This window comes from Nuphar pumila, chromosome 14 (assembly GCF_984573655.1).
Source record: "Nuphar pumila chromosome 14, dmNupPumi1.hap1.1, whole genome shotgun sequence".
Taxonomy (NCBI): domain Eukaryota; kingdom Viridiplantae; phylum Streptophyta; class Magnoliopsida; order Nymphaeales; family Nymphaeaceae; genus Nuphar; species Nuphar pumila.
The window spans coordinates 38,760,280-38,904,458 of NC_143262.1; the positions used below are offsets into that span (position 1 = coordinate 38,760,280).

At 37.1% G+C, this 144,179-nt stretch overlaps 2 protein-coding genes across 10 annotated transcripts; both read left to right on the forward strand.

Moving 5' to 3' along the window:
- The first annotated feature begins 25,915 nt into the window (after positions 1–25,915).
- LOC149816775 (uncharacterized) lies at positions 25,916–91,901 on the forward strand. Of its 9 annotated transcripts, XR_016427586.1 has the most exons (13): positions 25,916–26,189; positions 35,860–36,026; positions 36,173–36,237; positions 36,376–36,416; positions 36,740–36,828; positions 36,930–37,043; positions 73,861–73,938; positions 74,085–74,150; positions 84,966–85,046; positions 85,422–85,542; positions 89,572–89,668; positions 91,476–91,545; positions 91,662–91,901. XR_016427586.1 is itself a non-coding variant. In XM_089986836.1 (11 exons), exons 1-10 carry the CDS (start codon positions 26,060–26,062, stop codon positions 85,521–85,523), a joined length of 933 nt encoding a protein of 310 aa, XP_089842962.1. In that variant the 5' UTR covers positions 25,916–26,059; the 3' UTR covers positions 85,524–85,542; positions 91,662–91,901. The 9 variants fall into 9 exon arrangements, 7 of the variants coding, with proteins under 7 accessions (XP_089842962.1, XP_089842965.1, XP_089842964.1 ...); XR_016427587.1 differs by lacking the exon at positions 89,572–89,668; XM_089986836.1 differs by lacking the exons at positions 89,572–89,668; positions 91,476–91,545.
- A 25,630-nt stretch (positions 91,902–117,531) lies between these two features.
- Positions 117,532–120,837, forward strand: LOC149816776 (peptidase uncH-like). The gene is made up of 2 exons (XM_089986960.1): positions 117,532–117,622; positions 120,566–120,837. The coding sequence occupies exons 1-2, from the start codon at positions 117,532–117,534 to the stop codon at positions 120,835–120,837; spliced, it is 363 nt and encodes a 120-aa protein (XP_089843086.1).
- Positions 120,838–144,179: the final 23,342 nt, after the last annotated feature.

Below are 144,179 nucleotides of genomic sequence, written 5' to 3' on the forward strand. Positions count from 1 at the left end.
AGTAACTGAAGTAACACTGAAGTGACTGTAGCAAGTACTCAAGCAGTAGCAAGTGCTGACAGTAAGTAGAGTAACTACGTAACAACTGAAGTAAAGTCTACAACACAAGTAAAGTAACATCTACTGTAAGTCAGCTGTTTGGTTAGTTCTTAAGTTCTTCTGATAACTCCTTCGGGTACGTGAAGGAAACCTCGCATTTTGTGAGACATGCACATGGCGTCTGTTATTAAAAATCTAGTGTGGTAACCGAGGAAGCTACAGACCGAGTCAACCTCATGCGAGCAGCACGTGGCTAGGAGAAAACACTCGCATAGGTAAGGATTGCAATTCATACTACTGCAGTAGTGAGGTCCTAAGAAGGCAACCTCGACCTCCCTGACTCTGAGTGACTGGAGGCCAAAGGACGCTACAGCTCCTGTCAAAACACGTGTCGTAGTAAAGACAAGTCACTCAGGGTTGTACCATTCACCCTCTCCCAAGGTGAACCATTTTGTGAATGGGGCGAAATAGGTTTATCTTTCTTAAGGCTCATGTTCAGTCATACCTCACAACGAGGAGTTTGCCTCGTGGTCCCCGTAGGGTACGCAAAACAAGGACTTAGTCTGCCCATTCACGTGCTCAGCCTCATGCGGCCAACAGAGCACACTGCTCGTGAAAGCAGTCACAACACCATATTATTTATTAATGTTTAGGGTATATCACACACAAGAGTCCTTACACAACACAAGGGCCACGGCCCGAGGACCCCAACTGAGCCCACAACAAGTCATATTAATATTTATACCCTATGGTGTTCAATCTTCTATCTTTTCATTTTATTGAAGTAAGGGCACGTGGTGCGCTTACCAATGCCTCAGTGATGCACCTCCTCGGAGTACGCACTACTTAGAAATAGTGTCAGGATGTGCCAAGTGCAAAGTGTAAACGTAACATAAGCTTTCTATTATTTGCACAATAAGGTCATCAGAGGCATTGCATGATATTAAAATGCACTATATTGCATACTTCAGTGTTAAGATTGCATTTCACAATATTCTAATACTTATGGGAATTACATTCGTATTCTCAAAGGGTTGAAATTGAATTTAACCAATCATCCCGTCTAATGGGAATAACATTGGTTTTCCCAAGGTGGATCGTCGCTCTTGCAGGGAAGGTGCAATTGCGACCCAAAAGACCATTACACGTGGTTCAACACACTTATGTGTTTGTAGCAGAATCTTAGATAGTCTGTCTTATGGGAATAACATTAGCTATTTCCACGGCATGGGGTGCCGCGCCTGCGGACCCGAAGCAAGGATATTTAACTACACTTGTGATTCAATGGAGTTTCCCAAATATGTGGATTTGCAATAGCGTTCGTCTGTATTCCTTAACTAGGCATTGTACGTAAATCAAGGCATAAGGATCTTCATTACGCAACATGACACACTTATGTATCGAAGGTGATACTGAAATAACCCATCTAATGGGGATTACATTAGCAATGTCACGGTTCAGGGTGTCGCGCCCGCGGACCCGGAACAAACCATTTGCAAAACTGAATGTAGGTCAACACAATGAAGTTCTACATTTGATTGGGAGCATAACAAAATCTAGGGAAATACCACTTGGACGGGACACAAGAGTGTCGCAAGTCCATTCGGTCATACCGAATCTATCATTATGTGTACTCTGACGTACATATACATATATATATATATATATATATATATACATATATGTATATATATATATATATATATATATATATATATATTACATGCTTCAATTCCACTTAAAGACATGTCCTTATATGTACGTATGTAAATGCACAAATATACATATGTATGTACATATTCGTACTAAGATATATGCACACCCATACACATATACATACGTATATATATATACAATATATGTGTGTACATATATATAGATAGATAGATAGATAGATATACTGAATTCTTTGAAACCCAAGGCATATATAATTATGCCAAAACCCTAACCGAAATGCACGGAGGGTGCGAGGCAAGGCAAAGACTAACTTGGACCTACTATGGTTCAATTCTAAGTAAGTATAGACTGATCTTAATAGAGAAGAAGGTTAACAGCCACAACAATGACATCATAAGGCTGCAAGTGTGCCAACTTGCCGATCCACACACTCGCTGCCCAAAATCCCAACTATTACGATGGTCTGGTCCTATGGGCCAGACGGTCATACTAACACCAGGAGTTCTGGTCCGACTCTTAGTGCGGACCAGACTGTTGAATGGACTGGATTAAGATGAGGTAAGCTGCCAACTAGTGCAGTTGCGGCTAGACCTAAGTTTTCGGGGCACAAAGGAATCTGGATCCGGGGGAAGGGACTGGTCCACAGGACCCTGCTGCCCTTACCACAAGCAGATTTGAACCACTTGGTTCGGACCAGGACCCACAAAAGGGTCGACACACGGCCCGGGGGCCCAGCACCTTGCGGCTAGCATCCGGCTCTGCTGTGATCGAGCCGCGGCTAGCAATAGGTGCTAGCAGAATTACCGAGGTGTTCAGGTCTGAACCTTGGTTCAGACCTGCTCCCACAATGCTAAGACAAGAACTAAGGGTGCACAACACCTGTGCGGAGTGCACCCAGCTCCAGCCAAGGGAAACGGCTGGACTGGGCTCACGCGCACCGCAGGTTCGGACCCAGCTATGGTGCTGGTCTGAACCCCCGGTTCAGACCAACACCTAGCCAAGTTGAATTGAACTAAAAGAGAAGGCACAAGAGTGCCTCGAACAGACTTAACACAGGAGAAAAGACACCAAAAGCTCAGGTTATAAGGGCTGGCGCGCGGCTAACCGAATCCGCCCAGCTCAACTCAAGTGCATTGATTTGACAATAGGTCTGGTCCGCTGGACCAGACCGAGCTACCCTTTTTGCACGTGAACTAGAGCCCAAGGGCTCGGTTCAGTTGTGAAAAGGAGTGCTGGGTGCACGCCCAAGGCCGACCCAGCCTGCTCCTCCACAAGGGTTCGATGAGCCGAAACGAAAATCGGAGAAAAAAAAGGGGGGGGGGGGAGATGCACTGCTACCAGAGGTCTAACTTCCCACGACCAAATGGACTGGTCACGCCATGACCAGTGCCCACAACCACGGCTGCAACCCCAATCCCAACGTTTTGGGACTGAGTTAAGCATAGCCCCACAAGAGGAAAACACAAAAAAAAATAACACAACATAAAAAAAAATAAGTGCTGATGGCTGGAACGCGCCAGCCAGCGTTACAACATCACAAGGGATAGTCACCCGGCCTGGGTGTAGGCTAGACGACCCCAGATTGGTCCAGCACACCCAGAAGTGTGGCAATAGCCAAGAACTTCAATAGAAAAAAAAAGAAAACAACAAGACATCATTACACTAATAGGGTAAACAACAATAAGCAAGAGAATGATTCAAACTGAAATGATATTGAAAGAAAAACGAAATGAAAAGAGATTTCAAATACATGCAACAAGAATTCATACTAATCCATGGTGATTTAAGGTTGAAACAATAGCTATGTAATCTAATCTATCGTTTGGATTTGCATGCCAAGGTGCAAAGCTCCAACGGTTTCCTTTCTCATACCGATACCATATCCAAGCAAGGTGAGTCTTCACCTTAGATAAACTTGAAGATAGAGATGAAAGATTTTCAGGTGCTGCAGCTATTCCACGCCAAGGTGAAGCCCACAGCTGGAGTGAGGGAGCTTGAGAGAAGAGAGGAAGTTTTGGGAGAGAGAGAGTGAAGGAGAAAAATCGCCCAAAACAAGAGGGACCCATTTTTTCTAAGGGTTTTATAGGTGTTTGAATAAGGTTGGACGGCTGGGATTCAATCCCTCCAAGATGAAGGGTTGGGGAGCTCCACGCCCCCCAACAACCAATGCATGTTGGTCTTTCAAAAAGATTTTATAAAACTTTCAAAAATGCCATTTATTAAAAGCCTTAAAACTTCAACAAATAACAAGGGGGCGCCATTGGCTGCCACCCAACGTGCCCAATGGGTTTTGAAGATTTGAATGCCTTTGAAAATATTACAAATTTGCCATGGGGCGCCAGCCCCATGGCTCCCTTTTGAAAATGGCGCCCCTCATGATGGAGCCTAGGCTTCATCATGAGGGTGTTGGAAAGACACATGGCCAATGAAGGCCTAAGCTTTAAAGTCATGCAAGAAATTTTCGAAATTACCATCCAGCTGGTCAACCATGGCCATGGACGTCCACTATAGGGGTCGCTCATGGGTCTTGGATCCACTAGGTGCTCCGGAATCCAAAAACCAAACCCGCATATTACGTATATCATAAAGAAACGTGTATTTAATGCATTAAAATAATAATTTAATTCCAACAATTTATTTTATTCTCTTTATAACCTTAATTAACGTAGAATGGTTGATGCCTCTTGAGGAATTCACCTCTCGTTCGTTAAAATTAAGCATTCTAAGTTTCGAGTCCGAATTTAAGTCAAGACTCGTAATTCACATGCACTGAAGAGGTTTTTTTGTCGTTCGAGTCTCAAATTTGGGGTGTATCACTACAACCCTAAGAGTTTTGAAAGTTGATACATTCTATATTTCCCGAAATCGCTCTTTTTACATAAAGTTACGTGATTTTACCCGATTCTCAAAATAAGCAAATCCTCAGAAATTGCCAAAACATAAAAATTCATCGATTTCCACATAATTACACAACATACATCAAAATGAAAAATGTGGATCTTACATCCTCCCCTCCTAAAAAAATGTATTTCGTCTTCGAAATCACCCTTAGAAGGTTACAAAAAGTTCTGGATACGTCTCTCTCATGCTCGCTTCTGGTTCCCATGTGCATTCTTCAATGGCATGGTGCTGCCAACGTACCTTAACTAGCGGAATAGTCTTGGTATGCAAAACTTGATCGCGTCGATCAACAACCATGATAGGCTTTTCTGACAAAGTCAGATCTTCTTGCACGTCCATGTCTTCATAATGAATGACATGCGATGGGTCAGGAATGTACTTCTTGAGCATCGACACATGAAAAACATTGTAAACGTGGGCATATTGTGGAGGCAACTCAACACGATATGTCACTTCACCAATCCTCGCCACGATCTCAAATGGTCCAACGTACCTCGAACTTAACTTTTCTTTCTTTCTAAAATGAAACACGCTCTTCGTCGGCGAAACTCTGACAAAAACCATGTCTCCCACATCAAAAGACAATTCGCGACGTCTCTTATCGGCGTAATTTTTCTGCCTATCTTGCACTACCTTCAAACGTTCATGAATCTTCTGCACTTGCTGCGTGTAGTGCTGAAGAACAATCGGCGCTTCGCTCGATCTATCGCTGATGTCGTCCTAATAAGATGGTGACCGACAAGGTCTACCATACAACGCTTCGTACGGGGCCATCCCGATATTAGCGTGGTAACTGTTGTTATACGCGAACTCTACCAAACATAGGTGTGAATCCCATTCACCCTTCCAATCAAGCTAACAAGCTCGCAACATACCTTCCAACGTTTGAATCGTTCGCTCGGACTGTCCATTCGTCTGAGGATGAAAGGCTATACTAAACTTCAACTTCGTCCCCAAAGCAGATTGTAACTGACCCCACAGTCGCGAAGTGAATCGAGGATCACGAACGGAAATGATAGATCTCGGCACACCGTGCAATCGAACGATCTCTCTAATGTACAAGTCAGCTAAACTCTCAAGAGACTGACTGATCTTGATTGACAAGAAATGGGCAGACTTGGAGAGTCTGTCCATGACTACCCAAATCGCATTGTGTTTACGCCTAGTTAGTGGTAAACCTACCACAAAATCCATCGTAACATTCTCCCATTTCCACTGAGGAATCTCAATCCTCTGCAAGGTACCACCGGGACGTTGATGTTCCGCTTTGACTTGCTGACAAATCAAACACCTTGCAACGTAAGCCGCTATCTCGCGCTTCATGCCATGCCACCAATACTTCCGTTGTAAGTCCTTGAACATCTTCGTTCCTCCAGGATGAATCGTGTACCTTGACATATGAGCTTCGTCAAGAATTTCTCTCTTCAGCTCGGGGTTGCTCGGAACCCAAATGTGATCTCTCATACGAACGCTGCCATCTTCAGACACTCTGAAAGAAGAACCTGCTTGCTCAATCAAGACTAGAAAGTTGCCATACTGGTCATCAAGCTTCTGAGCCTCTATGATCTTTGGCAAAAACTCGGATCGAATGGTCAGACCAGACAATCTGATCGAACCATCACCAACAGAAAAAGGTTTTTAGGCTACGAAATCTTCAATAAGCCTCTGGCTCCACACAAGGCTAGCCAGAACACCACTCGCTTTGCGGCTAAGCGCATCCGCCACAACATTCGCCTTACCAGGGTGGTAAGACAACGTGAAATCGTAGTCCTTGATGAACTCAAGCCATCGTTGCTTCCTCATGTTCAGTTCCTTCTGGGAGAATAGGTACTTGAGGCTCTTCTAGTCTGAAAAGACCTCAAATGATTCCCCATATAGGTAATGTCGCCATGATTTCAAAGCAAACACGACTGTTGCTAACTCTAAATCGTGCGTCGGATAATTTCGCTCATGAGTCTTCAACTGTCTGGAGGCATAGGCAATCACTCGGTCATGCTGCATGAGCACACAACCTAAACTGGTACCAGAAGCATCTGTGTACACCACAAAGCCACCTTTGCCCGAGGGTAAATCTAACACCAGTGAGGTTGTCAACTTCAACTTCAGGATTTGGAAACTGTCCTCACAGGCATTGTTCCACACGAACTTAACACCTTTGTGTAACAGCTTCGTCAAAGGTAATGCGATCCTCGAAAAGTCTTGGATAAAGCGTCGATAATAATCGTCCAATCCAAGAAAACTATGAATCTCAAACACATTCTGGGGCTGCTTCCAGCCCAAAACTGCTTCGACTTTCGCTGGATCGACGGATACTCCGTTCTTCAATATCACATGGCCAAGAAACATGACGCGCTCGAGCCAAAACTCACACTTAGAGAATTTGGTGAACAACTGCTGCTCACGTAAAGTACTCAACATAATCTGCAGATGCTCACGATGCTGCTCTGGACTCTCCGAATAGACCAAGATGTCGTCGATAAATACTATCATGAACGAGTCCACAAATGGACGAAAGATCTAGTTCATTAAATCCATAAATGTTGCTGGAGCATTTATGAGGCCAAAAGGCATCACCACGAACTCGTACAACCCATATCTCGTCCGGAAAGCTGTCTTCGCAATGTCATCCTCTCGAATACGAAGTTGATGGTAACCCGATCTAAGATCAATCTTCGAGAAAACCTTTGCCTTCTGTAACTGATCGAAAAGATTTTTGATTCTCGGTAACAGATACTTGTTCTTAATCGTCGCTTGGTTGAGCATCCGAAAATCGATGCACAACCTCAGGGATCCATCATTCTTTCGTACAAACAGCACTAGTGCTCCCCACGGTGAAGTACTAGATCGAATAAAATCCTGATCGAGAAGTTCTTCCAACTGACGCTTCAACTCTTTAAGTTCTGTTGGGGCCATATGGTATGGTGCCTTGGAAATCAGTGTCGTTCTAAGCATCAACTCGATACCAAATTCGATCTCTCGCCTCGAAGGTAACCCAGGCAGTTCCTTCGGAAACACATCAGCAAAATCTCGGACCACGTCCAAGTCATCGATCAAAACCATCTCGGGTTCAACTGGGGCAATACTGACTAAGAAAGCAATACCCCCGTTCCGCAAATACTTCTGAGCCTTGAAAGAAGAAATCATGCGGCTATCGCGCAGAGGTCTAGAAAGTTTGATCACCAAAATAGGACGATCAGGCAGAAAAAGAACAACCTTGCCTTCCCGACAAAAAACTTGAGCATGGTACTTGAAAAGCCAATCCATGCACAAAATCACATTGTACTCTGTCATGTCTAACAGGATAACATCAACTGACAGGTTATGCCCTGCCACTGACACCACGATGTTCGGAATATACGAGTCACAAAAAGACTGCTCTCCAGTGGGAGTGCGAACCTCCAATGGAAAATTCAAAGACTCGACTGCCAAAGGTAAGGTATGAGCGAATCTAGCTGCTATGAATGAATGAGTAGCACCACAATCAAACAAAGTAAATGCTTTATGTCCGGCTACTGAGATCGTACCTTGGACCAACTCTGCCTTGGTCACTTGCTCAACTATTGCCGTGTATGCTCGACCGGCAATGACCTTCTGGTTCAGTGGATATGGTTGCTGTTGTTGCTGCTGTGTCGAGGGTTGTCGCTGCTGCGCCGGCTGGGAGGTACTCGGCGTGTTTCTGCACTGGTCATCCGCATGTTTCTTTCTGCAATCCCGGATATAATGACCCATCTTTCCACAATATAAGCATTCGCCCGTGTCCCGTGAGCAGGGTCGCCCTGGATGGTCTGTGGTACATTTCAAACAACTGGCCGCGGTAAGCTGCTTCTGGTGCGGCTGCTGGCGTTGCTGGTATTGGGGTCTACGGTTCTGATACTGAATCTGGCGGGTGTTGTTGTTGTTGTTGTTGTTGTTGTTGTTGTTACGTTGCTTCTTTGACTGAGGATGAAACTTCTATCCACCCTCGTTCCTCTGGAAATGTCTCTTCCTTGGCCAACTCTTTTGGCCAGGGTTCTACTGCTGCTGACGGGGTGCAGGAGTCTTCTGCGATTCGGTCCAGTCATACTCAAGCAAGGAGGTCATTTCTAAAGCCTCATCGACTGTCGTACGTGCACGTGTGTACACCTTTGTCTATAAGACTGGCTTCAGACCTTAAGCAAATTTAAGAGCTCGCTCCTTTTCCATCGTGTATAAGTGCGAACAAGACCTCTCCAGGCTGCGAAAACGCGTGACATAATCAGAGAGAAGAACTGCCCTATTGGAGGTCAAGAAACTCCTGCATTTTCTGGCTCCTCTTGTGAGCTAGAAAGTAAGTTGCGTAGAACGCTTCTACGAACTGGTCCCACTCTACAGGCTGGTTGTCGAATTTTATCTCTCAGGTGATCGCCCACCACCTTTTCGCGTCCTTCTTGAGTCGATATGTCCCAAAGTCTACTTTCCGATCATCACCAACTTGTAAGACACGGAAGATACACTCTATTTCTCTGATCCAATCTTCGGTTGCTTCCGGCGACGCTTTCCCGTCAAACAAGGGAGGGTTCAAGCTCATAAATTGTTTGTATGGGACTGCTGTAACAGGAATCTAGGTAGGTGCTCCCTGTCCCTGGGCGGCCTGCTGGAGGTGCTCGCCCATGTTCCTCATGGTCTCCGCTTGTCATCCTACAACCTCTGTAAGGTTGTTCAGAGTTTCCATAAGATCATCACACATGGTGCGCCATGCCATCTAAATACGCAAAAATCTATACGTAAGCAACTAACCAATACACAGAGATAGAAAACTTTCCATTTTATTAATAAGGAAACTGAAACATTACAGAAGTACCCTTCATCAAGATAGGGTTAAACAAACACTGCCAACAACTTAAGCATGACAAAAGCAAAATGAAACACTGACTTAGTGTTTCTAATATCAAAACATCACATCACAATTTCATGACTTGCTGGTGTAGAAGTCCCTGTAGTCCTTCCTACTACCACAACGCCTCGGCCTAACACGTGGAGGAGAAACAACATTCCTCAGCGGCGTGTTAGAGATCTCCTGAACTTCCCTCAGAATCGGCGACACGTACTCTGAAGAAACAACATAGAACTAGGACTCGGGAGAATATTGGAAAGAATTGATCGCTCCACGCCTTTCTCCGTCCTAGCTATCCACTTCCACAACCAAAGGTCCAGAGACCGAAGATACATCGTCAATGTCTTCCACATTTCTCTTCCAGAGCTCATCCCTTTGTTTCGTCTGGCATTCCTCTTCGACATGCCCACAAAGACTACAGTAAGGACACTCAGCCAACTCATGGAGATAGATCTGCCCCACGTGATCTTTCAAACACCTAGCACATCGAGGTGCCAACATATGCACATTACCTGCCAAATGTCGCACAACTCCACTCAAGGCCTCTTTGCCTCGAGTCAGGTTTTGGAGAGCCTCCAAAATCATGTCGTAGGTCGGGTTTATCGACATCTATCACATACATAGAACCACAAACACAACTATCTAAAAAGCAGAAAATAAAGGAAATAAAGAAGTTGAACTTATACTTACATTGTGATGGATGATGCACGATGAAGCTCTGACCACACACTTAAACTCTGCTCTAATACCAAACACTGTGGCGCCCCAAACCCTGACCTTGGAAACTTAGAATTTTCAGTAGAATTTTTTTTTGAAAGGTTTAAGTAGAAAACCAGTGGAAAGCAGGTGTGAGAAAAACAACAAAGCCGCAAGTCTGGCCGGCCACCACAGATAAGTGCAACAAGTGAAAATAGTGTAACCAACGGTGTGTACAAAAGTGTACTGTGAAGTAGAAAGGGGAAACACCCCCAACAGTTTAAAGAGTTTACAAAATATAAGTATAAAAGGTACAAAATCGGGAGTACATCCCAACAACAACCAAAAACCCAAAAATCATCAGGTACAGGAACTGCAGGTCAAGTGTGTAGGTCCTCCGAGCCTCCACCGTGTATCATCGCATCCGCACTATACCTGTTCGTCACCTACATCCCCATAAAACGGGGTCAGTCCTCTCGCGAGGTGGTGAAGAAACAACCACAAGCAGATATATATATATATATCATGTACACAGGAAAAGCTAACAAGTGTAAGTGCCTGTGTCAGGTAAGTGTAAAGTGACAAGAACTAGTCAACATACTATAGCAACAAGGAAAACAAGTAGCTAAAGCAACAAACTAAACTGTAAAGTGAACTGAGTTGTAAGTAACTGAAGTAACACTGAAGTGACTGTAGCAAGTACTCAAGCAGTAACAAGTGCTGACAGTAAGTAGAGTAACTACGTAACAACTGAAGTAAAGTTTACAACACAAGTAAAGTAACATCTATTGTAAGTCAGCTATTTGGTTAGTTCTTAAGTTCTTCTGATTACTCCTTCAGGTACGTGAAGGAAACCTCGCATTCTGTGAGACATGCACCCGACGTCTGTTATTAAAAATCTAGTGTGGTAACCGGGGAAGCTACAGACCGAGTCAACCTCATGTGAGCAGCACGCGGCTAAGAGAAAGCACTCGCATAGGTAAGGATTGCAATCCATACTACTGCAGTAGTGAGGTCCTAAGAAGGCAATCTCGACCTCCCTGACTTTGAGTGACTGGAGGCGAAAGGACGCTACTGCTCCTGTCAAAACACATGTCGTAGTAACGACAAGTCACTCAGGGTTGTACCATTCACCCTCTCCCAAGCTAAACCATTTTGTGAATGGGGCGAAGCAGATTTATCTTTTTTAAGGATCATGTTCAGTCATACCTCACAACGAGGAGTTTGCCTCATTGTCCCCAAAGGGTACGCAAAACGAGGACTTGGTCTGCTCATTCACGTGCTCAGCCTCACGCGGCCAACGGAGCACACTGCTCGTGAAAGCAGTCACAACACCATATTTTTTATTATTGTTTAGGGTATATCACACACAAGAGTCCTTACACAACACAAGGGCCACAGCCCGAGGACCCCAACTGAGCCCACAACAAGTCATATTAATATTTATACCCTATGGTGTTCAATCTTCTATCTTTTCATTTTATTGAAGTAAGGGCACATGGTGCGCTTACCAATGCCTCAACAATGTACCTCCTCGGAGTACGCACTACTTAGAAATAGTGTCAAGATGTGTCAAGTGCAAAGTGCAAACGTAACATAAGCTTTCTATTATTTGCATAATAAGGTCATCAGAGGCATTGCATGATATTAAAATGCACTATATTGCATACTTCAGTGTTAAGATTGCATTTCATAATATTCTCATACTTATGGGAATTACATTCGCATTCTCAAATGGTTGAAATTGAATTTAACCAATCATCCCGTCTAATAGGAATAACATTGGTTTTCCCAAGGTGGATCGACGCTCTTGCAGAGAAGGTGCAATTGCGACCCAAAAGACCATTACACGTGGTTCAACACACTTATGTGTTTGTAGCGTAATCTTAGATAGTCCATCTTATGGGAATAACATTAGCTATTTCCACGGCATGGGATGACGCGCCTGCGGACCCGAAGCAAAGATATTTAACTACACTTGTGATTCAACGGAGTTTCCTAAATATGTGGATTTACAATAGCGTTCGTCTGTATTCCTTAACTAGGCATTGTACGTAAATCAAGGCATAAGGATCTTCCTTACGCAACATGACACACTTACGTATCGAAGGTGATACTGAAATAACCCATCTAATGGGGTTACATTAGCATTGCCACGGTTCGGGGTGCCGCGCCCGCAGACCCGGAACAAACAATTTGCCAAACCGAATGTAGGTCGACACAATGGAGTTCTACGTTTGATTGGGAGCGTAACAAAATCTTGGGAAATACTACCTGGACGGGACACAAGAGTGTCACAAGTCCATTCGGTCATACCGAATCTATCATTATGTGTACTCTGACGTATATATATATATATATTACATGCTTCAATTCCACTTAAAGACATGTCCTAATATGTACATATGTAAATGCACAAGTATACATATGTATGTACATATTCGTACTAAAATATACGCACACCCATACACATATACATACGTATATACATATACAATATATGTGTGTACATATATATATATATATATATATATATATATATATATATATATATATATATATTGAACTCTTTGAAACCCAAGGCATATATAATTATGCCAAAACCCTAACCGAAATGCACGAAGGGTGCGGGGCAAGTTAAAGACTAACTTGGACCTACTATGGTTCAATTCTAAGTAAGTATGGACTGATCTTAATAGAGAAGAAGGTTAACAACAACAACAGTGGCATCACGAGGCTGCAATTGTGCCAACTTGCCGATCCACACACTCGCTGCCCAAAATCCCAACTAATACGATGGTCTGGTCCTACGGGTCAGACGATCATACTAACACCAGGGGTTCTGGTCCGACTCTTAGTGCGGACCAGACTGTTGAATGGACTGGATTAAGATGAGGTAAGTTGCCAACTAGTGCAGTTGCGGCTAGACCTAAGTTTTTGGGGCACCGAGGAATCTGGACCCGGGGGAAGGGACTGGTCCACAGGACCCTGCTGCCCTTACCACAAGCAGGTCTGAACCACTTGGTTCAGACCAGGACCCACAAAAGGGTCGACACACGGCCGGGGGGCCCAGCACCTTGCGGCTAGCACCTGGCTCTGCTGTGAATGAGCCGCGGCTAGCAATAGGTGCTAGCAAAACTACCGAGGTGTTCAGGTCTGAACCTTGGTTCAGACCTGCTCCCACAATGCTAAGACAAGAACTAAGGGTGCACAACACCCGTGTGGAGTGCACTCAGCTCCAACCAAGGGAAACGGCTGGACTGGGCTCACGCGCACCGCAGGTCCAGACCCAGCTATGGTGCTGGTCTGAACCCCCGATTCAGACCGACACCTAGCCAAGTCGAACCGAACTAAAAGAGAAGGCACAAGAGTGCCTCGAACAGACTTGACGAAGGAGAAAAAAAAACAAAAGCTCAGGTTATAAGGGTTGGGCGAGCGGCTAACCGAATGCGCCCAGCTCAACTCAAGTGCATTGATTTGACAATGGGTCTGGTCCGCTGGACCAGACCGAGCTACCCTTTTTGCGCGTGAACCAGAGCCCAAGGGCTCGGTTCAGTTGCGAAAAGGAGTGTTGGGTGCACGCCCAAGGCCGACCCAGCCTGCTCCACCATAAGGGTTCGATGAGCCGAAACGAAAATCGGAGAAAAAAAGGAGGGGGGGGGAGATGCACTGCTACCAGAGGTCTAACTTCCCATAGCCAAATGGACCGGTCACGCCGTGACCAGTGCCCACAACCACGGCTGCAACCCCAATCCCAGCGTTTTGGGACTGGGTTAAGCCTAGCACCACAAGAGGAAAACACACAAAAAAAATAACACAACATAAAAAAAATAAGTGTTGATGGCTGGAACGCGCCAGCCATCGTTCCAACATCACAAGAGACAGTCACCTGGTCTAGGTGTAGGCTGGACGAGCCCAGCTCGGTCCAGCACACCCAGAAGTGTGGCAATAGCCAAGAACTTCAATAAAAAAAAAAAGAAAACAACAAGACAGCATTACACTAATAGGGTAAACAACAATAAGCAAGAGAATGATTCAAACTGAAATGATATTGAAAGAAAAACGAAAAGAAAAGAGATTTCAAATACATGCAACAAGAATTCATACTAATCCATAGTGATTTAAGGTTGAAACAATAGCTATGTATTCTAATCCACTATTTGGATTTGCATGCCAAGGTGCAAAGCTCCAACGGTTTCCTTTCTCATACCGATACCATATCCAAGCAAGGTGAGTCTTCACCTTAGATAAACTTGAAGATAGAGATGAAAGATTTTCAGGTGCTGCAGCTATTCCACGCCAAGGTGAAGCCCACGGCTGGAGTGAGGGAGCTTGAAAGAAGAGAGGAAGTTTTGGGAGAGAGAGAAGAGAGAGAGTGAAGGAGAAAAATCACCCAAAACAAGGGGGACACATTTTTTTAAGGGTTTTATAGGTGTTTGAATATGGTTGGACGGCTGGGATTCAATCCCTCCAAGATGAAGGGTCGGGGAGCTCCACGCCCACCAACAACCAATGCATGTTGGTCTTTCAAAAATGCCATTTATTAAAAGCCTTAAAACTTCAACAAATAACAAGGGGGCGCCATTGGCTGCCACCCAACGTGCCCAATGGGTTTTGAAGATTTGAATGCCTTTGAAAATATTACAAATTTGCCATGGGGCGCCAGCCCCATGGCTCCCTTTTGAAAATGGCGCCCCTCATGATGGAGCCTAGGCTTCATCATGAGGGTGTTGGAAAGACACATGGCCAATGAAGGCCTAAGCTTTAAAGTCATGCAAGAAATTTTCGAAATTACCATCCAGCTGGTCAAGCATTGATCAGCTGGTCAACCATGGCCATGGACGTCCACTATAGGGGTCGCCCATGGGTCTTGGATCCACTAGGTGCTCCGGAATCCAAAAACCAAACCCGCATATTACGTATATCATGAAGAAACGCTTATTTAATGCATTAAAACAATAATTTAATTCCAACAATTTATTTTATTCTCTTTATAACCTTAATTAACGTAGAATGGTTGATGTCTCTTGAGGAATTCACCTCTCATTCGTTAAAATTAAGCGTTCTAGGTTTCGGGTTTGAAATTAAGTCAAGACTCGTAATTCACATGCATTGACAAGGTTTTTTTGTCGTTCGGGTCTCAAATTCGGGATGTATCACTACAACCCTATTCCAAACTTACCCTAAGAGTTTCGGAAGTTGATACGTTCTAGATTTCCCGAAATCGCTCTTTTTACATAAAATTATGTGATTTTACCCGATTCTCAAAATAAGCAAATCCTCAGAAATTGCCAAAACATAAAAATTCATCGATTTCCACATAATTACACAACATACATCAAAATAAAAATCATGGATCTTACACTTTCCCTTCAACTTGATGATGTTAACTTGTTGCCCCTACTAAGAGTCAAGCCTTTATGGGACATCACAAAATGATTATGCATACAAATATATAATTATAAATTTTCATGCCAATCATGTGGCTCTTAATCCATATAAGAGTTTTTTTTATTATTAGTCTTTTACTCTTATGGTGAATAAAATAATATTAGATTACAAAAACTATATACCACCATCATGCAAAAATATACACAAGAAAAGCTAAAAGTCTTATCTCAATAACTTGAGCAATGTCATTTATATAGTTATGCAAGAAAAGATTTATGGTTTTGTATATAAAACATGTTATATATAACTTTTAATATGTTACTATTTAATTGGGATAAAATGCTATAACTCAATATTATTATTATATCAATTGACACTACAAGGATGAGGGTCAATAGTGGCAACTCTTTAATGGCGACAACAAAACTTTCTATTATTGATAAAGTAATAACGGCAAGATTTTTATCTTCACTAATTAATAGGTAATAGCAGAGTCATAAATATTTTGTCATTATTACTCTACTACAACCATAAATGTTGTTGTTATAGCTTGATCAATAACCGTGATATTTATGTCCCCAAGAATGCCTTACTTATACACATATCTCATCATTAAATACCTATTTATAATGGTGAGATTTTGTTGTTGTTAGATATTGCATTAAAATATATTTATGTATATATTTAACGACAAAAAGATCTTGCCATTATAGATCAATCACGATGAGATCTGGATCGACCTGTTATAGGGTTTTACTTTATAACGATGACAGTTATATCGTCGTTAGAGAGTTTTACTCAATAATGCTAACAGTATATAGTCATCTTTAAAAAGAGCTCGATGGGCGCTTTTGTATTTGGTCGGGCCCTTTATATATTTAACTCTTTCTCTCTCTACAACAAGTCCCTCTCCCTCACTCTTGTTCCCTTACATTGGATTGTCACTGGAGCTTTGTCGTGATTGAAGGCTGGAGCATCATTGAACACTCTCTTCAAATCATGTGTTCCCTTTTCCCTCTCTCTCTCTCTCTCTGCAACCGTATCTCACCCTACCTGTTTCTCAAGCATCAAGCAAGTAAGGCCTCCTTTTTCTTTTTTTGAGAATCTTCTCATTTGAAAAGTTCACAGTATAGGGTTCTTTTAATTTTTGCTGGTAATACTCTCACACACATTGGGTGTGACTGATTCCTATAAGAACACGATATTTTATGTTTCTATTAAAGGTAGAAAGGAACTCTTTCTGCCTCCATTAAAGGAAACACATACACAAAAAACAACTACATCCACACACTATCTTAGAAAAGATTACTTTGTATCATGAGCTGGCTTCAAGAATCTGAAAACATATTTTGGGGTCCTCATGGTGCACTATGTATTGAGGGCCCACAAACTTGTGTAATATACCCAAAATTTTTGTTAAATATTTGTTAGTTCCATATGTGTTTCATTGGCACTCTCCAGGTTCCATTTGAGACCTTAGGACAAATTTATGTTCCAAGGTAGAAAAATAAGGAATCATTATGAGTTTAGATCTTGATTTCCTGTTGTTATACTAGTCTTTATTTACAAAGGAAAATGAAAGTAATTATTGATCCTGGATGGTGTGATACACTAATTACTGAGCTGAATTGAAGAAATTGATTCAAGTTGAACGCATATTTGGAATTTTTGTAGTTAACTATAAAAAATCTAATGGTTGTCATATGGTGCTAGTCCATTTCCATTTGCTTGTGAGTTAATGGCAACAAAAATATAGTGTTCTATGTTATCCCCTTTGGTTATTGTTGTCCAGTATCGTTTGACTCTTGTTGTGGTATAGGCCATAATCTTTTCTAACAATTTTTTTTATGAATCAAAATTATAGCAGAATTGTGATGCAATGACACAAATATGATTTGAAAAACTCACAACCTTGATTAGGTAACAATAAAACAATGTAAAAAAAGGAAAAAAGGGTGAAAACACTAACAAAAATTAAATCAAACAAGATCCACAAAGGAAATATCCCTCTTAACCAAACCAAATTTGTAAATAAAAAATAAAAAATAGAAAGTCCTATAATGTAACACTCACAATTTGATATGGAATTGCATGCCTTGTGGGGGTCATCTTCTTGTCTGTTTGTTTGCTTTCTTTCCTAGTTAATAACTTAAGATACAATTCTTCTCAAAATAACTTAAAATACACTCCCAACCTTATAGCAAAGTTCCCATGTCGAATGGTTGAATTCATTGGGCCTCTTCTTGAAAATCTATGTTTATGTTGAGCGAGATAATTGGAAGAATTCAGTCTGACTCATCCAATGAGCCTAATTAATGTCAATAGACGATTATTGGTACCAATGCTCTCTTTTGATATATTTTCGAAATGAATGCTTATGTGCCTATGTGATTAGTTTTTGAAATATTTTTTTAAATGAATGCTTATGTACCTATATGCTTATGTTTTGAATGAGGATTGAACTTAGTCTAGAATTTTTATGATTTGTTACTTTTTGCTGAATTTGGTTGATCTTTTAATATATGGGCCTTAGTAGGCCATGTGTGTTGTTTTAGGATTAGTAAACACTGAAGCATGTCTCCATCACAAGCAAAGAAGGAAGATCCTGTGTTGTCAGAAAGTCCTATTTATATAGAGGACTGATGACTAGACCCATAAATTGATATAAATGCAATTGAACATCTACCTATTAAAGAGTTGACAAAGTATCTAGGGTCACAAAGGAAGTGTAATGTAAGTACATGTGTTATTGCTCTGTTTTTTGCAATTGTGTTCTTTTTTTCTCTTGAAAACGAGTTCAAAAATGTATATGACCCTTGTTTATATTTCATAATTGTATCCTATCTTAACTCCATGATATTTATGTTGTCGTTCAGTTGATATATCTGTAATTTGTGAATTGGTTCTTCATAATATATATCAAATTTAATGTTGTCCTTGTATGATAGTGAATATTCTTGTATGATTCAATTTTGTACTGTGTAGTCTGATCTAATATTGTATGCTATAGATGTCTACATATTCACGATGAGTACGTGTGCATTCTTCCTCTCTCAGGATCGGTTCACCACCTGCTAGCCAAGGTGAACACCTAGCCGAAATCAACTTTAGATCATAAGTGGGTAATACTTCAAGGGAGGAAAAGGTGACCCCTACACACCACAGGCCACTGCAGCTCCAAAGTCATTCATGACGACCTAAGGTAAATATTAATCTAGTATTTTTTATTATAACTAAAAATTTATTAATATCATTCATATTAATATTTGTTTTATTTTTTACTATAAATTAGCAACTGTAGAATCTTCCTAGCACAAACGTAGAAAGAATAAATGCATAGCCTACCAAAAGCAAATCAAGCAATGAAAGATGTCAGTAACTATCAAGCATGAGACTCAAGGAGTCGTGGGCGAGAGCTCCTCTGTATTCTCTAAGAGGCTTTTGTGCATCATCAGGGAGCTGGTCATACTCACTCACAACTCATGAAAGAAGGTCTCAGCTGATGAGAAGATGGTGTTATGTGAGGCAATTTATCTAAGTATATTGCCTAACTATATTTTGCTAAACAAATTAATCTATAAAATGAGTGTTACTAACTATATTTTAATAATTTGGTACAGGAAGAATTTGATTTAGATAAATATATACCTGAACATCAGTGGTGCATGAAAAAGTAGCTCAAACTATCATACTCAAGGGTGCAAGAAGGTTTCTACAAGCATTACCAGAAGTTTCAAAACCACGACGTAGCAGAACAACATCCTTTAGAGGGAGTCAACTCTGAAGTGTGGAAAGAAATTTGCATGTTTTTTACCAGATACTATTGAGTGATAAATATTGGATATATATTTATAAGTAAATAAATATTCAAATTTTTAAATTTTTGTCTACTAATTGATCTTCCTTTGGTTAACAGTGGGTGATGAAGAAAAATCTTTCGAATAAAGCAAAACAGATAGTCCAACATACCAGTGGATCGTCTTCATGTCTTCAGAGGTATCATACGAGGGTAAGTTTCTTATTCTCTAAGTTTATTTTTTTATATAATATAATGTTAAATATGTTTGATCGAATAAATTCTTAATATGTTATTTGCAAACTGAATAAATAGACAGAAACTGATGGAGAGTGCATTTTATAAAGAGACAATTACTTATTCAGATCACATAACATTCATCTATAGCGAAGTCGAAGACACTTTTATAAGTAACTCACACTTTATAGTGCCACATTCATTTATTCTATTTTGTACATTATCATTAGTTACTGATAACCAATTATTAACGACATGCAAACATAGTTATAATCAGTGAATATTGAAAATTCAACATCTTCTTCACAATGAAGCTTGTTCATGATGTAGCGAGACATCTTTGCCAAGGTCCTCAGAGAGTGATACAAACATGTGAGGGGGATGGGTACATTTTTACCGCCATCCAAACCATTATACCCTAGCTAAGTCTGAATTTTGTAACTATCTACTCATCTGAAAGTGATACAGACATAGGTCCAACAATTAAGCGATGAAATAACACACGAGAGAGAAGCAACTAAAAAGCTCAAAAAGGAGATGCAGGCCTTCATGAATGCGCAAAGATAGAAACCCCCATCTTAGATCTAAAATTTTTAAACTCATTGTTTATATAAGAAGTGTATATGTTTTGATCAATTAAATTTTTGCTAAAATTATGACAATTAAATTTTGATTTATGTGAATAATAGAAGTGTATGTTTGTTGCAGGCTTGGAGAAGATGACATAGAGTGTAAAGGATTTGTATTTAAATTGTGTTTGTTGTAAGCTTGAAGTTGATGTGGTAGGTTTGTATTTGAAGTGCGTTTGTTATAGGCTCGAAAAGGATGTAAGGGGATTTATATTTTTGAAGTATATGTTTATTTTTTGAAGTGTATTTTAAGTTTTTGTTGAATGTATGTTTCAAGTGTGTGTCAGTAGTTTGAAGTGCGTTGAATGTTTGAGGATGTATGTTTGAAGTGTAATGTTGTTTTTGTTGAATATTTTTTTCAGTTGTTAATTTTAGTATATTTAAAGTTTTTATTGAAGTGTATATTTGAAGTATATGTTTTTTAATGTAATTTTTTTAAACTAATTGGTAGTTTAAATTTTGTAGGTTTATAGCCTACAACGACGAGTTAATGCTCGCTGCTATATGCTATACAAGGCAACAAAGGAATGTTGTAACTTATAAGTAGCCTATAATGGTGATACAAAGATTTCCCTATTATAGGGTATCTCACTATTAAAACAATCTCGTCGTTATAGGCTACATTGACCCCCATCCTTGTAGTGTGGTGTGACCTATCGACAAATAACATTTAGTTTTGATCACAACGTAGCATTTATGAGTTAACATACAACATTGTCATATGAAACCTTTTCTTATAGCTTATTTTTATCCTTGCTCTCAATCATATGTCAACAATAAACTTGAAACATTTATTGATAGTATATTATTATGAATTTCAAACGTTCATGTGATATTTTTTTAATCCAAAATCAAGTAGCTTTTTTATGATAAAATAAAACTCAATAATTTTAATGGAAAGATATAACAATCTTTAACTAAGTTTAAAAAAAATAATGTTTGTCTCATTAGTATAACTCAAAATACTAGTTGCAATTTATCAATATAAAAGAACAAATAGTATTGTTCTCAATAACTTTGTAGTATATACATAATTGGTTCATAGAATAATTCACAAGAAATAAGAGCAATATGACTTATACCATTTTCTAGATATTTGTCATAGCCCATGAAAAGATTTAAATAAGTTGCATATCATGTGCATTGTCTAGTAGTGTTAATAGCTTTTGGTTATAACATATATCTGTTTTGTTAATTATCATTAAAAGAGTAGTTTTAATATATATTTTATGCACTTCTATATCATGAAACAATAAAATTTGTGTAGAAGCAAAATTTACATCTAGAAAAATATCATTATAGTCAATGACTTAGAAACCAAGCTTTATATCATTTAATATAGTCATTAGCATTATTTTTAACACTTATAACTTTAAAATATATTATTTTGACAAATTAGCAAATATTTATATATAATTATGTTATAAGACTGCATGCATCTCATCACTTTTTATCATTAAGTAATATCATAAATTTATCATATGTAGTAGAATCAAAATTAATACATTGTTTCAAAGCTATAAACAAAATGATTTGAATGAACTCTAACTTATTGTTTGCAAGCTAATTACTTTAACCATTTGCACTTTCTAATATAAAATATATATAAATATATTTATTACTAGTTAACGAGCTTATGCTAGTGGAGTAGAGCCAAATACTCATTATTCTTATTGGAGTTGTTGAACCTATTTCACGAGTTTGAACGAGCTCTTTATGTGTTGAATACAAGTCAAACTAGAAGTGGCTTGTCCCTTTTACCAACTCTATCAACTAGAAAAGAAAAGCCTTTCCAAATCCAATTAGCTAAATGGGTCTCATCTAGTTTTGGTGAATCTTAACAACAATGTAAAATTATTTAGAAAGACATATTTGATGTTTGTAAAAAGTTTTTATTTTTCATTCATATCAAGTCCATCTACAAAACTAAATAGGTTTTATCCAAAAAAAAGTGATTATATCAATCTCAAAAGATGCATTGAAAAAGAAAGGAGCATAACAACAAATAATATATACAAGTTTAATTCAGTTTTAATTTCATAAAGCGAGGTTAGAAAAATAAACATATATGAGATTCTTCTCTAAAAATCAAGTTAGAAAATGAAAACTGTGGGATTCAAATTCAAGATTCAATGGCATCCAAACCCGAGACAAAATAAGCCCTGAATTATCTTTAAAAAGTATCATTTCTCACATTCTAAATGTTTGCCACAAATGAACAAGTTTTTTGTTGATATTTTGCAACAATGAAGTTTCTTTTCTTTTATTGAAAAAAATCAATTTGTAAGTGAAATCTATAAAGAATGAGAGTAAATTAAGACTCCAAAAGAAGATAATTTATTATGTTAAGCTTAATTGACAAAAAGTGACAGAGACCACTAAGGGGTTGAGTTAAAATTGAGTTTTTGATGACATAGCTTGATGGTTTTAATATTAAAGATTTTTTTTTTGTCAATAGGAGTGTTTGGAAATAGCATAAATGCGAATACAAAATCATGATTATCTTTTTTTGGTTTGTTGTTGTTTTATTAGGGCATAGAAAGATAACGCTAGCAATAATTGTTGAACCACAAACATGACACTATTTATTTTGATTTTCTTGGACCTTCTTAGCATATGCATATATATATATATATATATATATATATATATATATATATATATATATATATATATATATATATATATATATATATATATATATATATATATATATATATATATATACATTCACTATCAAAGTATAAAGAAAACTCTCTATAGTTAAATTCCTTGCATGTTGAGTGGTTGAAACAAGATCAATTACTTTTGAGTTGGCTTATATCTTATTAAGCAATTAATTATTAATATTATTTATAAAAGAAAATACAAGTCAAGTTCAACCACATGTTGAGTTTTAAATTCATCAAATATAATATGATTTTTTTAAAAAGACAAAATCAAGTAGAAGTAAATAGCCAATTATGAAATTGGATTTGGATACATAATTGATTCATATCCTAAAAATATATCTTAGCATATAAAATATAACTAAAAGATATAAAATTTTATTAAACAATTATTCAATTCACTTTCTATTATACAAATTTTAGGTTGACGCTTATCCAATTACAATTGCCTTCAAATGAGCTATCTCTGAATAACTTACTTGTATATAATGTATACATAACATAATTTGTACAATTAATTAAGTTGGTGAGCTGTTTGTTTAAGTAATTTATCATACAATAAAGTCACAAACTTGTTCACATTACTTTACTTATTTGTATAACATATAAAACATATGACATGATTTTAATTAATAAAAATAATGTATTTGAAGTCATTATCATTTATGCATATATCATCTGACAATATTTGGTAATATATCTCTTATATTATGCTCTATAATGTAATGAAACAAAAATAAACAAGTCACTTGATTTTATAAAACTTAACAAAAGAAACAATAATTCAAGTTTATTTGTCAAAACATGTTCAAAAAAATAAACCACCGTGTATGCACAACCCTCATATAGCCAAGTTCAATCAATTATTCATTACTAACTCTAGCAACAAAGTAGAAGCATCAACAAATTTACTTGTCTGACCAAAAAGCCACTAAAACCAACCACACAAATTAATTATAATGACATAAATAGTTCAAGTAACTCACAAAAGAAAGATATTCTTAAATGTAAATACATAATAGTTATAGAGAACAATGAAATAAGAGAATGAAAACCATAACTTATTCTCGCTTTCATATGTGAGTTGGGTGAACATCACGGTGCCATACAAACATAAAAATATATCTATGCGATGAGATTGGAATGCAAGAAGGTTTACAAGAGAAAAACAATTTTCTTATTTTGAAATATTTGTTATAATGATGAAAAATATCCCTAAACATTAGCATGAATTATATTTTGTTTATAATGTTGACAATGACCCAATAACCAAAATACCTTAGAGTAATTAAGAGAAAAGTTCTATTAACCTCAAAACACAAAAAAGATGAATTTATATCACTCAACTCATATTGGCATGGCTTGGTTGATTATTAACACATTAAGAATTACCACTTAAAACTTACTCTTCTTGATAGATTATTTAAGTTAATTTTAGTTACTATGAAATATCATTAAAGTTTAAGAGAGTTTACCAAATCAAGTTCTAATACCAATGTTGAAAAAAAATATAGCATGTCAGGATACAAAAAGATAACATATAAAATTTAAAAAATTCAAATATTAAAATAAATATTGTCAATTGAATATGATATATCCATATATAAGTTTAAAACCTAACTATATGATCACTTTATTTTGTCAAAACAATCACATCTCTTTGTTTTTATCTTTTTTTGTGAGAAATAATCATATTTATAAGAGAATCTATGCATTCCAATACATGATCAGCATAAATATCAATTTAAATATGCAAGTAAAAACATTATGATCAAATCAATATTTTAAACTAATACATGAGACTATCTATATTGGTTTAAAATATTTAAATATATTTAATTTTAAATTATCTAATAAAAAAGATGATTGTAAATATGATTAATCATGAATATGATTATTAATTAATATCATAAATAAAATAAAACTTATTTAAATAGAATCAAATTATAATATATTTCTGATGTTGGATTCAAACTTGAGCCATGTTTGAGATCCATCTTTGGATCATGGCATGTGGACCCATGCCACATCATTGCTGATCCACGCCACATCAGATCCGCTCTCAAACACATCCTTTGTGATCGAACTCTTTTCAGAGATGTACTCGGATAAGGGTCAACATTTTCCATCAAAATTGCATACATTTTGATCCAATTTGTTCCACATTTTTTTTAACAAGTTTCCAACATTTTTTTACCGGATCCAGTAATGTCATACATAATTTGGATCGAGATTCAATTCTGCAATATCTAGTGTGGGATTTGGATTCAGACTTTTAAACATATCAAAATTCATTTGCACTTGCATCAGCACTTTTGTTTTTTTACTCGAAGAAACCACCCCAGGATCATAAACCTAGTCGTGCTGGCTCTGCCTACTGTACTTACGGTCACTGTCCAGACAGCAAAAACCTCCAAGGGCTTTACCCCTCACCCCCGGGGAGTCACCACGCTTTGGCTTGTGCAGGGGTGCCACTCATGGAGATTTGAACCTAGACCACCCTCATGGCCGTCTGTGTCCCATCCCACTACACCAAACCTTGGTTCATTTGACTCGGGCTCGTAATGAAGTTAAGCACGGCTTGACTCAGCTCACTATAAGAATGAGCCGAGCTTGAACGCAACTCCACCCTTGTCAAGTTCAGGTTCAACTCAAGTCTTATCAGACTACGGTTGGGTCAGGTTGGTCTCGTTTTGAACCCGACTGTTGATAGCATAAGCTGGCTGGGTTTTATTGATCTACATTTTCACCTCCTACCCAGACCCAGCCTATTTATTAGTTTGGTCAAGGGAGGCTAAAATTTTATTGGGTTTGGGCTTACATAGTCACCCCAAACTAGCCCAGTCAGATAATCGATTACTCACCGGGTACATGACCGGATCTTGACCCCCAATCCCTGAGGGCCTGAGTCCATTTGCAGGGCCCCACACTGGCCTCACGATTTCCAATGGGAAAATGGTTTCCCACGAGGGTCCTGGAGAAGTGTTTTGTCATACGAAAACCTCACGTCCTGCAGGAAAACATCTCCTGGTCAAGATCCAGAACTGGATCCGAACAAGCGACCGTTACGAGGGCAACTGGTTCAACGATCCCTCCACGTCTCCCCTCCAGATCGAATGCTCACAACCCTAGCTCGAAGCAGAAGGCCTGATTAGTGGTTTTATGAGAGACGATGGTGAGGGCAAGGGTTTCGCTGATCCACGGAAACGCAGCGGCCGTCATCGTGTGGGTCTCTTCTGCAGCCCTCTTCTTCGTCATGTTCAGAATCGCTCTCCAAAATTCATCCCTGTCCACCCGTGGAGGTACACTCTCTTTGATCCCCCAAATCGTTTCTTTTCGGATGAATCCTCGATGAAGGGTCCTTGCTCACTGATCTTAAGCCCCTAATTCTGTTTGCTCTTCTTGTTTTGGATTATCGTCTGAATCGATTGAATTACGCTTCTGTGTTTCGATTTGATTTGAATTTGTTGTTTTTGGTGCGGTTTGTTGATGAAATATGCACGCATTTAGCGATAACCCTAATCGTATCCTATTTTTGTTTGGATTTCTTATTCTTTTTTGTTAGAACTGCTTGAATGGGTAGTTGTGCTCTGCTCCTATTTGAGATTTGTTTCTTCGGTGTTAATTCTGGAAGAATGTCATGCACATTAGTTGAAAGGCTCTATTTTCAGCTTCTTCTTGTTTGTTTTTTCGGTCTCAATTGCTTGAATTGGTGAATTTAGTCACTCTTGTTCTGATTGTATGTTTTTGCATACTAATTCTTGATGGAAGATTCACAGAAACCATACTGAAACCCTAATTTATGCTTTAAGCTGTTTATAAACTCTTGTAGTTAATGTCGGTGAAGACTCGGTCACTCTACCCTTGCGGGCTAAACTTCTTGGAAAACAACCGTATGGGTATTAGTAATTATATGGCTTGAATGAAAAATAACTGCAGGAATACAATGGCAAACTGGTCCCGAGTATTGCGCTTCCATGGGGATTCTTCAACCTCCAGCAGATGGGTTCAAACTATTTTTCAAAGCAAATCTTAATCCATCTAGAAGAGAATGTTGGACACTTGGACCATCTATTAGCTGTCATATCAATCTTATCGACTTATTCGGTAATTCCTTTTGGCCATCACCTACTCAGGGATCATGTGGTCAAATAATCATCTTTTGGGCTGGAGCAATGAACCTATTTTATGTGGCTCATCTCATTCTAAAAAGCCTATTTATGAACCATGATTGATTTGACTTCCCAATCTAGCTACTCTAGGTTGGGGGATGTGCCTTGAAAGGAAAGTTTTAGACACCTTGTCATACTTTGTATCTAGATTACTTAATTTGATTTCATCAACAATCCTAAACTTTGGCAAAAATTATTATGTGCTTCTTGCACTCAATACTCTTAAAGAATTCTTTTTGTTCTTGGTTATGTATGGAGGATAGAAAGATAATAACACAATTTTGGATATTTACTTAATCTTGTTAGGTCTAGGTGCTTCTCTCCTACTGCTCAATGCTAGTGTTCAAGGCTTTTATTTTTGGGGTGTATATGTTGCATGATCAGAATGATTAGAGGCACTATATAATTGTGGGAGGCGCTCCTGTGTAGAAACATGCTTCAGAAATGATGAGCACCTTACTTTAAAAATATGATGATCATCGGGCTTCTTCATGCTTCCTTTCACACTTCCATTGTGCTTCCTGCATTGTCTTAGGTATTGGAATCTTAATTTCATAAACCAAAAAATCACGATTGCCAAGATTTGAACTTTTTGTTTTTAATTTCAAAATAAACATCAAAACATGTTTTAGAAAATGGACGGTGACCTTGATAAAAAGATTCAAAACTTTAGAGTGTAAAATCAATCTATGGTTCTTCCTCATTCTTTCCATCTTCTCAGGACACCCAACAATTTCTGGTTTATTCTTTCATATAAAACTCCACCAACTTCATGATAAAGTTCTTAGTGAATTTACAATCAATGCTAAAAGCTCCTCAGATTGCTTTGATCACTTCGTCATTGTGTTTTTGTTTGATATATCATTGTCCAAAATGTCATTTCTAGATATTTTTGTGGGTGAGATAGATTGGCAAAGAGTAGTTCCATAAATCCATTCTTTTCATGTTAAAGCTCATTAAAGTTTGTCCATTCTTAGTATCATCTAACCCAAAGTCCTAACATTGCCGATTAGGATAATGTATAGACTAGAGTTGCCAGTTAGGGAAACAGGAGCGGGAAGCGAGGCACTTTCAAAATTTTAGAAAGTGGGAAGCGCAAAACGACTTAGAAGCGAACCAAGAATCGTCTCGGAAGCGAACCAAAAGCGACCTAGGAAGCGAACCAACATAAAAAGCGAGGAGGAAGCGAAAAAGAGAAAAAAGAGAAAAAGTAAGAAAAATAAAAAAACACAAAACAACAACAACAACAACAACAACAACTACGCCTTCATCCCAAAACAATTGGGGTCGGCGATATGAACCAAAAAAGAAAATCATTCTGGGTCTTCCACATGAATCCCTCTCCTCCAATCATTTCTATCCAATGCCATGTCCTCGGTGAGGTTCAAAGCATTCATATCCTTTCCTATCACCTCCATCCATGTCTTCCTAGGCCTACCCCGACCTCTTTTAACTAATATATTTTTCCATTTCTCCATCCTTCTAACTGGAGCATCATTAGGCCTTCGCCGAATATGTCCAAACCACCGTAAACGATTCTCTCTCATCTTATTTTCAATGGGTGCAACGCCTACCTTCTTACGTATCTCCTCGTTCCGAATCTTATCTTTTATTGTATTTCCACACATCCATCTCAGCATACGCATCTCAGCTACACTTATTTTTTGAATATGATGTCTCTTGGCAGCCCAACATTCTGTACCATATAGTAAAGCGGGCCTAATAGTCGTCCTATAAAACTTTCCCTTCAACCGCAATGACATTCTACGATCGCACAACACTCCAGTTGCAAATAAAAAAATAAGGGAAAGCGAGCTTCCCCTAAATTGGGATGTGTACTTTCCAATTTTTTGGGGTGCTTCCCCACACATTTCGGAAGCACCACGTTTCGCACTTCTGAAATGCGCTTCGGGGAAGTGCGCTTCCCCATATTGTATGGCACTTCCGGTAACTCTGGCGTAGACTATATCACCCCATTTATTACATTAGGCTCCACAAGACATGTGGCTCACTAACAAATGTTGACCTCTTGTTAGAAGAATCATCACCTTTTCTTTCTTCTGAAGGTTGACAACATTCAAGCATGATATCTAAGAGTAAGTCAATGATTGCTTGCTAAGGGACTTTAGCCCCCATCAACAAATTTGTCAAACTAGGTGAACTTGCATACTTTTTTGCAACATCCATTTGGCTACCAATATTACTTTATAGTTTGGCAGGAAGAAATCAACAATTTACTTTTGTGGGGTCATCAAGGTAAACACAAAGCCCAATTTGAAAACCAACTATGGCACTAGGCGTCCATAAGAAGTTTCTCTCTCATTGTAACTTGAGGTTGTGAGGAATTACCTCCATAACTAAGGTGGTAACCTGTTTGCAAGCTGATTTTTGAAGATGTCTTCTTCCTCTCCGCTTATTCGCTTATTGTCTTTCAAGTTAACAAATTCATCATCAGTTGATAAAACATCTTAGCCATCATCAAAAACCAAATCCTCCAAGTCTAGAGGGTAGAAGTTCAATCCTTGATACTTCTCTGTTGTCCTTCATTGTTGAAACCTTTTATCAAACATGTTGCAAGCACCCTCTAGACTGCTTCCTGGTTCGAACATCACCACCTATTCCTGTTAGTGTATCATGTAACAAGCACACTTGGCTGCTTCTCCGAGAACAATCCGTGTGGATGCGACATTTTTAGGGCCAACATTTGTTGTCATCCATTTCCTCAATTGAGAATGCACTTCTTGTGCCTGAGCAAGGGTTTCAACTTTGTCAATGCCACTTGTCCAAACATGCATTTATGAGACCACCCTAGTCTGATACATTGCTTGCAATTGCTTTAGTTTGTGCAGAAATGACATCAACCACAAACCCTTCTTCCCTCTCCTTGACTCTTTCCTACAAAGCGATCACTTTCAAGTCTTGAAAAAATCCATACATCACCTCACATCAACAAACTCATTCACCTTATTCAAAAGGAGTCTTTGTTTTCTTTTCCACACTGAAATCACCTCCTTTTCTAACCTAACTGTTTTGTATGACAACAGAGAAATTGGATTACAGTAGGCCTTTTAACAAGAGGAAGAAATAGAAATAAAGGGCTTACCACGACCTCCGTCAACTCCCTTGATGTTATCTCAACTTCACTAAGAGTATAAAGTATAAACCATCATTCTAACTGTAATGAAGTAGGCGGAAATACAAATATTAAGTGTAAAACACTTATAAGTCCAACAATGGACAAGAAACAAAGAAAGTAAATAAGCACTTTAAGTGCATACACATAAATCCACAAAGGGATAATGCCAAAAGGCAAAAAACATGAATATTATTATGAGAGAGAGAACTACTTACAAATGAAGGGGGGACACCCCTTTATATACACAAGAAAAAAGAGAGGGAGGCCTTTGGGGCTCCCCACTCTTGGAAGCGTTGGGGAGCCCCCAACGGTCATATTTATGACCATTGGGGACCCCAACGACTCCAATGGTGGGGTCACCAAGGTTTCCTAAAATAAAGAAAAAAAAGAAAAAAAAAGAACGAACATAAGTTGTTTCTAATAAACAACTTATTGTACAAGTGAAAAGACCAAAATACCCCTATCAGACAATACATTGGAATTATATATATATATATATTTAACACTAACTTCATTGTTAGTCTTGTTGCATTTCCGTTGCCTTCGCTCAAAATTTTATGCCCCTTTGCATATTGGCCCTCTTTGTAAAACTCACATTCTATGGACTTGGGATCATCCCCAATAGGACCTTTGGGTTATCATCATTAGCTTGTTGCAATGAGTCATTTATCATTGTTGATTCTATTCCACATCATTTGAAAAATTGTGCAAATCTACCTTTTAGTCAGAGAGTGCGATACAGCTCCATTCAATTCATTCATACTAAACATGGTCATATATATATATATATTCATTCCATTAATTAAAAAATGAACCTGTTTATACATATATTTGTTCCAGTCATTCGAAAATGAACCTGCTTATACATATATTCATTCTATTAATTTAAAAATGAACAAGTTACAAACATTTACAGTACATAACTCAACATTAGAGGGTTCGGCAAACTACGTTGCATAGGTCATTAATTGATGAAATAGGAAAATATTCAATATCAAGAGGTTCGTTCTTTGGCTTTTTAATGCCAGTCGGATTACTGTTTTTGTCCGCATACCCTCTCTTCTCTCGAGCAAATGATTGAGGCGAAACCGCCTCTTCTGCAATCTTACTAGTGAGCCTGCGAATCTTGCAATCTGACCCGAAGCATGCACTTGTTCCTTTAGGAGTTCATTTTCTGTCAGACATAGCTCGACATAGCATTTTACGTTCGATATTTGACTTCTTAATGTCAATTGGATTACTATTTTTGTCCACAGACCATCTCTTCTCTCGAGCAAGCAATATAAGAATTGAATGAGAATAGAAATGAAACCCAAATAAAAACTAAAATAAAGCTAACTATTCTTAAATTTCATGATTTTTTAGTGTAAGAATTAATTTTTTAACAAAATCTAAAAATGATGACTACTAATTTAGAGAAAGCACATGAAAGTGAGTGAGAAGCGTGAGAAAAAACACATAAAAACCTGAAAATTAGAGTGAGAAAACATATAAGAAGAATAGATGAAGCTTGTGGAAAGCATAGGAGAAGTGTGAGAGAATTGAGATTCCCATCAAGTTTCAGAAGCGACGAGTATCGCTCTTCTGAAGTGAGTTTTCGGGAAGCAGGCTTCCCACCTATCTAAGAAGCTTTCAATAACTCTGATTTTAACACTTTTGTCTCCCACCATGACTTCAAATTCAGGCTGTGGAAGCACCTCACAATCAATTTGTTTAGCTGCCTTTCTACACAAAAATTATGGGTATACCGTGTGTTCACCAACACCTACATTGGCCCCCCATTGAGATGTCCTTGTACTCACATGATGTGCGGCACCACTACTCCTGCAAGCATGTGGAATGAAATGGCTGGTGGATCAGTCTGCTCGTCTTCCTCTTGAATTTCTCCTTTGACCTCTCCTTTCTAATCACTTTCCTCCATGAGGTACATGTGGAGTCATTTGCAGTGGTGTGTTGATGACCATTTGTTGTCGCAATTGTAACATAAGCCTTGGTGCCTTATCTCACACATCTGTTCATGTGTGATTCTTTTAACGAACACCTGGTGGACATGGGTGTTGCCTCCAGTTTTTGGTTTAATAGCCACCATATCCTTGTTGTCCGTCATGGGTCACTAAGGAGGGGCATGTAGAGGGCAGTGTTCCCTGCTCAGCAAATTTAGCCTCTTACACTTCTCTGCCATTCGAGCAAGTTCATAGCATTCCAATTCCATCAAAGTGCATGGCCTAGCAGCCTGCAGCTCGTTCTTAAGTTCCTCTTTTAATCTGGCGACAAAGGCTCTAATGAGGGTGTCGACTTACCATCTCATCACTAATTCACCATAATATTAATACTTTTAAATTCTGCCTGATATTCAACCACCGATCCTCTTTGGTGATTTTTTGAAAGTTCAACATGATAGTTCGCATAGGTGGAGGGTCCTAACCTAGTTATGAGGAGCTTTACGAAATGCTCTCACTTTGGCCTCTCATGTTGCCCTTCAAACCGCTCGAACTATTGAATTGCTTCACCTTCGAAGTACACCACCATGTGCACAACCTTTTAGTCCTCAAGTATCCCTTGGCAAGAGAAGTATTGTTCTATTCGGTAAACCCAACTTAGGGGGCCCTCTCTGGCGAACTTCCAGAATTCCATCTTAGCCAGACAACGGCCAACCATTGGGTCGGACTGAACCCCCAATGCTCCCTCAGGATTTCCAGGGCTGACGTGGCTGGAGCATGGGATTTGAGGTTCCCCTGCTGAGGCCCCATTCTCTCTTTGTATTACCCTTTCTAGGGCAGGCCAAGGGTGTCTTGTAGATTCTTGGATCGGCTGCGAATTCCTTGAGTTGCACAGCGGTGGCATCCATGCGCCCTTTGAATGCTGTCTTAATGTCTTGCTGCTCGCGCTCGAGCTCCGTGAGTCGATCCTCGAGGTGTGTGTTATGAGATTGGATGGTTCCCATCTGCGTATTAAGGTTTTGCCAATTCTTCCTCGAAGCCTCGTAGTCGATCGTCGCATTGTGCTTGGTATTTCTCGAGAGCCATTTCACTTCTAGGGCTGTGAGCCTAAATGCCATTGCAATAGGCTATGATACCATCTTTTAGGTGCCTAACCAATACACCAAAAGGCCCTAGGGTGATTGATTAAGGTGCGTGAAGTTAAGTCCTTAAACCACAAGGATCCTAACATGTCTGAATTCATTCATAGAACTTAAATATTGTGAGCGGCTCACTTTTTTGTTTTGAAGGGTTAGGATTTACACATTTCAAGAAGTCCAATATTGAGTAGCCATAATAGGTTCATATGTTATGTTCCAGAGTTGGGTGGTTAAACCGATCCAAGCACGAGTCAAATAGGTCTGTGTATGGAGTCTTTGGATCAAGTAGAATAGGTCATGAACCTTGAGTTCTAGGTCCAGTAGTCTATATGATGGGGTATTAAATAAGAATGAGGAATTATAATTGATCATCAAGTGAATACTAAGAAAATTAAGGTATATCTTCTCCCTTGAAGAACCGGAAATTTCTTGAATCAAGAACCCAACTTCTTGCATTCACTCTTAGCCAAACACTATGAAGGGCTACTGGTCTGATAATTGACTGGAATCCAGCCAAGATCTCACGGAAATCACCCAGCTTGCATACTATTCTGTCAGACCAAGTCTGTCTGGGTTGGATTTGCACTAGTGGATCCTAGCCGGACGTTCATATAACCTAGCCCATCACCATCTCACTCTTGCCAAATCTTCGCCAGTTTTGGTTGATCTTTAGTCCCATCTTCTAGCATATTTTCTTAAGCAAAACTATGGTAAATTCTGGACAGAATTTCCCTTGTTTTCCCCTGTATCTTCTAGGTTCATCAAGCCCAATCATTTTCTCAAAACTGAATCAATATTTGATCCCAATGGGGAGCCTAATCGGCTAGCTGATCGAACTTATTGTTGGCTAGATTCTTGGCCGGACTTGTGGAGATCAATTGGCTGGAATTCTTGGTTAATTTCCTGGAGCAAATTGTGATCAAACTCCTGGGTTATGTCATCATGTTTCAACCATATTTTCACACCTGAACCAATGAAACATTAATTTTTTAGGGTTTTAAGATCTCCAATTTTAATTTTTTTCCTCGTAATTTGACTATGAAACTTTTAAGTTTATGTCACGAAGCATGGTTCGTGCTTAGGAAAACTATTTTTATACATCTGCTAATGGCAGAGAGGACCAAAAGAAAAATCTGATGTAGTTTTGTTGGCATCAATATGATAGAATGGCTTGTCTATTTTGCTATAATTAATGAAAATATATAGATTTAGATGTTATCATGCATATGTGAGTTTGTAGGGCCAAATTTATGTTCTAGAATTTTAAATGAGATATGATAGATGAAAATGATGGTGTGGTCATCACCAGATTTTATGGAGGAAAATAAAGGCCGATCACCATGAGAAGATGTGCATCCCCATTATTGCCACCATTAGAAGATTACATCAGAGTTACCGGAAGCTTCGTAGCTAGGTGGGAAGCATGCTTCCTAGAAACTCGCTTTAGAAGCGTGATACTTCTCGCTTCCAAAACTTCATGGGAATCTCGATTCCCCCATGCTTCGTCTATACTTCCCACATGCATGGTCTATGCTTTCTATATGCTTTTCTCATGTTTTTTTTTCATGTTTTTCATGTATTTTCTCTCATGCTTCCACTCACTTCCCATGTACTTTCTCTAAATTGGTAACCATCATTGTTAGATTTTAACAAAAAAATAACTCTTTTATGAAAAATCATGAAGTATAAGAATAACCAATTTTATTTTAGTTTTTATTTGCTTCTTGTTTGATTCCTATTCAGTTACCATATTGTTTCATTTTTTATTCCTATTTCGCTTTCAAATTGATACTTCGCTTCCCGCTTCCTATAAATTTTAAAATGCCTACTTTCTTGCTTCCGCTTCCCGTATCATTTCCCGCTTGCGCTTCCTAGTTTGGCAACCTTGGATTACATCCATTACCACCACTTCCACTAGAAATTAGGGAAAGTTCTCAAACATGGCAGCCGGAGAGAGTTCTTTTCTAGAAGAAGTGGTGAACATAAACAACAATGAGATGATAGAAATATCCTTAAGAAGATTTTGATAAAATAAATTTGTTTTAAGATGTCTAGATTCTAGAAATCAGATACCAGGTTTTATTTTATGTAGAATCATAAATATCTGTGCATTTTTCTATGTTATCATGAGTTCTGAATTTGTGGCTATTAAGATTGTATTTCAGGTTTGTTAATAATTTGTTAGACAATAGTCATTTATCATTTTATATTCATGTAATAATATGAATATAACTCCCTATTATATGCTATGAAAGTCTTTAGTTGTCAATTTTATGCTTGAATTCTGTTAATAATTTCGTTGTTTATACACATACATAGCCTATCTACACATATGTAGTTATAAGGTATTATTTTTGTTCTATGTGGAAGTGTCAAATACATGTTAACTGCTTCATTTTTTGATCTACACATTTTGAAATATCTTGCTGTACAATATGACAGCTTGATAAATTTGCATCTTAGATGCTTCATTTTTTAGTTTGGTATGTTTTCTGATTTAGGATAATTTTAGTTAATAAATTTCTCCTACAGTCAGGAAATTGATGCCTGCAAAATATTTTATTGATTTTGGAAGTGATGACCAGGATCTGAGAATTCAAATGCAATGAAAAGGTTGGACTTGTATGATAGGATGGCTATGGATTTGGATGAGCATGGACCTCGTTTTCTTGAAGCTGGAGCTACTTCTCAGTCATTGTCTCTTTCAGATATTTTTTCATTAAAAGATGGATCTGTCACACCCATACTAAAGGCACAACTTTCTTTTATGCATTTGCCATTTTTCTCATATGGAGCTATTGGTTTTGTGATACTGTTACTGGGAGTTCAAACCAATTTGGGGTTTCCTCAGATTTGGAGCACTACAAGATGTGTTTGTGAACTGCTTTTATTTTGCAGGTTGCAGATCCAACTGTTCGTGCTAATGTGCTGTATTTAAACCCTGAATTTTCGGAGCACATATCGTAAGTTCTATCATTTTTCGTTTCACATGTGTACAACTATTTTAGGCAAATTAACTCTTGTTTAAAAATGAATTCTCAATGAAATTTGAAATTGGGAAGTGATGTCCTTTTTATTCTCTTTATTGTTTGCTATTGCAGGAAGGCTGTAAAGAATATCTTTCTTCCCTATTTTGATAAAGGTGAGGGTTGTGCCTCCTTTGTAAATCTTATGACTTCAACTGTTAGTCTTGGTTTAATTGCAAGAGAGATTATATGTTCTGCAATTTGTGTGCAAGTTCTATTGAACTGTGTCTTGTATGGTGTTTAGTTTTTAGTTATTTAATTAATATGAATGTCTTCACATTTTTTCACAGTTCTCATGTTTTATCTGAGATGTCAGGCCTCATTCAATTCCTTTTTTTCCTTGCCTTCTTTTATATCTTATATGCATATTAAAGATAAATTTTGCTTAATATTTTGGTGTTTAAATCTGTGTTTTGACATTTTCTTTTTCTTTCACTAGAAATTTGGTTTCAAAATGCAAGTCTCTACCATTTTAGCATGTTTCATGCCTCGCATCATCTTCAGCCAGTTCCAGCAACTGCTAGTGAGGTATATTAATTAGTGTTACAGTGGAGCATCCATGTGTGAACATCCAAACATTAATGCACTTATAATTGTGATATCCATTAAAAAGTTTGTGTTTTTGCAAGATTGAGGCTGAAGTAGCAGCAGTTAAGGATGTTTCAGTCCGTCTCTGTCCATTGAAAATTGTTCTGGATAGAGTGGTGTTGACCTCAACTGGTGTCCTTCTTGGGTTATGGCAGGTTGGTTTGCATGAATTACACTTTTATTTTTGTTTTACTTCTCAGCTATTATTTCAGTATGTTTTTTTCTCTTTTTTTTTCCTTTTTTGTTAAATGATTTAAGCTGTATTATTTTGTCCCTTTTTCCACCAGTTGTATTATATATAATTCTTTTATTCTTTTGTTATGCAATAACGGCATTTGTCATTTTGCCCTTCTTTTGTTATTCTCTTCTTGCTCTTCGTTAAGAGTGTTTATGTTGTGTCATTGTTGGAGGGTCTGCAATATAATTAAAATCAAGGTCGTAATAAGCATGTCATAACCTGTGTTAGCCAGGCCCAAAATAAGATAAGTATCGTATAATATTGTAAAAAATCATATTTTTTAATAAAAACTCCAAAAAATTCAGAAAAAATCATAACAAAAGAAACCATGATAAGTTGCATAAGATACAACCATAATATCACATAGCAAACATTTATGAGTTGCATAAGACATCGAACATCAAATAATAAAGATTCAAAGATAATATGCTATGAATGCAACCCATATCTCACAAGAAAAGAAAATTGCAAATTATGAAATATTATGCAATTAAGCTAACATGCTACATGACTCACAGTTTCATAATACATGAACAAAAACAAAATAGCAAAGTATTTGTCAATACTTAAGTTTTACATAACCAAGCTTTTTTCAAAATATAAACAAAAACATAGTAGATGATTTTAATCATCATCATCATTATCTTCTTCTTCTCCTCCTCCACAATCACATTCTCCCCAATATGTGTAGACTCCTCATCATCTACCTCGTGTGCTCCTTCCACGGTGATACATCATATTCGTTCAATATAATGAGGTTTTCTTGAACACATTCATTTAAGCTCATCAAAATTTTCTAGATTGATGGGATCAAATTGCTACTTATGCTTCCTTGATGATAATTTTTTCAGTTGCCTAAAGAGATGAGACACAACCAAAGTTGTAGGTTTGGTATCATATTAACTAAATTTTTTAATCATACATATCAAAATGATAAATAAACTTTATATACCTCTGTCTTAGTTGTAAGTTGTAATGAACGTAGACGAGGTCATTAAGCCTTTTATGCTCTAACCCGTTCTTTTTTTTTGTATGGATTTGCTCAAAGACACTCTAATTTCTTTCGCATTCACTTGTGCTACATGTTTGACTAAGGATGCAAATGGAAAAAATACTAAAAAGTTTGGGCAATCACTTTCAAACTTAGTCTACCACATGTCTAAAAATGCTGAGAAAAAAAAAACAATAGATACACACTATCATAAGTAAATAACAAAATGAAAATTGAAATAGACAAAACAAATTAAAGTACCTGGATGGATTGTTGAATAATACTTCAATGTTATAGGCTATGTCACACAAACTCTTTAAAAGGGTCGCTGCATTCGCGCGACGCGGGTGCAGGTGTGGGTGATGCATTCGGTGCAGTTAAATACCCTTGGGTGCAGTCAACCTGCATCCATGTTTATATTTGACCAAAATAGATTCGATCAACTTTGATCGAGTCTATTTTGGTCTATTTTTTTAATTGGCTTGGGGGGGGGGGGTAAGGCACAATCACGCCATACCCCCGACCCCTCATCGACTCTTCCCCCCCACTCCTTGACTCCTCTCCTCCTCTTCCGACGACGACAAAGGGCCTCTTTTGTGACTCTCCTCCTCTTTCTACGGCGGCGACGACGACGATGAAGGTGGCTTAGGTACGTCTCTCTCTCTCCTTCTTTCTTCTTCCTTCTTGTTCCTTCTGCTCCTCTTGTTCTTCTTGTTCCTTCTCCTCCTCCCTTCGTTGGAACAAGGACCGAATCCAAGCTTGATGGGTTTTACTCCTAGGTTCAGTTTTGCTGAACCCAAGCCTGTGTTCAGCAGAACCAAACTCTAGCCTGGGTTCGGTAGAACCAAACCCAAGCCAACTGATAATTGTTTTTATTTCATTAATGCTAACTTAAAACTGTTAAAAATTATATATATATACCCTATCCGCACCCCCACACCCAAGTTTTTTTAAAGCGCCGCATCGCCACATCTGCATCCGCATCCGCACCCTCACCTATGTCACATAGGTTGCAGGTCTCCCCATGTCATACAATGTATCATAAATCTTCATTTCTCTATGAACCTCACTCTGGACACGACGATTAAGGACCAACCTCTGGATGCAATCTAAAAGTCCCTTGTTCACCGCTCTGTCTATCTTGATTGGAGGGTGGAAGAGTATCTCAACCCAAGATTTGAATAGTATGCTATGATATGGAGAAGTTGATAAAGCCGTGCAGTCTACCTATGATTTGTGATGCTCTATATAGGCTTGTAAAGCTTCTTTTTCTCATTCAAATTATCTGGTCTCTTTTGCCCTATTCATGGCCTCATAGAGATAACTTATAGTTGGACTATCTTCACTGTCTACCAATCTAAGCATTTTTACCAAAAGTATGGTGATTTTCAACATCATGCAGGAGTCCCAGAAATCACTTCTAAATACAATATTCTCGACTTCTTTTGGCTTTTTTTTTTGCATTTAAATATGCATTCCACTCATTTGATTAAAACATTTTTTAGTGTAATTCTATTCTTTGTGAGACTTTGCTTTTGTAGAAAATCTAGTAAGTGCCCAATGAATCAACTCAAAGCCGTTAGTATGCTTCCTCATTAGACTCAAAACCCATGCATGATTATAAATAAATTTTATATTTTCTTGGTAGAATTCGGTTGTTTCTTTTATGTTATTGATGCTGCCAATGTCCTCAAGTATGAGGTTTATGGGGTCCAAAAGAAAGTCCCATAATGTTCTGTCAACTCTTTACCTACTATCCTATAATTTGTTGAATTATAAGTTATAAATTGGGCCACCTTTTCAGGCTCAACCACATGCATAACATCTTCAAACAAGAAAAACATATGCTATCTTGAGCGTATCGGACAAATTAATTGACTTTAAAAACATAGTTCCCTTAATAGACAAGAAAATTTATCAACATCCTTGTCTTTCTATCATTCCATCAATCTGCCATATGCTACACCCACTTTCCTTCCATGATTTCTTCATCTCATCATAAACCTCACTTCCTTTACATTAAAATCTAGAAGTTTTTTTCTCAAACAAGAAAACCATCTGCTATCTTGCATTATACTGGTTATGACATCTGCTATAACCTAAAAATGAAATAAATTTGTCGCAACAAAAGGAATTCACGCATCGTAAAATCATCTCCCTATCACGACATTCGCCTGATCTTCATTTGGAACTTTGTTAAGAGAGTATGCCTCTTGGTGGGGCATGCAGCTTCAGGCAACACACGTCTTGCCAAGTGGCTTGCACTTCTTAGGATTGGCACCTCTTTAAGAGAGACGAGGCTGAGCAAGGGCACCTTGCCTCGAGGTTTGCAGCTCAGGCTTCTAAGCAAGCACCTTTTCAACACTGTAGTAGGTGCTCTACTTGTGTATCATGACACTGATCTATTAGAGCGGGTGAAGCTGGATTGTGAACATCTTCTTTGAAAAATGTGGGGAAATAGCATAATTGTTCACCGTATTTGAGAAATCCTCTTGAGATTAGTGTAACCCTTTGGCTAATAATTAGAAGCCCTCTCATATCACTAGGTATCCAATAGCTATGAGATGTAGTGAAGAAACCACCACGTATGTGGACTATAATTGCAAGCTCATGGGGGTGTATAAGTATTTGGCGGAGTAGGAGAACACACTCTTAAATGAAATGATCTCTAGAATCCTTGATGATTAATAAAGAAAATATTGCAGAATCCAGAGTAGCTCTACCTACTGCTATTTGTAGATTATCTGTGTCAAGCACAATTTTGTGGCTTCTTGACTCCAGGGATTCTTTTCATTTTGACTCTGGAAGATATTGTTTTATCTAATTGCATATTTGTTTCACAATACCAGTTTGTTCATACAGTTGATGGTACAATTGTACATCTCCATAACATTGGTTATCTTTCGTCTGAGAAAATATTTTGTTATGGAATTCTCCATGTTTTTTTTTTGAGGAAAAATCAACATGTTTTTCAGTTGGCCATGATTTTTTCTTCCATTTTGCAAATTACTGTATGATATGTTATCACTGTTTTTATGCAGGATCAGAAGTTTAGAACGGAAATTAGGTCTAACCATATTACTGAGATCTCTGATATGTGGCATCATCCTATCTAATATGTGTATAGGGTTGCTTTTGTATATCATTCTGGTCTTATATTATGGTGTTGTCTATTAGGATTTGCTATCTCTTTGTTAATATATATCCATTAAGTTTTATACCTGATAAATTCTCTTATAAGGAATGTAAACTTTCCAAGTTTTCTGCTCTTACGTTTCTTACACAAAAGGGTAGTATAGAAAATTTGTTAGCATTAGTCAAATGTAGATTGAGTGGAAGACATCACTGATTGAGTATCCATTACTATTTTTTTCTGTTTCTCTGAAAGATTCTTTAGTTTCATGGTGGTGTAAGAAGCAAGAATCTCTATCTTTCTCTTCCGCTAAGGCAGGGTATAGGGCTCTAACTAATATTAAAGTTATCTGGTTAAAACATTCATTGGCTACTACTAAAGTTATCTTATTACTGAAAAAAAGTCGTTATTGGGTCTTGGACCCAAGTCGGGTTTGTGCAGGACCCGACCCGACTTTTGTACTGGATCGGATCAAGATCCAAACGTTAAAAGTGTTGTAATTAAGCCTGTTGTTATAGGGTATTTTTGTACCCTAAAATTATGTATTAGTTATATACTCAAAACCTAATACAATGAAAACACGTTGAGTTCTTTTTTAACATGTTTTCCCTGCAGCCTCTTCTCTCAATATCTCGTTCCTTCTTTCCTGCATAGCTGAACGTGGAGATCTTCATTTTAGCATGGTATCAGAGCGGTGTTAAAGCTGGGCCTGAGATTGCTTTCCAGAAAGAATGTCCAAGGAGATGATCTGAGTTTTTTTTTTAAGTCAAGAAATATCGACACTTCAGCCTCGATTTCTGCGTGCGTCTTCTTCCTCCTTTCTTTCTATTTTCAGTTATGGTAAGGATGTTAACATCTCCTTTCTTCTTTTCTCTTCTTCCCATTTGATTAGACATCAACGTCTCCTCCTTCTCTTTCGTTAGCGTCTCCTCCTCCTCTTTTTTTTAGATCTGATTCTCTCAGAATCAGTTAATCGATTCCATAACTACAAAAAAAAGGGCTGCCGTCTATCTAGAATTTTTTTCTTAACAAAAAAAGGATTTTCGTTTGGATCTCTTGACGTGAAGAGACGCAGATCAGTTTCCTTCACTCGATCTGGACACTTTACTTGCTGAAATTAATGCTTGTGGTATTTTCGTCTGCATAATCTTTTTTTTTGAAATATTCATATTCCTGTTTCACGATTTTACTTAATCTGGAACCAATTCTATGTTGATATTCATTATTGTGTTGTTTCAGTCTGAATATTCTACTCTCTAAAATCAATATTGTGCCGTTTCAGTTTGCAATACCTTTATCTTGAAGCATTCATAACCCTGTTTCACGTTTTCACTGAATCTGGCACTGATTCAATTTTGATATTCAGTTTTTGATCAGTTTTTTTCTAATCATACCCGAATATAATATATCTGTCATAAAAAAAGGACAAAATATTCGAGTGACTGATTTCTTTGTCCGGTCCAGGCTTTTCTCTTTCTTCTTTCCTTTTCCATAATCTTTTCAAATGGACTCATCTTTCCCGCAGTCAAGCCTTTCCTCTAATTTTCTTAGCCAATTGGTCTCTACAAAGCTGAATAATTTCAACTTCTTGACTTGGAAAAGGCATATTGTTCCTTTTATAAGGAGCCAGGATCTTTCTGGTCATCTGAATGGATCAGTCTCACCCCCTCCAGAGTTCCCTTCGTAGGAAAAGACGGACGATAAAGGGGCGTAATCTATCGTTCTTCTTAAAAATCCAGATTATGTTGCTTGGGTGAAAAGAGATCAAGCATTAGTGGCATACATCACCTCAACACTCTCACAGGAAGTTCTTGTAGCCATTCCTGATGATTGTTCAGCCAAAGAGCTATGAGACAAGCTAGTTCAGACATATTCCCAGATCTCTAAAGCGAGAATTGTGTTTCTCAAACGAGAATTTCAAATATTAAAGAAAGATTCGATGTCTATTATGGAGTGCCTGAATAAAATGAAAGGCATCACAGATCAACTGGCTATTGTGGGATGTCTCGTCAGTGATAAAGACAAGGTGCAACAGACCTTGAGTGGATTGGGGCCAGACTATCATGTTCTGACGACGTCTTTATTGTGTCTCCCAGAGCTTCCAAAATTTGAAGATCTTCGTGCAAAGCTACTTCACTATGAAATGACCCTGAAAGGGTTTTCTGAGGACACCCATGTGCATTCAGGAACTCAAGATGTGCTGGCCACGAGGCTGACTTATGGTAGAGGTAGAGGAGGAAATTCCTTTAAAGGAAGGGGAGGACAAGGGAGAAATGCCTTAGGGGGTCGTGGTCTACTTCCAATGCCCAATATACAGGGACAAAAGCCCATTCCTACTTGCTTCCTATGCAATAAGAAAGGGCATATTAAAGCAAATTGTTGGTTCAACCCTCAAAATAAGGGGAAAACCCCACAAACAGAGGCTAGGAGGGATGAAAAAGTAAACGAGTTGCTATTAGCAGCCTTGGCAGGCTTGAATATGAAACAAAATGATAAAGGCATTCGGTACATCGATTCCGGAGTAGCGACCCACGTCTCGGGTGATGCGGGTAAACTCTTGAATCTTACTCCTTATGTTGGTAAGAATAACATAGTCACAGGAGATGGTTTTCATCACTCCATCTCACATATTAGACATGCCATTATACCCATGTCCAAGTCTTCTCTTAATCTTTCAAATGTTATTCATGCTCCTAATATTCAGAAGAACATTGTTTGTCTCAAAACTTGTTGATGATGTTAATGCCTCAGTTTAATTTACTCTCTCTTCTGTTTATGTCAAGGATCTTCGCACGAGGGAGACATTCGCTGAGGAAAAAAGATGAGGCAATATGTACATCTTTCAAGAAGATCCCTCCTTCTCAGTTCATCCTTGAAGTTTCATCAGCATCCATCCTTTGTTTCTTCTGAATATGTGTTTGCCATTTTTAAATGTAATAAGCCAACTCTTTGGCATAGTCGCTTGGGTCATTGTGGTCGTCATTTTATTGAAAAACTTGTCTCGAATAATTTCATTCCTAAGTCCAATTTGAGTTCAGAAGCCAGTGATATAAAGTGTCCTAGTTGTCATTTATGTAAGAGTCGTGTTTTGCCCTTCAATTCAATTAATAAGAGAGCTTCAAGGCCCTTTGAGGTCATATGTTATGATGTTTGGGGTCCTGCCCCAATTGCTTCTGTTTTTTATAGTAAATATTACCTTATTTTCATTGATATTTATTCACGCTATACTTGGATTGGTGAATGCATAATACTGTTCTCTAAGGCATGCTAAATGATTGTGTTGCTAAATTTATGACCCCTGTTATTTATTAAATGTTTTCTCATGCTTAATAATTGTTTCTTATTGTATGAATGCTTAATTGAATATGAATTTGTCATAATTGCATGCCTCTAAGTTATTGCATGAAATCTTATTAGTATTCTTTATGCTCATTTATTTTCATTAGAGGGATTCGTACACATAATTTCTTAGATTTCTGACACTCTCTTTCTATAGTTTTTCGCAACCGCAGGAGATCAATGAAGCGACTAGCTTATGGGAGAGCTACGGGTGTCACGTTTTTGCTAGACAGTTCATAGAGGGACAACTTGGCTCAGTCTTCTTTACTTTTCTTTTAAGTGTTTATGCACTCTGAATTTCATTTATACAATTGTCTCAAGACTTATCACTTATTATTCAATAAAAGTTTGGTTTAATATGGATGATAAGTGTAAGCTCTATTGTGGTTGGTTGTTTTATCCAATTGGGAGTGGAACCGTAAAGGCTTGGGTCTCTGAGAAGATTTTCGCAATGGTTTAAAAAAAATCCACTTTTTTTAAGGGGTATGAGTTGGGGTCGTTACATAACGTGTTTCAACCTGCACCCATGTATAGCCTTTGGGTGACCTACTTATCTGCTAAGACCCATTTCACCTATTGATGTTTGCCATTATTGCACCTTTAAACGCACCCACTCATACACACAAAAACACACATCTTAATCCCTCAAATTCTATTGCTGGCAGCTCCAAGTATGTGAGTGTTTTTTGTTTGTTGAATCCTTAGTTAAAGCTTTGTCAAAATAAATGAGAAGGTAGGAGCACATCAAAATGTCATCTTTTGCAAGCATGCATAAGTGTTTGTCAAATACATCCCACTAATGGAAGTAAATCAGCTCAAGTCATCTGGATAAGGGTCTAGTGGGACAAGGCTGTTAATATTGTGTATCTACATATGTATTCATATTAATATACATATATTCTAATGTATGTAAACCGAAATACCCATCAAGTGTATTTCAGTCATTTCACTTTATAATAAATGGTCAGCCCATTAGGGGCTGGCTGTGCCTTTTATATTTTTCTTTTTGCTCACATGTGATTGAGCATGATAGGGACAGTTCCGACTAGCTGTTGGAGCTGCTCGCAACGGTCACAATAGCCCAAGAGCTAGTTGGGCTGCCCCCAATCTCCCTCTCTTGTTATAAATAGGGGTTCTCCCCATGTATATTTTCTATGTTTTTTCAAGCATTTGTAATACAAGGAGCATTTATTTTTCATTCTCTTGACCCCTATGGGTGATGTGCATTGACCCATTAGTGGTCCTTTGTGATTTGGTTATGTTCTTGTAAGCTCATAAGAGACACTCATTTGCTCTTGTTTCGTTACATGGTAAAAATAAGGTGAGAACTATGACCCAAGGAGTCCTGAGCATTAGGGAATATTATAATGCCCTCTCTCTTCTTTAGGATGAATTGACCTTTTTGAAGCCAAAGTGACATTGCCTTTAAGATTTAGAACTCTGTGAAAAACAAATTAGAACAGAGCATTTATACCAATTTGTTAATGAGCTTAGACCCGAATTTGAAGGGACCAAATCGAGTCTTCTTCATAAAGGTGTACCTATCATAGTTGAAACACTTGAAGAATTAACTATGGAGGAAAATAGGTTGAAAAAACCCTCTTCTTGTAAAGAGAAAGAATCCATGCTTGCTATGTCAGGACTCGAAATTACACAAGGGCTTATAAGCTCCTTCACTTTGAAAGAAGTAATGAGAATGAAAGAAATTCCAATGACTATGGGAGGAGCCAAAATGATAAAAGGAGCAAAAGAAGCAACCATGAATACAAGAAGAGTGACAAATTAATTTGCTATTATTGCTATGAGCTGATTCATATCAAACTCTTTTGCCATAAACGGAAAGAAGATCAAAGAGATGATAATAAGGTGGTTTTGGTGAGACATCTCTTGAAAGAAATTGTGTAGATGACTCCAAAAGCATCAGCTCATTGTCTTTGACACAACTCATAGAGGCACTACAACCAATGTTCAAGAATCAAGCTTCTTCCCACTCGGGCACAACCGTATCCACATGCATTGACCCCGGTAAGACTTTTTGAATTCTTGATTCTAGTGCTTCTTTTTATATGACTCCTAATGAGTGTTAAAATTGTACATGTACAATTATGTAATATATATATATATACATATATATGTACATATTTTATTTTTATATTTAGTTATTTTTTGGGATAGATTTAGACTTAATCAAACTAAGTTTGACTAAGCCTTCCCAGCCTCCAACGACTAGATTTCTAGCCGTTGAGCTCCCCGAACAGTTTGAAATCTAGCTGTTGGGAATGCGCCTGCCCTCATTTTTCTTTTTTCTTCTTCTCTCCAACTCCCCTTCATTATGTGTGTATATAAGGGTCTTCCCCTCCTTATAATGTATGCTTTTGTACAATCTCTCTGTTGAATAAAATATATATATGTATTATGTTTTCATTTGTATATCCCATTTGTGGGGTTTGTGAGTGTTTTTTTAGAACTCTTTGTGGTTCCCTTCGTGGGTGTTTAAAGTGTGTTCCTTAGAGACCACTTTTGTTATCTACTCAAGTTGAAGATTGGTGGACTTTTGGTTCGTGATTGAAGTCTCCTTAAATCTTTATATGGTATCAGAGCTTGGAAGTATTAAAGCTCATTTGAAGACCCTTCTTCAAAGTGTTGGTGATCTTGCAAGTGTTCAAGTGATAGTGTAAATCATTGTTGGAGTCCTTGTGTTCATTGCCTCTCCTTTTTTCTCCTCTTCTCACTTTATCTTTCTCTTTCTTTCCTCCTCTCTTAGCCCTTGTAAAAATGGATGACAATGATAATGTCACCATTAAACCCATAAAACTCAGTGATTTCAATTATGTAACATGGGCTTTTATTATGAAACATCTTATTTGGGAAAATGAGTTGTGGGGACTAGTAGATGGATCCTGTAATGCCCCAAAATTTTAAACTTGCGAACCTTTCAGAAAACAGGCAAGAGACTAGAAAAAATCTCTTTCCTCCAGAGTTTGTTCATAAAATCAGCGAAAGACTATTCTTTGTTAATTCAGAAGGCAAGCTGACAACTTTGGGCATGTTAGCTAAAAGAACCAAAACTCACAAAATTCGGATATCCCAAGGAAAATCCGTTACAAACCCAAAACGTCTAGAGCATGAAGAAGTCTTGAAGCCATCTTGCTATCGCGCCATCGTTCGTGGTGTATCTAATCATCACCTGTACCCATAGAATGAGTTAGTTTCGCGAAAAACTAGTAGGTGCACAAGAGAGACTATAAGAAACTGAATTAAGTACATTTAATTCAGTATGCTAAGCAATTTAAAGTAGATATGCATTTAAACAGGTAAGCAGTGCAAACAGGTAAGTGGTGCAAGCGAGTAAGTAGTGCAAGCGAGTAAGTAGTGCAAACGCGTAATTAGTGTAAACACGTAAGTAGTGCAAGCAGGTAAGCAGTGCAAGCTGGTAAGCAGTTCAAAGCAAGTAAGCAGCGCAACTGTCAAAACGTAGGAAGACGATTCATCTGATCGTAAGCTGTGAACTACCACGCAAGAAGCTTGTTTTCGTTCCTAGAACAGAGTCTCTGCATTTAACCATTATCAGGATATCGCTCTCGCAATTTCTAACAAACTCTTTGTCCTGAACAACCTTAATTTATTCTAATCTCTCAAGGCCTTACGCGGCCAACTATCACCTGTTATGACTCACTTAAGGCGTCATACTTTCTCAGAAAAACCCACCCTTTCATAGAAGGTCCAAAACATGATCATGATCTAAAATCGCTAAAGATCTGATTCTCACATCAGGGTTCAACATGTAATCATGCTAAAGCAGAAATCCAAAACTATAGATTCATAAGTGGCTATCCCAAACAATTTCGGAAGATCATCACAACTCACCATAACTTTTTATGGTAAGCAAAAACACAAGTTCCACATCGGATCGCTCGGTCCGGAAAATATACGACCTCACAAGGAAATACCGCCCTAGAGGGTATACCTGGTCTTGGACGACACACTTCCTCACAGGAGTTCACCGTCATTGCGGCTACCCGCTCTTGGATAGTGTACTTCCTCATAGAGATTTTACCGCTCTAGCCGGATTACCAGGTCTTGGAAATATATAACCTCACAACGAATTCTGCCTTAGATGATATACCTGGTCTTGGACCATACACTTCGTCACAAGAGTTCACAATCTTTGCGGCTACCCGTTTGTGGACAATGTACATCCTCATAGAGATTCTACCACTCTAGTCGGTTACCTGATCTTGATCATATATACCCTCACAGAGAATCCTTTGGGAACGTGGTCCCCAACAAATGCGATATGCAATGAAAACTATTGTGATACACGCATCAACACAAATGATCGCTCTTAGGGTCGATAGTCACTATAATAATCAACAAGATCAACGCCGAATCACCTGGTCTGAGAAATGTATAACCTCACAAGGAATTCCGCCCTAGATGGTATACCTGGTCTTGAACCATACACTTCCTCACAGGAGTTCACCGTCTTTGCGGCTACTCGTCCGTGGACAGTGTACATCTTCACAGAGAATCTACCACTCTAGCCGGTTACCTGATCTTGATCACACACGCCTTCACAGATAATCTTTTGAAGATCCGGTCCTCAACAGACACCCTACTGAGTGATACATGCATCAATACAATCGACTGCTTCGAACCATCGACCGCTGTTGGGGGTCAGTAGCCACCAATATGGGCACAAGCATGTATATCAACAATATGTATCATATCACTTCACATGGTAAAACAAAACACACGATCACCCATTCCTCCAATAAGGTTCCATGAACCATGAACATATTATCGCATACTCTCAATATTTCTTATCATGTGGCACATCAATCATATCACAGATAAGCATATAATATTACACATCGAATTATTGCCACAAGGAACATTGCAATCCTCAAATAGGACCTCAAAGCATGCATAAACGACACATGAGAACATGCAGATATGGCAATCCAGCTGATTCTATAGGCGAAGAGTAACTCTATCCGACAGCCTAACAAAACAACTAAATAAGACAAGCACTCATAACAATGCTCGCGATACATACAATTACCATCAAATGGCTCAGTACATCAGCAAGTAATTAAATGAATCGTAAGGCATAAACCATTGCATCGCAAGCCATTCATAAGCTATACATGATAAGCAATCATACGACAACAGTTATATCACAATATGTAAGCAGCTTATCAAACAAGCGGCTACATCAATCCTAGTTGCCACCAGTTCGTAGATTACGAGCTATATGCAATCACATCAATCATAAGAGATGCAAGCCAACAAGTGCTACGCTACAACAAACACCAAGTAGTTCGACCAAGGGGTAAAATAAGTCACATGCTAATATGTAGCAACTGGCATAATGCTATTATTATAAGCACTTAACTAGTATGAGAAGCTAGTTATTACTCAACAAAGAACTGCGTAAGCAGTTTAACCAAATAGAGTAATGCCTTGACAGGCGTGCATAGCTCAACGAGTAGCATATTGAACTATCGAGAAAGCGAGCAATCAACCTTTTGTGAACAAACTTTATGTTTCGATATTACTGGCCTGCGGGTACGCACAAGCAAAACGTAGAAACAACTGAGACTAGTTCAGGCATCTGTTATTCTATGTATTTTCAATAACCCGAATAACTAGTTGAGTCCGCTCCAAAGGGGACGACTTTAGCCGAGAGAAGATTCCCCAGAGGCTGAAAAGCAGTGCCACAGATGCATCCAACTTTTACAGAAGTGTTAAGCTAACTATTGTAACCCCTTTCCCCTAACTCCAATGACTGGGGAGGCCGGATCATTGCCCGTGGGGTGGTTGTTAACAACTTGTCCATTGGAGTTTTGTACCGCTCTGTCCTCTCCCTTGACAGACAACAAGAAGCAATGGGTGCGTTAGGGGTTGCTTAACTAACGACCCATTCTATGCTGTGGTCTTTAAACCACTCGAACATCTTTCCTATGAAGGCGAATTAGTCACCATTTAAGTGATTACAGCATTGTGCATTTAGCACTACTCGAGGTCGCACGACCGTCTCATCCGATCATCGTAGTACTAGCATGTAGTGCACGACTACAAGTACTCTAGCATGAAAGGGGTATAGCTCTTTAATAAGCGCCTCATCAGAAGTGTTTCACAAAGATGTAATGCTCCTCAAACTATACTTTGACATTCTTTATCTTTTGAAACAACCAGTAGCTTGTGCCAACATTTAGCATGCGATTTTCTAGAATCTCATCCGTTATCAGTGTAATAACTGCAAATTTTTCCATTAAAATTTTTAATGTTTTATGCGTAAAATAGGTTGAATTGGGCACGAATCCAAGTTTCGGATCCAGAACCATACTTAAGTGATACCCTTATACATATAAACCTATTAAATATCTATATATACGTAAATAAGAAAATAAATAATATATATATATATATATAAATAGATTATTAGGTGGGATTTGGACCCAACTATGGGTCCACATCTTTAAATAAGACCCGGATCCAACACGTGGTTGGATCCCGAGTGCGGGTCGCGGGTCGGACCCGGACCCGACCCACACCCTGTAAAAAGGGAAAACAGGAACAGGGTTAAAAAGGAGGGGCAACCCGATAAAAAGAAAAGAAAAAAAAAAAACAACAAAGGGGGGGAAAAACCCCTCCCCCGATAAATCACCTGTTAGGGTTCAATGGAACCCTAACACGCAAGGAGTCTGGGAGTTGGGGGAGATCGCAGCCGTCGGGGGAAGGAGCTTCCTTCCTTTTCGGGTGGCCACCCTCCTACAAAAGGGGACCCCCGAACCTCTTTCTCTCTCAATCCCACTCTTTCTTTCTCTCTCTCTCTCGTTCGAATCGCCTCCGAGCTCGGGCCTGTTGTTCGAAACATTTGCCGGGAGAAGCCGACCAACCCCCTCTCGTGGATGCCGCAACACCCTCGCCGGATAATGGTAGGGTTTTTGTGATTGTTTTTCCGGTTAATCATGGGTTTTGGTCGGGTGCGGGTTGTCTAAAACCCAAATCGATTGGTTTAAGGGAGGGGGGTGCGTATAATAAAGTGTGAGGGACTGCGAATGGGATAAAATTTTGGCTGAGTCCTGTCAGGGGATTCTCGAATCCCTAAATAGTTGTATATGTGCATTGTGGTTCAAGGGGATTCCCAATTTGGGGTCGTCTGTCGACCCCAAACCGAAAGCCCCAAATCTGCGATTTGGGGGTTTCATATTATTATGGAAAAAAAAAGACTTTTATGCAGTTAGGGGGAAATCATGATCTGTCCCTTTTCAAAAAAAAATTTATTTTATGGGTTATTACCTGCGTATGTCTCTGGGAATTTCATGATTTAGTGGATCTACCTTATTGAAATTTATGATTTCAGTTGTATACACATTCCTCTGAAATTTCTGATATATGTATATATGCATATAAATATATATATACATTCCTGTAAATTTATGATTTAGCGTCGTATATAACCTTTGGGACTGCATGACTTGGCTGAGACTATATTTTCTTGAATTTTAGAATCTATGTTGTGCAAATCCTTTGTGTTGAATAGGAAATTTGGTGTTTTATGTTTTTAGAAAATTCCCGGTAACAGAATTGATACTGCTGGTAATTTCATGCAAAAGAGCCGATGCTTGATCCGTTATCACCAATGTATTTCATGTTTGAGTCTGGTATAGGTCCAGTAGCTGTTTCTGTTTGTTGGTTCTGCATAATACGACATGCGGTTTAATACTTAATAATCCTGTAAAATGCAGTAGAATGGCTGAAATCATTGTTTGATGTATATGCTGTATGATGGCTGAACTGAAAAAAAAAAGTGTTTAGTTCATGCGGCTGAATGAATTCCGGTTCTGTCTTTTAGATTTCTGTGTAACCCAGCGTGCTGTGCATCACTTAGTTAACTTGTGGGATACAGTAGAATGACTGAGTGGTTCATGTTGGATTTTAGAATTTCAGTATGCTAGCTGATTAATACCTAGTTGTCACTTCTCTTGTGCACGAACTTTCTTGTGTTTGTATTACTGAATTAGGCTGAATGGGTTTTTCAGTCTTTGTTATTTTTGGCCTAGATTCCACATAAAACTGCAAGTTCTCTTACATTCCAACTTCTACCTTAGAGTAGCAGCTGTACACCAATGATAGTTTTAAATTCTTAAGGTAATTCCTTGATCTTTTCATATAGAAAATGAGTGAGACATATCAAGGAAATGTTATGTATTGACATTGTATATTGCCCGTACTCAGAGTATGTGAATTTCTTTTCCTTGGAGCATTGTGAACAAAAAGAAAATAATCTAGTGGTAACCTAAATGGGTAAATGATTAAGTCATGGTTATCCCTTTCTACTAGGGGGGGGGGGGTTGTTGTTTGGGAAACCTTGCTCAATGGGCGATATGGGTTAGGTACCTAATGTAGGTACGTGGTTGGATTCAAATATATTAGTGAGAAAATTAAATATTAACTTTTGTGTTTGAATGATTTAAAGGCACCGGAGCACTCTGAGTGAGTTTATGAAAACAATATGGAAAATGATGGGGTTGATTCATACACTTGGGTAAAATGACTAAGGTTGAGAATCTACTACTGTGGTAGTAGCGGGGTTTGGGGAAAAATGCCCTACACCCTGAGAGGTTAACTAAATGAAAAGATTTACTCACTCAGATTCGGGCTTACCTTGGAGAGGGTAAGTGGTACAAAACTCCGGGGACATAATTTTTAGTTTCGAGCTAAAGTGACTCGTTGGTCCCTAGTCCTCGGAGTCGGGGGACCCGGACTACCAAATGTGTCCTAGGTGGTAGTTCCATGTTCTTCTGCAGAAGTTAGGGATGCATCCTGTTTTGGTTTTGGCCTTTGGGAGTTTCTCTCGGTCACTGGCCGCTTCCTTGGGATTTCAGTCTCAGTTAGAATGTTCGGGTTAATAAAATACCCTTGAATAATATACCCCCGAACGTTTTCTTCTGAGATGGTTGCCTTGGCCCGCGTGTACCCGTGGGATAAGAAAAGATAAACATCAGCTAGAACAATTAGGTATCACTGTGTTGGAGTTATTAAAGAGACATTTGCATATTCTTTCAGCATGCTTTATATTCAGTGCTTATAATGAAACGACATCCTAAACTGTGCATATATTAGCTAATTGAATTCATATTATGGATGTTATATAGATGTTATTCATGTTAGTGTAAGTTCTGACTTAATTGCTTAATACCTTACTTGCTTAATTATTGAAGTTGCATAAAATGCTTTTTGTGCTTAAGTATCACTGTTACATAATCTACCCTTTCTATTCAGATATATGTCTATTATTGCTATTGCATCGAATTCCTTATATGTTTATGTTTAGACTGAAATTTAAACACGACACCCACATCACACCTGACACATGATCTACTTGCAAGAATAATTACAGTTTTCCTACTTAGACGTGGTAGTCTAATTCTTATAATTTCTATTATTTTCAGGAGAAGAGTAGTTCTATGAGAGATGCGGGATGAGGCGCTGACCAAGACTTGATCTATTTGTTCCTTGACGGTTCTGCTTTCTTTCAGATTGAGATTTTTGTTTTGAGACTCACAATGTGAAAACTCTGATGTTGGATTTTATTATTATTGAAGTGGAAATAAATGGTGTGGTTTGCTTTTACCTTCCTGTATCGTTCTGAAATGCTTAACCCGGGAATTATTAGTTGTTTCCGCTTTTAAAAAAAAAAGAAAAAAAAATCCTTAAAAAATTTGGGTTAAATTTCGGGGCGTTACAGTTATGGTATCAGAGCCTGGGAACAATAAATCAAAGTTCACGGTCATGCCACATCCTGAGATCGCTCTGTGAGTATATTTTATTTATTTCACTTTAGTAGTCATGATAATTACATTGTTTCTCCTATATAAGTATAAATATATACCTGTAATGATTTTTGAAACACTATAATGCAAAGATATTAAAACTGTGTGTATTGAAATGGTTATTAGATGTACCGTCGATCCCAAACTAGTTCGAGCACGACAAACGAAAGACAGGACCAAAGGGGTTTCGTGATGGAAACTCTCGGTAACCTGGCTCAAACCATGGACACTCAAATGCGACACCAGGCGGAGTTAGCCGCAGCCATAAGCGAAAGGAATAATACGAGCACAATCACGTATGAGAAGTTCTTGAAGTTGAACCCGCCTACCTTCTCAGGCAAGGCCGATCCTGAACGAGCCGAGAGTTGGATTGCAGAAACAGAACGAGCTTTTCGGGTTCTGTCTGTTCCCGAGGATAAGCAAACAGACTTCGGCACCTACCGCTTGACGGAAGATGCACAGAAATGGTGGGACACAACCCGAACCATCCACTTTGCTGGAGTGGATACTATTCCATGGGAAGATTTCAAGCAGACATTTTTAGAGACATATTTTCCCCAGTACGCTCGTGATCAGAAGCATCAGGAGTTCTTGGAGCTTACTCAAGGAAACATGAATTTGGTGGAATACACTACCAAATTTCGGACCTTGGAGCGTTATTGCCCAAATTTGTTCGCGAATGATAAAGCCAGAGCAACTAGGTATGTGCGCGGACTCAAGGACGGATTACGACCACGAGTGATGATAAATCTGCCGTCGACTCTCGCACAAGCCATTGAAGTGGCTACTATGTTGAATGAAGAATGGGAGCGATCAAGGAAGAGTCAAAAGGACACACCGGGAAAACGGGGAGCCGGTCCGCCGCAGCACCACGGTGGCAAGAAGTACCAGCCACCTTACAAGAAGCAAAAGTACAATGGTGGAAATCGTCCTCCGCAGCAACAAGGACAAAATCGGGTGTGCCAGAAGTGCAACCGGTCCCACTACGGACAACCTTGCCCTAGAGACACCGGAGCATGTCTCTACTGTGGAAAGATGGGTCATTATGCCCGTCAGTGCCACAAGAAGATGGCGGATATGCAGAAACATAATGCCGGAGGAGGGCAGCAACATCAACCATCTCAACCGCAGCAAACACCATAGCAAAATGCACAGAAGAGGGTGCCTGGACGAGTATATGCCACCACTGCGGAGGAGTTGGAGAAAGGAAATCTGGTACAAGGTACGGTATTTGTAAATGGCTGTGCTGCACTTGTTCTATTTGACTGTGGTGCTACACATTCGTTCATATTCGTAGAATTTGCAAAATTACTTGGTGCACGTACTGAATCTCTGAAACATGAATTATATGTGTACAATCCGATAGGATATAATTCGATATGTGTAAACTACATCCCTGATGTCATAATTGTACTTGAAGGGCAGAACTTACCTGCTGACCTAATCTTGCTCGATATGACTGAGTATGATGTCATATTGGGGATGGATTGGTTATATGAACATTATGCCAACGTTCTCTGTCGCCAAGGGAAAGTGGTTTTGTCCCGACCAGGATTGCCAAAGGTTGAGTTTCGACTCTCTAGACCTACAGTGAAGGGCCGAATTGTATCAATATTAAAGGTTCAGAAGTATATGCGACAGGGGTGCCGAGCATTCCTAGTAAATGTATTCTCCTGCGAGTCGAAAGTCACACCATTAGAAGAACTTGAAGTGGTTCGTGAATTCCCGGAAGTGTTTCTGGATGAGTTGCCTGGACTACCTCCACAGCGTGAGGTGGATTTTCATATCGAGTTGGTGCCTGGGACGGCACCGATCTCGAAAGCGCCTTATCGTATGACCCTAGTAGAGTTGGAGGAGCTGAAGAAACAACTCCAGGAGTTGATGGAGCAAGGTTTCATTAGACCGAGCGTGTCACCATGGGGAGCACCAGTTCTTTTTGTAAAGAAGAAAGATGGTTCTATGAGGTTGTGTATAGACTATCGGATGTTGAATCAAGCAACAGTAAAAAATAAGTATCCCCTACCTCGCATTGAAGACTTGTTCGACCAATTGCAAAGGGCTAAGGTGTTTTCAAAAATCGATCTTAGATCTGGGTATCACCAACTTCGGATCAAGGACGAGGATATTCCTAAGACAGCCTTTAGAACAAGGTACGGTCACTACGAGTTTGTAGTTATGCCATTCAGACTGACAAATGCTCCAGCCGCATTCATGGATTTGATGAATAGGGTATTCAGAGCGTACTTGGATACTTTTGTGATTGTTTTTATTGATGATATACTTATATACTCTGAAAGTATAGAACAACATCGTGAACATTTGAGGATCGTATTGGGGACTCTCAAGGAACACCAGTTGTTCGCCAAATTCTCCAAGTGCGAATTCTGGCTCGAGAAGGTCATGTTCTTGGGTCATGTCATATCGCGAGATGGAGTCGCTGTGGACCCGGCTAAAGTTGAAGATGTATTAAATTGGGGTCAACCGAAGAATATCAGCGATATCAGGAGTTTTCTAGGATTAGCAGGCTATTATAGAAGATTCATTCAAGACTTTTCACGGATTGCTATGCCCATGACCAGGCTCCTGAGGAAAGGAATCAAGTTCGAATGGACAGATAAGTGCGATGAGAGTTTCCAAATTTTAAAGAAGAAGCTTACCACCGCACCAGTGCTGGCTTTGCCTTCAGGACATGGTGGTTTTGTAGTCTACTCAGACGCATCAGGTACTGGGTTGGGATGTGTGTTAATGCAAAATGATAAGGTGATAGCATATGCCTCTCGCCAATTAAAGATTCATGAAAGAAACTACCCAACTCATGATCTCGAATTGGCAGCCGTAGTGTTCGCTTTGAAAATATGGCGACATTACCTGTATGGGGAACAATTCGAAGTATTTACTGATCACAAAAGTCTTAAGTACCTGTTTTCCCAGAAAGAGTTGAACATGCGACAACGACGATGGTTGGAGTTTATAAAGGATTACGATTTAACTATTTTCTATCACCCAGGAAAGACAAATGTGGTAGCTGACTCTCTCAGTCGCAAAGCTGGTTGCAGTTTGTCCAGTCTATTGACAAAAGGGTGGAATTTGGTGGAGGAATTCATTGATTGGAAACCGTTCACAGATGTCGGGGGAAGTATCAAGTTATCTAATTTATCTGCCCATCCAGAGATCCTTACAAAGATTATTGAAGGTCAGAAAGAGGATCCCCAGTATAAGAAACTGAAGTCACTAGCCCAACAAGAAAATTCACACTTCTCACTCAAGGAAGATGGCAGTATCTGGATGAAAAAGCGACTTTGGGTCCCTAGTGACCCCAAGTTGAAAGAAGAACTATTGGGAGAAGCACATAAGTCCAAGTACACCATACACCCAGGGGGCACAAAAATGTTTAAAGATTTACAACGAGGGTATTGGTGGAATGGAATGAAGCGTGAGGTCGCAAGTTATGTCTCGAAGTGTTTGACTTGTCAGCAAGTCAAGGTGGAACATCAGAAGCCTGGCGGAATGATGCAGCAAATGGAGATTCCACAATGGAAATGGGAAGAAATTACCATGGATTTCGTGGTGGGTTTGCCCAAAACACGGAAACAACATGACGCTATATGGGTAATAGTGGATCGATTGACCAAATCGGCTCACTTTCTACCCATACGAATAAATCAATCCCTCGAGAGCTTAGCAGACTTATACATCAGAGAGGTTGTTCGACTGCATGGAGTACCATTTTCTATTATCTCAGATCGAGATCCTCGATTTACTTCTCGGTTTTGGGGTCAGTTGCAACAGGCCTTGGGTACGAAACTGAAGCTGAGTACTGCTTTTCATCCCTAGACTGATGGACAATCAGAGAGGACTATCCAGACACTAGAAGATATGCTGCGAGCATGTATGCTGGATTGGAAAGGTGAGTGGGACAAGCATGTTGTTTTAGCCGAATATGCCTACAATAATAGTTACCATGCGAGTATCGGCATGGCTCCTTTCGAAGCTCTGTACGGAAGACCCTGTAGATCGCCGGTGTATTGGGACGAAATTGGAGAACGGTCGATAGAATCACCAATCGTGTTACAACATTACACCCAACAGATCAAGATGATAAGAGATAGACTGCTCACAGCCCAGAGTCGACAAAAGAGTTATGTAGATCAAAGGCGCAGGGAACTCACTTTTGATGTGGGGGATAGGGTCTTTGTGAAAGTATCACCCACCAAAAGTGTGTTTCGTTTTGGTAAGAAAGGAAAATTGAGTCCCAGATATGTCGGACCTTTTGAGATTTTGGAACGGATTGGAGAAACGGCCTATCGTATAGCCCTACCTCCCCAGTATGCTCAGATACATAATGTATTCCATGTATCTATGTTAAGAAAATATTTTCAAGACCCGTCACATGTCATCCAGTATGAGGACGTAGATATAAGGGAAGACCTAACGATAGGAGAAAAACCAGTAGAGATATTGGAACGAAGCGAGCGTGTCTTGAGATCAAAGACCATTCCTCTCGTCAAGGTGAGATGGCAACACCATGGCATCGATGAAAGCACGTGGGAACCGGAGGCTAATATGCGGGAGAAGTACCCCAACCTTTTCGAGTAAGCAACCACAGGTAAATTTCGAAGACGAAATTTCTTTAAGGGGGAAAGAATGTAATAACTGTAAATTTTTCCATTAAAAATTTTAATGTTTTATGCGTAAAATAGGTTGAATTGGGCACGGATCCAAGTTTCGGATCCAGAACCATACTTAAGTGATACCCTTATATATATAAACCTATTAAATATCTATATATACGTAAATAAGAAAATAAATAATATATATATATATATATAAATAGATTATTAGGTGGGATTTGGACCCAACTATGGGTCCACATCTTTAAATAAGACCCGGATCCCGAGTGTGGGTCGCGGGTCGGACTCGGACCCGACCCACACCCTGTAAAAAGGGAAAACAGGAACAGGGTTAAAAAGGAGGGGCAACCCGATAAAAAGAAAAGAAAAAAAAAAACAACAAAGGGGGGGGGAAAAACCCCTCCCCCGATAAATCACCTGTTAGGGTTCAATGGAACCCTAACACGCAAGGAGTCTGGGAGTTGGGGGAGATCGCAGCCGCCGGGGGAAGGAGCTTCCTTCCTTTTCGGGTGGCCACCCTCCTACAAAAGGGGACCCCCGAACCTCTTTCTCTCTCAATCCCACTCTCTCTTTCTTTCTCTCTCTCTCTCTCGTTCGAATCGCCTCCGAGCTCGGGCCTGTTGTTCGAAACATTTGCCGGGAGAAGCCGACCGACCCCCTCTCGTGGATGCCGCAACACCCTCGCCGGATAATGGTAGGGTTTTTGTGATTGTTTTTCCGGTTAATCATGGGTTTTGGTCGGGTGCGGGTTGTCTAAAACCCAAATCGATTGGTTTAAGGGAGGGGGGTGCGTATAATAAAGTGTGAGGGACTGCGACTGGGATAAAATTTTGGCTGAGTCCTGTCAGGGGATTCTCGAATTCCTAAATAGTTGTATATGTGCATTGTGGTTCAAGGGGATTCCCAATTTGGGGTCGTCTGTCGACCCCAAACCGAAAGCCCCAAATCTGCGATTTGGGGGTTTCATATTATTATGGAAAAAAAAAGACTTTTATGCAGTTAGGGGGAAATCATGATCTGTCCCTTTTCAATTTTTTTTTTATTTTATGGGTTATTACCTGCGTATGTCTCTGGGAATTTCATGATTTAGTGGATCTACCTTATTGAAATTTATGATTTTAGTTGTATACACATTCCTCTGAAATTTCTGATATATGTATATATGCATATAAATATATATATACATTCCTGTAAATTTATGATTTAGCATCGTATATAACCTTTGGGACTGCATGACTTGGCTGGGACTATATTTTCTTGAATTTTAGAATCTATGTTGTGCAAATCCTTTGTGTTGAATAGGAAATTTGGTGTTTTATGTTTTTAGAAAATTCCCGGTAACAGAATTGATACTGCTGGTAATTTCATGCAAAAGAGCCGATGCTTGATTCGTTATCACCAATGTATTTCATGTTTGAGTCTGGTATAGGTCCAATAGCTATTTCTGTTTGTTGGTTCTGCATAATACGACATGCGGTTTAATACTTAATAATCCTGTAAAATGCAGTAGAATGGCTGAAATCATTGTTTGATGTATATGCTGTATGATCGCTGAACTGAAAAAAAATGTGTTTAGTTCATGCGGCTGAATGAATTCCGGTTCTGTCTTTTAGATTTCTGTGTAACCCAGCGTGCTGTGCATCACTTAGTTAACTTGTGGGATACAGTAGAATGACTGAGTGGTTCATGTTGGATTTTAGAATTTCAGTATGCTAGCTGATTAATACCTAGTTGTCACTTCTCTTGTGCACGAACTTTCTTGTGTTTGTATTACTGAATTAGGCTGAATGGGTTTTTCAGTCTTTGTTATTTTTGGCCTAGATTCCACATAAAACTGCAAGTTCTCTTACATTCCAACTTCTACCTTAGAGTAGCAGCTGTACACCAATGATAGTTTTAAATTCTTAAGGTAATTCCTTGATCTTTTCATATAGAAAATGAGTGAGACATATCAAGGAAATGTTATGTATTGACATTGTATATTGCCCGTACTCAGAGTATGTGAATTTCTTTTCCTTGGAGCATTGTGAACAAAAAGAAAATAATCTAGTGGTAACCTAAATGGGTAAATGATTAAGTAAGTCATGGTTATCCCTTTCTACTAGGGGGGGGGTTGTTGTTTGGGAAACCTTGCTCAATGGGCGATATGTGTTAGGTACCTAATGTAGGTACGTGGTTGGATTCAAATATATTAGTGAGAAAATTAAATATTAACATTTGTATTTGAATGGTTTAAAGGCACCGGAGCACTCTGAGTGAGTTTATGAAAACAATATGGAAAATGATGGGGTTGATTCATACACTTGGGTAAAATGACTAAGGTTGGGAATGTTCGGGTTAATAAAATACCCTTGAATAATATACCCCCGAACTTTTTCTTCTGAGATGGTTGCCTTGGCCTGCGTGTACCCGTGGGATAAGAAAAGATAAACATCAGCTAGAACAATTAGGTATCACTGTGTTGGAGTTATTAAAGAGACATTTGCATATTCTTTCAGCATGCTTTATATTCAGTGCTTATGATGAAACGACATCCTAAACTGTGCATATATTAGCTAATTGAATTCATATTATGGATGTTATATATATGTTATTCATGTTAGTGTAAGTTCTGACTTAATTGCTTAATACCTTACTTGCTTAATTATTGAAGTTGCATAAAATGCTTTTTGTTCTTAAGTATCACTATTACATAATCTACCCTTTCTATTCAGATATATGTCTATTATTGCTATTGCATCGAATTCCTTATATGTTTATGTTTAGACTGAAATTTAAACACGACACCCACATCACACCTGACACATGATCTACTTGCAAGAATAATTACAGTTTTCCTACTTAGACGTGGTAGTCTAATTCCTATAATTTCTATTATTTTCAGGAGAAGAGTAGTTCTATGAGAGATGCGGGATGAGGCGCTGACCAAGACTTGATCTATTTGTTCCCTGGCGGTTCTGCTTTCTTTCAGATTGAGATTTTTGTTTTGAGACTCACAATGTGAAAACTCTGATGTTGGATTTTATTATTATTGAAGTGGAAATAAATGGTGTGGTTTGCTTTTACCTTCCTGTATCGTTTTGAAATGCTTAACCCGAGAATTATTAGTTGTTTCCGCTTTAAAAAAAAAAGAAGAAAAAAAAAATCCTTAAAAAATTTGGGTTAAATTTCGGGGCGTTACAATCAGGGTATCTACATGCTTTGCATGACTCGATACCGGCCTCGATAGATGGGATACGGGTTTCTCAATAGAACCCTCGCTAAGAAGTTCGCTCGAACCCCAATTCGGGATCACCTGAGATATGCCGAATAGACGAACAAAACCAGCCAATCACATCCTTCCAAATGCTTTGATTTGAGCAGTCTTTGATGCTTTTGAGCAGCTCCCTAAATCTCAAGTCTACTATGCAGGAACTACGTACACGAAGAGCCAGGATCCTTGCGAGGTATCCCTCTTCTTAGACGAGGATGTATCGCTAGCTCTTGACTGAACTCTTGTCGCAGCAGGGAGAATGGTAGATGTCTCTTGCATCCTCCACGAGGATGCCTCAAAAGCGTATGCAATGAGCGAAAACCTGAGCGTCATCTGCAATAGCAAGGCAGTAACAACACATATGCAAAAACAAGAGCCTAGGTGCAAATCGCGACTGCAATGTAAAGACTGTAAGCAGGAGTGCAACACAAGGCCTCGATGCAATGCGCGACGGCAAGTAAAGACTGTAAGCAGGAGTGCAATGAAAGACCTCGACATAATGCACGACAACAAGTAAAAACTGTAAGTAGGAGTGTAACGAAAGACCTTGACGCAATGCGCGACGACAAGTAAAGACATGACAGAAAGTAAAGGACAATGATCGTGAAACCGCGTCCTTGAGTTAAGTGCATACTCGTATAAATATATATATTTGTATATATATATATATTTATTTAATGATCGTTTTTAGTTTAATTGAACTTAATTCAATTATCCAAGTCCTCCGTGTAATCTTCCCTTACCTTGGGGAGTTGCGAGCTTGCCGGCGTCTGCGGGTGTAAGCGATGGATGGCTCGGGTCACGGAGCGCGAGCGAGATCCGTCATACGAGCTGCAAAAGCGACAGTCAACATGCTATCTCAGTTAGAAAGGTAGACAGAGGCGTTGTCGCTGTCCTGACGTGAAAGAAGCCGAGGCAGGGGCATCGTGCCCCCGATGAACCTACTTTATGAGCAAGAAACAGGGGCAGGGATTGCGAGCCCCTACTGACCTATTGTCAGCGAACTAAGAGGAGGCAGGGGCCTCACTCTTGCCGACAAAAAGCCACAGAGGCAGGGAGTTCATGCTCCCTGCCTGCCAGGACAGAAAAGGCAGGGGAGGGAGCAAAGGCTCCTTGCCTTAATTGGAAACAGGACAAGGGGCGCAACCCCCTGCAGAAAACGAGAAAGGCAGGGGCTCTGCCCCTGCCGACAACAAGATCGAGGCAGGGGGGCGAAGCCCCCTGCCAGAAAACAATTGAGATGTAGGGGAGCTTCGCCCCTTGCGAAAAACCAAAGGAGGCAGGGGGAGCCTCGCCCCCTACCGGCAAAACACAGGAGAGCAGGGGGAGCCTCGCCCCCTGTCGGCAAAACACAGAAGAGCAGGGGGAGCTTCGCCCCCTGCCGAGAAACACAAGGAGGCAGGGGCCTCGTCCCCTGCCGGAAAACACAAGGCAGAGGGGCAAAGCCCCCTGCCGAAAAACATACAACAGAGTGGGGGCAGGGGGGCAGAGCCCCCCTGCCGAAAAACCACTGGAGGCACGAGGCAAAATTCCCTGTCGAAAAAACGGCAAAAGGCAGGGGATTTGTCCTCTGCCAGAAAACAAGAAAGAGGCAGGGGCTCCGCCCCCGCCGGAAAATCCACAAGAGGCAGGGGGGCGGAGCCCCCTGCAGAAAAAGCGAGCCGACACAGGGAGCGGCTCCCTACCAGCAAAAAGAAAGAAAAAGGGGGAAAGAAGCGGCGCGTACCTGGAGGGGGGTCGCTTGAGGAAGGGTCGCCGGTGAGGTCGCAGAGGGGAGGCTGGAGCAGGCTGCCCTCGCCAGGGTCTTTCGATGAGCCGAGAGATCGCAGCAGGGAGAGGGAAGGAACAACAAGGGGAGACTGTCACCGACGAGGGTGGGATCCGGCGGTGCTGTCGCCAGTGGCTGTGCTTACCGACGACGGCGGGTCGAGTAAAGCGACGAGGAGAGAGAGCGAGAGGGGAAAGTGAGAGGGGGAGCATCAGGGGAGGTGCAGAGAGAGACAGTCAGGGGGAGAGTCGATGGAGCGTGAGGGTGAGAGAGAAGAGACGAGAGAGCAAAGAGGGGAAAGGGAGGTTTCGAGAACCTCCCCCCCTTTGCCTCGCTGTCTTTAAGAGACAACGAGGGAGGCAGTGCCTCAGTTGGGTCCGGGTCCGGATCCGACCCGAATCCAAAGTCGTTTAAATTTTTTTGTTTGAGTTTCCAATCTGAAACCCAAGCTAGTTCTCACTAAGGTAGAGGGTGTGAAAGAGGTAGCTCTAACCGAAAATGAGAAAGCTAAGGCTATAACCACTTATGAGAAGAAGTGGAAGGAATGGAGGATGAGACATGCCAAGATCATGTCTTGGCTTATTAACATAGCAGTGTGGACGTGAAAAAGTGTTCAACCTTTGCTAAATTTGAGCATGCTAACAAAGGCTCTAGATTATCTTAAGAGAATGTATTCCCTTAAAGATATTGCACATATATATACAATGTGAAAGATAAAGTTCGGACTATGGTCCACGGGGATAAAACTATCAAACAATACTATAATGACTTATCCAAACTTTGGTAAGAATTGACTCTTCTAGAGCTAAAGTGACATTGTCCTGAAGATATTGAACTCCGCCCAAGACAAATAGATGCAAAACACTTTTACTAATTTATTAACGGTCTAAGATCAGAATTTGAATCTACAAAGTCTATTCTTCTCCATATAGAAGTTTTTGTGAAAATATCTCAAAAATGAGATAAAGTGTGCGATAAGCACAACACCACCAATGTGCACAAATGCACAAGAACACTTAGAACAAATGTACACAAAGGTACAATAAAGAAACTCAAATGCACAAAGGCATACAAAATATAAAGAATTTTATTGAGAAGAATGGAGAACAAAAGCTCCAAGAAGTGAAGTTTACAAAGGGGGAACTCCCCTATTTATAAGAGGGAAAAGGAGCCTTGGAGGGGCTCCACTAGCTGTTGGAGCCCCTCCAACGGTTAGAATTCTAACCGTTGGAGAGGCTCAACAGCTAGTGTTGAGCCCTCCAAGGTTGACTTTGAGTCAACAAAGAAATAAAGAAAAAAAGACAAGAAAAGGAAAAGAAAAAAGAAAAGAAGAAAAGTAAAAAAAGCAAAAAGAATTACAGCATATTCATAATTATGAATATGCGCAAAATGGGGAGAAATGACTAAAATACCCTTTTGGGTTTTACAAGAAAAAAAGAAACATATATATTTACGTATATATATATAGATACATATACATATATACGTGATGTATATATGTATATGTATCTCTCTTTATATATATATGTAAATATTTACATAAAGAGAGATACATTTTAACACCCTCCCTCAAACTTAGGGCACAATGACCGAAAGTTTGCTAAGGAGAAAGTTGAATCTTGGAGAGCAAAGCGCCTTGGTGAAGAAATCTGCCAACTGATATTCTGACGTCACATAAGGAAGATCGATGACTTTTTGTAGATATGGCTCACGGACATAATGGCAATCCATCTCAATATGCTTTGTCCGCTCATGAAACATGTGGTTCTTGACAATATAGATTGCACTCTTATTATCACAACATAACTTTGTGGGTTCTTGAATTGGAATCCCCATGTTTTGCAGCAACTGATGAATTCAGACAATCTCCATAGTTGTAGACGCCATGGCTCGATATTCTGCTTCAGTGGATGATAGAGACACCTTTTGTTGTTTCTTACATCTCCATGAGATCAGGGATTCACCTAAAAAAATACAAAAGCCTGTAGTGGAGTGACGATTATTTGGGTCACCTCCCCAATCAGAGTCAGTATATGCAATCAAATTTAACTCAGAAGATGAGGAAAGGAAAACTCCCTTGTTCAAAGTTCCCTTTATGTATCTGACAACTCGGAGAACGGCACTCATATGAACGGATGTAGGAGCATGCTGAAATTGGCTTGCAGTATGCACGACATGAGAGATGTCTGGTCTTGTGATGCTAAGATACATTAGAGATCCCACAAGTTGCCGGTAGGGGGTAGGATCCTCCAAAGGTTTCCCATCATCGATCTTCATTTTTGATCCCACAATTTCTGGGGTTTCTTTGTGAGGTTATACATTTCTCAGACCAGGTGATCCGACGTTGATCTTGCTGTTTGTATTAGTGGCTATCAACCCTGAGAGTGGTCATTAGTGTTGATGCGTGTATCACAATGATTTTCATTGGATATGGTATTTATTGGGAACCGGCTTTCCAAAAGTTTCGCTGTGGGGGTATGTATGGTCAAGATCAGGTGACCCGACTAGAGCGGGAGATTGTCTGTGAGGATGTACACTGTCCACGAACGGGTAGCCGCAAAGATGGTGAACTCCTGTGAGGAAGTGTATGGTCCAAAACCAGGTATACCATCTAGGGCGGAATTCCTTGTGAGGTTGTACATTTCCCAGATCGGGTAATCCAGCTAGAGCGGTAAAATCTCTGTGAGAAATTACACTGTCCACGAACGAGTAGCCGCGAAGAGGGTGAACTCCTGTAAGGAAGTGTATGGTTCAAGACCAGGTATACCCTCTAGGGTGGTAATTCATTGTCAGGTCGTATATCTCTCGGACCGAGCGATCCGACGTGGATCTTGTGTTTTTGCTTACCATAAAAAGTTATGGTGAGCTGTGATGCTCTTCTGAGATTGTTTGTGATAGCCAATTATAAATTTATACCTTCGGCTTTCTGTTTTAGCATGATTACATGCAGGACTTAGATGTGAGGATCAGATCGTTAGCGATTTGAGTTAGTGATCATGTTTTGGACCTTCTACGGAAGGGTGGGCTTTTGTGAGAAAGTGTGACGCCTTAGTGAGTCATAACCGGTGACAGGTGGTCGCGTAAGGCCTTGAGAGATGAAAATAGTTTAAGGTTGTTCAGGACAAAGCGTTTGTTAGAAGTAGTGAGGGCGACAAACGATGTCCTGATACTGATTCAATGCAGAGACCTCGTTCTAGGAACGAGAACAAGCTAGTTGCATGGTGGTTCACAACCTACGATCAATTGAATCGTATGCTGCGTTTGTCAGTTGCACTGCTTACTTGCTTTGAACTGCTTACTGTTTGCACTACTTACGCATTTGCACTGCTGACTCGTTTGCACTACTTACTCGCTCGCACCACTTATTCGCTTGTACTACTTATGCGTTTGCACTATTCACCTGCTTGCATTGCTTACTTGTTTAACTGCATATCTGCTTTAAACTGCGTAACCTACTGAATTAAATGTACTTAATTCAGTTTCTTGTAGTTTCTCTTGTGCACCTACTAGTTTTTCGTGAAACTAACCTATTCTATGGGTACAGGTGATGATTAGGTACACTACGGGCGATGGCGCGATTGCAAGATGACTTCAAGACTTCTTCTTCCTGCTCTTAGCTCGCGTCCTGGATGCTTTGAGTTTGTAACGAATTTTCTTTAGGATATCCTAATTTTGTGAGTTTTGGTTCTTTTAGCTAACGTGCCCAAAGTTGTCAGCTTGTCTTCTGATTTAACAAAAGAAAAATCTTCCGCTGATTTCATAAACAAACTCTGAAGGAAAGAGATATTTCTAGTCTTTTGCCTATTTTTCTGAAAAGGTTCGCAAGTTTGAAATTTGGGGCGTTACACCACGACACATTTTCTTGAATTGATCTCGTAAGCTCATCCATCACTATAGCAAATAGGAAAGGGCTTAAAGCAGATTCTTGATGTAACCCAACCGTTATAGGAAAATTGGTTGTCACCCCTCCACAAGTGCAGACATTGGTTACTACTCCTTCATACATATCTTTAATTATACTAATGTACTTGAGAGAAACACCTTTCTTCATCATTGTCCACCAGAGAACGTCCTTAGGTACTCTATCGTATGCCTTCTCCAAATCAATAAAAACCATATGCAAATCTTTGTTCCTCTCTTTATATCTCTCAATAAGTTGTCTAAGAAGATGTATAGCTTCCATAGTTGATCTTCCAGGCATAAAACCAAATTGATTCTCCGATATCATGACAACCTTCCTCAACCTAGACTCAATCACCCTCTCCCAAAGTTTCATAGTATGACTCATGAGTTTTATACCACGATAGTTTGTGCAATCTTGTATATCACCCTTATTCTTATATAGAGGCACCAAAGTACTCTTCTTCCACTCATTAGGCATCTTATTTGTCCGCCAAATCTTGTTAAAAAGATTTGTCAACCATTCTAAACCTTTCTCTCCCAAACATTTCCAAGCCTCGATAGGTATACCATCTGCTGCCCTTCTTGATTTCATTTTCTTCAAAGCCTCTGCAATTTCTTTCTTTTGAATCTTGTGCATGAAGTCACGATTCATCTCATGAAAAGGAATGAAGAAGTTTCCAAGATCCTGAGCATGACTTCCATTAAATAGCTTATCAAAATAATCTTTCCATCTCTCCTTAATCTCCTCATCTTTGACTAAAACCCTTTGCGTTTCATCTTTGATACATCTAACCATACTCAAATCCCTCGATTTCCTATCTCTCATCTTTGCAGGCCTATAAATATCCTTCTCGCCCTCTTTGGTATCCAACTTGTCATAAACCTCCTTATGTACCTTATCCCAAGCGTTTCAAACTACTTTTTTAGCTTCCTTTGCTATCATATACTTCTCCAAATTCTCATTATCACGACTCTTACTTAGATTTCTGTAATACTCTCTTTTGACCTTAATAGCTAATTTGACATCCTCGTTCCACCATGATGTATCCTTACCTAGCGGTGCACCGCCTTTAGACACACCCAATACCTCCTTAGCCACCTTTCTCATGCCACCCGCTATCTTATTCCACATTGATTATGAATCATCCTCGAGACACCAATCAGCTTCCTTAACTACCTACTCTACAAACATTCCTTGTTTAGCTCCTTTCATTGCCCACCACTTAATTCTAGGATCTATTCTATGTCTATCCCTTTTGCGGCATTGTCTAATTCTAAAATCAAGACTCTATGTTGTGTAGCTACACTTTCTCCCGGTATAACCTTACAATCGATGCAACAACCCCTATCTCTCTTTCTAAGTAGGAAAAAATCTATCTGACTCGTATTAACCCCACTTTTAAATGTTATTAGGTGAGACTCCCTCTTCCTAAACCAAGTGTTTGCTAAGATCATATCATAGGACAAACCAAAATCTAAAATCCTTTCTCCACTTTCATTTCTTTCTCGTATACCATAACCTCCATGGGTACTCTCAAATCCATCCTTACTAATGCCTACATCTCCATTAAGGTCACCGCCGATGAAAAGCTTTTCTCCATAAGATATCTCTTGTACTACTCCATCTAAATCTTCCCAAAATTGACACTTAATAGAATCATCTAAACCTACTTGAGGTGCATAAACACTAATAATATTAATAATATCCGTACCTAATACTAATTTAATAAGTAAAATCCTATCACCCTTCTTACGGACCTCAACTACATTATCTATAAACTCACGACTCATAACAATCCCTACTCCATTCCTATTCCTATTTATTCCTCTATACCAAATCTTATATCCCCAAGGTTCTATCACTTTTGCTTTCTCACCTACCTATTTGGTCTCTTGTAGACATAAAATATCAATCTTTCTCCTACACAACATCTACTAACTCTACCAACTTACCAGTTAAAGACCCTATGTTCCAAGTGGCTAATCTAATTTTATGGTCTTGGACTAACTTCTTTACCCCCACTCGTCCGACAAAGTGAGGGAACCCTTGCCTATTTGACACCACACCCGAGCGCCGGTGTAACGCGTCGCTTCTGGGCGACGACCTAGCAACCCTTTTCTATTTATCACTGCCTCCGGGCCTATAGAGTCCAGCGCGTTGCTCAGTAGGGAACGCCCCAACGAAATTCTCATATTGATTCATATTCATAGGGTATGACTAAGTTTTTATGCTGGCTGTCACTGGCCTACCGCAACCCTCCTCCTTTATCCGGGCTTGGGACCGGCAGTGTATAACTGAACAGTTATACACATGCAGAGTTATGCACAAAGGCATGTAACGAAAATATATTCGAAGAAAGAGGAGAGCTTGAGACTCTCAAGCTTTAATTATGCAATTATATGCTCAACAAGTGTAATTCAATGCAAGAAAATGAGAATATATTATGGCCAACGTAGGCATCCTTTCATAGAAGTGATACAATCAAGAGGTTTGGGAATCTTATGTCAAAAAAATACAAACAAACTAGTTTATAAACTTGCACCATTTAGAAGAAAATCCAAACTAATGAAATCTTTTATACCAAAAGATCTTATTATGCAATAAACACAATATGAAATTTTAAATAATGCATATTAAGATTCTATATAATGTGGGAAGTTCTTTTAAAAGATCTTTCTTAATGAACACAATGGTTCATACAACATACTTACCACAAAATTTTTTCAAGAAACCAAAAACATTGAAGGACCTTTACAATCCTTCTTTTCACAAGGATCGCGGAATTCTCACAAATAGTTATCATTAACAAGAACCACTTAGGTTCATACAAAAAAAGAAAAACAAAGACTTAATTTAAATGTGAGAAATTCATATTCAAGAATTACCAAATTCATATATCAATTTTCCGAAAAAGTGCACTAAGACACACAAACAAGAGAGAACCTCAAAACAAATTAGGTTTCATATGAGAGTCAAGAGTATTAAGCAAAGACCAATAATACTCATTTAGCACGAAAACATATATAATTTTATAAGTTAACTTATAAGTTAACAACTATGCAAAAATCATCAATCTTGCATAATTGAAGACAATTTTGAAAAACATCACTATATAAAGGATTCTTCATAAATTACCATTATATGTGATGGGTAATCGCTGAAGTGTAGAGAAGTATGTGAATTATCACAATCCTTCATATACTAAAAAATTCAATCTCAACCCAACTTTCTTTAAGAGCTTCCTACACATATAAGCTAATTTTTATCACACCCATGTATGTTCATTCATGCAAAAAGTCTCTATATATAAAAAATATTTGTGTATAAACACAATGCTAACAAATAAGAAGTGTGCACAAAGGCACAAGGAGAACTCTCACAAGTGCACAAAGGCACGGATACACATGCACAAAGACATGGAAAATATGAACTTCAAGCTTTTAATACTTGAAGTCAACATAATAACAAAAAACTCCTAAAGCCATACACAAGTTCAAATAGGATTGACATTAAATTTAAAAAAAAAAAAAATAAATATGATATATGACCCATTTTTGAGCAATCATATATCTAGAAAGAACAAGTTTACCAATTTTTAAAAGGAAATATTTTAGAATATGCGAACAAGTGAAATGTGATATGTGAAAAGTAAGGGTTCTCAAGTACCACAAACACTAAATGTACAAAACATAATTATAACGAAAGCACATGCAAGAAAATAATTTCATAATGCATAATACTTTAAAAAAAGGGATACATACTGAATAACTTCAAGAAAAAGAAGAAAAACAATGAATACTTCACCATTCTTTGAAGTTTCTTGAGCAACACACTTTCCGATGCGCCAAAAGACAATTTGATCACGACCTAACTCTGATACCATGTAAGAAAACAAAGGGTTCGATAATGAACCCATAAATGCACACTTAAGGTGCAAATACACAAATCCACTAAGGGGCAACCAAAAGCACATAAAGTGCTAAACCCATAAACCCACAAAAGGGTTAAGCCAAAAGGCTAAAAGAATATTTCTTTATTATGAGAAATAGGGTAAAAACCCTTTTACAATGGAGCTAAAGCTCCCACAAGAATAATTGAAATACAAGGGGGAGTCCCCTATTTATAACACTAAAGAGAAGCAACTAGGGGCTCCTCATATAGACGTTGGAGCCCCTGTGACCGTTGGAGGGGCCCAACGTCTCTAAGAGTGCCCCCCTAATGTACTTTGAGAAGTACTAAAAAAAAAATAAAAAAAAATAAAAAGATCACAATTTAGATAGAATATGTGTAAAAATAATTGAAATGACTAAACTACCCTTATGACTAATAATAGAGAAATATATATTTTATATATATAAATAGGTAGATACATATACATATATACCATATATGTATATGTATCAATCTTTATATATATAATATATATATGATTACAATGATTGAAGAATACATTTTAACAATAGCAACAACTACGCCTGAGTTAGTATGGTTGAGACAGTTTTTAGAAGATTTGGGAGTTCACATTGCAAAACCCTCGAGATTATGTTGTGACAACAAGAGCGCAATGTACATTGTAAGCAATCATATATTCCATGAATGAACCAAACACATTGAAATGGATTGTCACTACGTTCATGAAGAATTTCTAAAGAAGACCATCACGTTGTCATATGTACCATGAGTATCAACTGGCGGACTTCTTCACTAAAGCGCTCCCATCACCTAGATTTCACTTCCTACTTGGCAAACTCTCCGTTGTTAAACAATGAGTTTGGAGGGAGGGTGTTAAGATTGTGTATCTATATGTGTATTGGTATGCATATATATATTCTAATGTATGTATGGGTATTTCGGTCATTTCACTTTGTAATAAATGGGTCAGCCCATTAAGGGCTAACTTAGCCTTTTTTATTTTTATATTTTTCTTTTTGCTCACATGTGATTGATCATGACAGGGACAGCTTCAACTAGCTGTTGGAGTTGTGACCTCTGGGAGCCAGCCCAACAGCTAGTTGGGCTGCCTCCAATCTCCCTCTTTTGTTATAAATAGGAGTTCTTCCCTTGTATATTTTCTATGCTTTCTCAAGCATTTGTAATATAACGAGCATTTATTTTTCATTCTCTTGACTCTTGTGTGGGTGACATGTATTGACCCATTAGTGTCCCTTTGTGATTTGGTTGTGTTCTTGTGAGCCCATAAGAGGCACTGGTTTGCTCTTGTTCTTGTTTCACTACAAAGGCAAGCAAGATTTATCAATGCTGCATTCTCTGCAGGCCCATAGTTCCTATGCTATGCAGGGAATGAACTCAAGTCTTCTTAAATTCTTCAGAAGTTCTAGTATTCTCCGAGGAGAATCACCTCTACCATCTGTAGGATGGTAAAAAGGTTTTTGAATCTATGGTTCCTAGAAGGCTGTCAATTCTTTCCTTGGTTTCTAAGAAACCTCAGCTGTCAATTCTTAATTCTCCCAGGTTTCTGAGAAATCTCATTAGTTAGGTTTCCTTCTTACCATCTGTCCAGATGCACCTTATTTAATATTGTAACATTTCAAAATATTAGCTGGATTTTTCTGCAGAAGAATCATGTTAAGTTTGTTATTTTTAACAAATTAAGTTTCTTTCTTTAATCTCTGCAATAAAACAAAAGACTGTTTCCAATTTGAAGCAAGATATTTTTAACAAATGAAAAAGAAAACGACATGAGCAAAGACTTCCTTTTAACTCAGCCTTATGTAGAACACAAAAACTATCTGCAATCTTTTTTATTTTCACTGATAAACTGGCAAAAGTGTGGGTAACATTTGACTTTGTGCTCTTCACCTTCACTGATCAAATTCCCCTACTAATGTTACTATTTTGTGTGCATGCAGATAACCTCTGGTACTGACCCTGTCACAATTCGTGGAGAACTGAGAAAGGCGCTTCCACGTGCACCACAAAAGCAACTTGTATGGAACATTATATAGAAAAATCTTTGCTTCGTTCTGCTTTCTATTGCTGAAGAGATTACCTTGTGAGAGAATCTCAGCGGTTTTTATTAACTTGTTTAATTTTCTGATGTGTATCTCCTTTTTTTAATCCTCATACTTTGCAGTATGATCCTGTTTTGCTTCATACTTCCTTTGCAAGGATTATTGGTTCCCCAAATATACCTTCAGGGGTATGTGTTTTGTCTGTTAAGACTTGTTTCTTATTCATGGTTGACAATGATATTCCTTTCCACTGGTAAAGAAATGTATATTGCTTGTAATATCATGATGGATGCATTTCTAATTGTGAAGCTTCAGTTTAGGGAGCAAGAGAATAATCTAGTTTGAAATATAGTGTGTACACATGCATGTTATAGTTTGTATACCCAACATGGGTATTGGCTGATATGATGCTCGTGTGTGTAACATGAACATGCTTGGTACGACATGGAGTTCTTTAAAACTAGTGCATCAAAATATGGCTGTAGATACATGAATACATGCATGCATGCATATTTATATATAAATCAACTGAATTTAGCTGATTTGCATTGGATCAACATTAAAATATGTGGATTAGGGGATACAGGCGGGGTTACCCTAAAATTGTCTGATAATTCGTTGAATCAGATTTGACCAATTCCTTTAGAAATCAACCTATACTAAAAAAAGAAAACAAAAGATCTCATACCGTTGTTGCCATGGAGCGATTTTCTGTGATGATTTATAGTTTTGGTGAAGTTTCAGTTTGAATGTTACTTTCACAATTTAGGCATCTTGTTGGGTGTTTTTTAATTATTTTGAATGATGGCTGGGTTTAAATTGATTGAATTATGGTGAAACTCTAGCTTTTATATGTTAGTTTCACGATTGTGATACTCTCTTGGGTGTTCTTCGACCATTTTGAATGATGATTAGGTTAAGATCTCAAACTAATTGAATGTTCAGTGAGATTTGTTTCTATTTGGTTCAAGTATGGTGCCCAAATATTCAAGTGGAAGTTTGGAATGGGGTCAATTGAATCATGGATTCATTTTAGTTTGCTGATATAGTTTGTTTTTTTATCATGCGGCTGGTAAGTTTTCTTGGTGGTGGGTCGATCCTTTTTCCTCTGCCTGATAATTTCTTATTTTTAGTCTGATATTCTTTATTTTATAAAATTTATTTAAAAAATATAGTTTTGTTAAGATATTTCAGAATTGATTTGATTTAGTCTAATTAACCAAATCATTTGAAAAAAATGATTCACCTTTTGAAACAATTTTATCGACATTGAAATGGTTGTGTAATAATATTTAAAACATGATTATTATCTTAGGTGCAAATTCTTGAACATCAGTTGTAAAACATGATCTTAGAGACTTGTCCATTCCTTTTCATGAGATGAATCGTGACTTCATGCGCAAGATTCAAAAGAAAGAAATTGCAGAGGCTTTGAAGAAAATGAAATCAAGAAGGGCAGCAGATGGTATACCTATCGAGACTTGGAAATATTTGAGAGAGAAAGGTTTAGAATGGTTGACAAATCTTTTTAACAAGATTTGGCGGACAAATAAGATGCCTAATGAGTGAAGGAAGAGTACTTTGGTGCCTCTATATAAGAATAAGGGTGATATACAAGATTGCACAAACTATCGTGGTATAAAACTCATGAGTCATACTATGAAACTTTGGGAGAGGGTGATTGAGTCTAGGTTGAGGAAGGTTGTCATGATATCGAAGAATCAATTTGGTTTTATGCCTGGAAGATCAACTATGGAAGCTATACATCATGACCCTATTTGGACATCTGCAGAAGACTGCTCACGAATGCTCTCTCTGAGGCGTTAAGTCCGTCAAATTCACCTCGCGGAGAAAAGTGCACCCACAAGGATGCATTGGCAGAGGTGATAGGGTTTGATCGCGGTGCTGATCCTAAGTTGGCCTCCTGCCAACTCGCAGATGACTACGTCAGTCTGTCAGTTGTGATCAAACTGCCCTGTTGGGGCATCTGCAGAGGACGACCCGCATATGGGATCTTCAATCCCCAAGTTTTTTCTGAATCTCCTCACAGAGTAGAAGAATTACACCGAACCGTGCCAACAGGAGGCACATGGTCACATTCGGGCTCTGGGTCGAAGTTGACATTCAGACAAAGAAAAATGCTGTCCCAGTCAGGCAGTTGTGATCAGATGTTCCTGTTTGGGCTCCGCTGGGAGTGAAACAGTCTGTAGTCTTCTCGAGGGGAAAGGTTCTTCGGATGCATCTTGCAGTATGGAGGTTGCAGGTCGGAAATGGATATCGGGGGAGATCTGACGGTGATCGTAGAGCCAGTGAAAAATGGCTCCCTGTTCACAGCCAGTTATGTATATAGCAGGTGGTGACAATAAAAGACAGCAAAAAGGAAGAAGCAGGGGTGGTGCTGGCTGCAAATGGCAGTGGTGAACAGAGGCCACTGTGGTGGTGGTGGCTGCCGGTGGTGCAGTCCACCACCAAAGGAAGGGGGGCTGGGGGGCTTGGTGGCTGCTGCTGGTGCAGCCCACCAGAAATAATAGAGAATGGGGAGAGGAGAGAGTACGTTAAAGAGAGAGGAGTGGATGGGTTTAAGAGTGTGTGTGTGTGTGGGGGGGGGGGGGGGGGGAGGTAACATATTCAAGGAGGAAGAAATGAAGTGGGTGATGAGGGCGGGAGGCCTCTTATGAGGTATTTATAGTGAGGGAGAGGGGTAAAAGGGGTGTACACTTAGTTTGGTGTGGGGGTCCACTTGAAAAAAAGAGTGGGACCAAGTGGAGGTGACATGCAAAACCATGAAAAAAAAAACAAGGGGAATGCAAATGGTTTTGCATGACTGGGTCCTTGGATTTGGGTTGGATCCAATGTGGTCTAACCCTGGTCCAAAATGGAGTTATAGTTCAGTAAGGTTGATGACCTAGTTTCACTAACTAGGTCTTAACCTAGTTAGTAGAACTAGGTCCTTATATTTTTGCCCAATTTCTAAAGAAACCTCTAAAAGAAAAAATTACAAGAAAGGTATTTTAAAAAAAATAGAATCGTCATCTATGCCCACAAGTGGTTGCCTGCTGGTCAACCTGGGTTTGGACGACTATGACCCTCAAGTCATAACTATCCTCGAAATTCTCTAAAATTACTACTATGCCCCAGGACTTGCCAGGTGCGCTCCGAACCCATTTTAACTTTGTTTAAACAAAATCAAGACCGTTTTCAAACTTTTGATACGAATGCAACTACGTGCTCGGAAGTTATAAAATATGCCTTAAAAAATCCAAAATATCTTACTAAAATTCACGGATATTACACACAATGCCAAAACAAACATGGCATCGTGGAAACTCCTCGACAGGTGTGTCATTTTACACGCTAGACCCCCCTTTTCCAAAATAAACATGGCTCAAAAGTTTTAGCCTTTTTTAGAGCATCTAATTCTACATTCATTGCTTCAACCCAATGTGGAAGATTTTTAGCATCATTGTCGTGTGATGGTTCATAGTAGAAATGTAAGGCTATTAAATATACTCTATAAGTTGGTGTCAAAGTATCATAAGATACAAACCTACTAGGTGGGATATAGACACGATTGGATCTCCTAAGTGGAGTCTCTTCTATAGAAGAATCATGTGTATATTTTTCTAAAGCGCTTTGAAGATTCCTTTGCTCACACTGGTTATACACTTGTATTGATTTATCAATAATATTACCATTACTTGATAGTGATTCAACATTCTCAATATTAGAATGCCCATCATTATCACCATTATCACTCAAGGAATTATCATTCGGAGAAACATCACAAGAGGTTAATTGTTCTTGTGGTAAGAAATCAAATAAGAAGTTATAATTCACTTTATTTTTTTTCTTAGTTATCCCAAATCCATTTTCTAAAAAAATCACATCCTTAGAAACATAAAATTTGTTATTTTTAAAGTCAAAACATCTAAAGCCTTTTTTATTTTCTCCGTAGCCCATGAAGACACATTCAATGGTTTTAGAGATAATTTATTTATTTTATGCAAGAGGATAAAACATTTGCAACCAAAAGTTCTTAAACGTTTATAATCGGGGGTTCTTACAAATAGTTTTTCATATGAAAAAATATTTTGTAGGGATAATGAGGGCATTATATTTATCAAATAAGTTTGTTAGAATGGCCTCGGTCCAAAAACTCTTTAGAATGTTTTTAAAGATAAGTAGGGTTCTAGTGGTTTCCCTAATATGTCTATGTTTTTTTTCGGCTAGCCCATTTTTTTAAGGAGTTCTTGGACAAGATTTTTTGGTGACAAATCCCATTTTGTTTTAAATATTTTTTAAATTCATTGGAAAGGTATTCACCACTCGAGTCAGATCTAAGGATGAAAATATTGCTTTGAAATTGATTTTTAATAATCATATGGAATTCTTAAAGTAAGAAAATACATCAGATTTGAGATTAAGGAAATAAATTCACACGTACCTAGTAAAATCATCAATAAATGTTATATAGTATGAATATCCTCCTTTTGATGTGATCAGAAAACGCCCCCAAACATCCGAGTGCACTAATTCAAAAGGTCTTTTAGAGACAAATGTTCTATTTGAAAATAGAATAACTTTCATTTTTCCAAAATACAATCCTTGCAAATTAAATCTTTTTCATTACAAAATTTTTTCCCAAAAGGAAAAATATACATCTTTGAATAACTTGGATGTCCAAGTCTTTTATGCCAAGTTTCAATGTCTTTATCTTGGACATAATTATAAAATGATTTTGAGGGGAGATTTAAATAATCCATGAAGTAGAGATCTCTCCTATGGCCTCACCCAATCCGCTTTTTGGACCAGAGATCCTTCACGAAGCTACCCTTAGATAAGAAGGAGATTTCACACCCATGATCGGATATTTGAGAAACTGAAAAAGATTTAAATTTAATTTTGAAACAACTCTAATTTTTGAAACACAAATTTTTGAGAGGAATCTAAAGTTCCAATACTTTTAATTTGTAAGGATGTTCCATGAAACATATGAAAATTTTGAATTAGTGCATAAGTCGGATAGACAATTTTCATGTGGAGTCATATAAAAAGAATCTCCCGAGTCAAGGATCCAAGAACACATACCGGGAAGAGAGGATGATGTTATCGCAGTCCCTGAAGTTGATAAAGATTTAAGTAATTGTTGGAGTGCCTCCAATAGTTAAGTAACTGAAAATGTATCTCCTCTTCCAATGGATTATGCTCTCTTTGGTGTAGTTTTTTCAATGGAAGCTACCTTGTTTTTGGAGGTATCATTGAGTTTGAGACAATTAGGCTTTATATGTCCCGGTCCATGTTAGTGGTGACAAATAGCTTTCTTATAGCTACCATTATAGTTATTTTGCCTCCCAAAGTATGGATGCTTATAAGATTTCAAATGGTTGCTCGGTTTAGAGACGACCAACACTTCATCTCCCCCTTTAATCATACCAAGACGGGTTTCTTCTTGGTAAATTTTGACAACCACATCTTTCAAAGGAAGATGTTTAGATCTATGGAGAATCAAGGATCTAACTTGCTCAAATTCAGGCCTAAGCCCATGTAAAAATTGGAAAAAATGTCATTTTTTCATTTGTTTTTTTTCTTAACTCCACATCTTCACTAGCAACCCACTTAGGTTCAAGAATAGTCAATTCATCTTATAGTGGGCCAAGAGAACTAAAATAATCACGAACACTCATTTCACCTTTTTGATGGTTCGTATTTTTTCTTGCAAGAAAAATTGTCTTGCAAGATCTTTTTGGGTATACACAGGCTTTACGAAATTTGGCAATGTTGCACATATCTTAAGCTCAACATTGTTCATAAACCATGTAAGAATCTTGACATGGTTACTTTCCCAATCCTCTATCTTAGTTTGATGATCTTGAATAACTTTCATGCGTGCATTGCCTTCTAAGGTTTTCTTTTGATCTCCTTCTCTCTTGGTGAGTTTAAGTTGCCACTCCGGGCTGATGCCCATCATATATCCTCAAAGTTTTTTTTACGTTTGAGGTTATTTTTCATTGCGGATCCCCACACAATGTAGTTGGATCCATTGAGCTTCAAGGATAGATGTAAAACCCGAGATTTTTATTAGAAAATATTTCAAATTTTTCAAGTTGGGCCTAGATCCATATTTCGGATCTAGGACCCATAAAGGGGGTAATTAGGATTAATCGAATTAAACCTCGATTTAATAAATAAATAAATTAAATTTTAAGTTTTTTTAAATATTTATCCGAGGATCCACAGTGGATCCATTTGGATCCACTTGTGGATCCATATTGTTTTGGGGCCGGGTTACGGGTCCCGTGTTCGGACCCGAGCCCCACCCCATGACAGCCCTTTTTAAAAGAAAGGGCAACCCGATAAGGGTTGCCTGATCTTGTTGTAACAGAAAAGGAAAGGGGGGGGGGGGGGTTACGCAGGGCGTAACCGACCTCCCCCCATCGCGGCATGGAGGGGGCTGATAAAAGGGAGGATGGGGAGTTAGGGGTTTCCCATCCCTCGCCTCTCTCTCTCCCTCGTCTCTCCCGTCTCTGTCTGCGTGCACGCACCGGAGGAATAAGGGGTCGCCACAGCCACCAAAGTCTTCCAGCAGGCTCCCTTCTTTACGGCAGCAGCGGGGAGCGACACCAACCGTCCGTGCCTGCACGTCTCCAGCCTTCGATCGCCGGAAAAGTCTTCTCGAGGTACGGTGCTCCTTGGAATCGGGGGGGGGAAGAATCGAACGTGGGTTCGATTCCATGGGTGGATTGAGGGGAGGATTCGGGGATTAGGTTGTTCCCCATTTCGAAAACCTACACGATTTGGGGTTTTACTGTACCTAAACCTAAACTGCAACCAAGTCCAGCCCAAATCGATTTGGGGATTTTTTTTTAAACCCTACTTTCCAAAAATCCCTAGCCCAAACGATTTGGGGGTTAGGCTGTGGTATCGGATTAGCCCCAGTCGTGGGGTTTCCGATTCTTTGAAATGGATAACCCCAAGATTGGGGGATTTCTGTTTTGGAACCCGATAACCTAAATACTGAAGTGACAGAGGTAAGCGGAATCTGTTTATTTTTGGTGCTAAACCATATGAAAGAATCTGTATTTTGGTTAAAGTAAATTTTTGTTTCAGCAGGATGCCCAGTTTCAACGTTATTTGCTACAGAAATCTTGAGTTTTATTTAGGAAATAAATTTGGTAATAGTTTCATGAGAATGGATGTTTTGGGATAGGTGTTGGAAAAGTTGTATATACAAAATCTTGTGTTTATTCATGTACCCATTTCATTGATTTGAATTTGATAAGCCTTAAAAAAACGAGTCTCTATTGAAACAAATGGAAATGGAGTCTGCAGTTTTTGTAGTATTGATATATTGATGTTTACCCTGTATCTTGATGAGTTGCATGTGGGTGTGTGTGTGCAGAATGTTTGACACTGTAACCGACACATTCAAAACTATACATGATGGTTTTGAATCTTCTATTATGTTTGGATTAGCTAGAGATGGCGACTTCATGTTGATACAAAAATGTATCCTGAAGAGCCGTGTTATTCCTCTTACATACTTTATTAGCAGTTAATTTTAATAGTGGCCATTAGCTGTATGTAAGAGATTATTTCAGTTCATGGTTGACCTGAATAATGTCACATTTAGAGTTGTTATCAGATCTCATCTTATTTTGGTGGTGACTGATAATTGAATCTGGCTGAAGAAGTAACTATTGCCAACATACTATCTGTTTTCTTTATACTGAAATCTTTGTGTAGGAAATATCATATTACTCTTAAATTCCACCGAAGTGTGTTTTAGAATGGATTCTATGTTTAGCTCCATTCTATATTGGACAGTTGTCAGCAAAGAAAGTTAGTTTACCACAATTCCAGGATAGTTGAATTGCTATTTTTGAAAAGACATTTAGTTGGAAATAAATCGGCTAGAACAAATTCTTAAGTTATATGATACTTGTATTAACAGGGGCTGGTTTATGTTAAATTTTTGGTTTAGGCATGCTGTGTTCTATAGACATAATTGAGTTTCATCAGTCTGTGATCTGAAAGTTTATGTTGAATTGAGTATTGGTCTGAGAATGTGTAATTTGCTGAATTGAAGTAAATTGAACTGTTCTAAAGTAGCTCAAGCTGGTTCTTGAGTGTGGTTAAGCTCAAAGTTTGTAAGATGCAGCGTAGGATCATTGCAACATAACCTGAAAATTTTCAGTTGTGTATAATATTGCTCATGTTACACTGTTTAGGGAGGAAGGACACATAAAACTGAAATTTTATATGTAATGTATCTTGCCTTGTTGTCCCTAGCTGAACATTATATTTTTGGCTAGAATCCATGTGTTATTTAAAAGCTTGTGTATTAGATGGTATAGAAACACTTGTCGTGGAGGTTTATGCTTTCACTTGATTGTTATGATTATGGTACGCATGAGTGGGAGCATGATTCAATTATTAGTAATGCTTCTTGAACATGTACGCTTGATTTATATATGAAATGGTACATGTACACTCATACCCTGAAAGAAACCATGGATTGGTATACCCGTATGTGATGTAGGTAACACACACATATTGAAAATGCATATGAATGAATTATGACATGCATATGTTTGGGTGTATGATTGCATAAGTGCACATTTTTGTGGCACTATTGGCCTAGTGTTATAAATAAAACACTAATTTGGTTTTATTATGTGGTGCATTGATGGCCTGAATGGACATCATCGGCCTGGAGAGCCGTGAGTTTGGTTTGCTTTCACATATGTTTTTAAATGCATCACTTGAACCACATAAGATGGTTTGGCACTTTACTACACTGTTCTAATGGTTTATACGGGCTAGAATCCCGAATGGGTCCCTGCAAGGGAGGATGCGGGGTTTTCACTTTACTTTTGCATATGTGTGGCAAACTTAAAGAATCTTGGAGTATGAGAATCTTGGATATCCGGTCTTGGGGAGACTGTGAGGATACAAAAACTCCGTGTGCGTTGTTGCCCCTAACCCGATATTGAGGTTCTTCTCTTGGCCACGGTTTTAGGGAGAGCCCACCACTTTACCCGGGAGTGGTGTGTTAGTCACAGCTGTGAGTTTATGGTACCAAGGAAGTGGCACTTGTGGGCGTGGGGTGTCCCTTGTGTCCCCGACATTAGATGTGGAGGTCTAATGTTCCGATGGATGGTGCTGTTTCCTGATATCGGTCGAGGGCTAAGTTGGAACCCAGTAATAAAATACAAATTGTTTGTTAAGCTACCCTGAGAACCTACTTGACCTCGGGGTTTGTACCCGTTTGGTGTATCCGTGGGCCACGGTAATTAAAAAGAGGAACTTAAGGATGTGTGCATCTAATAGGGCATGCATATGGAAAGATGGAACTTAAATGAAAGATAACAGAAGAAATCATGCATTGCACATAATCATGCATTTTTCTGTTATGCATTAGATCATGCATGTTTGAATCATTCTTGATATCATGACATCATTCGGTGGTAGCATATGATTTACTTTGTGAAATCATGCTGAAAGGTTTGATTATTTATTTATTGATATATGACACTGCTTTAATGTTCTTGACTGGTGAGTATATGCAATTATTGGTAGTTATGAATATTTAAATGTTGCAAATTTTTTATCTGTACTGACTCAACTCACTGCATGAAATCTTATCCATGTTCTTTCTCTCACATGTTTTCTTTAGAAGTAGCTGTGCTCAGAATTTCGGTTCTAACACCCTACTTTGTTGGTTTTTCACAGGAAATGGTGAACAGTGAAGTTGGACATGCATCTGGGGATGGATGAGTTATACTTGGGCTTGTCAGCTTCAGTAGAGGACATAATGGCTCTTTCTTTTGTCTTTCAGTTCTTTTAATCTCTGCAATTGTCACTTTACTTTCAGTTGAAGAAAACCTTGTCTTTGAAATTTTCTTACTCATTAATAAAAGAGTTTTAGTTGGTAGATATGGATGATAATTACAACTTCATTTGTGGTGGATGGGCTATCCAATGGAAAGTGGAACTGTGAGGACCCCAGATCTCTGGGAAGGTTTCCGCAACTCTTAAAAAAAAAAAAAATATTCCGCATTTTTAAAGGGTATGAGTTGGGGTCGTTACAATAGATCAAGCTTTTGTTCATGCTCCATCTTAAGTAGTAAAAGAGATATTTATATAGAGAGAGAAAGATAACAAAGTAAGTGAAAGAAAATGTCTACTTAAGTCACCACGAGCACCACGAACACTTGATGATGCTTTCTCACGGTCGCCAACACTTAGTGGCCACTTTCCACAAAACCAAGATCACTATGGCTCTGATACCATGTAATGAAGTAAGCGAAAGTACAAGAACAAGAGCCACGAAGGGCATACAATAGCATAAACACAATGTGCACAAGCACAAGTCCACTATGGGACAATACAAAGACCCAACAAAGACTAAAGAGAGTACAAAATATAAAAATAATCTCTTTTGAACAATTTCTTAAGCACCAAGTATGGTGGGAACACACCCCAATATATGCAACTAAAGGAGAGTAGAGGGGGACCATTGGGAGCTCCCAATGGCACTTTACAAAAAAGATACTAAAAACAAAAAAGAAAGAAACTGTTTATTACAGTTATTACATATTGTGAAAAGACAAAAATTACATATATTTTAACAATTATCTGTGAAGCTAGTACAAGTTTTACAGTAGAACTTGGCTGTTGCTGCAATGACCACTTCCTGCATGCAGCATGTGCCACATTTATGCGCTATTATTTTGAATTTCTTTTCTTTTTTGGAGGCTTTGTGAATGCTAATTGCATGCTCCATGGTGCTTCTTTCATTTCTATAATTGTATCTAAATATCATTATTTTGCTACCCTTTTTACTGCCGAATCTTCTTCTGTATCATGGATAGCCACCTTCTGCTATTTGTTATGTATAGATGAACTTAAACCGTTCCTTGAGTTTGTGTTGATCCTGAAGGTTTACTTTGGTTTCCTTGCTGTGAGATATCGTGTTCACAAGTCTTACTTTGTCCTGTCAGGTCATGAGTAAGGACTCAAATCTACGTTCGTTTTTCCATGAGTTGGTTGGGCGCATCAACAATGAAATTCATGGATTTGAGGTTTGATGAATGTTACATATGGTTATTTTGCGAGACATTATTTGCTTGGTTTTGAAAACTCAGTCTTCTTTCTAGCAAGCCTGAAAACGAGGCATGTTGCCCTCAATATATACATAGAGCAGTTGGTTGCATGATTTCTGCTCAGTTGGTATCAAAACTGTCAAGGTGGATTGTATACCCTGATCAGTAAATGGACCATGGTCTAGTAATTTGCATTTGAACATTATACATGCATTTGGTTGATTTGGGGCCTTGGAAATGTTAAGATTTGAATGTGAGGGTTCACTTGTTTGCGTGCTTGGCAGTCTGCAGACATGCCATCACATACATTATGGGAGTAGTCCCCTGATAATCGGTTTACTGTTTGCTTATCAGGCTGTGGTTTCTGAGCTTTGGTATGTTGAAGAATTTGATGTTCTGGCCCTTGCTCTGAATGGAAGGATCAAAGCTCATAGGTTTCCTTTTGGCTGCTCGTGAAATTGACCCTCTGGTGAAGGTTTGCCTTTCATAATTCATTTGGATGTACAGTCTACTATGCTGAGTCATGCTTCTTTGCAACCACTGGAGGAATATGCTGGCTTTAGGCTTCATCTACGTGTTTGGCAGGAATGCTCCTGATATTCAAAAAGAAGGATTTCGGTGCAGATTAATATGCATTCAGAAGTCGCCTGGTGTCTGTTTTGTAGAAAACATCCAGTGCATTATTATATTTGGATAAAGTTTTCTTTGTAGAACCACGGGGTTCACTGTTTACATTCTCAGGAAGTAGGATAAATCACTGGCAAATTTCCTTTCTAAATAAAGTTTGGTACACAAATTCCATAGGGCACGTTTGCAGTGCCCTATGATTCTTGGATTTTTGTCAGCTTCCTGTGATTGCAAATCACAATCACAGCACTTTCTCATATTCGATGAAACATGAGAAAATGCAAAGTTATGATTGTGATTCTCACTTGAGGATGCTTTGAATTCTATGAAAGTTGGCACAAAACTGGCCTTGTGACCAAGAACCGTGGCTTTGGATTCTCAACTGTGTTTGCTCATCCACCTGTGACGAAAGCAAAGGTGCCCTTAGAGTAGATGCAGTTTTTACATTATGCATCAAGTTTTCTATATGAGATTCATCATTCTACAAATCTTATGTGTTGGTTAATGTTTCTTCCCCTAAATCCCTAAGATTGGATTAGGGGTAATAGGCTATTCTTTCTCATGGGAATAAATGATATTAGCAGGTGGTACATGTTGTTTCAGATCTAGTTAGATATTCTTTGTTTTTTTTTTGATAGGCAAGCTGCGGGATAACCCAAGCACCCCCGGAGGACAGAGTGCCTTACTGTTGGAGACGCACGTTCCACATGGTCGTGTGGAGGATCTGGCAGATTTGGAATTCAATTTGCCATGAGGAGCAGACTTACTCGATTATCAAATTTTGCAGGCAGACTTGGTCGGCTTGTGAGGAGAATTACCTCAAACACCCCTGGCCTGTGATCTGTGCAGATGGGTCCTCAGCTGGTCCTGCACAAGTATTACAAGGGGACTGGCCTCCGAGGGGGATGGGGGAATGAGATATTCAGATAAGTGTAATGTGGACTCATGGAGGGATTAAGGTGACCTACTCCCTCCGTAGTAGGAGAGGGGACTGTGTTTCAGCTGGGGTTACGTTGTGTCCTGACCTCCTCATCTTCCTAGTGCTGGATGATACTTTGGGTGAAATGGGGGATGGGGAAGGGCCAAATATCTCTGACTGTTACCACTTCCCCATGGAAGAATTGGATACATGCTGGGCAGGAAGGCATCAAAGTTTATCGAAAAATGACCGTATTGTATGGGTAATCTGACGTGATTTTCTACTATAATTTTTTATATTCTTTCGATGTCCAAAATCACAAATATCCGACATCGTTAGGATACTTTTACCCTTTGCAACTGCGAATTTAGGTCTTTTTGTGATAAAATTGTATCATTTGCCGGCTATCTTCAACACCTACTTAAATAAATTTACAATCAGAGGTTTTTTATGCAAATTTTAACCTCAAGAACACACATAAATTTATTTGTGAAATCTTAGTGAAATTGAAATCACCAAAATTGCAAATATCATACTCTTTCACATATAATAAAATTTTGTGAAAAACCTCTCACAAATAACAAATGTTTTGCATATATCTTGAAATCACAAAATTTTATGTGTGAAACTCTACTTCAAGGGAACCAATAAAATCGCAAATATGTTACTTAGATATTTGTAAAAATTTTATTATATGCGATGAATTATATATATATATATATATATATATATATATATATATATATATATATATATATATGGCTTTTTCTAGGGTTTTTTTTTTCGTTTGTGTCTGCAAAGAACTTTTTTATAGAACCCTTGCGGTGATTCCTATATCCATAGGGGGTCGTGGTATCATCCATGTGATCGTCTTTCTCATCTACAGGTTCGAAATGTGAGTTTCATACAATATATACTTGCATATCCCTATGCATATCTTCGAGAAGGTTGTTGTATCATCCTTGTGATCGACTTTCGTTTAGGGTTTACTATGTTTACTATTTTTTTTATAAAAATATATATTGTTGTAGATGAATTATGAATGACATGCATTTGTGAATAACACTTGAATTAAAAAGACATAGTAAACGCTTGTCCTTTAGTTAATATTTATTGTTCTTTGTGTTGGTGTAATGGGGCTAGGGTTCATTGTACACAAGCATTAAAAGGGTTAAAGCACACTATCATGGTTGTTATAGGCAGTCAATTATGATATCTGAAAGGGTTAAAGTACACTATCGTAGGTTTGATTACACTAATTGAAAATCTATAATGGTATCCAAAAATATTACCTTTAAAAAATTTATGGCTTTGATATCTCATAAAAGCAGATATGCGGCTTTGACCTTTTGATATAGTTATTCTTCAAACAACAAAAAAATGTGGATAGATGTGGAGGTTGATGATGTAAAATTTATGTTATTTAGTAGTGATGTTTACTTAGAAGTATGTAAAGTTAATGAATGAGCAGTTAAACAAGAAGTTGATCAATGAAATGATGTGAATCTCATGAAGGATGTGCATTTATATTAGGCACCATCTATCGATCTGAGTCCCTTATTAATTATTCAATTGTATCAAACTGTGGAAGATATTGATGTTGTACATAATTAACATATCATTGCAAAGAATATGAAACCACATGGGCAAAAAAATATCAGTGATCTTCATCACAATAATTTGAATGACATGCAACCTTTTTGGGCATACGACAATGTTAGGTACAAGTTATAATTTTCATGTAATTTATGGTTGAGATGTAGTTGTGATGATGAATGTGATATTTTGATGGTTAATATTGAATATTAGAAATGTAGGAATGATGCATGCATGGAAGCAAATGAAGCGATAAATTCAATGAATTTTGATGTAGATGGTGCGATCAAATAGTCAGTTAATGATAGCAGCGATCATGTTGACAATGCAGAATCAGATGATATCGATGATGATGAGTATACCATGGCATTAGAGAATATAAATTCTTTGTTCTCGTTTAATGAATTCTTATACAATGAAGAGCAATTAAAAATCATTGAAGTAAAGACATCTGATTTGTATGAGCAATTGCATAATGAAAGGCTTAATGATTGTGAACAATTCTAATGGCTATCAACACACTCAAACAATCGAGACCTTGCTTTGGGTAAAAGGTTTAATAATCTCCAATACTGTCATGAGTTTTTAAAAGATTATGTGATCAAGAATAACTATAAAGAAAAATTCTTAAAGAGTTGTAATAACAAAGTCATTGTCGTATGCACAAGGAAGAACACTCATATGACAGTTAATTGCCCTTGGAAGATCCACTGCATAAAGGTATGCACATCAAACTTCTTTTAAGTGAAGAGGTATGATAATGAGCATGCATGTGGTGGATCACTGGGCAACTTTTTTAGTGTAGAAAGTGTCTTTCAAGTGTTATTCACAAATGCATGTATGATAACCCAAAGATAACTTCAAGAGAAATTATAAATGACATCAATCGTGAGGAAGGTGTGAAGGTTACTTAAAAATAAGCATGGCATGGACGAGAACACACTAAGGCTGCATTATATACTTCATTCAAATAGTCCTTCAAGATACTTCCCACCTATTTGGATCATCTGATGAATACTAACTGAGGATTGCTAAGGTATATTCTTCCTGATAGTAGATAATGTCTCATACATCTTTTCACTTACTCTTATAGTTGTCTATCCACCAAAAGTGGTTCACAAAGGAGGGTGACCTAAAGTTAATAGACGGAGAACGAAACACAAGGATGTTGTGCCATATAAGTGCAGTGTAGGTGGTAAGGTTGGCTACAATAGGCAGCACCATGAATAACAATATGTACATATATTCATTATTGTTTAATGAATTGCTTCTTTGTGTGCATCTCCAGTGTTTTTTAATTAATTGCTTCTTTATGTGTATCCAGTGTTTTTTGATTAATTGTTTCTTTATGTGTATATCTAGGTAGTTCTACATGTATGGTTGTACACGTTCTTACAAAAGAAAGGGATTCAAAGAACCCAGAGTTTTGAAGAGCAAAGAACATCCGATCGGACATAAGGTATAAGCAATATACTGAATCATGTGTGTATATTTGATATTAATCGTATACAATTTATTTTGTTGTTAAGAACAGGTTAATAAAAAAAAAGCTATAGAAGAGAATACCCCAGAGTTGAAAGAGTATGAGTTTGACAAATAAACTCTATTGGCAAGTGACATAAGTGTTAGTTTTGTATGTTAATTTATTTATTTTTTGTTATATTTGCACATAATTTTATTTTTTCATTTGTTACCATACTAGATTTACTATATAGCATGTAGCATGATTTGTAGAAAGAATCAAAGTGGCTCACAACAAGGACAGGAAAAGAGACAACTTGCCACAGACCTTTTATATTACCTTGTATTTGTCTGAGTTATAAAAGTAATGTTTATATTGTTTTACTACCGATTAATAAAAACTAACTAGTAAACCTTGCCTATTCACAATAAATGGTCGCAACTAAAGAGCAACAAGGTGTGGAAACTGACTGCTTTAGAGCAACGACTTGCCATATTATTTTTTTGATGCTGACAATGTATGTTTTTACACAACTTTGCATACTTACAAATAAATTTTTGCACAATCTAGATTTATGTTGCAACTCTTAATTCCTTTTAACTAGGGCAACAAGCACTAAGTTCTTTGGAAAATATACATGAAGAAAAAAGACTTCATGTTGTACAATTCTTCGTCAAACACATATTTAGCAGATAAAAATCTCAAACAAATAGTACAATAACATAACTAACTCATTAATGTGTTTTTTTGTGTATGTTTGTTATCTTCTTTTCATGCATATGTGTTGCAGCTTTTTTTTTTGCCCAACCTAGGTTCAACTATTACAAAGATTGGACGATGTAGCGGATGAAGGGTATTCCTCAACAAGAGAATGAGTAATTACTTTGCATTTATTTATTAACTCATTTTGTATATGTACATGTTTTTCATATAGTCGTATAATACTGAATATGTTTGATTTAATAGATTCTAAATTTGTTATTTGCATACTAAAATGAAAGGGCACGAACTGACAGCAAGAGCGTTCTACAAAAAAATGCACACCCATTTAGATCGCACGAGATTCATCTGCAGTGAAGCAAAAGAAACCTTTATAAGTAACTCACAATTTGTAGTAGCAAAGCAGAAGCCACATTCATTCATTCAATTTTGTATATTATAATTAGTTACTGATAACCAAATATTAACGTTATGCAAAACAAGCTACACTCTGTAGAGGTTGAAAGTGATAAAACATGTTCTTCACAAGGAGGCTCATTGATGTCGCAGCGAGACGTCTTTGCCAAAGTCTTCGAGGAGCGGTCTGGACATGTAAGAGGGACGTGTGCATTTGTTATTTCATCCAAAGGCAAAGCCTGTATTTCAGCACTATCTTCTTAGCTCTAATAATTAAGAGAATAACAAAGGATGGACCGAGAAGAATGAGAGCGAGAGAGAAAAGAATGGGAGCGAGAGAGAGAAGAACAGGAGCGTCTCATTCAACAACTGGAGCTAGAGAGAGAGAAATTTAGGAAGCTCAAAGAGCAGATATAGAACTTCATAGATTCTTTCAAAAAGAACCCCCTCATCCTAGATCTCTCTTATTTGTTGGATGAACATGACATAGTTTTTAGTGTCATATTATATTCTAAGAAAACATTTATATTTATATCTTTTTTTTCTGTTTGGCTTGTATTCATTTTTACCATACTAATTATATATATATATATATATATATATATTTATATATATTTATTGAATTGAAATTGATATCCTCTTGAATGTGAAAAGATGATTTGTCAATATTATCTTTATGCTTTTCCAGATTCTCATGGAATTGCAGGAAAAGCTGAAAGCATTATTGAGCCTTCAATTGTAATGCAATTAAAATATCTGTAAGTTATCAGACTCTCATATTGCTATCATCATCATTAACATTATTATAATTATTTTTTTATAGTTTTTTTTTAATTATGATATTGTACTCATTCTTGAAGTGTGTTTGTCGCAGGTTTGGAAATGATGTAGGGGATGTATGTTTGTTTTTTGAAGTGTATTTAGGAGAGGGGGTTGGAGAGGATGTATGTTTATTTTTTGAAGTGTGTTTGTTGCAGGTTTGAGAAGGATGTAGGGGAGGGGGTTGGAGAGGATGTACATTTATTTTTTTAAGTGTGTTTTTTGTAGAATATGTTTATACTTTAATGTATGTTTCAGGATGTATAAACAATAGTGTATGTTTATATTTGAATTGATGTTTGAAGTGTATGTTTATATTTGAATGAATGTATGTTTGAGGGATGTATGCTTGAGGGGATGCATGTTTGAGGATGTTAGAGAAGTGTATGTTTATATTTGAATTGATGTTTAAAGTGTATGTTTATATTTGAATGGATGTATGTTTGAGGATGTTTGAAGTGTATATTTGAATGTTTATATTTGAATGAATGTCATTTTGTTTAATGTAATATAAAAAAATTTAAAACTAATATAAAAAATTTATTGTTGCAGGTTTAAGGCTTATAATAACGACATTCTTGTATCAATGTTATCATCCTTAACCCTATGTCGCCATTACAACCTATAATGGTGACATAATTGTCGCCGTTATAGCCTATAATAGAGACTTAATTGTCGACTATGTCAGCGAGTTATAGTCCCCATTACAGGCTATAACAGTGAGACAAAAATGTTGTCGACATAGGGTGGGTCGCCGCTATTGGTGTTCCTAGTTATGGAAAAATTCTTTGTCGATGTTGGGTATATCGTTATTACTCAACTAAGGCAAAAAAAATACGATTTTTTGTTGTTGCCCTTATAGACCTATAACAACGATAAATAGGGCAATAGCGGCAAAAAAATTTACCACTATTTATTGTCATCCTTGTAGTTCTCTTATAAATATCATGTCAACCTTCAAAAGACTAAAATCTAACTAAGGAGATTTGCATAATATTTGCTGCACATCTTGACTCTCGAACAAATATCTTGCAAACTTTTAAAAGATTAAAATCCAAGTAAAGAGAATTGCACAAACCTCTTGACCTTTGCATAAATATCATGTGAACCTTCGAAAGACTAAATATTTTGTGCAGACTTCTTGACCTTCGCACAAATATTTTGTGAGCCTCTGAAAGACTAAAATTCAAGGAGATTCATATGAGATTTGTGCGAACCTCTTGACTTTCACACCAATATCTTGTGAACATTTAAAAAACAAATATCAAACTAAGGAGATTCCAATGATATTTGCATTAAAATCTTGTCATTCGCACAAATATCTTGTGAACATTCAAAAGACTAACATCTAACTAATGAGATTTGCATGAAACTTTTGACCTTTGCACAGATATCTTGTAAACCTCTGAAGGAGATTGGTATGATATTTGCATAGGCCTCCTAACCTTCATATAAATTTCTTGTGAACCTTCGAAAAACTAAGAATTCAACGAAGGAGATTCACATGTAATTTGTGTGGACCTTCTGACTTTCACACGAATATCTTGTAAACATCCAACAAGTGTTGTACCTATAGTGAGATTGACTACAATAAATGTTTTAGTACTTAGTTGGATTTGTGCAATGGTTCACAAGATATTTGTGCGAAAGTCAAAAGGTCCACACAAATATCATGTGAATCTCTCTAGTTGGATTTTAGTCTTTCAAAGGTTCACAAGATATTTGTATCAAAGTTAGGAGGTTCACACAAATATCATGTGAATTTTCTTAGTTGAATTTTAAACTTTCAAAGGCTTGCAAGATACTTGTGCAAAGGTTGTCCAAAGGTCAGGAGGTACACAAAAAAATCAAACAAAACTCCTTAATTGGATTTTAATCTTTCGAAGGTTCGCAAGATACTTATGCAAAAGTCAGAAGATCTGCGCAAATATCATGTGAATCTCCTTAGTTGAATTTTAATCTTTCAGGGGTTCACAAGATACTTGTACAAAAGTTAGGAGGTCCATGCAAATATCATGTGAATTTCCTTAGTTGGATTTTAGTCTTTTGGAGGTTCACAAGATATTTGTGCAAAGGTCAGGAGTTCCACACAAATATCATGTAAATCTCCTAAGTTGGATTTTAACTTTTTAGAGGTTCACAAGATACTTTTATAAAGGTTGGGAAGTTCGAGCAAATATCATGCAAATCTCTTTAGTTGGATTTTAATCCTTTGGAGGTTCACAAGATCTTTCTGTGAAGGTAAGGAGGTCCTTATGAATCTTATGCAAATCTCGTTAATTGGATCTTACTCTTGTGGAGGTCCGCAAGATGTTTGTGTGAAGGGAGGTTCGCTCAAATATTATGCGTATCTTTTTAGTTGGGTTTTTAGACTTTTGGAAGTTCACAGGATATTTGTGTGAAGGTCAAGTGGTTTGAAATATTACATGCGAAGGATAAAATGATCCTAAATAAGTTTGGAATTAGTGAGTTTGGATATATAATTTTTTTTGATATATTTCTTGGTATTTGCAAAAACATGCCAAATTTTGAGGATAGTACTGCCATTTTCCATATAGGTTTTGATAGTGAATAAAGGTGTTAGTGTCTTTTTAGTCACTCCCAAGGGCTCCCAAGTCTTTTTGGTCATCACTCCCAAGGGCTGCTAGGTCTTTTTTGTCATAAAAAAAAGAATTTAGTTTCAAACTTGAAGGAATTTTATGCATTTGTGAGCTCTCTTCAATTGTTCATGCATTGGCAATCATAAAGAGGATTTTTTTGGGCTACGAGGATGAAACTGGTACCATCACATTCCTTAAAGATGAAGTTATTGAAACTCACTAGCCAGCTAACTAACTTTTTGTTCCAACTTTAACGTACTTTTAGAGTTAATCCACTGAGTGCCCATCCATTGAATGGCATGTCTTCAACATCTTATATTCAGTTGATAATCCATATTTTTATGGAGAATTCAAATTCGAAAAATGACCACATTGTACGACAAATTTGATGTGTTTTCCTAAATGCCTCACAAAATTTGAAATTTGCCCAATATCCAATTTTACAGTTTCTTAACTTTTTAGGACTATTTTATCCTTAGCACAAGTGAATCTCTTGATTTCACTAAATCATACTAAAAATGAAATTCACATGATATTCTTATATCAATCACAATTTTTGCACAAATAGTATGAATATCATGATTGCTTGCGAAAATCTCTTACAAATTTCATTAAGAGATTTACATTGGCATTTGCAAAAGTCTGCCCTTTGTTGCGGAATTCATAAAAAGTTAACAAAATTCACAAACTTTTGCATGTTGTGACTTATAGCAATGCAAAAAAAAAAATTAGCATGCGAATTTATGTGTATATATAGGCGATTAGAGTGTGTATTTCATTAAGAGTTTCACGTTGGTGGTTGCAAAAGGCTACTTTTAATGCAAAATTCTTGAAAAGTTGTAGAATTCATGGACTTTCGTATGCTATCAACTTTAAGTGATGCAAGATTTTATTTTAGCATGTGAATTTACCTATATATAGCTGTGGTAATATACTCAACCCCATTCCTGCCTGACCCGTACCCAACGAGATGGTTTTTTGAAAATCTGACCTTACAGATGTGTTTTGCATGATCGATTCACTAGAAATCAACTCTTGGATCATGTATTTTGAATGAAAAAAATGGTTTTTGGAGCTTCAAAAGTTTAAAAAAATTATAGACCATTGATTTTGGAGCCTTATAAAAACCTATCCACGCATCAAAATCAAATGATCCAAAACTGAATTCCTATGAAAATAAGCACGTAGAACATATCTGTAAGGTTTGAATTTTGAAAAAATATTAATTTTTTTAAAAAAAAACTCTGGTATGGGTCGGGCATGGATGGAGTTGGGTAGATTCCCATTTTCCAATATATATATATATATATATATATATATATATATATATATATATATATATATATAAGCATTCATGTTCGTTTTTCTTTTGTATGTGGAAAGAGAGGTAATCCTTTTTTCTCTAGAACCCTAACCCTTTTCTATGTACCTTTATAATGATTCATGTAAAAGTTTTTTTGCTCCATTCCATTGCTCATTGTCTTGCACCATTAGTTTTTTTTCTTTATTTTAGCAATTATCAATGTTTCTGAACTTTTTTATTTTTATGTAGATATGAGCAATTAATAGCCTTATAGTGTTTTTGTTTGGTTGTTGTTGATGTATTATGTATGTTTTTCTATTGTGAATGTTTTATTTATGTAACCCTATGTGTAGTTGTGAAATATACTTTGGATATTTTATCCACCCCTTTGGAGGGGGTCATAGTGTTGCAGGTGCCTCTATATAACTGTCATCGGTGTTTTGAGTACCTAAAAGTGTGCATCACTTGCTCCTTCACTTGTTGAATCACATCATTTGTTGCCACTTGCAAGGCTTTGGCAACTCCTTTTAAAATTTCTTATATTTGTTTGCTTGTCCTATACTTTTTTATGGTTTTGTCTTAGTGTATTGGGGCTAGGGTTGACTGTTCATTTAAATAGATGTTGTTGGAGTTAATTGTGCACAAACATTAAATATGAGTTATGGGGTTATTGTGGGTTGTTGGTTTTATGAGTGGTTGTTGTTAACTAAATGATATGTTGTGTGGTTGGTATAGAAAGTTGTGATGACTTCTGAAAGGTTAAGATATTTTATTGTAGCACTTATCAACCTATTTGGAGATCTATATTGGTCTCTAAAAATAGTAGTTATAAGGAATTTGTAGCATTGATGTATGGTAAAATTAGATATGCGAAAGATTCAATGATCCTCCAATATAAGTGTTATATAAAATTAGATGACCTACATATATAGATACATGTCTTGGACGATGATGATATAGAATCAATGTTATATAGTAGTGATGTTTACTTAGTTGCTAGTAAAGCTATAAGTGCTAGTAAAGGTAATCGAGAAGTCATTGTTTGTAAAGTTAAACAAGAAGTTGTTGGTTGCAAAGTTATACAAGAAGTAGTCAAAAGTAATGTACAAGAAGCAATCATAAGCGATGCACAAGAAGTTGATAGGAATCGTGTGGATAATGTGTATCTATCTCAGACACATTTATGTATTGAGTTCATCCATTTAGAGAACATCTCACTGTCTCAAACAGTTAACAATGAAAGGATCACTATAGAGGATGTGGAACCACGTGGAAAAACTAGTGTTGGTGATCTTCATCACAATAAGTTGGATGACACCCAACCTTCCAATGCAGATGACAAATCTAGGTAAAGGTTGGATTTTCTAATTTATACTTCAGTTGAAGGTGTTATTTTTACTATTAATCTTGAAAGTTGAAAATGCAAGAATATTGCATACATGAAAGCAAAGAGAGTGATATATACAATAAATTTTGATTTAGTTTGTGTAGCCGATCAATTCATTTGGGGTAGTAGCGATGACGACCACAATGAAAAATCATATGATAGCAATGATGATGACTATACCATATCAACTGAGAAGGAATCATTAACGATAAAAGAGGACCAAGACAATGATCATATGGGACAAATGATGGTGGGTGAGAACGATGCACGAATGACATTTGAGAAAGTCAAAACCTTGTTTTTCGTTTAATGCTTTCTCATTCAATAAAAAGCAATTGAAAATCATTGAAGTAGAGGCATTTGAGTTATATAATTAGTTGCACAACGAAAAACTTAATGATTGTAAATAGTTTTAGTAGCTAACAACAAACTCAAATGATGAAGAAATTGTTTGCGGTAAACGGTTTAATAAGTTTTAGCACTATCACAAGTTTTTGATATATCATATGATCAGGAATAACTATAAAGCAAAATTCATAAAGAGCTACAGTAATAGAGTTATTGTCGTATGCACGAGAATAAATACACATACTATTGTTGATTTCCCTTCAAAGTTCTACTGCACAAAGATGCACGGAGCACATTTCTTTCTAGTAAAAACATATGAAAGGGAGCATACATGTGGTGGAATAGTGGGCAACCTCATAGTAAAAAAAGTGTCTTCCAAGTAGATTTCATGTGTTATTCATAAATGCTTGCAAGATAACCTGAAGATGACTCCAAGAGAAATCATGAATGACAAGTCACGCGGAAGGTGTTGAAGTTAGTTATAAACAATCATGGCGTAGATGAGAATTGACTAGGGAGGCGATATATGGTTTATTTGAAGAGTCCTTCAGGATGTTTCTTGCCTATTGTGATCATTTGATGATGGCTAATCGAGGATCGCTAGGCGTTATCAAGACCGATCAAAAAGATCAATTTTAGTACCCATCATTATCTTAATGTCTATGCATCGATGAGTTTTTGAAAGGATGCCCTTTAGTTCTTATGGTAGACGACACATTTCTAAAAGAAAAATACATGGGTATATTATTGCGGGCACATGGTATTGATCCTATAGGTGATATTTTCTATAACATTTGCAATTGTAGATAAGTAGTCAAAAGAGTCATATACATGATTTTTGAGGCATTTGAAGGAAAAATTCTCACGCTTCAATGATGATAAATATAAAGATAAAGTAGAATTGACAGTTGTCTCATATAAACACTTAGGGCTTCAGTATGTTGTCCCCCCCACATGTCCTAGATGTCATGTTGGATTTTACATGGAGCACCTGACATAAAACTTTTCTAAGAAATTAGGTTTATCACTCAGTGCAATATAGTGGAGCACAACCTGAGTAGACATGAGACAACAATACAATTATTTTATAGAAAATATATAGGAGTAAGATGAAGCCGCATACCTGTATGTGACTGAAGAAGTGGTCGAGAAACATTGGTCTAACAATCACTTTCCAGCAAGAAGGTATGGGTGCTTAACTCCAAATATAATGAAGGGTTTTAATTCGTGGATTGTCCTCATACGTGACGAGTCCCTAGAGACTCTTATTGAGAGGCTCCATCTCATGCTGATGAAACTTTATGAGAAAAGAAAGAGTAGCAGGTAGAAAATATTAGGTGTTGTTGTGTCTAAGGTAAAAGAAAAGCTAGATAAACTTAAGAAAAAGACACAACTACTACATGTGCAAGTAGTGCAGTTTCTTTAGTGTCGGTACGAAGCCTATGACCGATCTCACCGCTATAGTGTTGATCTTAAGAAGCAGGCATGATCTTGTCAAGAGTGGCAAGTTAGCGGGATTCAATGCATATATTGTATCTCTTGCATTTTCTATGAAGGTAAGCTATCAGAGGATTATTGTGATAAGTTCTGCACAGTTGAATTATATGAAGCTATATATAATACATATTCATTCTTTTTTATGGCGGATAATGTCCCACATGTCATTCCTCCAACCCTTATTCCTATGTATCCACCAAAAGTGGGACGTAAACCAGGATGACCTAAGGTTAAGAGATGGAGAATAGAACACACAGATGTGGTGTCATACAAGTGCAGTGTATGTGGTGAGGTTAACCACACAGACAAAAACACTCATAAAGGTATGAATGAGTATTCTATGCTTTGAAAAAGTATTTAGCTAGTAGTTTTTAATTAATTGTTACTTTGTAATTTACATAGTATTTTTCAATGAATTGCTTTAATATCTTATATTTGTTGTGTATATCTTAGGCATCTCGTGAAATGTACTATGTATAAATGTGGCACAAGAAAGGCCTGTAATCTCTAGTCACCGGCCCCAACGCCACCCCCATCTCCACCCCCAAGCAAGGACTCAATTGAGGTAGCTAAGGTATAATTATTAACATCTCAATTTATGTGTGTATACAATCAATGATACTTGTATGTACGTGTTGATATTTTGTTTTCACTTTGCAATGAAAATAGGATAATGAGAATGAAGAAGGTATGCAACGACAAAAATATAGTGAAGTCCTTATGTTTGGAGAAGAAACATTGTTGGTTAATGAAGTAAGTATATCAATGTTGTTTGGTTGATTGTTTGTTATGTTTATACGCAGACTCATTTAAATCTAACATGAATGTGCCACTTATTTTGATGAAGCATCACCTAGAAACGTTCATAGAGAGACTCTAAAAGTAACACATGAAGCAAATACAAGCAGGGCGCAAATGTATACAAAACATGCAAATTTTTAACTAAATATGAGAATTTACTTCTTATATGTGAAATTTCACAAAAGGATGAAAATTTTGCATGTAAACAAAACAAATTGCATGTATACAAAACATGTAAATTTTCTCTAAATTTATGAATTTTTAACTAAATATGTAAATGTTCTATGCAAATTTGCATATATACATGCAAATTTTTTATACAAATTTATATTTATACATGTAAATTTCCTATGCAAATCCACACACACACACACACACACACACACACACACACATATATATATATATATATATATATATATATATATATATATATATATATATATATATATGTAATTTTTCTTTAAAATATATGAATTTACTACTTATGTTAAAATTTTTATCAAATATGTAATATTTTTTCTTAAAATTTTATTATTACAGAATAAATCAGTCTGTTTTACAATTTAACAATACATACTAACAGAACTTCTAAAATTTATAACTAAAAATCATCCACAAACATAACAAAACAAATACAATTTTTCTCAACTTTACATGCAAAATTATAACAAAGTATTTAAATACAACTGTGAATGAACTTTACATCTAAATAATATTCAAGTTTTTGTTCATTCTGCCAAAATTACATTCACATTTTTTATTGTCAAAATAGAATATATGGGGTACAATAAATGGTCTTTGGCAGTCTGTGTTCTGCTTACATTCGCTCCATGTGGTACGTTTAGAGTATCTCTATGAATCTTTGGGACAATGGGAGGGTGGGAAATTTAATTTATTTAATAATATCTCATACAATTTCTAGAATTTAAAATTTTATAGAGACTCATAGAAAACTCAGAAAAATACAAATCTTAGTTTATTGGAAAGGTCTGGATCTGACCTACGTTTTCTTAGTTGATAGTTTTTGCAAACTCCACTGTCTGAAGGGTCCAAAACCTCTTCAAACAGACTGTCTGTGAAGTCCAGAAGTATGTTATAGGCTGGTTTGTCTGTCTCAGTCCCGAGTTTGTGGAATAGACACCTCTAATCCGAATCCAGTGATTTCAGATTCCTTGGAAAGGCATGTGAATCACACACAACTTCCTTTTGGACCACCTTTGTTGAAAAAGAGTGCTCGGTCCCATAAAACCTATTTCCCTGAGTCCTATTCGGACTCATCTTCGTAAAAGCTTCTGCACGTGTTAAGGTCCGTTTGGATCTTGGATCATGGATCGATGTTCACTGTGTCCACATCATTTAGCCTGTTACTTTTGTAATCAAGAGTGGATAAGAATATTTGAGGCATCATCCCTTACTGCAGGACAATAAATTTTTTTTAGAGTCATTAAGGCTCAATTCATCAGTTCTAATATGGCTAGGGTACTCTCATGTCTAAGTTGGTATCTATGAAATACTCTTGAGACAATTACATCCGACAATACATTTTGGAAATGAGAAATAATGTATCTCAACTGAATGACTGAAGATTAACATTTTTGAGTTCTTCTTAGTGCATTTAATTACTTATAAAATACGAACCCTTCAAAATCTCTTACAACATACATAATGATGAGTAGTCCTTTAACTACCTTTTAACTAAGTATGTTAAAGAGGAAGTGAGAATGTATAAAGTATACATATGACTTCTCATCACACAAAGTATAAGATTAGGGCAAAGAAAAGTTTCTTCAAGAAGAAAACCTCTGGAGAGAGTTCTAACTCTCAAGTGAATATCAAATCTCATATGGGTGGTTTTTTTATAAAGTATTTCTTTTGTAAGAAAAATGGATATAAGAAGATAGATTGCATGAAGCATAAGAAATGACTCAAGAAGAAAGGTAACAAATCATTTGTTTCTCATGAGTGCAATTTAATCCATGTCTCATTGAATAGTTGGTGGATTGATTTTGGTGCCACTATACATATTGTCAACTCTTTGCAGACATTTTTCAATAAAAGAGAACCAACAGAGCATGAAAGATGCATCTTTTTAGGAAACAAGATGCATTAACATTTGAAGAACGTTGGGACTTATAGAGTTTTTTTAGAGTCTGGATTCATTTTGGATTTGATTGATACGTTTTATGTTCTATCTTATAGTTGAAACCTTATTTCAATTTCAAGACTTGATAAGTTTGGTTTTGCATTTAATTTTAAAAACTCTAAACTTATTATTATTAAAAAATCAATTCTTATAGGTTCTGCATGTGTAATGGTTTGTATTGTCTGAGAACTAAATTGTATATTCAGGAATCTTACTTTATTGAGAATACGTTGATTGACAATAAATATAGTTTGAATGTTGATCAATCATATTTGCTTTGACATCGAAGGTTAGGACATATCTAAAAAGAGAGAGTCTAAAGACTTGTGAAAGAAGGGATTTTGGGATTCCTTGACTTTAATATACAAAACCATGTGTTGACTGCATAAAGGATAAGCATACCAGTACATATAAGATGGATGTCAAGTGCAACAATATTAAATTAGAGATTGTGCATATGGATGTTTACGGGCTATTTACCCCATATTACATGTGTGAAAAGTATTTTATCACCTTTATAAACAATTACTCTTGATATATGTATCTCTATTTGTTATATGAGAAATCTAAAGTCTTTCAGGTTTTTAAGAACTTCAAGAGAGAGGTAGAGAAATAGATCAGTAAAGTTATAAAAGTAGTCAAGTCTGATAGAGGTGGAGAATAATATGGTCATTTCACTGAGATGAGATAAAAAGAAAGGTCATTAGCGTAATTTTTAGAGGAAGACATTATGCCTCAATACACCATGTTTGGTAGTACCTACCAGAATGGCATAGCTGAAAGGACAAACTGTATGCTTAAGAAGATGGTTCAAGCGATGTTAAATAACTCAACCAATCTCTTGACTTTGTGGGGTGAAGCTCTTAGGACAACAATGTATATATTAAAAAAGATTCCTATGACGGTTGTCTGAAGGACTCCTTATGAGTTATGGATAGGTGGAAAATCTTTCTTGTCATATATACGTACATGAAGACGTCAAGGTGAAACTAAATTATATAACCCACATATAAAAGCCTTTGATTATAGGACGATGAGTAGATTTTTCATTGGTTATAAAAAAAGATCAAAGGGCTTTAAGTTTTATTGTCCATATCATACATCACAAATACTAAAAATAGATAAAGCAAGATTTCTTGAATAAAGTTCTATTAGGATGAATGCATCTCAAAGTCTTATATTTGAGAAATTACAGGATTTTGTTTCTTTACGTACAAAGAAAAAAATCTCAGTTTTCTTGATCATTGTCCTTTTGGTTGATATTTGGGAAAATCTTATAAGTGACAATCAATCTCAAGTAGAACAAGTTCTTGATGAAGATATACAACTACTAGTGATATAAAAAGTTTAATTAGGTGATTTTGACTTTCAGATTCATTGAAAACATTATTGATCAGTGCATATACCTTAAGGTTAGTATGAGTAAGTTTATAATTTTGATTTTGTGTGTTGATATTCTTCTTATAACTAATGATTTGAGTGTACTATATGAGATAAAAGAATTTATTTTCTCTCATTTTGATATGAAGAACATGGGTGAGCCCGCTTATGTTCTTGAAATTGAGATCTATCGTGAAAGAACTAAGGGTGTACTCAGTCTCTCTCAGATATCCTATATCTTTAATTTTTTTAAAAGATATGGAATAGAGAATTGCTCTCTAAGTTCGACACTCATAGTAAAAAGGGATAAATTGAGCTTCAAGGACTGTCCTAAGGATGATAATGATAAGGTTCAAATGGCAAACGTCTTATATGCTTCGGCGATTGGGAGTTTGTAATATGCAAAAACCTGCACACGACTTAACATCACATGTGTTATTGGGATGCTTGGTAGATTTCAGTCTAATCCAAGCATTGCATACTGAAAGGCTGCAAAGAAGGTCATATGTTATTTGCAAGGAACAAATGATTATATGTTGACCTACAGAAATGTAGACTACTTAGAGATCATTGGATACTCAGATACAGATTTAGGAGGATGTCTTGAAGAAGTCTACTCCAAGATACGTCTTCGTATTAGCAGGTGGTATCGTCTCATGGAGAAGCGGGATGCAGTTTATAATTGCAGCTCACATAATGAAGACAAAATTTATTACTCTATATGAGATTTTGTCTCAGGTCATATGGATTAAAAACTTCATTTCAGGTCTTGGTATTGTGGACTCTATTGAAAGGCCAATAAAGATCTTTGGTGATAATAAAGTTGTGTCTTTCTCTAATAACAATAAGAGTCACACTTCGTGTAGACACATAAAGTTAAAGTATTTTGTTGTTAAAGAAAGAACCAAGAATCATTTAATGTTTATTGATACAATCAACATAAATGAAATGGTTGTGGATCCTCTTACTAAAAGAAAATATGTAATGATGATGAATTTATTTAATTCCTTGTGATGTATGACAATAGATTATAGTTTTATGTGATCAGATTTCTGAAACTAAATTAATTCTCTATGTTTTGTGCATTATTGAATTTTGTGTAAAGTGTCTCTCATTTGTGAAGAGAGAATAACAGAATGACAATATTACCAAATAGAATGGGTCAAAGATCAACCTGTTCACAAAGGTACAATTAACATGTTAAATGCTCAAAATGAATGATATTGTAGTACATGGAAATATGACATTTCATATAAAGATGTTCATCTTCGTGATTCGTATGATTTATTCTTGTGATTTAGTATTGCCTGTGAACCTAGATGAAACTTGAATTGTGATACAAGTAAAGAACATCGATAATGAGTTTTTTCATGTCAATGGGTCAAGTAGGAGACTGTTGACTATGGATCAAATCTAACTTGATGTGACATATTGACTTAGAAACATCAGGGTTTTTTAGTTCAGATGGAAGTTATGGTTACAGGACAATTATGAGAATGTAAAGAGATCTCGTAATGAGAATGGAAGTTCTTAGTTCATGAATGTAAACCTCCCACTACACTTCCTCTCACTATATAAATGACCACCATAGTGTGATGAGAACTAAGGTGATACATATTTCTCTCAATTCTTTGGATTCCAGAGTCCTGCTCACCTCTCAACTTGATGGCTTGAACTCATCAAAGACATTGATTGATTGAGAACACTGACAACCCACCTCCACCACAAAAGCATCATTCAAATCGATAATGACCGCTTCCGATAAGTGGCGTTCTCCCGACCTTTTAGTGGGTTTGACACATGCTGTCGCTTATCTGAATCTTTCACATAATCTTTCCTACACTTCTTAAAAAGCACACAAAAATTACAACCGCCACTTTAACCATACAGGCATGATGAAGGGCCAACTCTTTTTATTTTCTCTAAAAAAAAAAAAGGATGAAGACACAACTGTATTATATAATTAAGACAATCCAAAGCATAGTAGACTAGCTAATGCTATCAATGGGTTAGCATGACTTAAATTATAGTTTAATTTTAGCTGAGAAAAATGAAAAAAAGGTTCGTAAACACTGTGGCCTGCCTTTTGGGATGTTGGGAGGGGCGGATGAGAGACTGTCAGGTAAAACAGTGGGCTACAAAGTTGACGTAAAACGCCAACGCAAGATGTGACAACTGCCTGGTTTGGTACTCAAAAGTAGCTGTGTGTGCGCAACTAAGAACAGATGTTGCTTTTGTGTGGGTTGTTTTACATAAAACGTTTTACCTAATCCGCTCCCAGGGCATACTGGAGGCACTGCTAACCCCACTGACAGCCCGAGCACTTTACCATTGCTTGCAATAAACCTCTTTATAGTTGTTTTGCAATGACATATGAGAATTCATGGACCAAACCTAGTTCTAAGTTGCGAAATTTTGGATTCAATCCCATCTCAGCCCAGTTAAGAAATGCGGCAGCTAAAGAGCTGGACTTGCTCCTGTCTTTGACCCACTTACTAGTCTAGGCTTGAGGGAAGATCTTCAACTTTGTGTGCATGAAGGCTTGGAGTTTCTACAAGAAAAGGATGCAACAATGTGTGGCCGAGGGCCAGCACAGCAAGTCCAACCATTTTGGTATGTGCTCAACTCTAACAAGCTTTGGACTTGGCTCAAGGATTATTGCAAGGATAGAGCCAAGTAGGGGTTAGAGTGGGCAAGTGCCCACCCTCACCGCTAAAATCCCAACAGAGAAGTTCAGACCAAGGTGGGTAGGGCAGTGCCTACAATGACTAAAATGCAGAACCCAACAAAGGACCAGGGGTCTGAGCAATCGGTTGTTGTAGGCACTCTTCAAGGAAAGCGTGCTTGACCCAGTTTTGAGTGAATCAAAGATGGCATGTTTGATTCCCCGATGCCTTTTCGTAGTCTGTGGAAGGGTGTTGTGTGTTCTCCCCGGAACACAAATTCGCGTGTTCTAGTGTGTATGGAGGAATATCTTCGCACCCAAAATAATTCATATGCCAATGTTGCCCACGATGACTTTATAATAAAATAACATATAAAAAAGGTAGATATGCTTTTGACAGAAATGTCCTCCCATAAGATAGATATGCATTGGACGAAAATGTCCTCCCGCTCCCCGCATATAGATTTGCACGTTCCGCCTTTGTTTTTAGCTTGTGTTACAATATATGGTCGTCTTCTCGTTTCTACCTTGTGTTAGATAGAAAACTTTTTTGGGTTCGTTCCTACCTCATGGAGATAACTATAAATTAAACGACTGGTTCGATCATTGGTGGACGTCATAGGGGGATTTGTCGGCCATCTCTTTTTACAGTCTTCTTTTCTTCTTCATTTTCATTAGGCAGTATGGAAAAAAGCAATGACGCACAAACATTTCCAACAAGTGCCATTAAAGTGTGGTGAGTACCTTTCCATGTCATCATGCTATTGTTGAAGAATGTATGTCGTGGTGAGTGTCATTAAGGCATTATTTTGTTATTGCAGGTAGATTTTATTGTTTCAACGGTTGAAAACTTAAAGATATTTGTAAGACGGTGGGATCTGTTGACAAGAATGCTTGGTTATAGATGTGAGAAAAGACCTCTACCCCATCGGGCATCGTCCATTCACTCAGTATATGCAATGCAACGCAAATCGCGGTTGTAGTAACATGTATATCGATTTGTGAGATATTGTTTTGTTTGTTAATATCGATTTGTAATATATTATGCTGAATTGTTGTATATCGATTTGTAAGATATTATGTATTATCTAGTATCAATTTGTGAGATATTGTTTTGTTTGTTAATATCGATTTGTAATATATTATGCCAAATTGCCATATATCGATTTGTAAGATATTATGTATTTTTTAGTGTCGATTTGTGAGATATTGTTTTGTTTGTTAATATTGATTTGTAATACATTATATTGAATTGCCATGTATCGATTTGTAAGATATTATGTGTTTTCTAGTATCGATTTGTGAGATATTGTTTTGTTTGTTAATATCGATTTGTAATATATTATGCTGAATTGTCGTATATCGATTTGTAAGATATTATGTGTTTTCTAGTGTCGATTTGTGAGATATTATTTTGGTTGTTAATATCAATTTGTAATATATTATGCTGAATTATTGTATATCGATTTGTAAGATATTATGTATTTTCTAGTGTTGATTTGTGAGCTATTATTTTGGTTGTTAATATCAATTTGTTGTATGGGAGGGTGAAGAGCATCAAAAAAAGGAAAGAAGCACATGTTATGTATAATGTTAACAATGAAACAGTTGAATGTACATGCAAAATGTTTGAATTCAAAAGTATTTTATGTCATCATGCATTAAAGACACTTAATCAAGAGAAGATACAAGAAATACTTGAGTTATATATAATGCGAAGATGGACGAGACAAACAAAGATTGAACTGCTTGATACAAATGATATCAGTCCATCTAGTGTTGATGAGAAGTGCCACACAACCTCCCGTTATCAATAACTATGTAGGTCACTTATGCATGTTGCAGATTTGGCATCGAAAAGCGAAGAAGCCTATGTATGTATGAGAAAAGTGTCAAGAAAATTACTTGAAAAAGTGCAGTTAATTCACCATGAGTCAGTCGCAGCTCATGAAGACCAATCTAAGAAAATGGGATCAAACAACATAGGTGAAAATCACGGTTCTCTAGACCCTTATCAGAAGTTGCGTCAAAGCGTAAACATCATCTTCGACAAATCATGAGTAAATGTTATAGATTATGATGAAAATATTCACCTAGCGAAGGGTATCAAAAGAAAACTTGCCTTTGATTGCAGTTGTCGGAAGACAAAGGGTGTACTGGAATTGGTTGGCAAGAAAATGTCTAAGAAACAACCAACCCCTAAGCAACCAAGCCCCTCACATGAACATGTATGTAATACAATATATTTCTTCCCATGTAAATTGTATTACGTGTAACTTATCAATATCTAACTTTTGTAATTTCCAACTTGCAGCAATACCCTATAGACATGCACTACAACGTTAAAACCTGCAATCCTCCAGACCTGTTTAAGTGGAACGATGGCATGAGTTTGATAAGTCTTTTGGTATGTAACAATTTTTGGAGGATGTTTGCATTTCTTGTTGAACTTAATGTAGTGTCTGATAGTGTTTTGTTTCATGACAGGCTCAGTTCAATTCAAAAGTGAGCAACGCAACACAGGAACCGCGTGTGGATTCTTCAGCTACAAAATAGTTGTAGCATTTAACTTTCATTAGTGTAAATCGTTGTAATGTTTAGCATTCTATAATTCTTTGTTGTAAATCGATAATTCTATATTGTAATTCTATAATTCTTTGTTGTAAATCGATAATTCTTTATTATAATGTTATAATTCTTTGTTGTAATTCTATAATAGAAATCATACTACAAATATCATAAAAATCAATACTAGAAAACACAAAATATCTTACAAATCGATATACAACAATTGAGCATAATATATTACAAATTGATATGGCAATTCAACATAATGACTTACAAATCAATATTAACAAATAAAACCATATCTCACAAATCGACACTAGAAAACACATATTATCTTACAAATCGATATACAATAATTTTGCATAATATATTACAAATCGGTATACGGCAATTCAGCATAATATCTTACAAATCGATATACGATAATTCAACATAATATATTATAAATCAATATTAACAACCAAAATAATATCTCATAAATCGATACTAGAAAACACATAATATCTTATAAATCAATATATGACAATTCAATATAATATATTACACATCGGTACACGGTAATTCATCATAATATTTTACAAATCAATATACGGCAATTCAGCATAATATATTACAAATTGATATTAACGACTAAAATAATATCTCACAAATCGATATTAGAAAACACATAATATCTTACAAATCGATATACGACAATTCAGCATAATATATTACAAATCGATATTAACAACCAAAATAATATCTCACGAATCAACATTAGAAAACACATAATATCCTACAAATCGATATACAACAGCATAATATATTACAAATCAATTTTAACAACCAAAACAATATCTCACAAATCGACACTAGAAAACACATAATATCTTACAAATTGATATATAGCAATTCAGCATAATATATTACAAATTGATATTAACAACCAAAACAATATCTTATAAAATTGATATAATATCATATAAATTTATAATAGACATCGTGTTAGGAAGAAATATCTGCAAATCAATGATAAAATATCGTAAAAATTGAGAGGAAAATTCTAATTAATAGCTTAGAAATAGATATTAAGAATAAGCATACAAATCGATATTAAGAATCGATTTATAATATATTATGCTGAATCGATTTGTAATCGACACTAGAAAACACATTATATCGATTTGTAAGATATGTCGATTTGCAAGCTATTTGTATTATGATTTAAAAATGTGTGCCTGCGGAATTTATATTGTTGTGATTTGCGTGCTTGAGGTGGCAATTTGCGTATTCAACACACATGTGCCAGGTTCATAATTTTGGTTTATGGATCAATGTAAATTTTGTACACAGTCTTACAAAATTTGTATACATAGTCTACAAAATCTGTTACAAATGTCTGTACACAAAAAATTTATAATGTTTGAGAAATTGAATGTTGAACCAAAAATTGTTATCTTTCTCTCATCAGTAGAACGTAACCCTCTTTACGTTATCCTTGAGAACAGGTGGATGTTTAAAATGACTTCCTCTTACTCTTGGGGGCCTCGCGTCCTTCATTGCTTTCTAGGTAATCTTGCAGTCTGAGTTTTTGTATCTTTCGTAATTAGAAAATCCATCAATTTTTTGCATAGTTCTGTGCGGAATCCAGGTATATCATCCTAAAAAAAAAACTGAAAGTCAGATTAATATAGAAATGTAGTTACCAATAATATAGGATAATAAAACATGTTTAAGTGTACAACATACAACGGTGAATTCTGGTGCTCGTTCATAGTATATTGCTTCAATATACTTCATTACAAAGATGCTACAATCAATGCCATTATTTTGTGAAGGAGCATCCTCTGTGATGTGAAGCCTCCATGGGCCAATGTCGACACTCAACATGTCTCTGAAAAATATAACCTGTGGTTTATGCAAAAGCAAGTAAATTCCAGGTCACGATACAAGATGCAGTAATCTTATAGATAAAAATTTACCAAATGCACAATGTCACAGTCTACATCAATGTTATAGTCCAAGGAGTTGTATAACCATATTTTTTATTTTCGTACATCCAACATATATAAGACCCAATGCTTTTTCGATTGCCACAATATAGGAATCAATATCTGCAAATTGATTATAAAATATCTTATAAAATTGATATAAAAATGCGTATTGATAGCATAAAAATTGATGTTAAGAATCAACATATAAATCAATATTAAGAATCAAAATAATATCTTAAATTGATATTAGGAATCAACATAGAAATTGATATTAAGAATCAGAACAATATCTTAAATCAATATGGAAATTCCTATTGATAGCTTAAAAATAGATATTAAGAATCAACATAGAAATCAATATTAAGATTCAGAACAATGTCTTAAATTGATTTGAAAATTTATGTTAAAAATCTATATTTAGAATCAAAACAATATCTTAAATCAATATTAGAATCAAAACAACATCTTAAATTGAAATGAAAATTCCTATTGATATCTTAAAAATTGATATTTAGAATCAAAACAATATCTTAAGTCGGTATTAAGAATCAAAACAATATCTTAAATCAATATTAAGAATCAAAACATCTTAAATCGATATGGAAATTCCTATTGATATCTTAAAAATCGATATTTAGATTCAAAACAATATCTTAAGTCAATATTAAGAATCAAAACAATATCTTGAAACGATATTAAGAATCAACATATAAATCAATATTAAGAAACAAAACAATATCTTAAATCGATATTAGGAATCAGCATAGAAATCAATATTAAGAATCAGAACAATATCTTAAATCGATATGAAAATTCCTATTGATAGCTTAAAAATAGATATTAAGAATCAGCATAGAAATCAATATTAAGAATCAAAACAATATCTTAAATCAATTTAGAAATTCTTATTGATATCTTAAAAATCGATATTTAGAATCAACATAGAAATCAATATTAAGAATCAAAACAATATCTTAAATCGATATGCAAATTCCTATTGATAACTTAAAAATCGATATTAAGAATCAAAACAAGATCTTAAATAGATTTAACATCTTATAAATCGATATGGTCACAAACCTTTTCACTTGACCAAAAGTTTGCCATTTGGTTATCGTTACCCCAATATTGTAGTCCGTCTAGAAATCTAGCCGCATATGGCATTCGGCGGACAATACTCTATTGAACGAAACAATAATAATAATAAGTTTAAAACATGAAGGTACATTAGTAAATCAAAAAAAAAAATGAACATATAAGATAATCAATATACCATAAAATAAGGGGTGACGACTGTGATCATGCAAATTTTTTCCTCTCGGTTCCTTTCTTCCTTCTCTTTGGCTTTCTAGCCTCTATTCTCTTTTAAAGAGGAATAAAAGATAGAAAAGAAAAGAGAAAAGAAAAGGAAGAAGAGACATGAACTCTTTTGCAAGGTCTCATTTGACCAAAGAAATGTTTTAAAAATCACTCGCCTTTGTTTTGAAAATTTGCGGGAAAAATGGAGAGACGGGATTCGCTCTTCGGTACGAGGTTCGACCGTTCCTGGTGCCTTTACCAGGGGTAATCGAACCAAGGATCAAATTTATGCCTTTTGCTTTGCCTAAATATCATTTAAGAATTTATTCTAAGTCTAAATGCACAAAGAATCATGCCTGTGCAATGCAAAATATAGAAATGTATGCTTTTAAGAAAACAATTTGGAAATTTGGGATTTTCCAAGTGATTCTAAAATAAATTTGATAATGGAGTAAAAGAAATGATTCAAATGGTTGAAATTGATTCGAAAAAGTTAGATTTTGAATCTAACTCAGAATTTGAAATAGATCTGGAAGGAGAGACTTGAAATTCCAAGTCTTGGAATAATCAGAACTTGGAAAATGAACTTTGATTTAAAGAAATAAGGAGAAAAGGAGATATTGAAACTGAGATAAACCTTTTGAAGTAAAAAAGAATTTTCAAAGTTTAGAATAAACTTTTGAATTTTGATTTTGAATCTAGGATTCAATTTTGAGATAGAATCTTGAAAGGGGATTGAATTTCGGATTTTAAAGTCTGAATTTAAAATGAATCTTAGATCTAAGTGGAATTTGAAAACAGAATGAATTTAAAATCTGGATTTTCAGGATGGATTTGAATCCAAAATCTGGAATTCTAAATGGAACTGGATCTGAAATCTGGAATCCAAGATAGAGTTGAATCCGAAATCTGGAATCCTAAATGGAATTGGATCCAAAGTCTGGAATCCAAAATGAAGTTGGATCCGAAATCTGAAATTCTATATGGAATTGGATCCGAAGTCTGGAATCCAAAAATTGAGTTGAATCCCAAATCTGGAATCCTAAATGGAATTGGATCCGAAGTCTGGAATCCTAAATGGAATTGGATCCGAAGTCTGGAATCCAAGATGGAGTCAAATCCGAAATCTGGAATCCTAAATGGAACTGGATCTGAAGTCTGGAATCCAAGATGGAGTTGGATCCGAAATCTAGAATCCTAAATGGAATTGGATCTGAAGTCTGGAATCCAAGATGGAGTTGGATCTGAAATCTGAAATCCTAAATGGAATTGGATCCGAAGTCTGGAATCCAAGATAGAGTTGAATTTGAAAATCTAAATCCAAGGTGAAATTGGGTTCTAAATCTAGAATTCAAGATGTAATTGGATTTTGAAAATCCAAATGGGACTTATTGATGGATCCGAATTTTGGAAATCCAGATTTGAATTTAAAACTTAGGGAAAATCGAATTTTGAAATTCAGAATCAATCTCAAAACTTTGATTTTGAATTGAAAATCAAGACTCAATGAAAAATAAAGGATAAACTTGATTTAAAGCTTGAGTTTTGAAATCAGAAGATGAATCAAGAATTTCAAAGTTTAAATTGAACTTTGAATCTTGATCTAAAATGCTAAATTGAATTTGAATTTGAATCCTGGAAATAAAAAATGAATTTGAATTTTCAAATTGAATTGAACTTTGAAATATTGAATTGGAAATTGAATTTTGAATATAAGAAGAGAATTCAAAATTTCAAAGTCAAATTGGACTTTGAAATTGAATTTTGAATTTTGAAATGAGATAGAAAGATGAATTGAAATAGAATTTGAAGATTGGTTTGAGAAATGAAAAAGATATTTGAAAATATATCTCAAAATCACTTGGATTTTGAAAAAAAAAGAATTTTGAAAACATGATGCAATTCTATCCTAAATGATGAAATGAATTAAAGAATTTGAAATTGAATTTGAAACACATATTTCATTCTTTAAATGAATTGAAATAAGATTGAAGATATGATACATCCCTGACTATGGTCATTGAATGTATTATATAATAATTATATTTAAATTTCAGTAAAGAATAAAACACATTTTTGGTGCCTTTATAGAGTTTAAAATGAAATTAACTCTCAATATATCCTGACTATGACCATTGATATGTGTCTTGAGTTAATTTTAAGTTGAACTCTGATAAAGGAAGAAAATATTTAAAAATATGATGATTTTTGAAAAGGATCCAGTGTGAATCCAATGTTATCCCATAAAATATGAAAATCCTAAGTTTGGTTCACATCTTGACTATGTCCATTGATGCAAATCATCAACTTAGGATTTAATCACCTTTTATTAGAATGGTGCATGTGTCATTCGTGAATTTTCGAAATAAAAGAGAAAAGTGATATGAAAACAAACAATTTCTTAGATATATATGCTCATACATTCTAATCTAGTGCAATGAATGTAAACTTCTCATTATAATCTAGCTATTACATTTTTGAAATTAAAATGGAAATTACAATTCCTAAGCTAAGAAGAAAAATAACCCTTTTCATACATTTCCTGCAAAAAAGATAGAGTTAGTATATAACAAAAACACCAAATATGGAAAAACAAGTGGAAGATATATAATACTTCTCATGCTAATCGAGAGGTGCCTATGGATTCAGTCTAAATGGAATGTATATAGAAAGAGAATCATAAAATATTACATTGGATCTAATATGCAAATAGTAGAGGATTTACGAACGTGCCTACATATTATATGTATAAGGATGCCTATAGGATATTATGCATGTGCTTGACGAACATCTATGGATATGCATGTGTGAAGCTAAGCATAAGTGGTTAGTGCTATGTGAGGAAGGGAGCTGAAGCTATGTAACAATGGATGTTGCACATGATGGAAGGTTTTTTTTTTTTTTTTGCAGAGAATCCACAATAGATGGTTCAACAGTAGATAACAGCTGGCAGCATGGGCATTAGGTGACAGCAGGGGCATAGGATGATTTCCTGCAAAAAGGTAACAACAACGTGGTTGGGAGAGGGTGTTGGCGATCAGATGAACGCAGGTGGAGGTTGATATGCTCATGTATAGCAGAATCATTAATGGGTTAGGCCATATATAGAGGATATGCAAGTACTAATGTGAATATCAAACAACAAGTACCCATATATTCAGCAGCAACGAACTGGTTTCACAAATTAGATCAAGTGCAATAGGTGGTGAGTGCCTTCGACCAGCTGGAGGTAGATGAACATGGCCGGCAAGATGTGTAGGAAATCGGGCTACAGTGAATGCATATGCGACTAAAGTGAAGCTGCAATAGTGGATGCACATTGTGAAGTGCAGGAATATGGCTGGGGATGAACATGAAGAGTGGAGGTATTGGTGACTGGATATACGCCTAAGTGTGGTTGAGGCTGTAGATGCTAAAGAATGCATCTTGCCGAATGAGTCTAAACAGTGAATGGGCTGTATAATACATGCTAAGTGAAGGAATGAAGTGGCTATGTATGTTACGACAGATTTTACAATAATGAACAGTGACTTTTGCAGCAGATGCAAAAGAAGATGAGATGAAAGCACAGTGCAGGTGAAGATGCTACTGAATGCAAATTGCAAGGTGCGGGTGACAGTGGGATATTGATGTGCAGAGGACTATGTAATGAGGCATGGCAATGCACGGGATATGGTGATTGTGTGAGGATAGTGAAAGGGGAAGGTTTATGATATGCTATTCTAATTATAGCAGAAATGTGATGTAAAAAAAAAGGGGGGGGGGGGGCTGCAAAAGTGACAACAATAATAAAGAAATGCACTAAATGATAGATGCAACAGTGATTGGTGTTAGATGGTGGGGATAATGGTGGTGTTGCTGGAAGTGCAATGATAAATGCATAAATTATGATTGTACTGCTATGCGATACAGTGAAGAAGACTACAGGAGGGATGTTAGTAGAGAATCACAACAGGCATAATCAGGTAACAATATGCAACTGTCCAGTCTTGGCATAGACAAATTCAAACAAACATAAAGATGCACTCAAATTACTGTAATGCGTGTTCTGGTAAGTGAGGGACAACAAGATGTTACAGCAGCATGCTGTCTTGCAATGGATGGGCGGCCCACAACAAATCACCCACTGCAAACTGGTTCCTGCAAGGTGACTTCAGAGAATGACTTTTGATCATATACAAGAAAAAAAAAATTCTACTTAAGATTTGGAGCAAGACTCAACGACCCAACAAGAGCATGACATCCAACAGTTCCTCCTTTCTTAGGCTTTTAGAAAGCATATTATTGGCCCCGGATACATCCCTTTGCATTGATATCCAAAGTCAATACTAAATTGATCACCTGAACTAGGTTTATCAACCATCTCATCCTTCAAAATGTTGGCATTGCACTCTGATGCGACATGCACAGATCTCTCAGTGATAGAATTGCAATGAATCTGGGGCTTTTAGTTACAATTCTAGTGGGACCCTTTGCGATTTTAGCCAATTCAAAATCATTACTGGCACGACAACATGGTTTCCCCCGCCCTTTTTTTTTTTGGTGTGGGTTACCTGTATCTCTTCATTATCCATAAAAAGCTTCCTCCCATCGATCCCCTTTCATTTTATTAGCATCAGTAGGATAAAAGAATGGCTCAAAGTTCGTTGGACTCGTGGTTGTTGAACTCTTCAGACATATCTGCAAGACCAAACCCTTCAGAAAGGAAATGAAACACTACTGCGTACACAAAGATAAGAACAACATTTCATGACCCACATCTCTGTTCTTCAATATGAAGCTCTATAGAAAGGTTCTGAACACTGATCCGGATGACTAAGAGGGAGACAAATGTGAGAGGCGATTTGATGTATTATAAAACCTTACTATGATTTCGATCTTCCCATCCGGATACCTCCAGATGACTGCTATCATAAAATGTAAATCAAGTACCTTTAATTCATCGTCTATGAAAACAAAAATGCAGGATAATATGGAACAATGGGAAACGATACTAATTCACAAGAACAAAAAAAAAGAAAAAGACTGAAGACATGGAAACCGATCATGCAGAGTCATAAAGAGGGAGAATAATGAAATGGGTGGTTCTGTAAAGGGGCATTGGCGCAATAGTTCATTACCACCATTGCAAGATGATGTGGCAAAGATGAAATTATATGAAATGGCGTGTTAATGTGTAAAATGCAATACAAGAACACAATTGGATACAAAATATTCTATTGGGTTCAATGCCGATATACAGGGATTAATCTACAGAAAAGAAAAGTAAAATGAAGATATACAGACAAGAGCATGAGACGTGATGAAACAAGAAAATAATATTGATCCTTGGATTTAGAAAGAAGATAAATCAACACAGAACCCACCCTCACAGTAAGTCGTGAACCTAGTTTCTTTTTATGATTGGCCGAGCGGATCATTTCACGGCAGACGCCGAGACCTGGGAAACACAGGGGCTTAACCGTTTGAGCTTAATTCAAATGTAAATGCTACATTGCAAACAGAGGCAAGAAATGATGCTAAGAGGAGTCTGAATTAGGGGAAGACATTAAAGATCCCACTACATATCAATCGGAGACAACAAAAATAACTATAGATAATAAAAATCATAACGATAAATTTACAGCAAGAAGAGAGCGATGGATTGTGCCAGGAGAAAAAAATAAAAATAAACAAATGACGATGAATATTAAATCAAACAAAAATAAACTTGTACAGAAGTGAGGATGAATGAAAAACCAAACAGAATTCCAAAGTAATCGTAGAAAAGAAGAGCAAACGTCAGAATAAATTGGCACGAAACCTTTATAGCAAGCCGTTAAATAAAGATAAAAAAATAAAAATACAAATGATATTCATAAATAGGAACACGACAAGAAAGAAAACAATTAATCCGATAATATCAACGAAGGAAAATAAGCATAACCAGATGACTATGAAAAGAAACACAGAAAGAAAATGGAAAATGAAATTATGTTGGAATGGAACATTCCGATTACTATTGCACGAGGTGGGTTGAGATTGCACAGGCAACTCAACGTCACCCAAGGTGCGTTAACGGGCGTAAAAATGGAAAAGAAGAGAAACTAAAAGAAATTTCGGAGAAGATGAAAGAGGAAAAAGGGGTTCTTACCGAAGCTTTGCAGAGGTTCTAAAGGAGGAAGAGAGATCTCTCTATAGCTCTGCGAATGAGGGATCGATCTTCATCACTTGCAGGGAAAATTGTTCTTCAGCTCTTGTAGGGAAAACCCTAGAGGGAAGAAGAAAAGGGCGAACAAGATGGTGGATGGATGTAATCAATCTAATGGATGCCCAACCCCTTCCCATGTGCCTCTTTTTATAGAGGGAGATGGAAAGAATCGGGAAGGGAAACAGTTAGGGATCGAATGGCTGAGGCATGAAGGAAGAAGATCAGAGGGTAGATGAAGGAAGGATGCGATCAATGTTTCCAGAGGGAGAGCGAGAGAAAGAGAGAGGTTCGTGAAGGAGGATGCACATGGAGGGGGTAGTTGGAGATTGTTGGATGAGAAAAAGGGGCCATTGATCGAAGGGTTGAGCTAGCGCGCGCACGCGCGCGCGCGCGAGAGAGAGAGAGAGAGAGAGAGAGAGAGAGAGAGAGAGAGAGAGAGAGAGAGAGAGAGAGAGAGAGAGAGAGGAGGGAGGGAGACAAATGAGAGCATGATCGGGAGAGAGAAGAGAGAGAAAGACCGTTGCAGTTTTTCCATTTTTTCAAAAATAGAGTTCTCTTAAAAAAGATTTTTCAAAAGGGGTTTTTACTAAAACAACCTAAAAAGGGGCTCTCAACCAATCTTTCGTATTTTCCTTTTCTATTTTTATTTTTTATTCATTTTCTCTATATTTCTATATTTTTTTTGGTGTTTTTGAAATAAAACTCTAAAAACTGAAGGAAAATAAGGGATTCTAAAAACTATTTGTTTTGGTATTTTTGAGAAATATTTACAAAAGAGGGCTTTCTGAGAATTCGGATTTTTAATTTTGAAATTTCTTCAGAAAACGGGTTTAAATCCGGATTTTGAGAAAATATTCGAGTTTTGAACCTCGAACCGAGAAATACAGATTTATTGAATCCAAATGGACATCGGATCGACTGTCTGAGCCTTTCAAAAATTATTTTTTTGGTATTTTTGCGAATTTAATTTTGAAAATTGGCTAACGAGGCTTAGAATCAGATTTTGACACTAGGTCCAGATCCAAAATCGAGTCAGATATAGGAAATGGATTTGATTCCTAGTAAATTCGAGAAATAAACTGGAATTCTGAGTGAAAAAAATGATTCAATTTACTCAGAAAATGAGGGTCAGGGAAAAAGAAAGAACTTTTACAAAATTTTGAAAAATTTGGGGTGTTCACAACGATGCGACCCGACATGGTTGTTCCCTTGCTTTGAATATACATGACGAAATTGCATATAGTCTGTTTACAACCAATATGCACTTGTTAATATACATACCCATGGCATACGTAAATGTATAACTGAGTGATTTCATACGTAAAAAATTGTTAATAGTGTTTCCTTTTGTAAATTTATCTCGCATCCGATCGATGTTCTCTTCGAGCACTTTGCTGAGTTTTTTGACACATTGTTTTGTGGATGTTGCATTGAAATTAGCTGAATATTCAGTAAATTGCAATCTACCATAAGAAACCTTCATACTTATTGCATAATAGGAAAGTGTTATGTGAACATCCCATTATAATTTCTGTCTCTACCTCCTGTTTTACATAGCCTCTTGGTTTGATTTGGCTACAACAGTATCGTATCTTGCCTGTACGATATATTACATTGGACTGCATTGGCTTCACTGTGAATCGACTCAGATTCACAGTGAAGTCTGCTAGGGAATTTCGTGGTCACCGAAAAAATGTTGGAGATTCATGCGTTAATGATTCATAGACTTATTGGATCCATTATGGACAGGGCTGGATTCATAAAAACTTCGATTAAGGGATTAAAATTGGGATCGTTGTGAATAACTTAGAAATTAAGGGCAACCAGGCTCTAGAAATCTATCAGCTTGGTTTACTCATTTTTTATTTGGTGTCGTCCATTATAGAATAGGAGTTATGCTTCCAGCCACTAGCTTGAAGAAAATCCGTATGGGAAGTGCTATACAGTACATTGATGTCCCAGCTAAGAAGAGCATGGAAACACTTTTTACAAAGAAGTGCCAAGAGGATTTCTCGTTGGAAACATTAGGAATATTCAGAGACTCGTTGCTGGGATATGCTATAGAATAGATTGTTCCAGGTAAAAAACAAAACAATATATGTTTAGGGAAGAAAGATCATTACTCTGTCTAAAAAAAAAAACATTTATTAAGTGGAAAAGACTTTTGCAGAGAAAATATGTGGTTGATGTCATTGAGGCCCTAATTGGGGTGCATCTTCTGAGTAAAGGTAAAGCGGCTGCCCAATCTTCCATGTCATGGCCTGGCATGAAGGCTGATTTTTGTGCAGGACATGTAGATTGAATGGCCCCTTACATGAAGGCCTGAAGAATATGTAAACATCAAGGTTATTGAATCTTTGTTAATCTATTTACTCCATATATCATGTTCCAAGATGTTATCAGATTCACCTGAAGCTATTATAGAAGTGCCTCCCGAGCTGTGTGTGGTTATCTTATCTCCCATACACCTGTATTCACAATAATACTTCTACAGATGCATGCCATCACCTGCATATTATTGTTGCACTCACTCATGGCATATTTCACCATCCAATTTCATTTCACAACACCTAAACCACCAGCACCGCAGTAGCACAATCACATTTACTCTCACTACACTGCATCTAGATACCCTTGATCTACCCATTTATGTTATGACTTCATCTTTTCACCATTCTACACTATTCTCACTTGATAATCCATTATGCATCCTTTATATGAATTCATTATATAGAGTTAAGGTACATGGAGTGCTGAACCTTAACACTCAACACTGAGCTAGTTGTGGATGGGCATCTGCAGATGTCAATTATGGAGGAAGCACTGTTTATGGCAGGGAATATCGTGAAAGACTATTAGGATTTTGGGGTATAGTTGATGTTAATGACAACTGCAGTTGTGCAAAATTTTTGGTGGTGACTGGCAGGATAGATGGTGAACATCTTTGCATATTTGGAGGGTCTGCTGGTGGCCACACGACATTGGCTGCTCTTGTTTTCAAACAGACATTCAAAGTTGGTGCTTATTTATATGGTGTTGCTCACCTATCACCCCCATGTTCACGCCTTTTGTAGCCTCCATCACACCACTGCCATGCGTACCTACAACAGCTACCATCCTAACCTATTTCATTTCAGAACTCCTTTGTTGTGCATTTATCTGCGCTACTCCATAATATATTCAGGCAGCCCCGGATTCAAGTTGTGTAGCAGATACAAAGTCAAGTCCCCATTGCAGCTGGGGCTATCTGGGGGAATTCATGTTTAATAGAACAAGTTCAATCTTGGATTGGTTTGTCAGCTCTATGGTCAAGACCCCTGGGGAAACTTTTAATCCTTTACAGCAGCAAGTGCAAACACCTATCACCACTATTTCACCTCCATTTCCTGCTAACCCCTTTCAATTCCAGCAATCACACCCCTGTTGCTTCTTCGGTACATTTCAGCATTACTTACAGTAGCAGCCATCTTCCATATCTGTCACACTTTCCATCCATATATCCATCTTCCACTTCACAATCGCAGCCACCCTGTCCTCACTTCCAACCTATTCCAGTAACATTTCCATCACCCACACTGTTGTCACCACATCGCAGCAATATCCCCAGCTCCTTCAATAGCACCTACCCACAAAACACATCACATTGCACCGTCATTACCTTGTGTCACCACCTTCAAGTCACTTATGCACCTCCTCACCATCTGCTGCAATACTTTTTTTTGTAGCCCCCAACAAATACTTTACATAGTTACCCCCATCTCATCTGCCATACCTACTTCGAATCCCTTCATCCCTAGTATCAACACTTTCACATCTTGTTGAATTACTATGGGTTATTGTAATAGTTCATGTGCATTATTTAATATTAGTCCAGCCCTTAGGCAGATTTTATGTTACATCTTTCCATCAGTCATAGCCTTGTATCAACCTAAGTTGTATCATCTTTTCATCAAACACAAGCATAGCATTTTCATTCAGATGATATATCATATTTAAGATATCATTTTCACACACTTCAATATCCACTTTCCTACTATCTTAGGATATCATACGTATATTCCCCTATTTGTTCTATACATCATTCTGATATATATTAAATGAGGCATTATATTTTTGTTAGCATAGGCATATGTAATTCATCATTTGCATCTCTACATCTAATGTAATATTTGCCATTTCCATGTCCCTCTCATCTTGTGCTATCTCAGTGTTTTGCAAGAATATATGGAAATTTTGCTTTTCCCATCTTAGTTTGGAAATTTCGAGTTCAATTCAATTCAAAATTTGTAATAGCTAGACTAAAATAAAAATTTACATTTCCTATACTAGATTAGAATGTATGAGCATGCATATTTTTTTTAGAATTGCTTGTTTCATGTCATTTTTCTATTTTATTTCAAAATTTCATAAATGGGAACACGAATGGCACATGCACCATTCTAATAAAAGGTGATTAAATCCTAAGTTGACGATTTGCATCAATGGCCATAGTCAAGGTGTGAACAAAACTTAAGATTTTCATCGTTTATGGAATAATATTGGATCCACACTGGACCTTTTTCAAAATCATCATATTTTCTAAATATTTTCTTCCTTTATCAGAATTTAACTTAAAATTAACTCAAAATATATATCAATGGCCATAGTCAGGATATATTGAGAGTTAATTTCATTTTAAACTCTATAAAGACACCAAAATGTGTTTTATTCTTCACTTGAATTCAGATATGATTATTATATAATACATTTTATGACCATAGTTAGAAATGTATTATATCTTCAATCTTATTTTAAATTCACTTGAATAATGAAATACGCTTTTTAAAACTCAATTTCAAATTTCTTTTAATTCATTTATCATTTAGGATAGAATCATATCATATTTTCAAAATTCTTTTTTTAAAAAATCCAAGTGATTTTGATAATTCTTCAAATACCTTCTTCATTTTTCAAATCAATCCTTATTTATAAAATTCAAATTCAATTCTATCTTATTTCAAAATTCAAAAAAAAAAAAATCAAATTTAAAGTCCCATTTGACTTTGAAAATTCGAATTCACTTCTATATTCCAAATTCAATTCTCAATTCAAATCCAAATTCAAAGTTCAATTCAACTTTGAAGATTCAAATTCATTTCCATTTTCAAGATTCAATTTCAAAATTCAATTTAACATCTCAGATCAAATTTCAAAGTTTAATTTGACTTTGAAATTACCAGATTTATCATCTAAATTTCAAGTTTTAAAATTAAATTTTATTCTTTATCCTTCATTTCAGGTTCTCAAATCTTCCAGATCCATCTTCAAAATCCCATTTGGATTTTCAAAATTTAAATCCATCTAGGATTTCAGATTTCAGGTCAAATTCTATTCCAGATTTAAAATCCAATTCCATTTCTAATTCTCATTTCCAAAGCCAATTTCAAATCTATTTCTCAAGTCTAAATTCAAATTCAATTCCTGTTTTAGGTTCTAAATTCAAAATTTCCTTTTTTTTAAATCGATTGTTGAAAATCGATCCAAATTGATGTTGAAAATTCATTCTTATTTCAAAATTCCAATTCTAAATTTCTTTTCTCTTCATCTGAAGGCTTATCTTTCTAAATTCTGATCACTCCAAGACTTGAAATTTCAAGTCTCTTCTTCCAGATCTATTTCAAAATCCAAGTTAGATTCAAAATCTTCAACTTTCAAAAACTATTTCTTCACCATATTCTCAAAATTTATTTCAAGATCATTTGGAAAATCCCAAAATTTCTAAATCATTCTTCTTGAAAGCATACATTTCTGCATTTGCATTGCACAAGCATGATTCTTTGTGCATTCTTAGACTTAGAATAACTTCTTAGATAATATTTTAGCAAAGCAAAAAGACATAAATTCGATCATTGGTTTGATTACCGCTGGTAAAGGTGCCAGGAACGGTCGAACCTCGTATCGACGAGCGAATCCCGTCTCTCCATTTTCCCGCAAATATTTCAGAAACGGAGGCAAGTAATTTTCAAAATCTTTTAAAAAAATAAAGGTCAAGTGAGACCTTCGCAAAAAAGTTTCTCTCTCTTCTTTCTTCTTCTCTTCTCTCTTCTTTTCTGTCTTTTATTTCCCCTTTAAAAAGGGAAATAGAGGTTAGAAATGAAAAAGAGAAGGAAAAGAAAGGATAAAGAGAAAAAAAAATTGCGATGATCACAGGAGTTGGCGACCAAGATGAGACTCGTCTTCGTTTGGTCGAATCTATGCCTTTGTTTTGCTTTAATATTGTTTAAATCTTTATTCTACAAATGTCAGCTTCATTTTCATGCAAACCATAGGAGCCTAGACTCTGTCCTAGCTCACATCATTGCATATAGGATCTAAGTATGGTTTGGTAGGAGCATATTGAGGAGATTATTCCATGTTCACTTAGACTTAGGTCTGAAATACAACTCTCCTCAATTCTAGGGATTGAATGCAGACAATGTATGCAAGTGTGTGCTTCTCTTCATTTAAATTCTATCTCTTTAGGACTTGCATTAGAGCCATCTGATTTATCGCATGTTGAACATGTTTTAAAAAACATCCCTACCTATATTGTCCCGGTCTTCACGTTTCTGGGATGTCTCTCTGAACCATAGTTCAGGAGAGAGCCTCACAACTGGACCACTTATTTGGGTTAGCGCCAGTGAACACCCCAAAATTTTCAAAGTTTTGTAAAAATGAACTTTTTTGCCCCTGGTTCCATTTTCTAAGAAAATCAAAGCTAATTTTCAGTTGATCTTCGGATTTTCGGGATCAAATTCCATTTAAACTCGATTTCGGAGCCGAACCCAGTGTTTTAAACCCAAATTTGAGTCTCATTATCCAACTTTTCAAATTAAAGATTTTAAAATATCAAAAGTGAATTTTGGAAAACCTCAGACAGTCCATCTGGTATTCTGTTGGATCCGCAACCCTGTATTTCTCAATTCGAGGTTTTAAACCTCGAATATTTCCTAAAAAACCGGGCACAAACCCATTTTTTTTATTAAATTTTCCGAAAATAACTTTGAATTCTCAGAAAAACTCTCTTTTGTAAATATTTTGCAAAAATACAAAAAAATCAGTTTTAAATCTTTATTTCCTCGCAAATCTTAGGATTTTATTCTAAAAATACAAAAAAATGAAAAAATAGCGCAAAAACAAAAAAAATGGAAAAATTATGAGGAAAAGGTTTTGAAACTTTTTAATTTGATTTTTCTAAAAACCTCACTTTTTAAACCATTTTACAAAAAATTTCTTAAAAGGAGAATCCTCTTTTTGGAAAAGAGAAAAAAATCCAACGGTCTCCTCCCGCGCGTTTCCTTCTCCTCTCTCCATCGCCAATCTCAAACAGCCTCTTCACTCTCCTCCATCCATCCGCAACGAACCTTCTCTCGAACCCTCTACTTCCCCTTTAAGAAGAAGTCTCTGAGCTTCTGAGATCCATCCATTTTTTTTCTTAACATCTCATACAACGATCAATCTTCCCGCAACAACCCTTCAGCATCGATCTAGGATTTCCCTTCAATCGTCCATCGATTCCCTATATTGAGCATCCATCTTTGGGAACACGCCTCCTTCTTCACCTCCTGAATTAAATTCTACCATAGAGCTCTAACCGTCTTTTAGCTCCCTAGTACAAACCAAAGGAAAAGGGCCATTTGCGCAGTGGGATCAAGGTAAGCAGAATCCCCTTCTCCTCTCCTGCATTATCGCTTTCCTTGCCACGTTTTCTTTAATCCCTCGTGATCCCCACTCTTTTTTTTTTCTTCTTTTCTTTCTTCTTTTCTTTTCTTTCTTTTTCTCTTCTTCCCGTTTTACTACCTCACCAAAGCATCCAGGGTAGGGTGGATCTGCTTACAACAGATCAACCTACCCCAATGCCATATTAACAAGGAGGAATCACCTCCGACATCATTTTTTTTTATTATTTCTCTTTATTATTCTCATTTCAATTTCGAGGGTATATTTAATTCTCGATTATATTTCAGCAATTGATTTTCACATTGATCGTCTTTGCTAGTCTTTGAATCTCTTGATTTGCTATTTCATCCTGATATAGGATTATGACATCTGGTTGACTGCTATGGATTTTGTTAATTTCCCCTTTATGTGTCATTTTGTAACATCTTTTGATCCTATTCACTTCATCATACCACCCTATCTACCCCTGCTGCACTCGACATCTTCAGCCTTTTACAGAGTTGCCTTCAAAACTGAAGCAATTCCCTTTTACCGGATCACGCAAGGATGCTTGAAGGCTGATAATCGCGGTTGCTGCAAATGAATGAAGAACTATTGAGTGATGCTGGATCAAGAGAGTTTGATGAAAATGTTTTTCACCCTTCTAATAAATCAAGGGTAGCGTTGAATCCCATGGTTGTTGTGTTTAATGATCTTGTCAAGCGAGAAATGGTACAGAGCTTACCCAGGAAAGCTCTGTCCCCTTTTCCAGCCTTTTTTACCTTAGTTTGCTTAAATTGTTTCTTGCTGGAAGCATAAGAACCTGGTGTCGTTGAGTAGTTGTGGTGGCCCACAAATAGTTTAGTGGACCCGATGCACCAGGATGTAACGTTGTATTCCTTTTAACCAGATGATGATGAAGGGATCTCTTGTGTCAATGTTGTCATTACAGATAAACCAGAACTTCAACAGGCGTCTGTTCTTCATGGGCTGGAACATTAATTGCGTTAAAACCATTGATCCAGCAGTTCACTCATTCAATCACTTACTATTTTACTTGATTTCGTTTTGGTTTATCAATCTAACCCTGATCTATTTGTTTCATTATGATGGTCCTCTTTATTCTCTTTCCTTTGTCGTTTTATCTTTCTGGTGATCTTAAATTGCCTAGTTACATTATTTTCGATCCCCTATTTCTGGTTTAATCACTTATCACATATAATCTCTTGTTAATATTATCGATTTCTAGTTGCTAGTTCATCCTTAATTTCTGATCTCACGTTATACATTCACCTTACAAATATGTGGTCAATGGTGGCTTCTTTCTGAAATCTACGGAGTGTCAACGATGGGCTTCATAGCATCTATCTCACGATGATTCACATTTCTGAAAGGTTTTGCGATGGAGCAGGTTGTAGTGATTTGTGGCCTGTATTCATGGAGTAATGCTTGCATGAATTACATTTACCAAATATTGTGCATATTTCATATCAATTAAGTATGATTTATCCCATGCTAAGCATCCAGTCTTGACAATCAATATAAATCACACCATTGCAGAGATTCGGTTTGACCTCCACCCAACTATGTATATGCGTATGGATCAGGCTGAGCAATGCACCATATTTTTTATGTCTATTGCTTCTTACATGACTGTTGCTTTCGTAGGAATCCATAATCATTACAACAGTTCTAGAACGATTGGTCAATATTAGAGTGACATGATTATCAAAGACGTGGTTCGGAATAAATCAGAGCTAGATTGAGGCTATTTTTCAATATTTTCTTTCAGCATATATATATCATCATCAACTTCTGTTAAGTCCTTGTTGATGCACAACATTCATTATCACTCTCACTACACCTTGATGCACAATATTTGTATATTACCTGTCACTTTGGAAGACCCATCAATGTATCATTATATCATCAGTATGATATACTCCATTAGCATTACCATTCAGTATCCAGCTACATGGTTCTTCATTGCAAGTCTCCAACCTTTGTCTCACCTCACATTTTGTATAGGTGTTGTCATTGCAATGTGAATATGCACCCCGTTAGTTACAGAGAATGTAGGAATTTATCAGCAACCCACGCTGGTAATTATGTTGTCATAACCACCTGATTGATAACAGGGATTCACAAAGTTAAAACCATGGAGAGATCACCTTGTATAAAATGCTTTTAGTGAAGGAGTTGTTAGCAAAGGTCCAGCTCCTGATGTCCAGTGGCAGAGCTGGAATCATTGTCTATAGTATTCAAAGTATTGGTGCTGCATACTTAGCTATCGCACATCTTCATTTGGAATCTTCACTCCACAGTAAACCTACAGCAGTAAGTCCACATCACCTGCATCTCCTCACCATCTAGCTTGCAGCAATTACTGCTTCCTGCATCACTAGGGACTATTTCAGTTCCTGCCTCCCAGAATTAATCTCAAAGTGGACCTTCTTAGTGGTAAAGATTACTAGTCACCAACTAAATACTTTCAGGTCACAATCCTCAAGACTTGGCTGCCGATCCTCTCAGTCCTCAGATGATTCTGCAGACGTCTCAGGTACCCTCCCAGTTTGAGAATCTACCATAATTGATATCATAAAAGCCGCAGCAAGTGCAGCCTGCACTATATTCCAATGAAATTATTCTGACCAAAGGAGCACCTTCACAGATTTTCCTATCCTGTTACATATTCATCAAGAACATTGCATAAGTGTAGCACACCTGCTGTGATGCCTACTTCAACTACCACACCCATCATTTCTGTAAGCTATCACAGTCTCTACAGCAAATGATGCGTCTCCACCACCTTCCACATTCTATTTGTTGTCTTCCTCCGTTTGCCTTCACCACTGTAATTAATGCACCACCTTGATAATGTTATGCTAGAGTCACTGGTGTAAGTTGTCAGTTAATATTGCTGGTATTTCCATGGTCAAAACTCACTAAGTGATTTCCAGTAAAGCAATTTGCTACCATTGAGGATAAACTGTTAACTTACACATTTTATTCACAGCAAGTCAGATTGCTATTGTTGAGCATTGAAAGCACTGTCTCTATTCTTTTCAGCAGGATTGCTGCCACTATTTTTTTTTAAGAAACTCATCGTTGAAACCTGTCATCACCTTCTTAGCACATACACAACTCCCAGTAGCTGTGTTACCATTCACCTACACACCCTTCACATTCATCATTCCACCTATATATATATGTACATAGGTATATATCATTTTCATCTTTCTACACTTTAGATCTTCAATATCTTGGCATATGTGCATTTTTTTCCCCTTGACATCCATATGATAAGTGCAATTTTCCTTTATTTTCACACTAACTAAGTGTTTTTGCAGGGAATATATGGAAAATGTCATTATTTGAGGATTGTAATTTTTAAATGTTGTAATAAGTTAGATCTTAATGAAAATTTACATTTCCCGTTCTAGATTAGAATAAATGAGCATTGTAAATGTCATAAATTGTTTATTTTCATGCTTTTTTTTTTCTTTATTTTCTAAAATTTCATAATGGTGAAACACGAATGGCATGTGCACCATTTCATAAGAGGTAATTAACCCTAAGTTGATGATTTACATCAATGGCCATAGTCAGGATGAAAACAAAACTTAGGATTTTTATCTTTTATAAAATAACACTGGATCCACATTGGATCCTTTTTAAAAATCATCATATTTTCTTTAAATATTTTTCTCTTTTATCAGAATTTAATTTAAAATTAATTCAATATATATACCAATGGCCATAGTCAAGGTTTATTGAGAGTTAACTTCATTTTAAATTCTATAAAAGCACCAAAAAAATGTATTTTATTCTTCACTTGAATTTAAATGTGGTCATCATATAATATATTCAATGACCATAGTCAGGGATATATTATATCTTCAACCTCATTCTTAATTCATTTAAAGAATGGAATAGCTTTTCAAAATCCAATTTCAAATATTTTTCATTCATCATTTAGGATAGAATTGCATCATATTTTCAAAAATTCCAAGTGATTGTGAATATCCCCTCTTCAATTTCTATTTCAATTTATCAATTCTATCTCATTTTTAAAGTCCAAATTTTGACTTTGAAATCAAATTCAACTTGATTCATTTTCTAAATTCCAAAATTCAAGCTTCAAATTCAAAGTCTAATTTGACTTTGAAATTCATTTGTATATTTGAAATTCAATTCTCAAACCAACTTTGAAATTCCAAATTCATTTTCAAGATTCAAATTCAAATTCAATTCAATATCTCAAAAATTCCATTTTTTCAAAGTTCAATTTAACTTTGAAACTTCTGAGTTATCTTCTGATTTCATATTCAAAATCAAGTCCATCTTCAAAATCAAAATCAAAGCTTGAGATTGATTCTGAATCTCAACACTTGACCCTTCCTAAAATTTAAATTCAATCTGAGTTTTCAAAACACAGATCCGTCTTCAAAAGTCTCATTTGGACTTTCAAAATCCAAAACCAAAGTTAGAATCCAATCTCCACTGTTGGGTCTCAGACTTCAGATCCAAAATCTATTTTAGGATCCAGAATCCAACTTCACCTTGGATCTCAGACTTCAGATCCAAAATCCATTTTAGGGTCCAGAATCCAGTTCCATATTGGATCTCAGATCCAAAAACCTATTTTAGGATCCAGAACACAATTCTTCTTTGGATCTCAGACTTCAAATCCAAATTCTATTTTAGGATCCAGAATTCAACTTCCACTTTGGATCTCAGACTTCAGATCCAAAATCCATTTAGGATCCAGAATCCAAATCCATTTTGGATCTCAAACTTCAGATCCAAAATCCATTCTAGGATCCAGAGTCCAACTCCATCTTGGATCTCAGATTTCAGATCCAACTTCCATTTAGGATCCAGAATCCAATTGCATCTTGGATCTTAGATTACAGATCCAAAACTCCATTTAGGATCCAGAATCCAATTCCACTTTGGATCTCAGACTTCAGATCCAAAATTCCATCTTGGATTCCAAATCTTGGATCCAATTCCATTTAAAATTCAGAATTCAACTTTATCATTAGATCTCAAATTTCAGATTAAATTCCCATTTAAGATTCTAAATCCAGAATTCAATTTCATCTTGGATTTCAACTCTATTTAGAATCCAGACTTTGGATTCAAATTCCATCTTGAATTTCAAATTTCAAATCAACTTCTTATTTCAATTCCAATTCTTTTCCATTTCATCCCAGATTTCAAAATCCAAGCTTTGATTCCCAAAATTCCAAAAACCAATTCCATCTATTAATTCTATTTGGATTTCTCAAATCTTACTCTGATTTCAAAGTTTAAAGCTGAAATTCAAAATCACATTCAAACTCTATCCTGATTCAAAATCCTAATTCAAAATTCCATTTATGACTTTGAATTTTCCTTTCTTCTCCTTTTATCTCAACTTCAAAACCATTCCTCTCGAAGTTCAGATTTATTTTCCCCAAGCTCTGATTATTCCAAAAACTTAGAACTTTAAAATCTTAAGTTCTAAGTTAGAAACCATTTCTTCACTCTATTATCAGATTCATCTCAGAAACACTTGGGAATTTTTTCAAATCATTTTAAAAAAGAGCATACATCCTTGCATTGCACAAGCATGATTCTTTGTGCATTTAAACTTAGGATAAATTCTTAGGTAATATTAAGGCAAAGCAAAAGGCATGAATTCGACCCTTGGTTTGATTACCTCTGGTAAAGGCGCCAGGAACGATCGAACCTCGTACCGACGAGCGAATCCCGTCTCCCAGTTTTCTCACAAATATTTCAAAACGAAGGCGAGTTATTTTCTTAAATATTTTCAAAATTAAGGTCAAGTGAGACCCCGCAAAAGATCTCATCTTCTCTTCTTTTTTTTCTTTTCTCTTCTCTCTTTCTTGCTGTCTTTTATTTTCTCCCTTCAAAAAGGAAGAAATAGAGGTTGGAAAAGAAAAGAGAAGGAAGAGAGAGAAACCACAAGCGAGGAAATTTTTTGCGATGATAACAGTTTTGGCGACCGTGATGGGACTCGTCTTCGTCCAGTCGAATTTAATGCCTTTTCTTCTTGCTTTGATATTATCTAAGTCTTTATTCTACATATGTCAGCTGCATTTTCCATGCAAACCTTAGGGGCCTAGATTTTTTTTCCTAAGCTGACATCCATTGTATATAGGATTTAAGTGTGGTTTGGTAGGACCATATTAAGGGGATTATTTCATGCTCACATTAGACTTAGGTCTGAAATACAACTCTCCTCAATTCTAGGGATTGAATGCAAAACAAATGTATGCAAGTGTATGCTTCCTTTCATTTTAAATCTATCTCTTTAGGACTTGCATTAGAGACATCTGATTTTATTGCATGCTGAACATGTTTTCAAAAACATCCCTACCTATATTGTCACGGTCTTCACGTTGCTGGGCTGTCTCACTGAACCATAGTTCGGGAGAAAGCCTCACAATTGGACCACCTATTTGGGTTCGCGCCCCCCTACCATGTACTTAAGGGCCATAGTCCAAGGTATATCGGTAGGTGCTCAAGGATGTTGGGAAACCATTACCTTAGAACCGGAGGAATACTTCTATGCCACGTACTTCGAGCTTCGGCTTGAGTATATCGACGTATCTTGATTGAAATCAGATGATCTGAACCCTAGAGTTAGGATTAAGGTCCTGCAAGCCATTTCAAAATATTGCATTTAGAGTCAGCCTTTAGGGAGTGCTGTGTGTGCATCCTTGTTTATGTAGCTTTTTGTGATGTTTCTCTTATCTTCTCATATATATATGTATCAAACCCTTTTCAAAAAACCCTGGGTGTATTATTCTCCTTACTTTAAAAAACCCCAGGTGTATATTTTTCTCTAAATACATTTCTTCTCTTTTTAGATCGAATTTCCTTCAAAACCCTAGAAAATTCCTTTAAAAAATTTTCCTTGATCTTTCAAAAATTTCCAGGTTTGATTCTTCAAGAGTCTATCCGTAAGTCCTGCATCCTATCTAATTCTCCTCATCTCTTCTTTGCCCCAGTATTATTTCAAATGATGCCCAATTCTCTCAATGTTGTCTTTCCCAGAGATCATGTCTTCTATCAGATACAGGATGGATCCCCGGATCATCGGGTCATCCAGTCTCGTCCTTTCTTCCCTTGGTGGTATTATTCTTGGTTCGCCACCTTCTCACGTATGTTCCCAGACCACTTGGATGACTGTGGGTTGGAGATGGCATCGGCGGCAGGCAAGCGAACCATCAATAGAGCACTGATTCAGGCTATGGCAGAACGGTGGAATCCACGTACCTGCACATTTTGGTTTCCATGGAGAGAGATGACTCTACTGATAGACGAGTTCAATGACATCATGAGATTGCCCGAACCAGCTGGTCAGCCAGATGATCCTGTCGAGCAACAGTTTTTGATCAACATCAAAGGGGTGGATGTTCGAGAAGCTTTGGCCAGAGCAACAGGGAGCAGATCCTGGCCCCTTACTGAGATCAATGAGAATCAGTTCATCGACCTGATCAGACTCTATCGCAAGTACAAAGCTTACGTAGAGGTTGACACTTTGTCTCGCGCAGCGAAAGACAAAATTCAGCATGCCATGATCCTATGCACAGTAGGATTAGCTTTCTTCCAAGATGGCCAGAATTTCATAGATGTCAGAGTTGCCCAGTTCTTTCAAAGATGGGGAAGCAAGCAGACCCGTAAGCTATCAATTTCTATGGCAGCCTTGGCCTTTCTTTACCGAGGTTTGGCTCGATTTGCTCTTGGAGAAACTATTCTGGTAGAAGGATGCACTTACGCTATGCAGTCGTGATTCCTACGACATGTTCCCTCGAAGGCAAGCTCCTTCAGATTCAGCAGTAAGTAGCCAAAGTCTATCATTCAGTATCGAGCCTTGATCGAGAAACTGCATCAGGAGGAGATTGTTTGGGACTTCTTCGACAGAAAAGAGACCGTCCCTCGATATACATATGCTCGCAGCAAACGCTACAGATTGCTTGGACCCTTCTTCTGTGTTGATTATCAGCCACAAAGATGTCTCAGGCAGTTTTCTCAGCGGTTGGTTCGTGCCAACACCCGCTTCCCGATAGGCAACATGCCAGAATTCAACCCACAGTCAAATCAGTGGTCTGAGGCATACCATGTCACTAAATATACCTGGGACTCCTTTGTTTCTCTATCTGTATTTCCTGGGCCCAATGTATCTTCTGAGTATCAAGAGTGGTGACAAACTGTCTGCCCACCCTCTCTTTGTCTGTAAATACTGCTATCAATAAAAAAGTTACTTTTTGGGTCTGTTATCATCGCAAAATTTATCCCCTCCCTTGCGAGAAAGAAACGAATTTCGCGAGTCAAACTCGACCAAAGTTTTGAAAATGATTTTGAAAATTTACTCGCCTCCGTTTTTAAAATTTGCGGGAAAATTCCATGGAATGGGATCCGCCTGTCGGTACGAGGTTCAACCGTTCCTGGCGCCTTTACCAGGGGTAATTGAACCAAGGATCAATTACGTGCTTTAATTTGACTCAAATAGCTAAATTATGCTCTATTTTTACTAGAATGCACAAAGAATCAGGCTTGTGCTATGAAATTTTTAAAAAAAATGCAAGTTTGAGAAACTATGATGTTTGCTTTGAAAAATTGAAATGCAATTGGAAAATGATTGGAAAAGTACTTGAAATTGGAGTTTTTGGGAAAATCATTGAATTTCATTGGAAATCAGAAATTTGCATTGAAAAGTGATTTCTCAGGAAAACTTGAAAATCTGAGAAAATTGGTTTTGAGATTGGAAACTTGGAATTGCTTTTATAAGAAAATGGATTTGAGAATCTTGAGAAAATCTAAGAAATTTATTGGAAAATGACTTTTGAAATGGAAAATGAATTCTCAGGAAAACTGGAAAATATGAGAAAATCGATTTCTGAAAACTTGGGATTTTGAAATTTAAGAATTTGAAAACATAGGAAAATCTTGATTTGAACTTGGGAAATGCTTTGAAATGTCATTTGAAAACTTAGGATTTTGAGAAAATCAGATCCTGAGAAAGACTTGGAAATTCTTGAGAAAATTGAATTTTCTGAAATTGAAATTGGAAAATGAGTTTGAAAATAATGCAATTTGAATGATATGAATGAATGAATATGAATTTGAAAAGGGAATTTCATTGAGAAATTGGGAAATCCTTTTGAAACTTTGAGAAATGCAGTGCATTTTTGAAGTTAGCCTAAGAGTGTAGGCTGAATGTGGCTGATATAAAGATCATAAATCTTGGTTTTCTTCGTATTCTGACTATGGCCATAAATACGAATCCCACCGAGTTTATAAACTCCATAAGAGCTTGTGCACGTGCCATTCGTGTAAACCATAGTGGATTTGAAATAAATGCACATGAATCATACATCAAATATTGAAATTTGCATAAATTAAACTATATGCAATGCAACCCTATTCTAAGCAGAAAATGTAACTCTTATTCCAAATATTACATTGATTTTTACATTGAATTGAAATAAAAGAAATAAAATGGCTAAGTCTTCTTCTTGAATATTCCTGCAAAACTGGAAAATAAAGTTAGCACAAAAATGTAGGTTTTTCTGAATTTATCCGAAAATATGGAAAATTATCGGATATTATTCAGATATAAACCCAGAATCATATCCCTTTTGATATAAACATGATAAATAATGAATAAATTTCGAAAATAAACTTGAAAATTCGAAATTGGGGTCAAAATGACCAAAATGCCCCTGATGACCTTGAAATCAGGGTTTTATGAAAGTTTTTTTTTGTAAATTTTGGAATTTTGAAAATCAAATGAAATAAATAAAAAATAATATGATAAAATATGATGATATGCATGAAATTTTGGAGAATTAGAAATTGAAATTTCGAAATTTAGGTCAAAATGACCAAAATACCCCTCATAACAAGACTATGGCCTTGAAACCAGGGTTTTCTGAAATAAATTTTGCAAAATTGAAAAATATGAAATGCAAATGATTTTAAAATTAACCCTAATATGATTCTACATGCTTATGTACATGATAAAAACCCTAAAATGGCGAAAATATCATAAAACATTAAATTTAACCTGATTTTCGCCTCATTTTCGCTTCTTAATTTAAAGATAAACTAACACATGGAGCAAATGAACTTGGAATTAAACCAAATTTGGCATGGACACCTAAAATAACCCTAGAAACATAATGGAGCTCGAAAATCTATTTTTTTGTATTTTTAAATATGGAAATTTAAATAAAAACCCTACATTTTGTGATTTTTGCCTAAAATGTTGATTCTAAAGGAGATTTAGGATATCAAACTTCCATAAAAATTTCCCACATTTTATGGGGTGACATAGGACAGTAAGGCAAGGATTTTTGCCTTTTACACTTTCTGGTTTTGACCTATGGTCGGAGCTGTGCCACTCCGGCAAGTCGGATCGGAATCCGGCGACTCTAGGATTTAGGGGAAACAGACAGGTTTCGGTAGAAAATGTGGGAAAAATAAAAGAAATATGGGAAAATGGCTGAAATTGTGGGAAAATGTCCCTGACAAACAGAGAAAGATTTTATTTTTTGACACCATTGGGATTCGGATTACGGTTTGGAAAAGGCCACACTGTTATTAGAGACCTAAATCTCTGGAATTTCTGGACATTGGAATCTGTTAGACAGAAAGATAAAATCCGGGCAAAATAATGAAACAGATCCAAAAATTCCCAAATTTTGGGAAATAATAGGAAATTATGTTAGGAACAACTTTCATGTTGAAAGATTTTGCAGACAGGCTACGGATGGGGAGGACTTGATGCATTAGTGTCTGTCTATACCCTGACAAAAGAAAATCGAGATTTTCCCAGGGGTCTGGGAAATCCGATTTTTTACAGAGAGTAAAACAAATTGGAAAAACTTCAAAATTTCCATATCATCAGTATATTCAATGATGAATCCACTATGATTTTTTGAGGGAAAATTGAATCATCCATGGAGGCGATCTTGGGTCGACAACCCTGCTAAATGGGAATCTGGAATTTCCAGAGGGTTTAAAACCTGATCTGGACTTTGGATTTATTAGATAGAGTTATTAAACTCAAATCGATCCGAATTTTTTCAGATAAATGAATGATTAACCGATACATCTATCATAAAATTTTTGAAATTTATAGATGAACAATTAAACATGAAAGGAAGGCTGGGCTGACGCTTAAAATCAAAACCTATAAACTAATAAGCAAATATTAAAGAAACTAATCAAAATACCTATAAAGCATTAAAATAATCTAAATATGAGGCCTATAATACGAAATTTACATGAATTCAATGATAAAACAAAAATAATCAGGGGGGTATAATCTAAACTCAATTTTGGCTATGGTGATAGGGGATCCGATCCATCCATCGGAGGGATCCCATACTCCATGTAGCCTTAAGCAAGAAAGTAAGGAAAATAAAAAAGTAAAAAGATGAAGCTCTTACCTTGGGTTTGCTGGGATTGGCTGAAGGAAAGCGGATGTGGTGGAGATGATCCAAGGTTGAGGAAGTTGGGGCGTCAAAGGCACCAAGGTGAGGATGGCTGGAAGTCAAGAAGGAGGTGCCGGCTGGAACGTGTGATGAAGGTAGTGGCTGCACTTGAAGTTGGTTGTGGCTGGTAGCAAGGGTGTGAAGGAGGCTTGCTGGAGATGGCTATGCTGCTGTGGAGGTGTCCCTGTGGTGCTGCCAAGGATGAAGGTGTGGTTGTGGCTGCAAAGAGCTCCCCTTTGGTGGCTGCTGCCTTTGAGAAGTTTGAAGATGGCTGCAATGAAGGGCTGCTGTTGGAGGCCCAGCTGCTGTTGTGGAAGGTGGCCCAACTGCGGTTGTGGAAGGTGGCTGTGATGGAGGCCCAACTGCTGCTGTGGAAGGTGGCTGTAATGGAGGTGAAGACGTTGATGGTGCTTCAAAGTGGAGGCCGGCTGTTGGCTGGAGAAAGGAGCTCTGGAGGTGGCTTCAATGACTGGGAGTTGCAGCCAAGGATAGCTTGGGGTCTTGCTGCAGCAAATGGAGAAAGCTGCAGATGCTGTGATCGATGGTTGTAATGGTGGTGTGCGTGGAGGCTTCTAGTTGGTGCTGCTGAGGGCTGCAAGGGTGTTGTTTCAATGGCTGGAAGCTGCAGCCAAGGGGTGAGAAAGAGAGAGTTCAAGGGAGAGAGAGAGAGAGAGAGACGTGAATTGAGCTTGGGCGGTCAGCCGTTCTTTTTTTTCCTTTTGTTTTTGATTGGTAACTTAGGAAAGATGATATCTTTCCCTAAGTTACCATTGATTAATGAAGAAGGCTGTGTAATGCCCAAGGCTACAGCCGTATGGCTTTGGAGGAAGAAAAGAGTAAGGAAGGGAAGAAGGAAAAGGAAAAGGAAAGAAGAGGAGAGAAAGAAAAGGAGAGGGAAAGAGGAAGAGAAGGGGCTGGATAGGGTATACGTGAGTGGTTGGGAGAGGAAAGAAAGGAGGAAAGAAAGAAAGAAAGAAAAAGAAAGAAGAAAGAAAGAAAAGAAAGAAAAGAAAGAAAAGAAAGAAAAGAAAGAAAAAAGGAAAGTAAAAAAAATAAAAATAAAAATAAAAATAAAAATAAAAATAAAAAAGAAAATGGAGGAAGAAAGAAAGGAAATGGGCTGGATTGAGGGCTAGGGTGGTCGACCCCCTTGTGGGTCCCACCTTAGGAAAATAAAATAATAAAAAAAATAAAACAAACAAAAAAATAAAGAAAAAGGTAAATTTTTTTTTCTTTTTTTATAAATTAAAACAGAAAATGCAAATGGATGGGCCATCTCAGAGCGGGTCCAAATTCCACTTTTGAAATTCATTTTGACGATTAAAGGGGTAAAATAGTCTTTTCAGAAACTTTCCAGATGAAACGAGCTATTTTTGGCAGTTTTTGAAACGAGCTCGGATTTTGAAGTTCAATACCTCGTTGCGAAGCAAATCCAATGTAGAATTTAAAAATTTAATTTTGGAAGAAATCCAAATTGTTTTTGTTGAGAAAATGCTTCCAAATCTATTTTTAGACAAAACGAGCTATTTTTGGCAGTTTTTGAAACGAGCTCGGATTTTGAAGTTCAATACCCCGTTGCAAAGCAAATCCAATGTAGAATTTAAAAATGTAATTTTGAAAGAAATCCAGATTGTTTTTCTCGAGAAAATATTTCCAAACAAAATGAGCTATTTTTGGCAGTTTTTTAAACGAGCTCAGATTTTGAAGTTCAATAGCTCATTGCGAAGCAAATCCAGTGTAAAACTTGAAAATTTGATTTTGAAAGAAATCCAGATTATTTTTCTTGAGAAAATATTTCCAAATTTAGACTCCCGGGGTAAAAATGTCAATTTTGGAAACCCGAGGTTTGAAATTGATTTCTGAAAACTTTTAAAACTCAATCTGGATTGAAATTTATAAAGCTGGAATTTTGTACTTCGAAAATGAAATGAAATGTGATGAAATGCTGAGAAATGATATGAAATGATGAGAAATGACATGAAATGCTATGCGAAATGCTAACCCTGAATGAAGAATTTTGGATGTTAGACCCCGATTGACACTTGTACTAGTTCAAAAAGTGTTAAAATTGACAAAATTTGCAAAAATGGTTGAAGAAATGATTTTCGAGCTCTGCCAAGCTAGAGTAACACTGAAAATTAGGGTTTGAGCTGGATTCAGCTGAAATGAACTGGATTGAGCTGGGTTTTAGAGCTTAAGAACTCAAATGAACTCAACAGACACTGACTCAACTAACCTTTACAACTGAATTTTCAAGAAAAGCTGCCATTTTTAGAGAAATGGTATGGAATGGTCATTGGAATGAAGTGAATTACGAACCTAAACTGGGTTTGAGCTAAAACAAAGGTCAGTAATACTGAGATGAACTAAAATCAAGTCTCAAACACTAACTCAACTGACTGAACTCGGCTCAATTTCAGCTGAAAGAGCTGAAATGGACTAAAATGGGCTCCTGAACACTTAGAAATGGTTTTGAACTGAAATTGGAGCACTTGAACTTCTGGTGAGCTCAAGTTAGACTCTGGGGAACATGACTGACTGGGAATGACTGACTTGGAGACAATTGGCTTGGATTCGAGTGAGAAATGAGCTCATTTTTGAAGAAATGATCCCATTTTGGTAGGAATGGTCAGAAATGAAAATGGTCTGTTCATTGTGAGCTCAGATGAGCTTGAGATGACTGATATTTTAACTGTCCTGAACTGACCAATGAGCTTGGTTGACTCCGACTGACTGGGGTCCGGGATGACCTAGGGGTAAAATGGTAATTTTCCTAATGAAATGGGTAAAATGGTGATTTTCTGAAACTGACTCAGGGTTTGACTCCTACACTGACCTAACAGAGTTGGCACTACACGAGGAGGGTTGTTTGAGAATGGATGAGGAAAATTTGGGGTGTTTACAGATGCCCCTCTTTGCTACTAAGTCGTCTTGAGGACGAGCTTAGTGGCAAAGAAAACACACCAAAATTGGGCTATAAAAATGCCCCAGTTAGAAGGATCTGACTGGATATGAAAATATTAGCCCTGATGAAAATGGTAGATATGAAATGGAGAATACAGAAGAAAAATTTTGCCTCAAAAGAAGTGAGATTCAGGTTTTGCCTTTAACCTGGACGAGACAGAAAATACCTCATGTAGAAACGAAGCTCAGGTTTAACCCTTAACCAGATTGAGAAATGAAATACCTCATCAAAGGAGGCTCAAGTTTGTACCCTTATCCTGATTGGGCGGAAAATGAAATACCTCATCAAAGGAGGCTCAGGTTTGTACCCTTATCCTGATTGGGCGGAAAATGAATGGAATCCTCGAAGGAAGAAACCATGATGGAACCTTCGGATCTCCGCACAATGAGTTCGATAGGGGTTTTGCAAAAGGATGAAATTGGGGTCCCTAAAGCTTGAAAAGGGGTTTGATTTTGGGCGCCTCATTGCTGAGACTAAATAACTTTTGAAATTGATGACCTTTTGCGAGAAAATTATTGGTGGCTTAACCTCAAGCCGAAATTGGACTGTCTATGGTGGGACAGTGGGGACACAGGGAAGTGTGCGAATCTGAGAGCCCATGCGCTCAGATTATACCAACAGAAGGGAAGGAATCTTGAAAACTCCCGTTATCAAGTCCTTAAAAGGGATAACAACTGATGTCAGGGTGCGCCAAAGATGAACCTCAAACTCGCGCTTCACGTCAGGATGGCTAGAAAATATTGTCAGAATGTTTGAAAATTATTGTTGATTCAAAATACTTTAAAATGATGCACATTGTTTTGAAAATAATCCCTCTTTTCTACCTGAAGTATTACCTTCGACTGGGCTTAACTCCGTAGAATCAATATTCGAATTCAGATTTCTTGCAATTGACTTTCTTTCAAGGAAGCTATCAATTTCCTTGATATGAGCAGAAAAGAGAGTATTCTTGACATTGTGAAAGCAATTGGTGAAAGAATATTGATAATAGAATTTCACAAAATTTAAAGAGGATTCTTTGGCAAATTTGGCGGTCTGATATCCTGGGATTCTTTCCTCATGATTATCTTTCTGTCCACTTTTTTCTTTTTTGGCAGAATTGAAGCTCTCTTGGATTTTTTTGGGGATTTTATTACATCATCCTTCATTTTGGAGATGTCCTGACTTTTCTCTCTCTCTTTTTTTTTTTTTTTAGAAGGGTACGTCACAAACTCCATCTCAGAGATGCTCCGATCCTTCTTTTCTCTCAGGGATTATATTGACGGTTATTGGCTCTTTGGTTGGAAATCTCTTGATGATAGCAGAAATTAAATATCTTTTAGGGTTTGTCGAGAGGCCCATCGCAGTCGCCTTCATCTTGACGGTGCTCTGAACTTTCCCTGGAAGGATCCGTCACAAACTCCGTCATCTTGGAGATGATTCAAATCTTCTTTGGCCCCGGGGGTCTACTCGCCTAATTCGCCTTCATCTTCACGACAGTTGAGAGATCCCTTTTGCAGATATTTAATTGCAGCTTTAGGTGATTGAGGAGATGTAGGGATTGAATGGATTTTTCTGTATCACCCAGGATATTTCGACTGCTTTATTTTCCAAGAATGATCTTTAAAAATGTGCCATTGACTGCGATCAATACCGATCACTTATGGCTTTGCAACAATATTGAATTTCCTTTGCTGGCCATATCGGGGATTTATTCTTCATCCTTTTGGTTGGCCAATAGAAAAATTTTGAATTTTGAATCCTTCTTCGCGAAAGCTTTGTCCTTTCGAAAGTAATACTGAAGGTATTCTGAAGTAATGTTTTTGTACAATAAAAATTTTGAAATCAACAAATATTTAATGACAAATTGGCAAAATGTTCTTGAAATCCTTGGTGAGAGGAAGCATCTGAAGCACAACGCAACGCACCCATGACAAAAAATTTCTTCTCCTTTCCCCAAAGGAGAAGATTCATAAATTGGAAATAGGAATTACTCCTCTCTTCCCTGAAGAGGAGATGTTTGCAAAATGAACTTTCGAAGAGAAATTAAGCTTTCGTCAAAACTTTCTAACATTAGGCTTCTCTTATGGAAAGGGGGCCGGTAATGATGAGGTCGGTGAATCGGTCATGAAGGAACGAGTCCATCACACTCTCCCTGAAAAGAGGGTCCTTCACGATGAAATGGCCTAGTACGAAATTATGGTCACAAGGAAAGCGAACTTCCGTCGAAGCTCTCCCTGAACTAAGGGTTCCTTGTGTGAAATTGGAATTTTGTTTTGCAAACGGTTCACAAAGACACGAGTCCCTTCAAACTCTCCCTGAAAAGGGGCTAAGTGAACGAATTGGATAGCATACGAAAAGAATGAGCTCCCTCGAACTCTCCCTATAAAAAGGGTCTCTTGCAAGAGAAATTTATTGGAATTGGTATTGGATGACCAAAAGGGTCAAATTTTGGAAATTGGAATTTTGAAATTTGATATTTGAAATTGGAAATTGGAAATTGATAATTGGAAATTGGAAATTAGAAATTGAAAATTGGAAATTGGAAATTGATTGGCTAAAAAGGTCAAAATTGTGAATTGGTTTACTGAGAATGACATGGGTTCTATAGGGATTCCTCCTAAGAACGACATTGGTTCTATTGAGAACGGCATTGGTTTCGCAGGGGTTCGACCTGGGTTCAATAGGGATTCAGCCTAAGAACGACATTGGTTCAATTGAGAACGACATTGGTTCACTAGGAACGACATGGGTTCGATAGGGATTCAGCCTAAGAACGACATTGGTTCAATTGAGAACGACATTGGTTCACTAGGAACAACATGGGTTCGATAGGTATTCAGCCTACGAACAACATTGGTTCAATTGAGAACGACATTTGTTCACTAGGAACGACATGGGTTCGATAGGTATTCAGCCTACGAACGACATTGGTTCAATTAAGAACGACATTGGTTCACTAGGAATGACATGAGTTCGATAGGTATTCAGCCTACGAACAACATTGGTTCAATTGAGAACGACATTGGTTCACTAGGAACGACATGGGTTCGATAGGTATTCAGCCTACGAACGACATTGGTTCACTAGGAACGACATGGGTTCGATAGGTATTCAGCCTACGAATGACATTGGTTCAATTGAGAACGACATTGGTTCACTAGGAACGACATGGGTTCGATAGGTATTCAGCCTACGAACGACATTGGTTCAATTGAGAACGACATTGGTTCACTAGGAAGGACATGGGTTCGATAGGTATTCAGCCTACGAACCACATTGGTTCAATTGAGATGACATTGGTTGACTAGGAACGACATGGGTTCGATAGGTATTCAGCCTACGAACAACATTGGTTCAATTAAGAACGACATTGGTTCACTAGGAACGACATGGGTTCGATAGGTATTCAGCCTACGAACGACATTGGTTCATTTAGAACACTATCAGTTCAATGAAGAACGACTATCAATTCACTTGGAACACTATCCGTTCAATGAAGAACGACTATCAGTTTGCTTGGAATATTATCAGTTCAATGAAGAACGACTATCAGTTCGCTTGGAACACTATCAGTTCGATGAAGAACGACTATCAGTTCGCTTGGAATATTATCAGTTCAATGAAGAACGACTATCAGTTCACTCGGAACACTATCAGTTCAATGAAGAACGAGGACTTTTATATAGACTTGGATTGCTTCTATGAACGGTTTCAGGATTATCCCCTTATCCTGAACGGGGATAGAAATTGGATGACTTGGCGGTCGAAATTGAGAATTTTGGTAATTTGAAAATTGGAAATTGGATGACCCGGAGGTCGAAATTAAAGAATTATGGAAAATGATTCAGGTTTATCCCTTAACCTGAAGGGGAAGTTCAGGTTTATCCCTTAAACTGAAAGGGAAACTCAGGTTTATCCCTTAACCTGAAGGGGAAGTGAATTTGATGCAAATGAATGTAAATGGATGCAAATGAATGCATGTAAATGTAAATGAATGCAAATGTATGCAAAATGATGTAAATGAATGCACATGTATGCAAAATGAGAGATTTGTTTGATCCTGCCTGCATACAGAATGTTTTGAAGACAAATTTTCAAAATAATGCCCCAGTGTAACTCGAAAAGAAGAATTTGACCAATATTGAAGAAAATATATTGAGGAATTACAAATGATGGAATAGAGGATTTAAGTATAGAAAATTTTCAAATGTTGAGCATTGATGGGGTCTGATAATTCCACACCATCGGCATTGATGAGCAGATATGAATTGTGAGG

Bases quoted from the DNA above. Each gene is read 5' to 3' on its own strand.
- LOC149816775 (XM_089986836.1), top strand. From the start codon at position 26,060: ATGGTGAGGGCAAGGGTTTCGCTGATCCACGGAAACGCAGCGGCCGTC. The intron at 26,190-35,859 runs GTACACTCTCTT...AGTGATGACCAG, and splicing joins ATCCCTGTCCACCCGTGGAG to GATCTGAGAATTCAAATGCA. The intron at 36,238-36,375 runs GTAAGTTCTATC...TTGCTATTGCAG, and splicing joins GAATTTTCGGAGCACATATC to GAAGGCTGTAAAGAATATCT.
- LOC149816776 (XM_089986960.1), top strand. From the start codon at position 117,532: ATGGAAAATGAAATTATGTTGGAATGGAACATTCCGATTACTATTGCA. The intron at 117,623-120,565 runs GTGCGTTAACGG...GGGCATCTGCAG, and splicing joins GCAACTCAACGTCACCCAAG to ATGTCAATTATGGAGGAAGC.